The 109,138-nt window shown below is 38.3% G+C and overlaps 10 protein-coding genes and 1 non-coding gene across 16 annotated transcripts; 5 read left to right on the top strand and 6 right to left on the bottom strand.

The window, feature by feature from the left end:
- The first annotated feature begins 6,628 nt into the window (after window positions 1-6,628).
- Window positions 6,629-13,263, top strand: LOC103709335 (probable nucleoside diphosphate kinase 5). 2 transcript variants are annotated; one of them, XM_026805523.2, is made up of 5 exons: window positions 6,629-6,812; window positions 8,373-8,669; window positions 9,789-9,896; window positions 10,741-10,850; window positions 12,528-13,263. In XM_026805523.2, exons 1-5 carry the CDS (start codon window positions 6,754-6,756, stop codon window positions 12,551-12,553), a joined length of 600 nt encoding a protein of 199 aa, XP_026661324.2. In that variant the 5' UTR covers window positions 6,629-6,753; the 3' UTR covers window positions 12,554-13,263. The 2 variants fall into 2 exon arrangements, with proteins under 2 accessions (XP_026661324.2, XP_008792854.2); XM_008794632.3 differs by having other exon boundaries at window positions 6,631-6,812; window positions 8,415-8,669.
- Window positions 13,264-18,965: 5,702 nt separating this feature from the next.
- Window positions 18,966-23,019, top strand: LOC103709370 (protein NEGATIVE GRAVITROPIC RESPONSE OF ROOTS-like). Of its 2 annotated transcripts, none has more exons than XM_017843389.3 (7): window positions 18,966-19,204; window positions 19,337-19,415; window positions 21,141-21,395; window positions 21,465-21,679; window positions 21,785-21,947; window positions 22,030-22,075; window positions 22,747-23,019. In XM_017843389.3, the coding sequence occupies exons 1-6, from the start codon at window positions 19,199-19,201 to the stop codon at window positions 22,047-22,049; spliced, it is 738 nt and encodes a 245-aa protein (XP_017698878.2). In that variant the 5' UTR covers window positions 18,966-19,198; the 3' UTR covers window positions 22,050-22,075; window positions 22,747-23,019. The 2 variants fall into 2 exon arrangements, with proteins under 2 accessions (XP_017698878.2, XP_038985393.1); XM_039129465.1 differs by having other exon boundaries at window positions 19,307-19,415.
- An 11,000-nt stretch (window positions 23,020-34,019) lies between these two features.
- On the top strand, window positions 34,020-38,077 carry LOC103709334 (transmembrane protein 87B-like). Its single transcript, XM_008794631.4, has 5 exons — window positions 34,020-34,402; window positions 35,381-36,311; window positions 36,525-36,620; window positions 37,013-37,149; window positions 37,524-38,077. The coding sequence occupies exons 1-5, from the start codon at window positions 34,173-34,175 to the stop codon at window positions 37,708-37,710; spliced, it is 1,581 nt and encodes a 526-aa protein (XP_008792853.2). The 5' UTR covers window positions 34,020-34,172; the 3' UTR covers window positions 37,711-38,077.
- A 1,178-nt stretch (window positions 38,078-39,255) lies between these two features.
- Window positions 39,256-43,041, bottom strand: LOC103709333. Its single transcript, XM_008794630.4, has 3 exons — window positions 42,748-43,041; window positions 39,905-40,026; window positions 39,256-39,797 (listed from the first exon to the last, which is right to left on the bottom strand). The coding sequence occupies exons 1-3, from the start codon at window positions 42,881-42,883 to the stop codon at window positions 39,474-39,476; spliced, it is 582 nt and encodes a 193-aa protein (XP_008792852.2). The 5' UTR covers window positions 42,884-43,041; the 3' UTR covers window positions 39,256-39,473.
- Window positions 43,042-48,657: 5,616 nt separating this feature from the next.
- Window positions 48,658-58,037, bottom strand: LOC103709332 (exocyst complex component EXO70A1). 2 transcript variants are annotated; one of them, XM_039129463.1, is made up of 3 exons: window positions 55,642-58,037; window positions 50,396-50,454; window positions 48,658-48,789 (listed from the first exon to the last, which is right to left on the bottom strand). In XM_039129463.1, exon 1 carries the CDS (start codon window positions 57,770-57,772, stop codon window positions 55,868-55,870), a length of 1,905 nt encoding a protein of 634 aa, XP_038985391.1. In that variant the 5' UTR covers window positions 57,773-58,037; the 3' UTR covers window positions 48,658-48,789; window positions 50,396-50,454; window positions 55,642-55,867. The 2 variants fall into 2 exon arrangements, with proteins under 2 accessions (XP_038985391.1, XP_038985392.1); XM_039129464.1 differs by lacking the exon at window positions 50,396-50,454.
- Window positions 58,038-62,943: 4,906 nt separating this feature from the next.
- On the top strand, window positions 62,944-68,277 carry LOC103709331 (pentatricopeptide repeat-containing protein At2g13600-like). Of its 2 annotated transcripts, XR_003386135.2 has the most exons (3): window positions 62,944-64,814; window positions 65,056-65,153; window positions 68,190-68,277. XR_003386135.2 is itself a non-coding variant. In XM_008794629.4 (2 exons), the coding sequence occupies exons 1-2, from the start codon at window positions 63,090-63,092 to the stop codon at window positions 65,086-65,088; spliced, it is 1,758 nt and encodes a 585-aa protein (XP_008792851.2). In that variant the 5' UTR covers window positions 62,944-63,089; the 3' UTR covers window positions 65,089-65,347. The 2 variants fall into 2 exon arrangements, 1 of the variants encoding a protein (XP_008792851.2); XM_008794629.4 differs by lacking the exon at window positions 68,190-68,277 and having other exon boundaries at window positions 65,056-65,347.
- On the bottom strand, window positions 65,922-68,724 carry LOC103709330 (serine/threonine-protein phosphatase PP1-like). The gene is made up of 3 exons (XM_008794627.4): window positions 68,214-68,724; window positions 66,638-67,197; window positions 65,922-66,341 (listed from the first exon to the last, which is right to left on the bottom strand). The coding sequence occupies exons 1-3, from the start codon at window positions 68,392-68,394 to the stop codon at window positions 66,162-66,164; spliced, it is 921 nt and encodes a 306-aa protein (XP_008792849.2). The 5' UTR covers window positions 68,395-68,724; the 3' UTR covers window positions 65,922-66,161.
- A 1,714-nt stretch (window positions 68,725-70,438) lies between these two features.
- Window positions 70,439-74,558, bottom strand: LOC103709329 (probable nucleoredoxin 1). The gene is made up of 3 exons (XM_008794626.4): window positions 74,265-74,558; window positions 72,221-73,183; window positions 70,439-71,337 (listed from the first exon to the last, which is right to left on the bottom strand). Exons 1-3 carry the CDS (start codon window positions 74,367-74,369, stop codon window positions 70,636-70,638), a joined length of 1,770 nt encoding a protein of 589 aa, XP_008792848.2. The 5' UTR covers window positions 74,370-74,558; the 3' UTR covers window positions 70,439-70,635.
- A 7,998-nt stretch (window positions 74,559-82,556) lies between these two features.
- On the bottom strand, window positions 82,557-86,160 carry LOC103709369 (pollen receptor-like kinase 3). 2 transcript variants are annotated; one of them, XR_003386134.2, is made up of 3 exons: window positions 84,738-86,160; window positions 83,838-84,619; window positions 82,557-82,853 (listed from the first exon to the last, which is right to left on the bottom strand). XR_003386134.2 is itself a non-coding variant. In XM_008794667.4 (2 exons), the coding sequence occupies exons 1-2, from the start codon at window positions 86,119-86,121 to the stop codon at window positions 83,895-83,897; spliced, it is 2,109 nt and encodes a 702-aa protein (XP_008792889.3). In that variant the 5' UTR covers window positions 86,122-86,160; the 3' UTR covers window positions 83,837-83,894. The 2 variants fall into 2 exon arrangements, 1 of the variants encoding a protein (XP_008792889.3); XM_008794667.4 differs by lacking the exon at window positions 82,557-82,853 and having other exon boundaries at window positions 83,837-84,619.
- Window positions 86,161-89,229: 3,069 nt separating this feature from the next.
- On the bottom strand, window positions 89,230-89,391 carry LOC113462876. Its single transcript, XR_003386136.1, has one exon. It is a non-coding gene; the product is annotated as a U1 spliceosomal RNA (small nuclear RNA).
- Window positions 89,392-93,623: 4,232 nt separating this feature from the next.
- On the top strand, window positions 93,624-102,659 carry LOC103709328 (probable polygalacturonase). Its single transcript, XM_008794625.4, has 5 exons — window positions 93,624-94,337; window positions 95,891-96,011; window positions 97,440-97,688; window positions 98,102-98,255; window positions 101,598-102,659. Exons 1-5 carry the CDS (start codon window positions 93,924-93,926, stop codon window positions 102,121-102,123), a joined length of 1,464 nt encoding a protein of 487 aa, XP_008792847.1. The 5' UTR covers window positions 93,624-93,923; the 3' UTR covers window positions 102,124-102,659.
- Window positions 102,660-109,138: the final 6,479 nt, after the last annotated feature.

Raw genomic sequence — 109,138 nt, 5'->3', positions numbered from 1 at the left:
AATTGACCATTGCAACTACCCTCTTGAATTATAGCAACGCCCTTGCACTATGTCACCACATCTAATTAAAAGGAGATATTAGTATAGTGTTATGGCATTGCCATTCTTTGTCATGTATGATACTTTAATTCCATGAGAACACCTCTCTATCATGAAATTGTCTTCCTTTATCTTTGCCTGAAATAAATATGGTGGTTGAAGCTAATTTCTGAACCTTTCATTTGTTCGGAAGATGGGTCTCGAATAATATCAACCTCAAGTTCGATGTGGCTTATTGAGCAATCACAATCTGATCTGGTTTCATTAGAGTCATGTACATATCATATTTTCTTATTCAAATTTTAAATCGGGTATGGTTTAAAAGTTCGACCCAACTTGAGTTACGAGGGCACAATTCTATTCAAGTTGAAATGATTCAATTCAAGCTATTATGGCTCTGATGAATTATTTTTTGAGACGATGGAATTTTTTTTTTAGCATTGTCTGGATTGTTTTAAAAATTAGCTGGCAAGTTGGGTGCTATCTTTGGTCGATCCAACTCTAGTTCGTATATTTTTATGGTAATGTAATGCGGCCCAAACTTACAGGTTGGATGCCCGGTGCTGTGAGAGGATTGGTTCAAGGCATTAACGCCATCGTGCGCGCCAGGGAAATAAGTTTGGCCAGGCGTGCATCTCCAATGGCAATTTTTTGAAGCTCGTTACGCGCCAGAATTGAGGTCCATTTTCGTCCAATTTAAGCATGGATCCAAGGGGGGGAAGGACGTATTTGGCGGTCGTCCATTGGCTTAGGAGCCAGGAGTCCATGTGATATACATTAGTCCCAGCTCCCAGGCACATGATTAGCCTTTAGAAACTTTTCATTTCTTGCGGTATACGGTCGTTTTCCCCGACGAAAACCAAATCCGCCATTGGACCACCAACCATCGACCACGTGGCCGGCTAATTGAAATACCGCTGCTTTCTGAGCAATAGTACATGCAAGGGCTCTAATACGCTTAGCAGATTCAAATAAAACAACAAATATTATTTATCATTATAATACTAAATTATGTATTACAATAATAATTAAAAAAGTGTTAGAGTGGTTATAATACTATGAACTCGTTTTGTTTACGCAAGAAAAAAAAAGAAATAACTTATGTTTGATTGCAGTTTTCAAAAGAGAGATATGAAAATAGCTTTTTCATATGAATAAGATTCATATATTTTTTAGAAAAAAAATCTATATATGACATACAAAACTTTAATTTCTATTGGCTGAAAATTGACATTTTTATTTTCAAAAAAACCATTAAACTTTTAGATAGAATGGGATTAGAATTTTTTATTAAAGTAAAAAAAATATTTTACACAAATTTTTTTTTTAAGAAAAGTAAGCGCTCAACCAAAACTATGGAATGTGACCAAGCGTGCAAAAACTACCTTCCTAAATATCATATACGCATGCATCAATTTTCTAGAGAAAATATTTTAATGAAAAAAAATTCTTTCAGAAAACCCAATGATTTTTATTATTTTAATCCTTAAAAAAAAAAAGAATGGACAGGATGATTATATAGTAAAAGGTATATTCTGACTTTTTAATTCAGACACCTCTATTGCTCCCCTTTGTTAACCAAAAACAAAGTTTAAATTATATATATATATATATATATATATATATATATATATATATATATATATATATGTAGTTAAAAATACTGTTTGGTTTCAAGAGAATATATAGCGTTTCTTAATTATAGAAATAAATTAAAAATTATAGAAAAAAATTCAAATAGTTTGCATTAGAATAGCAACTTGAATTGTTTTATGCATCTAGATTATCATACTTTTCACATGTAAGGGCTCCCAATTGCTTCTTTTTTTCTTTTGCGACACTTCTTGCAAATACCTTGTGTTTTTTTATGTTATTTTTCGCTGAAATCATAGATAGCATTACTTTCTCTAAAGGTTGTTCCCATATGCCAAGAACTAATGTCAAAAAAACCAGAAAAATCTACAGTGCAAATGATGTGGCATATCCAGTCGCAGTGGACTCCATTATCACGAGTTGTCAATATCAATTGATCAACCGGAACTGAAGCCTTGGAAGCTTCAGTTACTGTGAAAGGCTTAAAACCTTCCCTTATCCCCCCAAAAAAATTTTAAAAAAAAGAACAACTTCATCAGAATATTCCAGCCGTCCGTTCCGTTAATCCGTTCACATTACGAGCTTTTCCTTCTCATGTTCTGAGTTGGAGTACTGACCTATTAATTCCCTCTCCCTATGTATCTTCTGGCACAGGCTTTTGTCAGTTCATACCAATTGCCCACCTAATGATGAATTTTGACCATAAAAAGAAGCAAAAAAGCAGAAGCTGTTCTGCTCCAGCAGGAAAGAGACGTTCACCTCAAATTTCTCTTTCCTCACGCATCGATATTAGAATTTCGAACGCCTTTGATGGCCCCAATGGACGCAACAATAGCTACCAATCAACAGTTTTTATGATTATTACATAAAAAATAAAAAAATATTAATTGGACTAGAATCCAATAACTGATTAAGTCCAACCAAAAACTGTTGAATCGGTACTTATCAGTCAACGGGCAATAATGCTATAGTGCCCACAATCAATCAGGTTTGAAACTAATCGGCATCGAACCGACCGGTATTCAATAGATCTTAAATTCAACCATGAACCAATATGCACAAAAATAAATAAAAAAATAATAGATATATTTATGAGCAACAGCTCGTGGTTGGACTGATCCATCAGCTCAACAACAGATCTGATCCATCCAAAAATTTCAGTGGCCTGAAGACCACTGACCACGTCACCGCTAGGTTTGATCATTTATTGCCACATTAGCTCGGCCAGCCGCGTACTCATTGTTATAAAGCAATCATCTCCCTGTCTCTCATTATGGCTGGTCCGCTAAGAGAAGATGACTCGGCCCCAGCTCCAGTGAGACTTCGTTTTCGAGTTTTATATCTCAGATTGTACGGGAAAGGTTCAATTTTTCAATCACGGTCGCTCATATATTACACAGAGCTATCATAAGGATTAATACAGCTTGCTGTGTCTCGCGTGATCACATACCACACGAATTCCAATCCTTTATCGGAAGCGGTCTATCATGTTTCTCAAGATCACACGTCTATCGGAAGAGGAATCAAGCGGCAGATTGGATTGGAGGAGGACTTCGCCTTGGATACTCAGGTCTCCATTCCATTCGCTTTAGTTTTTCTAGGCTGAGGAGATCTGTGTCTCGGGAAGCATAGAAAAGAGGCTCCACCAAACGAGAACGCTGATGATATGGAGTCAAAAAGGAGGAAACAAAAATCTATACAGAACTGATGGTAGCAGAATTTTATTGTTCATTTTGAACATCAAACAGTTGCTGCACTTCCTGTGACGACTTTTCAACACCATATATTGGCTTGCCATATCATCTCAAGGAAAAAGTAATAAGGTATGGACTACTCACGCACAAATGCCGAGGGCTTTAGGGACATATTATTTTCTAATTTTCTCGAATGTATTTACATCAAGGCACAACCGCCCGTCTAAGTAAAAATAAAATAAAATAAAATATTAAGGTGATTGATTCCTCTTAGTTTGATGAGTTTTTGTATCGCTCTATCATGACCCGGTGCAAATTAGGGTAGAATGGCTGGCTAACTATATAATTGAGCTGAAGTATAAACACATACAATGCACATGATGTGATTCCCCAAACAAACTAATGATTTTTATTTATTCCTGTAATGTGCCAAATAGACTGTCAAATTTGTGATGTTATCCTCATCTCTTCCTTGAAGAGTTATAGCAACATGTTATTATTATTTTTTGGATATAGCCATGTAACGCCCCAAACTTCATGTAAGGTGGCATTTATAGGACATTTTTTACACTAATCATAAAGGTTGTACGAATCTCCTAATTCTAGAATGAAGATGATATTAAGGGGATACCAACCGTTCTCTCATTTCTAAAACTTTAAAGCAAGAAAATATATTTTTTCACTCCACCGGCATCACCCACACAATCAGCATGCATTGGCGCAAGTGGTTTTGCATGCATAGTGCACTAAAAATGCATGATTAAATATATATATATTGAAAAGGACTTGGGCATAAACATTGTGTTCTTTTACTTTATTTGGATATTTCTTAATCTAAATGAAATGATGATATTAAAAAAATATCTAATAATTAAGATATTAAAGAAAACCAAATAATAAACAAATTTTATTAGAAAAATGTTTTTTGTGCTCTGTATGACAAGCGTCTATTTCTCAAACCTCGCCAAAACGTCTCTTATATTTTGTAAGTACCCAACCAATACAATAGACCAATATTGTCCCCAATTTCAAGATGAAAATTTCCAATATTTCACACTATATTCATATAATTTTTCTAATAGAGAGACTATCGTTTCTGATCTCATTTGTCATATATTCTATAGTACTTGCTACTTGCTACTTATTTGTTATATATTCTATAGTACTTATATCTGACTTTAGCAACTTGTAAAGGATTTTCATATTCAATACAAATCTATCAAGCCTTTCCAGATCGTAACTCAATATCATAACTTTTGAATAGGGTAGCGAAACAATGAACTTTATTAGAAAACTTATTTTCACCCTTCTTTACTGAGTTGGTTTTGAACTCCTTAATCCATCCCTGATTGTTTGATAAATTATATAGTAGTTTTTAAACCTCTAGGGCTTCCTAACAAAAGAAAAAGAGGTTTAGGGCTTGGCGGCAGGCATCAGAAACAGAAGCGGGAGAATGCTAGCATCGGGCAAGAAGCCGAAAGGTGGCGGAGTTCTTCTTATTGATAAACTTCTTCTTCCGCCCCATCTTCTTCGCACGAGACGAGAAAGATGTTTAGGGTTTTCTGGTAGAACCTGTTAGCATGTCTCATAATTTTAATCCAATGAAATAAGAGGTTATTCAGTGTTTATCTTACCTGGTAGTTTCATTTTTCTGCCTCGAATGAGTTGGGATGTGGCACTTTTCTAGCCAACATATAGTGAATTGGTGAATTTATTATTAGTAATAACAATTAAAAATTAATTTAAAATATTTTGATGAATTTGATACTATAAATTTGGGATTGAACATGATATGCTTGAATCGAGCTTTATAGAAATACACTTTTCTACGAATAATTTTTGCCCCATCGTGTGGGTGCAATATCATCCCCAAGGTACAAAGGAACTAGCATGATCGAATGGTGATATGGTTTAAAAGATTTGAGAAGAAATGCCAGATGAAAAGAGAAGAATATAGAGTGGAAATAAAGAGAGAATAATTTTCTTGCAGGGCCCTTGTTAGCTCATATATTTACAAAACTTAAACCCGAGCTCTTTATATAGGGCTTGGACCAATAACCCCGTTCTATAAGCCTGCAAAAGCCTCAATGGCCAGCCTAATAGTGATATTAAAAAGGGATAATAAGGGTAAGTATCCGTTAAATTAATATAAATGAGAGTTAGGGTTATGGAATATGGATAAACAGGCTTATATGGTAATATTTTTGTTTATCTACAAATTAATAAAATACTATAAGAAGATCGATACTGAAGGTATCAATATTTTATTTTGAAAGTAATAATTCTTTGCTATCAAAAGCTCTAGTTAATTTTTCATCACATGTTTTCCCCAGGAGCGATTTAATACATTTGGGGGCCTAAGGTGAACTCAAAGGCCTCAACATAAATGTATTTGGGGGTCTCAATACATAAATAAAGAATGAGAAAATAAATTTTTTTAGATAAGAGATGCGTCCCAACATAAATGCATTTATAGCTATAAAGATACACAACATTTGAGGTCCTCAAATATATTAGAAGCCTCAATATATTTGGATGCTCACTTTGGAACTCACTATAATAAATGCACTTAGAGGCCGAGGCCTTAGGCGACCGCCTTTTTCGTCTAAAGGTTGAGCCGACTCTGATTTTCCCATCTAATTTATTTTTTAAGGATTTTTTTAAACAAAACATAATAAAGCAATAGTAATACCAAACGGGCCAAAACAATTTTTCGCAAAACAATCCTCATTGGAAGGTGGTTTGAAGAGAGGGAAAAGTCAAAAACCTAGACACCCAGACATACAAGCAAAACCACGTGCTTGTACATTTTAGTTGCTTTTATACTATATCCCCTTACTGGTGGTAATGTTAAAATTAATGTATAACATACCATACAAGGAATTATAGTACCGTTATCAATCAGTGAGTCAAATTATTTTATAATTGGGTCAAATCGAGCCTATGCACTCTCACACTACTTCTAATCCGACAAGGAATTGATTCAAGTATTCAGCAAAGAAAGTATCCACATTATTCTCATCCTAATCCAATTGATTCCTTGTTAGAGTCAAGATCTTGTCCAGATTTGCTTGACTTAGCCTGAATCATAGGCTGTATATAAATGAGAACAAGTTTGTTTAAGTTTGGGAGTGATTTTTTTTTGAACCAGTTCAAAGAAAGATCATTTCTTTAATATTGCAACGCCCAAGATGCAGCATTGTGCTTTTCTTACAATCGTTTTTGGTAAGCATGCACCATGCATCGTACCGTTGACTTGCACTTGAAATTAGCATTTCAACAGAAGTCAAATCTAGCGCATGGTCAACGTATTCGGTGGGGAAGTAAAAACTGCAGGCACCGGAGAAAAGAGGGCTGGTTCCGTACGGACCGCCGTCACTCCATCCTACGTGCGAACTCCCTCCCTTCGTCCCGCCGCCTCCTCGCGATGAGAAAGACTTCGGTTTCCGCTCTCCTCCTCCGCTTCGCACTCTTTCTCTTCGCCGGGTAAGCAAAGCTAGGGTTTGTTCCCGCCCTTGCATGTCCTTGCCCAAAAATTTAGGCTTTTCCTTTTCCATCTGTCGGATCTCGCTCTCTGTTACTTCGATTTTTAGCTGAATTAGATCGTGGTTCTTATAATTTTTCACAAGATTTTAGCAAGCGAACTCAGTGTATATATTTTGTTTGATTGTAGTGTTTTGGTGCATGTTTTCCTGGATATTAATTAGATTTTTGCTATGTTTCTGTTTTTCCGATCTCAAGCTATAGAGTGCTGTTTCTTCATCATTAGGAGAATCTGTTCAATTTCTTATATTTATTTTGTATTTTTACCTGTTTCTGAGATATTTTAACTAGACCAAGAATATCTGGTAGCTTCTTGAATGTTACCTGTAATTTAGCTTAGTCTTTCTTTACTTGTTCGGGAAGATCATGAGTTTTTTGAATTTATGAAGCAATAGTTCAATACGTGAGATTTCGGGCTATTATGAGAGGTTTCGTTAATGCTTGGACGAGTATGTTAAATTTTTTTTTGATCACAAAGTTCGACGATTGTACAACAGTGTTAATTCCAAAAAACTGCCTGATGTTGTGCCTTCTTCTCAAAGTGCATGCCTGGGCTTCCTTTATTTGTTCGTATATGTTTATAGCATTGTTCTGTAGCTAAATTTAGTGTTTCTTTATCCGCAAATTTTGTGATGTTCGGTAGTTCAAGATTCCATATATACCTTTCTTCATCAAGCATTATGATATTCTTTATTATCCTCATCCTCAATCTTGGGTTTCAGTTTACCGGGATAGCTGTGAATATTATAGTGACATCTTTGATATAAATCCTTACGATATCAGTATAGGGTAAAGCTGAAACCTCACTTTTTAATCATGAGATGGGAACCTATTTTCTTTATTTTTGGGATGAAACAACACATTCTATCGGAGCGATGCAAGTGTCACTGATTTTCAGGGTAGCTACAACATATAAGGGATTTTTTTTTGAGAATCTGGTTAGATACATGTGATTCTTTATCTTATGTTGTTAATTCTTAGGTTCCAAGATTACCATAGTTCCATTAAATCCAATGTTGCTGGTTGATAACTTAGCAGTCTTCTCTTCTCCCCTCTAAAGATCTCATCTATCATGCAATAGATGAAAAAAGTTTTTGCAGTATGTATGATGATCCTCTATGTTGAGATGTACCATATTATAACCTTGAATTTCTATTTAGCTTTCTTTCAATAGAATTTTTTAAGTTCTTTCTGCCATTTTCCTTTGGGGCTGCAGGAGCCTCTTCTTCCTTTGTGTTTCATCCTGCAGGAATTCTTTGTTGCAAGTATCGGTTATATACTTGTCTGTGTGAACATTTATGCTGCCATGCTATCTGCTTTGTTTATGGAGCCTTTCATTGATATTGTCTGATTGCTGGGATCCTATATCATCTGTATTATTTTGTTATGGCATTGAATTCACCTTTTAATTGCTTATTACAGACTAGTCTTTTGATATTCACCTTTTTAATTGCTTATGACAAACTAGTCTTTTGATATTCACCTTTTAATTGCTTATGACAGACTAGTCTTTTTTCTTTTTATTGATGTATGTTTGGAGTGTAGACTCCTTCTGTCTGCTGCTGGTTCAATTGGCCCTCCAAGACATGCGGCTAAGGAAAAGGAGAAAACACTGGCCATGATAAAACCAGATGGTTTGTCTGGTAATTACACGGAAAAGATAAAGAAAGTGATTCTGGAATCTGGATTTGATATCATCTGGGAGATGATCGTTCAGCTTGATGCAGAAAATGTTACACTATTTTATGCTGAACATTCAAAGAAAAGCTTCTTTCCAGGCCTTATTGAGTATATGACAAGGTATCAGACTATCTTCTCTTTTCTATATCACGAGGTTTGATTTATAGTTTTTAGTTAGACATTTTCATCTACTCCATTTAAACAAATTTCAGAAATGTATATCATCTTAAGACAGGAAGCTTTAGAAAATGAAGCCAATGTAAATGCCTTTTAGAAAAGCACTACCCTGATTGATCAACTTAGTTTCCATACATAGGTGCGCCTCAGTGATAGATGATCAAATAATGTAATCTATTTTCATAATGAAAAGATTTAGTCATTAATATAGTTAACCAACATGCTTAACTAGTGATTTTTTTTACTTTTTTTTTGGTGGGTTTCAAGCATAAAAGCATTCAACCTGAGAGATTGATGATTCAATCTTAATTGGACCTGATCAAAATGTTCTTAGTCTATAGTTCATTCTTAGCTTAGCATACTTTTTAATTCTTGTTTGCTTGTGATTGGTGAAGATAATCTTTCACTGTGCTTCTCTTCTCAACAATACTGATGCTACTGCAATTGTTTTGCTGCCCCTGATTTTATCAATTGACAATATAATTGTAGAATAAAACTTCATCGTTTTAGTTTCTTTTTAGATTTGTATTACTCAACACTGTAAGACAATATTATTCTTTATACGTTGTATTTTCCCCTTCTACTTTTTAGTAGCATTGCACTTTGTGTGCAAAACTTCGTCCGTACTTACTCAAGCTACTATGTTTCCCATAACTACATTTGAGTGCAGACAGAACTCTCTTCATCAAGCATCTACTTTAGTACTGTATATATAATAATCTTTTTAGTTGCCTATCATTAGTGAGTTTTCTTATGTATAGTCTTGCCCTTGTCATGTTGCACTTCTATTAATTTCACTACATTTTTATACTAAAGCCTGTAAGTAAATGTCTATTAAATTGCATTATAGGCAACTAAAAACATGACAATCATGTCTTTTGATATGCTATTATGCTTCATCTGCACTGGGACGCCCACTGTATATTATGCTTCATCTGTACTGATAGTCATAACTCATTATTCTAATGTTTCTTCTTCTTCTTCTTCTATTCAATAATTAGTATGGTCTGCTAGTTAGTTATGGTATATGTCTTGTCTGCATTACTGACTGTTAATTTTTAGTGGCCCAGTGTTGATTATGGTTCTTGAAAAGCCTAATGCCATCTCTGATTGGCGTGCTTTGATTGGACCAACTGATTCAAGGAAGGCTAAAGTTTCTCATCCTAACAGGTTAGCTTATTTCTTCTTATGCAGCTAGATCTTTTGATAGCATCAATTAGACCCTACAAACAAAATAATGATGTTAAGAAAGAAGAGCAAATAAAGAAAACCTTGCATTTTTTAGGCTCAATGAAACTCATGTTTGTACTAGAGCAGATGCATGGATATTATACAACATATAAAATTAGCTTGTATTTGGATCTCAAACTTTGTAACTAAATGTACTCTTAATCTGACTAAGACTTCTCAGAGAATACGCTGTTTGAACTTGAAAAGTAGCCACTATACTTAAAAGGCTTCTGACTTTATTTAATCCTGTGATCAGTTTCCATCTATACCAAATGCATCTCACTTCTTTTTGATTTAGAATGTATGTAAATTCCAATCCTATAAACTTAAGATTTCCTAACATCTCCTGTTCTGGCAAGTTCAGATCTTCATAACTTTTTTCTACAGTGTTTAGTGTTCCTAAACCTTTGCTATCTTGGTCTTCAAGTGTCTTGCACTCCTTTTCTGGACATCCTTAATTCTCTTATAGGGTTTAGTTCAATGGTTGGCAAGAATATAAGCAACTTTGAGCTTGTGGAATCAAGCTACCTGTTTGTAGAAACACTTCCATTCTGTGACATTTTCTCACCTATGATAAAAAAAAGAAAATCCGCTTGTGACTTGTGACCACAGAATAGTCTTGTTGCAACCAGCATTATCTCAAATTCATATTTTCGTGCCTTAATATATAAGCATACTCTGCAGCCATGATTTTATCTTTTACCATTACATTATAGCATAACTTATATGATCCTGTTTTCACCATTTTAGCTTTTTCATTCATTTTTCTGCTTCCATTTTTCAGCATCAGAGCCATGTGTGGGCTGGATTCTGCAAGGAACTGTGTTCATGGTTCAGATTCTCCACCATCTGCCGCACGAGAAATTTCATTTTTCTTTGGAGACATTTTACCAGGTTAGTTTTTATGCTTGTTTAATTGAATACATTGATGACTCGTGTTGTTGTTGGTGTTACTTGCTTTTATCACCATTTATAATAAAGATGAAACTTATGAGAGTATTAACAACGGTATTGTTCTCATTCGTTTACATATTAATGGGATTAGGTTAATATTGACCTCATTCTATTGGAAATGATCGGTTTATAACTTCCATATAATGGGCAGTGCAATTGTTTCTATGAGTTACGTATTTGTTTTAGATATAGTTTTTAGTGGTCAAAATCTTCCATCTTGTGTTGGAAATAGGGCTGAAATCGGATTGGATACGGATCGGATACTAGCATATCCATATTCATATTTGTTTTGTTTGACGAATACAAATACGGATACGGATGTTAGTCGGATGTAAAAATTTATATCCATTTTTGTTTTAAATGGATACAGATACAAATCATATACTGAAAGTATGGATATAAATATGGATATAAATCGGATAATTCAACTTTATTACCGTAGAATCAAAGATATTAAGTAGGTGATAAATCAAGTTAATAGCATATTAATATAGTCATTTATTTTTCTTAAAAGTTCATAAGTGTCATATAAAATTAAATAGGGTTACAAATGAAATTGGATATTCAGATATGGATCGGATAATTGTTTATCCATATCTATATCCATTTTCTTTGATGGATATGAATATAGATACGGATATTAGTCGGATGCTCAAATTTCTATCCATATCCAGATAGATTCGGATATGAAAACAGATGCGGACGGATATTATCCGATCTACTTTCACCCCTTGCTAGAAAAGGCTAGATAAGTAATATTTAGGTGTAAGGGGAAGCATCATAGTTGAGAAATAACTGGTGTAAAAATAAATATCTTGTATTTTTTAAGGTAGATTTATAATATCTGCTAAAGATTTGAATCCAACGTTATCCATGTTGTCAAGCAGAATATGCAGATGCATGATACTATTTTTTTCATGAATTATGCCATACAGATTAACATGTTGCTTTGCCAAGATAAGGCCAAGATGTGATTTCATATTTATGGTGTATGTATTGGTGATATACTCTGAATTTTCTCATCATTTGAGACAGTAAAGAAAAATGTATTCAAGTTGCTTAAAAAGATAACAGTTTGATTTTTAGATAATCAAGTCTTCATTGGTCATACATGCGTATTCGTAAATGCTGCTTATCGTTGTTCAGTAATTGAGGACATGCCCCTTCTCTGGTTTGAGATGCAAAAACAATTTAATTATGCTAATCTTGGAAGGTCAAAAAAGTGTTGGCATTCTCTATATATTTAGCTGCCTTTCCATCCCATCATTTTAGCTAGGAACCCTTTGATATCTTATTCATATGGAGAATTCCAAGATCTTGGTAGAAGGCCTGATTTAATTTTGATTTGTATTTATGTTCTCAATGATATGATTATAGCTATTTTCATGCATAACTTGCATCTCTGAGTTGTCATGTACAAATTCTTGGTGCATCTTTCCTGCATCGCTCTTTTTGCTTTTGGCGGTCATTTGTTTGGTCCTACAAAATGTTTTGACTGACCTCATTCCAACTCATTCTTTATGTCTTCTGGCAAATGGCAGTCTAAGACTGGTCAAAAAGAACTAAACCTCGGGACTTCTTTTGAAGATTAATTGTCTGCTTTCCTTCATCCTGCAGGTTTTGTGAAGCACGATGAGCTTTAGAAGATGCCTGCTTTCCTTCATCCTGTAGGTGTTGTGAAGCATGACTTTAGAAGATTTTTTGTCAGGCATTAAGCTTGGTTTAGCCTATAGATGGATGGCAGATGGGCAGCCATCTTTCTGATAATTAATAGTGGAGAGTCAGTTGCCTGGTGCCTACACCATGTTTGGCTGGTTGGGTTGGTCAGCTTTTTTGTACCACCTATGGCTCAATGTTGTACCTGTTAATGTAATACTTGGATCCTACATTTGCCTTGCAAAGGCATGTAAGAGGAAATAATTGTTTACCAAACCATCACCAATTGACACAAGGTTGACTACTGTAATAAGCAGGATCCATCAGTGCAGGCATATTTCATCTTCGCTATAGCAAAGGTGAGCGCGCTTGTGGCATCGTGTGGCCGGTGGGAGATGATCTTATGATTGTCGGTACTCTTGTTCTGTCTAATAAGATCAAGTTGAAGATATGCGAAAAGAGGAGTTGATCTCTCCTGTTATGACTCTACTTCTGAGCCAGGACTCTCCAACTAACTGTATTTTAAGCAGATGGTAGCCTCTACAATTGCTCAAAGTAATGGGCAAACCCTTTTCTGTTCAGTCCTTGGGCACTATGAGGTAGAGAATCATGAACCAACAAAAGCGGAAACACATATTCTGTTGTATAGATAATAAAATTATTTCAATTTGATGAGATTATAGCCATATTCTTTTCATGTGCATTGCAAGTTTCCACTTACAGTGCAACTAAAATATGAAAGCTGGCTGTTTTGATCTTTACCCTTGTTGCTAAGCCAGTGTACTAGCTTTTTAATGGTGGAAGACGATACCTTTAAGTATTTTGATCAAATGCTGTGTAAAACCATTGACCAAGCGCAGGTTTTTTTTTCTGTTTATACTGAATAGTTGCAAGATATTGCAGAATTTATCAAGGGGAGAGGGAAGATGTTATGTTGCTAGATTGCTGTCTGATAGACCCTGAATATTGTTTTTCCTTTTGATATCATCTTGGCTTGCCTACAAATCATAGTTGGGCTCTGTTTGGTAGAGCTTTTAGGGGGCTAGAAAGTACTTTCTGATCCTCTAAAAATATTTTTGGATGAAATATGGGTGTTTAGGGGTGTTTGGTTAAAAAAAAAATTGAGAAGCTATTTTGGCTTTGCCAGAAAGTTGAAAATATTTATTTGGAAAAAGCTCCACAATGAAAACTTCTTTGGAAAAGTACTTTTAGCACGCATCGAAAAAAGTTGTTTTAGATTTATAATTTTTTTAGACTAAAATATCCATGATAAAATCATATAATTATAGAAAATGTTCATTTATATTATAATGCACGAAAAAAATCTACAAGAGCTTCAACAAACAAAGAACCTTAATCGGCCTTGGCTTTCTTCTTTGCCATGTGATCAAGGTATTATTTCTTTCCTCCATTTATTTATCTATCATTTTGAACAAGAAAAGTATTGGAAAAAAAAGAATCGTAAAATCTCGTTTTTGCAAATATGATTGTGTTTTTATTTTTTTTCAAAAATTAGTTCCTAAAAATATTATATTAATAAAATATTAATATATAATGATAATAATTATAATATTTTATATCAAAATATTTGTATTATACTATAAATCTTATATTATATTGTATTGTATTATATTATATTATATCATAATATATTGATATGTTATATTATATAATATCGAATTATGTTATATTATTATGTTATAGTATACAATATTATATTAACTATATTAGAATAATATTATATTACATTACACTAATGTTATATTATATTATATATTTTATATTAATATATATTATATTTTATTATGCTTTGTTGTATAACATTATGCAATGTTCTTTATGGTCATCCTGTCATACTAAAATTATTTTTTCAGTTTGTTTACTAACTACATATTAAAGTTTTACAACACTTTAAAAATGTAGTTACCAAACAACAAATAGTTTTTTATTAAAAATCTATTTCAAAAAACTCTACTTTAAAAAGCTTTACTACCAACGGTTCTGCCAAACAAAGTCTTAGTCTCTATTCTTAGTAGAAGGGCCATGGTTCAAAATCACTGATGCTACTTGGTATCTGGATAATTTCAGAATGATTTTTTGATCAGTTCAATTACTGTTTGAAATCCAATGTGTTTGTTAGCAGGTTGTGATGCCTTATAATTGTCAAGAGCCGGGCAACTCGTACTAGGTAATGTGAGACATGAAAGTTACTGCCAGATGGCCCCAGTACCAGGCAACTGGACTTTAAAGAAAGAAAAAGAAATCCGATCAATGAAAAGTAAGTAATGATCAAGCTTGAGTTTGGTGACAATTTGTTCAATGTGGTAGTTTTTCAGCAACAATTAGGCTGGTCTTTTTCTTTTCCTGCTATTGTACCTTCAAATAAATAAATAATTTTTACTTCTTGAACACTAATTAGGAAGCTTGCAATCGTTCTCCCTGAACTAAGGTTCAGCTCTGGAGTTACCTGCTTCTCTGCAGCAACGAGGATTTCAGGTTGAGAAAGAAAAATCTCTCTCATGTCAGGTGCATCCAATTACGAATAATTATAATTGAACATCAACACATTAGTAATTAATTTCATAGCCCACAAATATTTTGGGTAGTTGATTTTTTATATATGCTATAATGGATGATTCATATAATTTTAATATAAATATATTTAAAAAAATTAAATTATAATAATTCATGAAGTACTCTAAACAATTTTTTCTTATCAGCCAGTTATTAGAGAAATTATGCAGTTCGCAGCTTCCTACAGGTGACAGTTAAAATTTTTTCAACAGCAAATCACAAAAGAATATGACACATTAATCAAAAGAGAAAAGAACTGAGGTGAAAAGAGAGAGAAAAAACAGACCAGGACATGAACCCATGTGTGTGTCTTAGAAAAAAGTGGTTTGCTGACTGCAGCAAATTTAGGACTTCATAGGTACCTCGAACAATGAAGCTAGTCACTTCTAAGTACTGCTTTACAGAGACCATCCAATCCTTTATGTCACTTCGAATTCACTAATGCTTGTGAATAAAAAAACATAACACATTCTGCAAGAGATCAGTTTCCGGAAGTTCATTGACAAGGCCTGCAATAGATCAAATCCAGCCAAAATAAAAAAAGAGAAGTAATCGCATGGTGTCTTTCCTCTTGATGGAAATGCTTACAGTTCAATGGATGGTAGAATATTCTAAGCAAAGTATATTTTTTCCATTTTTAGGTAGTATCCTTCACATTTTTTTCTTTTTTTGAAATTCATATCTTTCGCACTATCAAGGCACATTGATCTTCTAAATATTTTTATCTGTGCATTTTGCTGACAAATCACATGGCTTCCTTGTTCACTATTGTCTTGGGTGAGGTGCCTAATCCCCCTCCTCTCTCTTTTTTTTTTGGTACAAGTCCCCCTCCTTCATTGCACCAGAAAACCTCTCCTAAGCATACATCTCGAGGATTGACATGTCTATCCTGATGTGAACAGCTCAAGCAAACCATGTGGGAAGCTGCGTCTCTGGCGCCCAGAAAGACCACATTGCCTGCTACCAAGGTTTTGTTTCCTTAAGAACTAACTCCTGTAAATCTTCTGCATTCAAGGAAGTACTCCAGAGTCCAGAGTTGAAGAGCTTTAGAAAATATCAGAAAGATTAACTGAATGTTGCTAGTTTTGAAATGATATATTCCTTTATCTTATATCAGACTCGTTTGTCAAAAAAAAAAAAATTGATGATCAACATGCCAATCCTTAGTGCTCAAAAGATGCTGCCTTCTTTTTTCTTCTTAACAGTGTAATGCCAGTGGATTTGCTCCACTGTTTTACTACAATGCTACCCTTCATTGGTAATGCTATTGATACCAAAGAAGAACTGTAGTTCCTGTCAACTATTTCTATCTCTTCCATTTGTATCCTTATAAGGAAATTTTTACAGTCTATGTACTACTCGATCATTTTCTTTGCTCTTTCTGGGATGCTGTCCCTACTGCTTCAGGCATTGCCCCGGAAAATGGGCCTTACATAGTGACAGCTTTGTCTCTATAGTTTTGTTCTCTCTAGCCTTTTCAAGACTAGGCATGCCCATGCTCCTGTGAATTATTCTTTCAGACCAGTATAGGTGGATCTTTTCTGGACAGAGACTTCAAATAGAAGCAAAAGAATCAAATCGGCATGAATGGACAACAAACAGGTGACTCACTCTAAGGCTCAGATCCAATAGCACTGGCTCATCACCAACTAGTACGCTCTCATCAAATGGTCATCATGAGTTGGTTTATTTTTCAGGAGCCTTCTTGCTGAAGATTATTGCTCCAGTTTATGATAAGATTTGGCCGGTTTGATGTTGAGGCAGGCTTTTGAATCTTCTGCAATTCGAAATGACTCTTCGCCATGTGCTCTCAAAGTATATTTCAGAGCTTTGTGGAATTATTACAAGTGATAAAGTTTGCTAACCTTGCAAATCAAGATGGAACTGCTGATGAGCTTAGTTAAACCATGTTGGTTGAATGATTGCTGCTGCTGCTAATGATTCTTTAGTGAGTCAACCCCACAACACGCGCGCCCGCACGTGTCAGCCGACATGATGCGACGGGAGTTGTCTTGTCGTGACACTTGTATATGCCAGATGGGCCACTAGGGAGCTTTTCACCAGAATGGAAAGAGCTCCTGAGAAATTATTACCATGCCTAATTGCCAATAAACCTTGAGGATTTCAATTATGTTTTTTTATTTTCCATCATTGAAAGGTCAGAAAGTAATTATTATTATTACTATTATTTGGCATGGTGCCTCATAAAAAAACGTGCATGAGTGCAGTCATCAAAATCAGAAAAGAGAAGCTGGCGAATAGAAGGAATATATGGTTGGTTCTCCCAAAAGAACTTTCTAGCATGATGAGCCGCAAATGAGGCAACCCAGTCGGCAGCATTGCTCGCCTTCCGGTAGGCATAAATAGCCTAGAAGAAGCCACACCATCTCGCTAGACTTAGTATGTCATGGAGCAGTGATTATCTGCTAGCATCGCTTTGCCGACATCGAACCCACTTGATCACCGTGACCGAGTCTCCTTCAAGGTGAATGCAGCCCGCATCTAGAACAAACATTGCATAGGAGATGCCCTCCCACACAGCTCTAATCTCAACTCCAATAACAGTAGCATCGAAGATCCGCCGACCTCCAGCCACCACAAGTCTGGCATTGTAGTATCTGATAACAAAGCCCATGCCCCCCTTGCCTACTCCCTCAATAACACTATCGTCGAAGTTTATCTTAAAAAAACTAGGGGTGGGAGCTCATAGGAGACGAAAGCAACTCTGGTCGCTATAAAAGCTGAGTGGGAGTCCCGAATATCCCTAACCATCCTAGGCACAACGATGCTGATGATCTCCATTGTATGAAGTAAAGCTTTGTCCACCATTATCTTCGGGTGTACTCTCCTATCCTCGAAGATTCAGGTGTTCCTATCTAGCCATATGTGATAGGCTAGATAGCACATCTGTCCTCGAAAAAAGTAATTATCACTATATATTTCATATACATGCAACTGTACGCAACTTTGCACTATTCATCACTTCTATTTCCATCAGAACTCCATACTTTCCAAAAATGATATGGTCTTGTGAAAGGCACCAGAGTCAAAAAGATCATTGAGCAGGGAGGCCTAGTTGTAAAAACAGGCCAACTAAGATCTCACACTAATAATATCAGATTAGTTACGAGTATCTGATGGCACTTGTGTTAGGGTGTACTTATACCTGAAGCTTTGTACCAAGGCAGTGGGTCCTCAATGGGTCAAGCTGAAGGAATTTCCTACAGATTGGGCACATGGCAGGTATTAACAGTTCCGAAGGAGATCAAAATTGTAGCTATGGGATGATTGATGATATGGATGGTCATTCTGAAGGCTTCTACACACACACACACACACATACATACAAGCTATTGGAATCATTTTTTACTTTGCATAGAATTCAAAGTCATGCATCAGGACGTCGATATTTCAAGTTAGAATGACCAAGAAACAAGTGAGATGGTGAAGTTATTCTAGGGAGAGAGATCAATTTTTTTTAAAAAAAAAAGAAAAAGAAAAAGGAATGAACAAAATAATGTTAGAAAAGCAGCAGGCAGAACTTTGCATGGGCCTCGGACTTTAAAAAAATTAAGAAAATAGTTGGAACCTGACAGCCAAAAGTGGGCTTATTATGGAATAGCTCTGTGCACAAAGCCATAAAGAAACACTAAAAAGAGATTCTAGATAAGGTTTTACATTGGAAAAAAAAAACTTTAGTAGAATACAGGTGAATAAAGTTGATACACATTGCAAATAAATTCTTCACAATATCTTGGAAAGTATGGGACATTCCACAAATTATGAGTATACTAGTTTAGGAAGGCTCCAAAACCCACTGGCAAAGTCCCTGTGTGTTGGAACTTGGATCTCAGGAGCCAGTAGTGCCTATTAGCTATAGCCACCATGGAATTCCGGAGTTTCACTTATCACCAACAGTCTATTTAACCCTCCCAATTAAAGCTCCCACCAGCTTAAGGATCTTGAATTCCTGATAACTACCTGTGCTCCTTCTTTTCACAAGACATCCTCTCCCTCCCTCCCTCCTCCCGTAGACATCACAAGCCCTGTGGGGAACTATGAGGGTGAGTACTGAGGGAACTTAATACTGGCACCGAGCTAGGACGATGAATATGAGAGTTGTTTGACTGATATTCTTTATTTCTTTTGTTATTTGTGTCTTCAAGGTGTCTCTTTTTGGTTTTCACTGCCTACAGATTTTGAACTGGGTGCAAAACAAATTCGTTGGGAGACAAAAGAAGAATAAAGTTGATGTTGGGTCAAGTTCAGCTCGTCGTAAGCTTATCCTCCATATAATTTTCATGGAGTTTGTTTAGACTTAAAAATAGGCATTGATTGGCATGCATCCGCCAATGAGTAATCCTTTTTCATTCATTGGTTTCATCACAACTCGATCTGTCTGCATTCTGATACTTTCTTGTGGTTTTTTTTTTATTTTTTTATTTTTGATACCATTAGAAAGATGTTAACTTGAAAAGAGTTGCGTCTTTGTTTTCTATTGATGAGTTTTTTCCTGCTAATGATGAGTGGGCTAATTTGTCAGATGGCTAGCTTTTCGACCAACAGTGGATTCTGAGTTCGTTTTTCTATTATCAGCAGTGAATTGCGAACTTTTAAATGAAGGTATTTTGCGTTGCAATGAAAAGAGTAGACATGAGTTAGGTATCTGTTGATTTTTTGATTATTTCAAATGAGTTTTAAAGTAAAACTAACAGCAATTTTTATCTCAGAAAGATGGTGGATATTTTCATGTTTTGGTAGCAAACAATAACGATAAATTTCTATTTCAATTTTGATCATGTCACTGGGCTATGGAAGCAAGATAAGTATCAGTGCATTGAGCTTGTTATCTGTTCTTATTTTCGCTTGCACACAAACTGGTGTATTTGGGGCTAAGTTTGGAAAATATCAGTCTAATGACTGCAACAAATAGCTGACGTTAAGCTTTCTCTTCTAGAATGGTAAGGAGACCATATAAATTACATGTTTTTCATGACCTACATGGCAACAAAAGAATTTGCATTTATTTTCTCAAATAAAGAAGAAGGAAGATCTTCCATTTAGCCTTGAAGTTCATCTATATATTATTTGTTCTTAAGTGGCGTGTTTTCTCTTCTAGAATTTGAGCTTAGTGGATCATTTTTCTGCATTCTTTTACCTCTTCATATAAAACTATTAAAGTTTTAGTGGTAACAAATATCAAAATATGAACTATTCATAATTAAAAGAGAATCCCCATGTAACACTACTGACGTGACAAAGCAAGAACTTTAAAAGAGTTCCAAACTTCCAGTAGATGAGTAAAATTGGAACATAATCCAAATTAAACTCTATTTTCTAGTCAGATGGATCGGAGTGAACCTGAATTTAAAACTTCAAGGTCATGAAAACTTTTCTGTTAGACAGCTGAGCTAAATACTTCAATGAAACTTTTCCTGTGATAAAGTTTTAGTGGAAAGATTGAAGTTATAGATACATATCCTTATTTTCTTAATATCTTCAAAGTTTTACATGAGAAAAGTTGTTGGTTGGTTGGTAACTACTGTGATGTTGTCGAGATGGATTGATCTAATGTCAACGGTGGTAGACCATGGACATTGAACTAAGATCTTTGCTATGGTCCAGAACCCAGATCATGTCAAAGAAAGTCTGATGTATTATATTAGTCATCCTACCTTTCCTTGAACATCAAATCCTGTTTGGCCAATAGGGGAAGAGATGTCTTAGTTTATGGATTTAAACAACAAAGAATGCTAAACTTTTGCAGATGACATATTATATATTGGAGAATAAGTAATTGTTCTTGTGATTAGAGTGGAACATGGCATGAATCTATAAATCTATAGTAGTGGGAGGTCCTTAATTAGAGTCGCAAGAGTTTGAAAAATACATTGCGTCTGTCAGTAAAGAAAAAATTCAGACCTTGTCAACAAAATGAATAGTTCTAAGTTTTTTCAGTCCTGCAATTACTTGCATTCTAATTCTGTGGTACTTCTTTAGATACCACCATGCCTGATACTCATAAAGACGAATTCAGTGACTGGCCCCAAGCGTTACTCGCCATCGGGACATTTGGTAACAGTGAGTTGGAGGAAGATACAGCAACATATGATTCCTCAAAGAGCTTGTATACTCTGCAAGATCAACCGGACCTTCTGCTAGAAGAAGTGATTAAATTTCAGAAGGAATTAGCTAAACTACTTGCAGCCGAGCCCAAGTCTAGAACTGATGAATCAGAGATGGAATGGGGAAAAGGTAATCTCCCATTAAATCGATTTCTAAATCATTCATCAAGCTTGGATATTGATCGGACATCTTGCCTAGAGTTCTGCGATGGTTTCGATGATGAAGACAATTGTGATCTCTCGCCAAATAGCAAGATCATCTTGAACAGAGCCAAAAATTTGTTAGCAGACCCTAGAGGTGCAATTAAGAAAAAATCAATCTCATTTCTCCTCAAGAAGATGTTTGTTTGCAAGAGTGGCTTCGGTCCGGCTCGTAACTTAAGGGATCCATTTCCTGAGTCAAAAATAGAGAAGGTATTACATGTGTGAACACATAACAAATACATGTTGGTGTATTATTTTAGATTTAATTGCCTGATGAGATTTTTTATTCTACCTTCTCTATTTTGATTCCTATAGCTGCTGAAGACTATGCTTCACAAGAAAATACATCCTCAAAATTCTAATTCAACATCAAAACCGAAGCACTTGGAGAAGAAACAGGAGGAGAGAACACATGCTGAGGACAAGATGCATGAGGAAGAAAAGGATGGTGGCAAATGGGTCAAGACAGACTCAGAATGTAAGTTTATGAATTTATATAGAATATCATGCACTCATGCATGTTTAAGAAGGCATTAATTGATGTTTTTCTTTCTTGTCAGACATTGTCCTAGAGATGTAATACCATACAAAGCTTCACTGTGACTGGTATGTTTGCAAAGCCTAAGGAATTCCTTTTGCATTGTTCTTGCTAATATCCTAGGCCGAGTCATATCAATGGCGCAAACAACTTTTCTCATTGGGTTTGTCTATGGTAATCAGTTATTGAAATATTAATATTTTCTGTTTTCTTTTTATATTCCTATTCATATGATATAGAAAATTCTAATAAATTATTACATAAAATTAGAATATTAAGTCGATAATTACAATGATAGGTTTGCGTATGCAAGCATGAATTTGTGTTTCTTCTCCTCCAAATATTGTTGTTGTTGTTTGGAGAGACAGTCCAATTTAGACTTTGTTGGACCATGATGTCCCTATCCTTAGATTGACCCACATAATACAAGTCCACGCCCACTTAAAATAGTCCTTGTAAGTAGTTATGAGGGATAGGTTTAATGGTCAAGTAAAATTCAGAACAGAGTTTCTGCATAAAAGAAAAAAAAAATTATGGGCCTTCACTGCAAAACCCCCTAAAAATAATATATGACCATATGCACAAATTAGCACAAATGATAGTATAAAAACCATGAATGTCAATGTAACATAATTTTTACAACATGATTATATGGACATAGCCCACCATTATTCACATTATTGGCAAGTAACAACCTTTAACCCTTTGCTGCTTTAAATCATTATTGAAATGTCTGCAGATGAATGAGGAAAGAAGAAGAAGAAGAAGAAGAAGAGAGTTATCATTTCACCTTGACCATATCTACACGTACATCGAATTTGTGGCTATTTGTTAGCTGTATGATTTGTCTTGTCCTATAGCTATATAGGAGTGTGACTTGTCTTGTCTTGTAGCTGTATAGTAGCTGTATCTTGGCTGTACCTTACTTGTACACAGCCACCCTCATCTATAAAAGAGAGGGCTATGACACTGTTCTGAGAATGAAGAAGTATACAAGCATATGCTTTTCTTCCTTGTTTCTCTATCCTCTTCATCTCTCTCTCAACATGGTATCAGAGCCTCACCTTCTCTAGCTCTACGAGAGCCTCTTTCCCTCTCCCCTCTTCTCCAGTCTTCTTCTATAGGACGGTGGCGAGGTACTCGAGGACGGCGGCGAGGTAGACGGGCGCGCCGGTGCCGACGCGCTGGGAGTAGCGGCCTTTCTTGAGGTAACGACCGATCCGGCCGACCGGGAACTGGAGGCCGGCCTTGACCGACCGGGATACCGGCTTCTTCTTTGGGCCTCCGCCCTTCCGGCCGCCTCCGCCCTTCCGGCTTCTTTTCTCTTCTCCGCTGTCAGGTAAAATACCCTATTCTCCGCTTTGGGTTTCTCTTCAACCTCCTCTCCGCCTTGGTTTCCTTCATCTCTGTGGCACAAAAGCAGAGGAGCTCTCTCTGAAGTCTGGTGAAAGAAGTGTGACAAGGGAGGTTGAAAGTTGAAAGCGGCGTAAGGGTTTGGTCACCTGTCATCTGGGCAGCTAGCTAAAGCTACAGAGACGTGACACAAAAAAAAAAAAAAAAAAAAAAAACAACAAAAAAAAGAAGAAGAAGAAGAAGAAGAAGAAGTAGATTTCATTCATGGCCTTGTCAACTGATGTTACACGCCCTATTGAGGTCATACTGAATGGGACCAATTATAGCATTTGGTCCCAACAGATGTCTGTTTTTCTTATTGGGCGCAGATTATGGAGATTTGTCACCGGAGACAGGAAGGCTCCTACACAGGGTCTTACAGAGTCTGATGCTGATTTTGAAGAACGACGAGAGGAGTGGGAGAGTACACACTGTAAGATATTATCTTGGTTTATTAATACATCTGCGCCTTCCATTCAAACTCTTCTTCCAAAATTTCGAAATGCCAAGCTTGCATGGGAATTTCTGGCAAATCGTTACAATTGTTCAAGTGACTTGGCTCTTCAGTTCCAGTTGGAGTCTAGGATTCACCAGTTGCGTCAAGCATCTGGTCAATCCATTCTTGATTTCCATTCACAGATCAGCAGTCTCTGGGATCAACTTTCCCAGGCTGATCCTAATTTTACAGATGAGGACTCTGCTAAGAAATTTCAAGAATATAGAGATCGTCGGCAATTTATTCAGCTTATGATGGGCATTCGCGACGAATTTGAGACTACCAGGGCTTCCCTACTTCATCGATCTCCTCGACCGACTGTGGAGGTCGCCCTCACTGAACTCATTTCAGAGGAAACTCGTCAGACTACTCGTCGAGGCATCTCTACTGATATGGTTATGGCCACATCAGCTGGTATTTTACCTACCCCCCTTATCTCCTCTGCTTCTGTTCCAGTTGCTGCAGCTATCTCTTCAAAGTCAGACAAAGGAAAAACTAGTAAATTTCAGAAACAGTGTTTCTATTGTGGCAAAATAGGCCATAAGATCTCAGAGTGCAGGAAGAAACAAGCTGAGGAGACGAAGACAGCTCAAAAAGTCCAGACGATCTCATCACACCGTTTTGCGGCCGTTGCTTCTACTGATTCGTCTGGTTCTGCATCCTCTTCTTCTATACCCACTTCATCCCTTACTACAGCTGATATTGAGGCAATAGTTCATCAGGTTCTATCTCGCACTGCCCTCTCTACCATCTCAGGTAAACCCTCCTCCTGGTTTATTGACTCCGCCTGCTGCAATCACATGACCTCTGATTCATCCCTAATTTCCTTGAGCACAAACCTAAACTCTGTTCCTGTTATTTACACTGCTAACGGCTCTCATATGGATGTAAGCCACGTAGGTTCTGTCTCTACTCCTATTCTGTCTTTACCTAATACATATCTTGTTCCGAAATTATCTTTCAACTTACTGTCTGTTGGTCAACTTGTGGAACATGGCCTTAAAGTAACTTTTACTGATAGAGGTTGTGATGTGCAGGATCAGAAGACGGGTCAGCTCGTTGGGACCGGGCGTAAAGTTGGCCGTTTGTTTGAGCTCATATCACTACATGTTCCTAACTCTAGTCTTATCCCATCAATCGCTGCTGTATCCTCTAGTCTCTGGCATTCTCGGTTAGGACATGCTTCTCCGTCTCGTGTTCAGTTTTTGGCTTCAAATGGTCATTTAGGAAAAGTTAATTTTGAATCTTTTGATTGCGTCTCTTGTCAATTAGGAAAACAAAATGCCTTACCTTTTAATAAAAGTATTTCTTTTTCTACTGCACCTTTTGACTTGATACACTCTGATGTTTGGGGACCTGCTCCTGTTACCACTAAGGGAGGATCAAAATATTTTGTGATATTTATTGATGACTACTCACGGTATACATGGCTCTATCTTTTACGTGATCGTTCTGAATTGCTTGATACTTTTCGTGATTTTCAGCAGATGGTTAAAACTCAGTTTGGTCGGCCCATAAAAATTCTTCGTAGCGACAATGCCATGGAATATACCTCTACCTCATTTATGGAAGCACTTAAACAAGATGGAACATTATCTCATCGTTCTTGCCCTTATACTTCTCAGCAAAATGGTCGTGCCGAACGAAAACATCGGCATATCTTAGATATTGTCAGGTCCTTTCTTCTTTCTGCGGCATTACCTGAATCTTTTTGGGGAGAGGCTGCTCTTACAGCAGCCTATACCATCAATCGGGTACCCTCTCCTATCATCTCAAACAAATCACCATATGAAGTTCTTTATAAAAAAATTCCTGATTACTCTTTCCTAAAAGTATTTGGTTGTGCTTGCTTCGTTCTACTTCCTTCACATGAACATACTAAACTTGGACCACGATCACGTCTTTGCTGTTTCCTTGGTTATGGCATCGGACATAAAGGTTATCGTTGTTATGACCCCATAGCCAAACGACTTCGTATATCTCGACATGTCCACTTTTGGGAACACAAAATGTTTACCAGCATATCTCCTCTTTTCACAGGTTCTCCTCAATATTCCCCAGTCTTCAACAATCCTCCTATTGATTTCTTTCCAGATTCCTCTTCTGTTGCAGGTGATGAGAGCTCATCAAGAGACCGTTTCATGCCCGACTCCACCGAAGCTGGATCGTCCACTGATCCCATCAGCACAACTGGATCATCCGAGCCCGAACCCCTCCCTAGTACTACCCTCCGTCGCTCTGGTCGGGTACGATCCACTCCATCTCATCTAAATGACTATCATTGCTTTTTTACTCTTGCTACCCTCTATGAGCCTCGTAACTACCGCGAGGCCAGCTCTAATCCTCTTTGGCAGAAGGCTATGTCCGATGAACTTCAAGCACTCCATGCCACTCATACATGGGATCTGACTGACCTACCTCCTGGAAAGACTACAGTGGGATGCAAGTGGGTATACAAGATCAAGACGCATGCTGATGGTTCAGTAGAACGCTACAAGGCTCGTTTGGTGGCTCGAGGATTCACTCAAGAGTATGGTATTGACTATGAAGAGACTTTTGCCCCGGTAGCACGTCTTACCACTTTTCGTTCTTTACTTGCAGTTGCAGCTGTCAAGCGGTGGAGGATGCATCAGATGGATGTTAAAAACGCCTTCCTCAATGGTGATTTAGCTGAGGAAGTTTATCTACAGCCTCCTCCAGGTCTTGCTCATCCTCCTGGAAAGGTTTGTCGCCTCCGAAAGGCGCTTTATGGTCTCAAGCAGTCTCCTCGCGCTTGGTTCTCCAAGTTTAGTTCAGTTCTTACTCAGCAAGGTTTCACTCCTAGTGCATATGATTCTGCACTGTTTCTTCGCCGATCTGAGGCCGGTACTGTTCTTCTCTTGTTATATGTGGATGATATGGTTATTACCGGAGATGACATCTCAGGGATTCATGCACTTCAAAAATTTCTTGGACGACAGTTTGAGATGAAGGATTTAGGATCCCTTAGCTACTTTCTTGGTCTCGAGGTGACATCCAGCTCAGATGGCTACTACCTTTCCCAGGCTAAGTATGCTTCTGAGCTGATCTCTCGTGCTGGGTTGACAGATAGCAAGACTGTGGAAAGTCCTCTGGAAATGAATGTTAAGCTTCTTCCCACTGATGGCGAACCATTAACAGATGCGACTTTGTATCGACAGTTGGTTGGTAGTCTTATCTATCTGACTGTTACACGCCCAGATATCTCTTATGCAGTCACATTGGTCAGTCAGTTTATGCATGCACCGCGTTCTACACACTATGCAGCAGTCTTACGTATTCTCCGGTATGTTAAGGGTACATTGTTCCACGGTCTTTTATTCTCAGCCCACTCTACCTTGGATCTTCAAGCCTATTCTGATGCTGATTGGGCTGGAGACCCTACAGATCGTCGTTCTACCACCGGCTATTGTTTCTTGCTTGGTTCTTCTCTCATTTCTTGGAAAAGTAAGAAACAAACGGTTGTATCTCGCTCCAGTACAGAGGCTGAGTATCGTGCATTGGCAGATACTACTTCTGAATTCATCTGGCTTCGATGGCTCCTCCATGATATGGGTATTCCTCTGACTAGTGGTTCCTCTCTCAATTGTGATAATATAAGTGCGATGCAAATTGCTCATAATGATGTGTTTCATGAGCGAACAAAGCATATTGAGATAGATTGCCACTTCATTCGGCATCATATCAAGCAAGGCACTCTTCAGTTGATACATGTTGCTTCTGCAGATCAGCTCGCTGATATTTTTACGAAGGCTCATCCACCAGGGCGTCATCGGGATTTGGTTCACAAACTCAAGTTAGCATCTTCGTTACCATCTTGAGTTTGAGGGAGGATGTTAGCTGTATGATTTGTCTTGTCCTATAGCTATATAGGAGTGTGACTTGTCTTGTCTTGTAGCTGTATAGTAGCTGTATCTTAGCTGTACCTTACTTGTACACAGCCACCCTCATCTATAAAAGAGAGGGCTATGACACTGTTCTGAGAATGAAGAAGTATACAAGCATATGCTTTTCTTCCTTGTTTCTCTATCCTCTTCATCTCTCTCTCAACACTATTGAAAAGCAATTGAAATATATTGCAATGAAAGAACCACATACAGAAATTTCGCGTTATCATACTAGAGAGAAACCTTGAGTGGTTTTCTCGAATAAAATTTACTAATCCATCAATGACCGTGGTCATGGTGAACAAACACTATTAGCAATCACAACGATGAGACATCGTCCAGTCCACAAGCATGGCGCCATTCATGCACCACCTTGGGAGAAGAAGGTTCAATGGTGTCATATATGGATCTTGTGTTACATGTGTTTCTCGGTTGGAACTCCCATAGGTGTTTATGATAAATTTCTGCTCTGCCAAAAGCCATGCACCCGTACGTCATCCATTTTGCTGATGCATGATCTTCATGTTGTCTTTAGAAAATCTTAGCATGGAGATTCTTTCCAGCATGCATGGCGATACTGAATCTCGGGAACTCATTTCACTTAAATTCCTCAAGGTTGGGCACGACAAAATCGCATTCCCAAGCTGTGTAGGAGGGTGCAAAAACGTGCATATATAGGAAATGATATTGCAACCAAAGTCACACTAGCCATTTGTTTTGCCAAGAATTCTTATGCGGACAAGAGATTCTCAAACTCTTTCAAAGATGGCTGTTGAACCTATCCTTGGATTGATGTAACATAAGGAATATATATTCTAGTTTTAGGCCACAAACAATATGACGCTTGGTTCCTCCGAATTCAAAAGAGAAATTTTTGAACACAGATTTTTAATTTTCAAAAAGAATTGAGCAATAGAGAGATCATCTTGTGTTGGATTTGCCAACCCGTTCTCTAACATTTTCAGCTGAGCCACATCCTTTTTGTTGCCATCTTTCACTTGCCGCCATATAATATGATCAAACAAACCATGAGAAATAGATCGCTTCAAGACAAATTCTACCTTAGCATTTTTTCGGTTCCATCGCCTGAGAGCTTCAGCATTTTGCATATTATTTTCTGAAGCTACTGTATCAACTCCACCCACAGCCTCCCACAAGTCTTCACCAACAAGATAAAAGACACCATGCATGTTCTCCATACTTTATAATTGAACTGATTAGCAATTCTACACCAAGTCTACTAATATGACCACTCAAATTCATCTTAGAGCACTAGTTGATTTTCTTCACTAAGAGATCTTATCGTGTACCAGCTACCACGATTGTAGCTTTGATACCATGTAGAAAATAATAGCGCAACTGAAGCCACACTAGCCGAAGATCGCCAACAACAATACGAAGAAAAAGAGTGAGCTACACACAAAGAACTCTAAAGATGAATAAGAGCGAACAATTAATTAAAGCAACTCAATATAAAGATGGAGAACAATCAACTTATGGTTGTGTTCCCAAATACAACTGATAGGAAAGTATTTTATAGACTTTATAAAGACTTCTAGTACATGCGTTCACATTAATTATATATAACTAAGTCTGCATAGAAAAATGAATAGATATTATAATAAGATGTAAAGATGGATAAATATATGAATATATTAATGATCCTTGCATGAACTTAAATTAATATGAATCTAGATTATTCTAAAAAATCAGCTTTACTAATTTCAACAATGTTGTCTTAGATCTTATAGATGGAATGATGAGTCAAGATAGACCTCTTTCTACAAGAAAAAAAAATATTTAAATGAAAATAAAAACATACATGAAATTGTTTTGTTGAGATTAACCAAGACAAGCAATTCAAAATGATAACTTTAAACATGCTCCAAGATTATATATCCAACTTCGTAACTCGGATCATTATGAAACCAGACGGTAACCGTATATGATAACCAAGAATCAGAATTATCACATCAAAAATGGTTGATCTCCAAGTTGGAAAATGCATAGTTTTTGAACAACATTGTGGTGGCTGAAGAAAATATGACAGACGTTGCGTGGAGCTTTCAGTGATTCCTTTGTTATAGTAGGATGTATTAGTACTCCCATGCCAAAACGTCAAAACTGTGCTGGTTTAAACTCCTTGCTGTCTAAGAACACAAGCGCGGCGAGTACATTTAAAACGACTTGTACCTTGTTCAATGCATGATTACCCCCCGGAAGCTCCTACACTTTGACAAGATGTTATTCTTGTATCCATCCAAGGGATGTGTAATTCTACAACTCACACACAGAGAGAGCCTGAAAAAGCTGTAAGGTTTTGGCTCTATCATCAAAACAAATGCTCCCGGGACTTGGCCTTCTCCAGCCTGAAAGAATGTCCCAAAGGGGTAGATTTGAGGACCAACAGCTGATCATTAAGTGGAATTGAGTTGGTCACAATTTAAAAGTTTAATCAACAAATCTTTGCTCTAGCTGCAGGGGTAAAAGTGGATCGAATAATATTCATCCAGATCTGCTTTTGTATCCAAATCTATCTATATATCGATAAAAATTTTAGCATCAATTGATATCCGTATCCATACCGATATCTGCCAGCATACTATTCTATTTGTAATTTTTGAATATTTGATTCTATTTATAATCATAAACTTTTAAGAAAAATAAATGATCCATACTGTTAATTTGATTTATTATATACTTTGTAATAGTTTTGATTTAAGTTTAATTATCCAATTTATATTCGTATTTACATAAATACTTCCAATATTCGATTATATCCATATTTGTTTAAAATAAATAGGAATATGAATTTTTGCATCCGACTAACATTCATATCCGAATCTGCATTCGTCAAACAAAATAAATATGGATATCGATATACTGTTATGTAATCCGGTTTTAGGACTATCCAGCAATATCAGTAGGCCAAGCCTAAGATCTTCACTGTTCACTCTGCTGTTAAAGACCTCAGGCCTAACCCATTGGATCCCAACCCCAGTCTGATGTAATTGGAGCCCATCAAGTAGTTCAGAGTGATTTATATTGGTGATTGATCCATCTTGAATCTTGACATTTTGAACAAAATCTTGGATTATGCCTGACTAGAGTCAGACCCGTTCTGATTATAGAAAGGTGCAGGTTCGGGTTCTGGTTCAATAGCGAGCTTGTCATGCCAAGACTTGATTAAGAACAGCACCAGACTAGCCCAAGGATTGACCCAATCTTGACCGATGCCAAATGAATTGGGTCTTACTAAAATTGAGCACAACCTGGGTTGCCTCATCTCAATTAATAGGTACATTTCAAGCTTGTATATTAGACCTCTAAACACGTTAATCCTGGTTGAGTAAAGAAATGGATGACTTAAAAGCTTCTCATAAAACAAGACATTTTAGATTAAATGATGGAGTCAAACTAGATTAACGTTCTCAGTTTGTGATGGACCTCATTTGTTCAATAGAATGAGTTTCAACCAATATTCTGGGTCTAAACACCTTATGCTCTCTCCTAGTTGCAAGCCCACTCATTATTGCTTTAGGGGGACTCAATTACTATAATTACATGGACAAAGCAAGGTCAACCAATTCACATTATTCTTATTTCTTGTAGCTTAGATCTTAATCCAATTAGGGCAAAGGAAGTAATTCCTTCATCCTGTTCAACTCAAATCTTTTATATAAAACATCTGATTAGGAGTGCCAAGGAGAAAGATGACATGTCAATCATTTGAGTAGGCGGCCAATATTAAGATGAAGCAATATGCCAATTTACAGAGCCAAGATGGAGGCAAAAAAATCGAGATATTTAGAGTTCATTTTTGATTTATTTAGAGATCTTCGCCGATAGAGTAGTATCAAGATTAGCTACTACTTTTAGACATTACTTTTATTAATATTTACTAATTCTTGTGTTTTTATTTGAGATATATCGTTAAAAGGAGATTGAAAAAGCTCGGTCGACATGTCCAGTTTGTCCTCCCCATCTTCTTGATTCTTAGTCTCATTTTATATTCTTGATGAAATGGTCAATAAGCTGGGAAGAGAGAGAAAGCGAGTAAGAGAGAGATCAGCTAGCATATTGATTTGTATCAACCAATACCTCTAGATATATCAATTTATATTGACAAAGACTACGAGAGCTAAGATGTGATATAAGTGCATGTCTATGTATGATTCATGGTATGACAACCTAATATCTCGAGTAGAACAATAATCTTAAGAGAGTCTAATGCCACCTATCCACATAATTGGATGCTAGACAGGTTGGTTTTCAAGCATTGATGCTAGTATAAAATTATGGAGCTTGATTCAATTCAACTAAAGTAATATGTCTAAGATCCAATCAATGAAGAACCCTCGATGCAGGTGTTTGATAAACTAGTTCAAGTCATATTGGCATCCAAAAATTTTGAATTGTTCACACCAAAGTTTGAGCTCTCCATAGTGCTTCCATACCGAGTTTTCTTTTTTTGCTAAGAATTCCGAGTTTTCTTTAAGAACACAGTGGTTATTCCTCATTACTAGAACTCTTAGGTGGAGAAGAAGGTACCAATCAGCTTAGCTTCATAATATTAGTATGGTATTAGTATTGGAGACATCTCAGTACCTTCATAATCAGTAGAATCCAGTATTGCTAGTACACTGCTAAATCCTTGATTGTACTAAAGTGTTAAGTAGTAAAATTATCTAATCACATAAGATGAACATGGTGGGGATGAGGAGCTTTGATGGATTTCCAGTAAAATTATGAAGAATTTGGTTAAGACTGAGTATCCTAAAAGAGGCATTACAGTGGAAGAATTTAAGAATAAATTTGTAGAGAAACGACTAAGATGGAAGGAAGATTTGAAGCAGCTTAAAAAGTAGGGGCAAGATAACACTACTTGAAGCTATGAGAATGGATTATGGAAAGGTAATTGATGAAGGATTTCTAGAGACCTATATCTAATAATTGGGACCTATGGTTATGAAATAAGACTTGTCCTGGTGACCATGTCCTCCCGAAAACCTAGAGTTCAAGTTTCGAATCTTGAATCACGCATGCTTAAGTATTTAGAGTTAGATAACTGTAGGATGAGTGAACTTTCCTCCCTTTCTCTAAGTAAAAATTGTAGTCCATTTATTCGATTATAATGGAAATTGGGGAAATAAAGGCAAATAGATTATCTAATCCAAGGTCGTGTGTATCTTAGCATGTTCTATTATTTATGCTTATCGTCTAGTTATACAAGATTCAAAATTAAAGGAGATAAAAAAAAAGAGAAAAACACAACCATCTCTGGTGCAACAGTTCGTGCTCTTCTTCCATGACTGTTGATGCCATGTCTCATCTTCCCTTATTAAGAAATCAATTGAAACATAGATCTAGAGGGCACTTTTTTTATTTGCTTCAGGGTTGTAAGAACGTAGGAGGCATACCTTTAAATTTTGTTATTTTTTTATTTTTTATTGTTTCTTAGGAAAGAGGGAAGGAGAAAGGAAAGACAAGCCCATCCCCACGCAACAGCCCCCATTGGGCTCCCATTCTGTCAGAAGAATGTTCGATGCGGGCAGAACTGACCGTATGTTGGGCACGCCGGCCGTTTTTACTCATACTCTCCTCATCCGTGAGTCCGACTCGGTTATCCCTCTGGGCTTCGGCACGATTTCTCCATGTGAGTACGTCACATTCGGCATCATCAAGGCTATCAGCGGACCAATAAGCCCTCTCACCCCACGTGTCCGAGCAGGGAGCATGCGGTCTCCACATTTAATCGAACTCGGACCGTACAGGTGGAAGTAAAGACCTAGTTTTACTGAGCTACTAAGTACTACCTCAGTAGCAATTTTTTTAATTTCTTAAAAATTTTAGTTTTCAGTGACCAAGATATATATTAGTCATCCCGAGGAATGCGATGAATCCAGGTCTCGGTTTAATATTTAAAACATTTTTTTTTGTTGGGGTTCTCGACCGACATCCCCAAAGCCAAAATATCAATATGTACACAGATAGAATAAATTTAAAATTATTTAAATATCAATTTTAATATTTATTAATTTAAAACTATCTTTAAGAAAGTAAAAGTAATTAAAAAATGCTGTTTGATATGAATATACTCTTAACGGTCGATATCTCGGATTTTAACGATTTATCTTGACCAAGACGACAAAACTCACCCTTCTCGCCGACTACTGGAGACTGAAAAATAGAAAGCGAACGCCCCGTCCCCGGTTACGGTCTTCAAATAAAGTCTCTCTAAATACCGACACCTTTCTTCTTCTTCTTCTCTCTCTATGTGGACTCCTGGTAATAACTCCAGTCCAGATCCAGCTCTCACTCACTACTCCCCCTTGGAGAAAAGAGAGCTGTCTCTTTCTCTTCTCTGATCCAATGGCGCACTTCGATCCTCCTATCTCCTCTTCTTCTCCTCTTCTTCTCCTCATCCAAGGAGTCCTCCTCCTCTTCGCCTGCTCGGGCGATGCCTCGGTCCACGACTACACGGGGGAGAAGTTCGCGGCCAAAGGCAACGCCTTTGTCCTTCACGGCGGAAGCGAGGGCCTCTACGCCTCCCTCCCCAGCCCCAACGCCTCCGCTGCCGGAAATGGCGTCTCCTTCATCCGGTAATCCCTCGTGCCAGTGCCCATCCGTGTTGTATTGCGATCTCTTTACCAGATCTATCGTCCTTGGAAATCTAGGTTTTTTCGGAGTGTGAGGGTTTTCCCGGGGGAAATTTTGGGAGCGAATTGGAGCTGTCGGTGTTGACATCTGGTGCGAAGTGGTCACTGTGGATCGGAGAAGTGGGTCGTAGATTTAGATGCGGCCGTGCGGGGGGATCTTTCTGTGCTCCTGTTTGCTCCGTTTCTATGTGAAACATTGGGACTCTATTCTGATACGGACAGAGTGAATTCAGCCCTCAAAACACTAGTTTTCTTCTCGCAATTCTAACTAACCAGTATCTACGTGAATTTAATGATCGTGTTGAAAATTTTCGGTTGGCGAAGTGATCAAATCTGCTATGCCGTTCCCAATGGGTCCTCTGGGACATGGTTAGGTGAAAGATATTGTTTTTCTGGGAGCTTGAGGTCCTAACCAATGTTCAAACTTAAGGTACAATTAAGAAAAGCATATGGGATCTAGTTAATGTTTACGGTATGAAAGGGATGTTTGGAGTCGGGGCATGTCTAAAAGCTTCTGCTTTTATAGGGCCTACTGAAAATGTTACATAGAAATAGGTTCCGGCTGATTCAGCTGGAATTTTTAAGGACTAAAACTTTTCACCTGAAACTGAGCAAAATAATTGGAAGTTGCCCATCTGATTCTGGGACCAGCTCGGGTCTGGTTTGGTTGAAACCTTTTAAACCTGAATCTAAAATGAGGAAGGCTTCAAATAATATTTTGAAGTCCTTCATTTCGGAATTCGAATTAAGAAATGATAACTGTAATAGCTGTCAGTGCTCACAATTTCAGTACTCAAAACTTTTAAAATCAGAGAATTTAGATGTAGTGCTTTAGCTTGAGCCTTGTGCAGTATCTAATTTCACCATATCCCTCTTAACCTTGAATTGTTCTTTTAACACTTTTGTACCCCACGAAATCAGGTTTGAAAAGATCACTTTCAGAAGGTCGGAGAAAGCTGTTGCAGCCAGTCAGGACACTGATTCGGTGAAGGTGCAAGTCATAGTTTTTGAGATTGATGATCGAGAGTCAATTGGTGGGTCAGCCTATGGTGGTCAGAGAGCTATTTGCTGCACTCCTGATCTGGCAAAATTAGGCGTGTGCACTCAAGGTGTGATCATTTACCGCCCCTCCTCCCAGAACCCCGACTGGCCTCGAGTGTTTGTTGCTTCTTTCAATGGAAAAGATCCTGTCACGACATTACCATCCCAAACTATAACCATCACCAGAACTGGGATGTATAACCTGTACTTCATCTACTGTGACCCTGCACTTGATGGACTGGTTATTGAAGGAAAGACCGTGTGGAAAAATCCAACTGGCTACCTACCAGGAAGGATGGCCCCTCTCATGAATTTTTATGGATTCATGTCTCTTGCTTTTGTGATACTTGGAATTTTTTGGTTCTCTCAGTATGCAAGGTTTTGGAGGGAGATCCTTCCACTTCAGAACTGCATAACATTTGTCATTGCATTGGGCATGTTTGAAATGGCATTATGGTACTTTGAGTATGCAGAGTTCAATAAAGCTGGAGCCCGACCAAAGGGGATCACATTTTGGGCTGTAACATTTGGTACAGTCAAAAGAACAGTCTCACGCGTTATCATCCTTGTTGTTTCTATGGGGTTTGGTGTTGTCAGGCCTACTCTGGGTGGTCTCACGTCAAAGGTGCTTACACTTGGAGCAACATTTCTTCTAGCTTCTGAAGTTCTTGAATTGGTAGAGAATGTTGGGGCTGTAAGTGATCTTTCTGGAAAAGCAAGATTGTTCCTGGTTCTTCCAGTGTCAGTTTTGGATGCTTTCTTCATTCTCTGGATATTTAATTCTCTCTCCAAAACATTGGACAAACTCCGGGTGTGTACCCACTTGATATTGCCTTACTGATTGTTTGTTCTTTGAAACACAACATGTATTTCTTATTGCTTTGCTATCGTTAAGATACCGTTGTTTCTCCCCTACACCATATTTCTTCAAACTAATTTACATTTTTTTGACATAGAACTTAATTCTCAAAATTTTGAAGGATAATGGCTTCACCACTATTGGTATGTCTTTGATGGGGAACAGGCAAGGCGGTTGATGGCTAAGATAGACATCTATAGGAAATTCACAAATGCATTGGCTGTTGCTGTTATTGTATCTGTTGGCTGGATTGGTTATGAGGTAATATTCATCTATCATTTGCCACACTCATAACAGGGCAGAATACTGTAGAAATCGATGCACTATATTATACCAAGTGGCTGTACTTTATTAACTTGTACATCCGATTCCAACTGCAAGCTTAGGTGGTGCTAAATCACTTATTCTTTGAAATTAGAGGCTTTCTACACATTTTTTGGGGTTCAGATCAGGACATCCATAGAAGTAGAACACAGTGCTTTGGTGTCTCTTACATCTTGTGATTGTGAATCTGGAAACACCCCTTATTTTTTCCCCATATTCAAAAACCTACCATGTTATTTTTCTGTTACTTTGTAGATGCTCATCCCTACTTTTGAATTTTTATTCTGGGTTGCATTTTCGGCCATGATGAGGTAGTTGTCTTCCTGCAGCTTTACTTCAAGTCAACTGATGAGTACAATGAGCGTTGGCAAAGTGCTTGGATCATTCCTGCCTTTTGGCAGGTTCTCTCCTTTTCCGTTCTCTGTGTGATCTGTGCTCTCTGGACACCCTCTCATAACTCAATGAGGTAAAGTCCTGGTACCTAGCAGTCCTACAATTTGGTTTTCCTTCAATCTAAATTTTTTCCTTCTACTCCATGTTTGTTATGCATTTCACTGAATTAGCTAATCATCTGCTCACCTCTCTTTAAAAAAAGAATATTAATCAACTGGAAGATTATATGGCATTAGCCTTCTTTTATTTCTGATAGTGATTATCGTTATTGGCTTCTTTTAGTAAGCATCCAGAAAATCAGATGTTACTTGCACTGATTTCTTAATACATTGTTGCTTGCACTATATAAACAAGTCAAATACTGAAATTAATGGCTCAGAATCTCACAAAAGGTTTCTTTTCATGTAATTGCCGTGCAATTATATCACTGTGCACTCTTGCACTCAGATATGCTTACTCAGATGATGCAAGTGAAGACTTTGACCGTGAGGATACTCTTTCACTAGTAAAGCCAGGACCTACACCTTCTGAGGATGGCCAGGGTTCTTCAGCTACACCGGATGCCAAGGCTGCACTAAACATCGATACTACCACCTTACACAATAGGGACATCGAAGAAGACAAACAAGAGTAAATCATCTACTTGCTTGTGCTGGCTGGGTGCATTCTGTTTCAGAAAATTGGATCAGTTTGTACTAATCCCACGACTCTTCTGAAATGGATGATATGAGACTATTTTTCACAGGGATAATACGTGTACCATTTTCTTCTGTTGAGGAGAAACTGGCATCTGAGGATATCTTTTATAGTTTCTTATTTTGTTGTGGTCGCAGTTCATTGTATATCATTCCCATGCCATAAGACTCTGAAATTTAGGAATCAGTTAATACCAGATTTTACAAAAATGTGACAGATTTTGTGGTTACAGTCTCAGTTGTGCAGTTACTTGTGGGATTCTTGTAGATGTTGAATAGAACAAAAATATTGCAAGTGTTCTGGCATCTGTTGGTTCTCTGATTTTAGGGTTGAGTTGCAAGGCTGCCAGCTCTCATCAAATGCTTCCAAGTACAGGTTAATGTACCTGTGCGCAATGAAATGCTATATCCTGAAACTAAAAATTACTAGATGTGATATTGTGGATGTGGATGATCAAAAGCAGGCAAAACTAAAAATTTCCATGAAATTATGGATTTTTATGCTAATATGTAGTTTCTGATCCAGCCTGGAATGTCAAATAAACTTGAATAACTAAAATAATTTTTAGAATATAAAAATTTTGTGAATGTAAAATTAGAAGAAAGAAGAAGAAATTCTCATAATACATGATAAAATTCAAGCTCTCAAAGGTTATGCTCCACGAGATTACCTTTAAGCCGTAAGGGATCATAAGCTGGTTCACTTACATTATCTCACCTTTGAGATAACGGATATATTTGTTGTGCAAACCTAGGTATGTGGTCGTCATTTCTATTGCTTTCATCAATTCTATCTATCTAGGGTGATCAGGTTACATCTAAATAAGATGGCTAAATATATTCAAATAAAATGGAATATAAACATTTTAAGAAAAGAAGGAATGCTCTTCTGGCCGTTTGATTTTGTATGACATGCTTACCCTTAGCATCCCTTATTTCAGGGCTCCATATGGCTGTGTAGGAAGAAACATGGCTTCTGTGGCATGTGATGCACGATCAATTAGCTGTTTGTATTGCACCACTGCAGTTCCTTCTCTTTCTTCATGTACACCTACCTCTGTAGACGGGGATGGTAAGCTGCAGAATGTTAGTTTTTCTAAAATGCGCTGAAAAGCAAGATTCTCCGTTTCGGTATCAGACTCCGTAGCAGTGCCACACTAGCACATTGTCAATATGATATGGTACAAAAAAATTTTGGCGTACCGAATATCAGTATGCCATCTGTACCGAATATCAATACCGAATTGATATGGTACGATACATTCTGTATCATCTGGTTCGAACCGGTACGGCATACTATGTTAAAAAGTATTAAAAAAATTCTTTATATTGAATATGGATTCTCGGTTAACTTTGCTACTCATTTGCAACCCATGGATCAATGAGAGGAAAGAGATTGCTGCAAGGTTCTAAAATCACACTAGGGTAACTCTGAATTGATGATGCATAAATAGGAGAAAAAAGAAAACAGCAGGAAACTCCTCTGAACCACTTAAATCCAGATTTGATTTATAGAAAATTCTCGATCAAGACTCCTCAATTTGCTGATGAATATAGTTTACAGAGAGTGTTCGAGCCACTGTGGCCACTTAATACCGCATCTTGGAATAAACTGTGGCCACATTATTATAGCTGATATAGATTATTGTATCTGACTGATGAAAATAAGCTAACCAATCCACTCAAATGTAAAGGTTCTCCTTCAGCTGGGCAGGATGAGGTAGTCGAGAAATGGTTCGGCATTGGAAGCGAGGATCTTCAGCTCAGAATATGCGGCTAACTCAAAATCCTCGAACTGGAAGGCAGGGGCACAGGTGCAGCCAACCAAAGAATAATGCAGCTCAGGGTCCCTTTTCGGAGCTTTGACAAGAATACTACCATCAGATGCAAAGGACTCAACATCCAAGGTGGGAAATGATCCAAACCACACATTCGGTGGCACAGTGTACTGCAGTCGGTGGCCAGCATCTAGATTTGGGCCAAGAACAGTCCACTCGATGTGGCCATCATAATGTAACTCAAACACCTGGTTGATATTGAGATCAGTAGGCCATAAAGACAAGCAAAAAGATCAAAATGCTCAACTTATGCTGTTATCATGCAGTCATGTAAGCGGATAGAAAGTTTCCAAACCGTGAGAGGCTCTCCCATGTAAAAGTGCCAAGTTTCAGCACAAGGTATGCGATGGAGGTGCGATACACTTCCTGTTGGCAGCATGAAGTAGATAGCTGTGCTCACTGGACGATCAACCTTGTCTGAAAAAACTTCCATTAGAAGCTAATATACTCCAAAATCATAAAAGCTAAATATAATAATTAAAGAAAAAAAAATGCTTTTGCCCAACAACTGAGGACTTGCTGTCTGACACCATTCTTTCCTCATACAAGGTACATCTGCAGTTTCTGCCATTCTTTTCAATTCTTAATGCTAAATCTTCTTTGCAATTTCTAATGTTAAATCAAGATTTTCATGAAGTTTGACTAAGAGTGGATGTTAACCTAAAGGAAAAATTTCTAAAAAAGGGAAAAAAAGGCAATGACCCCAAATGATTTGGCTACATGGGTGCAACCGCTTCCACCTTAGAGCAGTAAGACAGCATCAAATTCAGCTAGAAACAGAAATAGAGCATTCTCTGTTAGAAACTTTTGCTGAATTTCCCTGTGATTGATCCTATAAAATGTGTTGTTAACATCTGATCCCACAGAGTCATCACTTTGATTATGTGGCAATGTAGTGAACTCTCTAACGTAAATGCGCTATTTCGTACTTACCAGGGAAAAGCTATTGCTTGCTAAAAGCATAGTCACACTAGTTTTGGTCTGTTCAGTTCAGGTTTGAGCTTCTGATATTTTACAACTGACAGAGTCGACTCCTGTGTTTTACTACTGACCAAGTGACTTGGAGTAAGTTGAGATATCTCACATTTCAGTATGTTTACTAATACCAATAATTTTTTCCAACCAACTAAAAATGCTCAGGTGTTCATAATAAAACCAGAAATATACTCATGTAGGATATAAGAGAGAGAGAATCTAGGATAGTTTTCTTGGGCCATCATGAGATTTACAAAAAGGGAGATATTTTTGGAGCCATTTATCTGTAAGAATTTCACTGAGTCAGATATATGAATTGTTCTGTTACAGGCCAGTTACAATTCTGGTTGAGTGCATATTTTTCTGGTAGAGTCTTCATGAATATGCATGTGCGCTAACTTCATCTTCTTGTATTACATCCACTAATAAAATATTTTTGTCCCTTCATTCCTTCATGCATTGACAATTACTTACCACCTATTTTATGTCTCCCTTGAAAACACCCTAGAAAATAATTGACAATGGGAATAGATTTCTGAATGATGTGACAAATGTGACATCAGTCGAATATCATGCAGGGATGCATGCAGACTGGGCCTTTGCCAGCCAGAGCTATCCATTTTAATAGGGCCTTCTCAGCGGCGTATTCTGAATAATGTAAAATTTTGACCGAAGGTTGGCCCATTTGCATCTCTAGTTTCAAGCAGATCCATACGAAGCGAAGAGAAGTTATCATGTGAGTGTGCACATAATAGTAAAAAGATCCATCACTAGAACGTGAAGGACAGAGGCCTGAAAGTTCTAAACATACATGATCAGAAGCAGGAGACTTGGTTTCGCTAGATGAAGAGGACGGACTAAGCAATTTGCCAGCCTATAATTATTATAACTTGAAAGAGTGTAGAAGCGAGGGAATGGTCGGAGATGTAACTAAGATGACAGAACAATAAATTTGGGAAAACAAGACTAAAACACAGGTCATTAAATGAGTTTTGAAGGAGAGGGTGAGAGAGAGGGGGGGGGGAGGGGTGGTAAGGTGTGGAAGACCTCGATTAGAATGATTTGTAAGTTCAAAATTGGTGATGCCATTGCAAGAATTGCATGGGATACCTTTTTGCAATGTAAATTCGATATGGAGAACGGAGAGGGTAACATTTTGCAAGCAAAAGGTGATGTTCATTGTCAAATTCTTAGGCTTGATGTACTCAAGGTGTCAGGCAAAAGTGGCTTCAGCAGAGCCACTGGACGTTTCAAACAGCAGTACTTAAGATTGTTCCTTTGCTAATTTTGTTATTAAGCTGAGCAATGGCAGGCTCGGAAGAGGTACTGGAATGTTCCTGGAGGCAACCTTAGATCATTGTTCTTGGGAAGTCTGTGTGTTCTTCATTGTTCATCAACTAATACATTTGTTTATATAATAACATGCAGATTTCACTATTGAAGGTACCAAAGGAAGCATGAGAAGGAAGGAGCTAGGTTTGAAACCAAAAATTTGAGAGTAGTGGGATAGCATAGACAAGCATTATATTCTAGCTATAAGTGGGCACTAAAAAAAGAATCAGTAAATAAAGGAACAAGTGGGGCTGCAAGTGGGATGGGCTAAATTCAGGGATTAGCGCACCCAAATTTAATATATGTGTCAGTCCTACTCCAACCTATTAGATTGTGAATGAGCATCCGTTAGCTGTTTGAAGCAAAGCGATTATCTATTAGCTTATGAATCAACATAAATTACCAAAAAAAAAGCCATAAATAATAGCAGCTGCACATTCTGAAGCTGAATAAGACCATCAACGTCACATCTGTTTTACCGCAGCATACTCAAATGGTTAAAATTTTAAAAAAAAACCATGGATGAGCAATATAAATTTAAATTTCAGTCTAAATTTCAAAGTTGAATGTAAATCTTCAGTCTGTCAATAAAGCGAATAACTTGCAGCAAGCAAAGAAGCCTAAGAACGAGACTAATAAAAATTAGCAACAAAATAAAAAATCAGCAAATTTTGAAAGTCACTTGAAGATGCTCAGATCACATCCACAATTTAAACAAAAACAAACAAAAAAAAATAGTAACTGGTAAGATCAAAGAGAAAGCCCCAAATAGAGAGAACCAGTATCAGAAAATAGGATCATACTGAAGCGAAAGATATGGGATTAGCTTACACTGGGGTGGGAGTTGAGACTTGGAGAGGGTGATGGAGGAGTCCCTAAAAGTCTCCGAGAAGAAACCCCCTTCAGGGTGAGGCTTCAGATCCAAGAGAGCTGCCACCTCGAAGGCCTTCTTTGCCGTCGCTCCCATCTCCCACCGATCTCCAGAAATCGTCTCAGAAAGAGCGAGAGCGAGCGAGCGAGAGAGAGAGAGAGAACTTTATTATTAGCAAACGGTCAACTTAATTTTTTGCTAGCTTAGCTAAGAACGACGACTCGTAGGCTCGTAGCTAAAGCATATTCTTAGGCCCAAGTTGGAATAAGCCGAGAGGCTCATATTATAATTATAGAGAAAAATAGAACTATCACAAGGAGCAAGGAATGAGGCATGCCTTGGCCTTCTGATAAACTGAAGGTGCGGACTGGTGTTAAATGCTTTAGAAAAAATATTTTTTAATCAATTCTCCCTCAGAGTTAATGAGGCATGGGTGTGTTATATAAGTTCAAACTTGAGGAGAAGCATTATTGGAATATTTATGATATTGGTAATAAAAATATTGGAATTTCTAGTAGAGGCAGGCTTTCATTATTTATGGACTAATTTTATTTTGTCATTTGAATGGATATTTAAGGAGCTCGTACTTAATATGTTATCATATGGTTCTTTTAGATCCTATTGTCTTAGTCATATGGTGTAGTAAATTTTGGCATATGCTTGAATTAGTTAATGGGCTCTGTACGTCCTCAGTTCCTCGATTCATTCCGTGGCGCGAAATCCATCATTGGCTTAATCCGATCTGTCCATTTTGGTAATAGATAGATTCATTAGTGTTATTAATTGGACTAAATCCTCGCTCTACTTCGAGATATATATATACACACACACACACACACATATATATATATATATATATATATATATATATATATATATATATATATATATATATATATATATATTTGTAGAAAAACTTTAGGACACCCATGAAAGAGTAGATGCCCTATAAGCCAATCATTTGATAGGTTTCTCTTTGTAATCCTCCAAATCATATACTTTGACACTTGATATATATCAATAAAGGCATTGTGCTTCATCATTTGCTGCTTATCTATTTTATTATTGGATGATGAACCCCATAAATTAGGACATTGGTTTTAGGGTTATGATGAGATCATACCAGTGAGATCTAAAATCCTAAAATCCTAATTTAGAATATTCCCAGTCAAATTGGTATATTGAGTCGGGGATCAATATTACCGGAAAGACTGGCACATCTTATGTATGCTCGATGTAGAGGGTGATTGATCTCACAATCACTTGTGTGAGACACTAATACAAAGATGTGGGTGCTCATTAGAGGAATGAGTTCACTGAAATGACCAGCCATGAGAACATCTTATGGATTCTTACTTAATTATCAAAAGATGGTTCTCATAGTGGGAGTTGTGCAAGTGATCCTTAGACCTGAGATCACCATGGTACCTTGTGCACTTGAAGCTATGTTTTGGTTTACCCTCATTCACGACATTGCGTTGTGTACGGGGTATTCTGGATATGGTGGATTTTGTATGAAGGTTGTGAGTAGGTCAACAAGGAATCAGTCACTTCTAGTAAGAGAAGGTAACATCCTACTTACTCTAATCTTATGATGATTCAAGAAGCCTTTGATCAAAGCAAAATGAATATTAGAAAGAGTTTCTAATGTTTCATTGTTTGAATTATCATATAAAAGATTGAGAGAGACATGAATAAGTGATTGAGTTTGATATTGATCCATACTCATGCACTTATTCAGGATGTAGTATGACTGAGGGATTGAATTGCACGGTAACTTGCCACTGAAGGGTATGTTTGGATTTGTCCAATACATTCCTCATCTTTCGGGTAGACATGATACGTTGATAGACGTCAATCATGTCTTGTGGGTTGATCGGATCAAAGAGTTTGATTAGATCAAAGCATCAGAAAGGTTCTGATTGCTAAGTCAGGTTTAGCACTAAATTGAACCTAAATTGGATTAGAGGTATTCTAATCAGGTTAGGTCAACTTGCACCTGCACCTACTGCTGGCTAAGATAAGGAACCCAATGGGTCACACACAAGGGAATTGATCAAGGGTCTAATTGGATTAGATCATGTTTGCAAGATGAACATGCTAGCACGTATTGCAAACCCTAGCTCCTGATTCAAATTAAATTCGAATCTGATTCTTAGATTAGGTTGATCTAATATGATTAGATCATGACCTAATATGGGTTAGCCAAGAGTTGGAACCCATTTGGCTTTAATTAGACCTAATTTGATTAGGTTTAATGTTTTCTTTAAGTTGGTTAAACCCAATTGGATTGGGTTTGATAGGGCCTTCACTTCTGGACCATTGGATCACTTCCTGGATGAAGGATCTGGTCCACTGGTTGGCGCCTTCATCTGGACCATTGGATGGCTTCCTGGATGAAGGATCTGGTCCACTGGTTGGCGCCTTCATATGGACCATTGGATGGATTTTTGAATGAAGGATCTGGACCACTAGATGGCTCTCTGGATGAAAGATCTGGACCGTTGCTCAGCGCCTGAATCTGGACCATCGGTGATGGCATCTTGCTTTTGGACCATTGGATGGCACCCTGGACGATGATGCCTTGATCTGGACCATTAGATGGCGCTTAGATCTGGACCATTGGCTTTGGTTCACTACATTTGGGCCCTTGTATAATCAGGATTTAAGAGGGAGACATGAGAAAGAAGTTGATACACCCTTCTCCTTAGCACCCCATCATAATGGGATGCCTCTCTTGGCACATGCCTCATCATGATGAGGTGTGTGGATGGGATGCATCCCTTTATGATGCATCCCTCCATCTCTTATAAATAAGGAGGTGCCTTGGGGTTCTAAAGATCATCTAAGAAAAAGCCTCTCCTTCTCTCTCCCTTATCCCTTCTTTCTTACAAGCCTTTCTCTTTTGTCCTAACCCAAGACAAGAGGGTCTTCTTTAGGACAAAAAGGCTAGTGAATGTTTTAGAGGTAGAAAGGAAGAAGGAAGTGAAGGAAAATCAGCCAATTAAATCCTTTGGAAGGATTGAACAATTAGAATCAAGTTTTGGTGGAGCTAGAGTCTTGAACTCATTCCTGTGTGGATCAACATCGGAGGGTGAACATTTGGGCACCTTAGGACATCTTCAGACATATTGGATATAGCGTGATAGGTATTCTTCTATACCAAGATTATATTTTCTACGTTATTTGGTTATACTATTAAGGTGATCTTGGCTTATTACGATTTCATATAATGGGTTTTATAAGAAAATTTTATAATCTCGTATCTTCCGCTGCGCCCTAGGGCACTGGGAAACCCAACAACCCACGTGTCTCTCCTCCTCAATGTCTTTTTCCTCAATAGGTGCCCCTTGGAAACATAGACACCTGTCTTTCTTCTTTTAAAGGATTCCATCACAACAATCATCAATGGTTTGGATTTCTTTGACCCAGTCCTTGCCTTTGCTTCTTAATATCAAGATGTCCTAGATGAGACGGGGTTATCAAAATCTTAATTATGAGATGAGATTGCACTAAACTCATGCAGAACTGACCTTATATCACCTTCATTCCAATCATAAACTGGAAAAGAAAAAGAATGTCATAACGCTTAATGAAATGCTAAGAGTACCCCCCTCCACCTTGGTGAACCCTGATTACCATGGGAGCATTCAAAACTTGTACCAGCAGTTCCATCCATGTCAAGAAGAAACTTTTCTATCATCTACCATAAGCATCAAAATATACTTGGGTTATTTTCCTTTCCAATTCCTTCACTATAAATAAACCTAACTCGATGAAGTCATCCTGTGTCAAATCCTGTTAACTGATCCATCATTTTAGCTCTAAAAACATGATCAAGTACGAGATTCATTTACAACTAAAAAATCATGAAATTCTCTCCTTCCAATCGGCCCAAATTACAAGAAAACTGGCAACCAAACAACATGTCGCATAGGTGGAAGGTTAGCAAGTAATCATGCCTCCATAATACAAGCTGACAAAAGGCAAAGATTCAAGAAATCCTCAATCATCTGAGAAGAGGATCATAATTTTAAGGCAAAAGGACAAACCAAAAGAATGTGATTACCAACAATGTCAATGTAGCGTGCAACCAATGGGAATACATGAGAATTTTTATCTCAAGATAAAACCAAAGAAAAGGATTAAGATTTTGATGATCCTCATAATCTACATATAAAACATATAACCCTGAAATCAAAAATATTGTGAGAGATTCAATTAAAAACCAACTAAGAGCTAATACCAGTTTCAATAGGCACCAAAAAGCAAACTTTACTGCCAAATAATATTCTGCATATCAACAAACTGTCAAGAACATAAAGCAGAAACATATGATTCATGGCTTTTCCTTTCCTCAACCCAGATGCTCCTTAAAGAAGGATCAAGTAGAAGATTTTTACCAACTACAATGCCCCATCTCTTTGTTAGATGCATTTTGGCCCAGAAAAACCTGAGAACAACTAGAAAGATTAATCATACATTGCACTCTTCTGAAAATTAATTTGTGGAGTATCTGTTATCTTAAAACTAAATTTTGTCATGTTAATATTAGTGAATGAAGTCTCAAGAAAACCTTAATATTCTACCAACCAACATACGCTGCTGCATTCTCCCATGATTATCTAGCACCAAACTCATACATACATGCACGCATAAAAACATATAGTATATCCGCTTTTAGTCAAAACTTTTAAGGATGGAATCTGCATTTTCTGCCAGTTTCATCCGTACACCAAATTTTCCATTGCCTGATTCTTCATCATTGATATATATACATATATGCATGAGATCCAACGACGGGGGTTAGCCTGATCAGATACAAAATAACATCATAATTCCAATTGCTTAAACTCATTAATACATCACCATTCCAATTTACTCATACATATATGCATGAGATCCACATTCTTTTCACCTTTTTTTTTTGAGAATAATGGCAGGAGAACTATCAATCAGAATTACTAGAGTCAAACATTTGGGATACACATCCCGGGGTTTAAAACCCATAGTGTCCTCCAAAACTTTTGGAGCAACCTTTGGGCTAAAGCCTAGCCAGATTTTTTTTTCTTTTTTGATTTTTCCACTTTATTAAACATGATACAAAATGATCAGGAAACCACAACCAAGTTTCCTAGGATGACTGTAAGTGAAAACTTTAGCTATGGAAATCAACTACAAAGAGATGATAGAGTACTCATATGAACCAAATCATAATCCAGCTGAAAATGCAAAGAACTCTATAATAAGAAAGTGCAATAAGACTTGATCTTTAGCAAAGGCCATATACAAGTATTTAGAAGCAAGTTGAATTTCAATTGATAGTAAAAGCCCATAATTTGGCTTGATGAAATTTTATTACTGATCTAAAATTTACTTATAACTAAAGAAACTAAAAAGAGGATGGCTAGAATGATGTGGTTGGTGTTGGGCAGTATACTATTTTTATAAATTTCAATGAGTTCAGAGATAGCTTGAACACGAAAAGAAAATAAGAAAAGATACGTGCAATCATCACCAACGTATATACAAGCCGGTAATACCAAGGCTGAAGGAGCAGTAATCTTTGATCTTCATTGCCAAAACCAGAAAAATGTGAAGGCATAGGGAAGTGGATATTCTGGAAACACTTATTAATAAGACAGGCTTCAGGGGCAGGTGCAAGTTCGAGATTCCAACAATACTTGAAAGTAAGTGAATTATCCTAGACAGAAGATTCCGGCTATTAAATGTCGATCATGGAATCATTTCCATGTAGAGGAACACAACATGCAAAGCACACCCCCCCCCCCCCCCCAAAAAAAAAAAAAGAAAAGAAAAGAAAAAGAGAAAAAACCACCCAAAATATAAAAAAAATAAAATAAAATAATAATTAAAAAAAGAGGGAATAGGGTTCTCACAAGAAAGAAACATAAAAAGAAAAGAAATTGAAAGTGTGGATCTATTGGACCTCCTTCACCTTAATGCTCAATTCTAATGACCTTGGACTTCCTCAAGCCAACCTGCAACAAATGATTTCTACTTTGAATAAAACTAGAAAAGTCTATTAAAATTCAACTGAAAAAATACAATCTAGTTTCAAAAAACAATAAAGTACATAATCACCATATTACCTCAATCGGTTTAACAACCTTTTGCATCTAATTTAAGTATCAAGTAAACCATTTGCAATACACATCCATAAAATTATATAAGGGAGAAAGGTATCAAGTTGATAGGTTGATTAGCTTGCTGAATGAGGTTATGCCAAAATTCTAGAATGAAATTGAAATAAAAAGCGAAGGACGTAGTATCATAGACGAACTTTCCATGGGGTGTTATGTTAAGTAATCATTCAAAGTTTACTACCTATCAAGCACTTAATACACCTTCAGACTGGATACCAACTTGAAGAATTGAAAATATGCAGCCTTTATGTCATAGCAAATTATAGAAGGTAAAGATGGATGTTTTTGCAAGTAAAGGAATCAAATAAGGGTCGCTTAATCTACCAGATAAAAGGGGAAATGGGGCCGTGAGCTACAGACATGAAATGTGGCGAGGATTAGGTTTGGCAGCCATGCATACAGTTTTGCCACATGCCTGCAAGAAAAGCAGGAAAAAAGAAGAGAGAAATCCAATGGCACAAGCATCTAGCTTTGTGGAATCCTGATAATAACTAATCCCCCATTTCCCAAACATCAAGAGTAAAGCCAACTTAAGAACCAGATTTACTCTTTTAAAATCAATTTTCCTAATCAAAACCATTTTTTTTCCTTCATTTGGAATGCATACATTCTTCTGCCTCGGGAAAACTATCTATATCATGATGGCCTCCAACAAGCATGACTTGAACATTGGAGATGATCAAATCGAGAAGTTTAAGTCTTTCTAACAAAACTTTGTTGTTGATTTTGCATGAAGTATCCATACAACAAACTGATCTATATCCTCTATCTCTTTGGCACTGTTAGATTCAAAACAAGGGTAAAGAAAAGTGAATAATTCTTGGTTGCCAGAAACAAGAATGGGTGGAAGAGCAGGTGGGGCTGCAAATAATCTAGAGACATTTTAGCAAGGAAGCATTTAAGAAGTGAGTACAAGTTCGAGATTTTGGGAAGATTTCCAAGTGGATGTGTTGCCCTAGGCAGAAGATTTCGGCAATTAATGTATTAATTCCTTTTCTTAAGTCCTTCCCTCTATATTCATTGATAAACTGTAAGTTTTAGATATGGTTAGATTAAATTTTGATTTTTTATTTTACTTTGTTTAACTTGTTTGCTGGATTTACTTATAGCCTTTCTTTTTCAGGGTCATAACTAGATATCCAAGAACTTAGAATCATTTCAAAATTCAGGGTCCCTTAGTGAAACATATCCTTTGGATGTGTTAGCGGCAAAAATGATACCAAGTTATCGTGCCTTGAAAGTGTTAAGACAGGATTATGAAATTCACATAATTTTTATTAATTTCTTTTGGTCATAAGTTTCCAAGGACTAGGAATTATTTGTTTAAATTACTGGTTGAGAATAAGTTTAGGCTTTTGTAATTTAAGTTGTAATGGACTATGTACGTGGGAGAAGGCCATTTCAAATTATTGAAGAGGATAATGAATTTTCTGGTGCTTACCTCTCTATCTCCTTCTATACTTTCTGCTTCTCAACATTTTTGGAGCTTGAGGATTCACCCTAGAACATGAAAAAGTTTCATTATGCAGTAATTTCAGCAAAATCTCGTAATTTCTGGATTTAAATTTATTTCATAGCACTGTTATAAGTAGGAAACTAAGAAAATCATCTGGATCTTTCCCACCCCATTCCTTATGATTCTTGAAAAGCCCAATGTAATTGTGCTCCATACTTTTGGCAGAAACAGAACCATTCATACATGGATGCTTACCTTCAGTATATGCTTGGCCATCATATTCGATATCCCTTAACAATGAAAGTGAACTCACATCAATGAAAATGAAGAAAGAAATGATGAATATTCAAAAAAACCTCCACATGCAATAGGCAGTTAGCATGAAGATTGTGTGTAACTAGCTTCCATTCCATTCTCCCACTCAATAGAAATATTGATCATTGAGTAATTGATAATCTAATTCCAGCAGATCTGCAGGTGCATTCCTTCCAAAAAAAAAATCATTAAGTACTAGAGCCTCTCATTCATTGCAAAATATTTCTCACCATCAGACTGACAATTGACCACAACTTCTAGTGAGTGTTAAAGAGTGCTTTATTACATGAAGAGCCAAAGATTTAGTCTATATGGAACAGAACCTTACACTTTATGATATAATTGAAGAGAAATACTTGTCAACTCAAGCTCTATTCAGGGACTCGACCAAAGTTCAAGGGTTCAATTTCATAAGTAAAGCCAATAGAAGCATGAAGAAAAGGAGTCTATCTTATGGTTTCATGAAGTTAAAAGGTTAGGTACAAAATTGCCCGAAGTTCTCATAGAAAAACTATAACATATGTTCATGTGGTTGCCACTATAAGAAGCTATAAGACTGAATCCTAAAATATCTATATTTCTTAAAAAGGCATGGCCAATTTCGCATTGAATACTTATTGAGAAAATGACCATGTAAATCAAGATATGCCCCTAGAAGCGTACTAGCTCAAAATCTATGAAAACTGACTCTTGTATCCCGCAACTCTTAATTTCCATAAGATAACTGATTTTCATCAGTCACATCTCGAGATGAAAGCACCGTTGAGTTTGAGCCAATATACTTGCTTCATCAGATAAAAGTTTGTCTAATCTTCAAAAACTGCCTGAAGTCAACCGCCAGAAACTTGGCATTAAGAAGGAGCCAAATGCCTCAATCAAATTCCAGAATTTCCACATTACCAGAGTTGCTGAGTCAGTTTCGTCATATTCTGTTTCTTGTGCATAAGCATGGCTTGTTTGTATTTTTAAGATTGTTTACTGTGAAACATCCCATAAAAATATCAGGTTCTATATCTATATGAATGTGTTGGCATTAGCAAATGTAGATTCTGGTTGTGTATGTTATATGTTCGGACAGCTTAATGCTGTAGCATTTTTTTTTGAGTCTATCCATGCAATAGGGCTATGATTAGGAGGTCATGATATCAACAGAAGTCCATTATTTTGAATCCATTTAATGTATAATCAATTGACAGAGATTTGAACAAGTGTTTCTTTTATTTAAAAAGGGATTTGGTGTTTGACACTTTTCACGCTACAGTACTGCTGCAATACCATAAACCGTGACCAGTGTCCACAACTTTTCTCTTATGACTTTTAGGTGTGTCCAACAAGCATCCTGTTGGCATACCTTAGATAAAGATTAGACCCTAATTTTTAGGAACTCTAACTGGAGTCAAATAAGTGGGTGAGAAGTTTACTTTTGAAGGGTCATAATTTACTTCTAGGAGAATAGATGAAGAACTGATACGTGGTTTGTTTTCAAAGAGAAAAAGGATTTCTTAAGGCCAGGTTCAGCCCCCCACCCCCCTCTCTCTCTCTCCCCCCACTTCTTCTATTCTCTTAATATTACTATCTTCTTCGTGCTTGCTGATTTACTGCATTAACTTTTCTTGATCTTGCATTATATTTCTGCCATAAACTTTTGAATCATCTAAGTTTTCTTGCAAGCCAACATCAGAATCATTATGGTTACCATTAAACCTTCATATTAGAATTTCTAGTACCTATATAAGCTCACTAATTTGTAGGGCAGGCTTATTTGATATCTCTTTAAAAATCAAAACTTCCCTCTTCTGCCCTATTTCTGACAACTGAACAGCAAGTAGGATATATGTTTATTGGACCTTCCACACAATATGAAGGTTCTCCTCGGTCCTATATCAATTTGACAGTAAAGCTAAAAGATGCTGCTCCATTCTTCCCCTCTATTCCCTGATCTTCTATCTATTCTCTCCGCCTTTCTTTTCTCCATCATCATGTTATCAAATAAAGAGTTAAGTTTCAGGACTGAAGCTCTCCATCAGCACCTCAAATATGAGGTGTTTAGGCAGATGCATGATGATAAGACATCTATAGAAGAAAATGATCTAGCATCAATAAATGCTGTGCTCTAAGCAATCCCAATAGACCAAGGCATTAGGCAATGCATTAATATAGTTTCCTGGCCCCAACTTTCAATTGTTAATGGGCTTCCTAAAAAATTCATTTGGCACAACCACAGACCCAATTATCTGAAGAATCACATTTCAAAAGTGTTGCAAATAAATATTCATCTGACAAAAATCCTGTGATTTAAGATTTGTCCGCTCAATATCCTAAAAGCAGCAAATCTTCACATCAAGAGCCTGCAATTGAAAATCTGTCGATTGGAAACCCTACAGTTGATGATCCATTCAATTGCAAAAAAATAAGACGAACATGTGGAGCATCCATGGCAAGATCAGGTGATCATGATAAAGTTTATAATTGAGATCAAGCAATATGAAGATACATTTCTCATTGATTTGCTAGATTCATCGAAGAATACCATCAAATGGATGGTTAACAGTTTGTTGGCCATCAATCTGATGGCTCCACAACAACCAAGCATTGATATGATGGTGTAAAAGTTGTACATGCGGCACCATCATCAGATCTTCGAGACTCGTTAGTGGATCAAGAGTTTGGGGCACATCAAGATGATGCATATCAACACAATGGAAACAAATGATACAAGAGCATTCTTTGGGTCCATATCATAGATAATGAAAACTGGACTGGTGATTGACATGGCCAAGGGCCTGTGGGTCATTGATCCAACCACCAGATCAATCGGTCAGACCAAGCTATAATTAAAAATATTTTAAAAATTAGATATAACATAAAATACACAACTATTTATATTTTTCCCTTTTTGATGAAAATTATTTATAACTTTTTTACATTAAATACCATTAAAAGACACATTATATACATTCTACACCACTCTTTAGTTGGAGCATAGATATAAAATCATGATTTATTTAATTCTAAAAAAAAAAGTAAGGTTGCATCTAATATAGAAAATATACAAAATTTATTGATATTTTTATATTTAAGTAGTAAAGTTGTGAAAGTACTCAAATGCATAAAATGAAGTATGGAGAAAAGGAATTGTTTATTTTGTTTTTATTAGAAAGAATTGATGATTTAAATAGTGAGCAAATGACATTTTTTGAATAACAAATACAGTTAGTGTAGCTTGATAAACTATCAATAACAAATTGTTTTCTTGGTGGTTGAGAGCATCTTGAACAAGCCTATGGTCAAGTGGTTAAGGGTTCAATTCTTGATTCAGTCACTTTCGATTGCTGACCAGTTCACCCGCTTTCCACCTGCCTGATTCACCAGTTTTCTCAGAAAGCTGGTCAGGCTAGCAGGTTTCATGCACTTCAACCGCATTTCTGGTCTTGCATGAAAACTGGACCATTTTGGGGTTCGGTTTGCTGGTTTTCTGTTCGGACCAGCCAGTCTGCACCATAACTATGGTCCATATACATGCCATAGGGTTATGATTGGATGCCATTTGGACATTCTAGTCAATTAAGAATGTTTTAGGAAGTGTTTCTTTTGTTGAAACAAGGGGTGCACCATCCAGCAGTATTCATGCTAAGTACTGCTACAGCATCATCCATGGTAACAGGCACCCAAAGCTTTTCTTTTCAAAGTTTTAGTTGGGCCCCATAAGTCTCTATTTGGCATATCTTGGATAAAGGTTAGATCCCAAATTTTAGGGATTGTAATAGTATCTAAACAAGTAGGATGAAGAAGTTTATTTTTCCAATTTGAAAAGTCCTAGTTTACCTATAGAAGGCATGAAGTACAAATGGCCTTGTGGGACTGGATAAACAATCAGCATGCCTTGTTTGATTTAAAAGGTTAGTTTCTTCCCCTCTCTCTCTCTCTCTTTCTCTATAGATCACCATTAAACCTTCATGTGCATGCAATCCAATGCAAAAAGCTTCCCAATTTCCATTAAACCTTCATATTAGAATTTCTAGTACCCCTACAGATTCTCTAATTTGCAAGGCAAGTTGATTTATTTTTAGTGTAACCATAACAATCAAAAGTTTTCTCTTCTGCCCTCTTTCTGGTAAGTGACAAGTGAAAAGCAAGCTAGATAATTGTTCATTGGACCTTCAATGCATATTCAGGCCATCCTCGATTGGTCCTACATCATGGTCCCATAATTATAGTAATATATTGGTAACATAATGTCTTGTAGAATCTGTCCATAAAGCTAGCAAACTACAACCTTGCCTCGAGGATGTAAAAAGCTTGATGTATCATAGGACTGCTACATTTGTCAATATCTATAGTTGATGCTTCAAAAAATTTGGCATTCTCAGCTGCTATGCTTAAGCATGACAATGACTTGCAGAACCCACACGAAAGATTAGCTGCAACAATTCTGATTACATAACCATCATGAAATGGCATTCTTCATTTTAATATGTCGACAAAGATTCATGATGCAATGAACCAACATGATGAACTCACAGAGGGTACAAAAAAAATATTATAAAGCATATAAACAGGCTTGTTTGCTGCACACCATTGACTACTAATTTTTCCCCATTTCACAATTTTTATTCTACTCTGGAAAAAAATATGGAATCACATAATTCTGCCCATCCAGGAAAGTTTCATTCAGCCTCAACACAAAACAGCCAAAACAACTGCTGAAGGGTACAAAAGAGTATGAAGTATGAATATACAGGAATAATTTATACTGCTCATTAACCAGGCATATCATTGAAAAAAAAACATAAAACTTAGGTAGCAAAATGCTATATCATTATCCAAATGAAGGCTAACATAAACAGACTGGACTTATATGAACATGCTAAACAAAGAGACTAGATCATGTAACGAATCGAAACAAATTTGCTTACAGAAGGAAACTATACAGGCACCAGCCCTTGAGTATTCAACAGCTCCAACAAGATCTTCAGAAACATTATGGGGGAGTGCAGATCTCTGCATCAGCTACAACAAGATCTTGGAAAATCCGAAGCTCCGCTTGACTAACAACAATCGCCTGCTAACTTCCCTCTAAAAATTTAAAGAATATCTGCTTACACACCCATCAGTCTACACCTCTTTAGAGCATCAGCTTCTTCAATGTGATCTTCTCCTGTTGAGTGGAGAAGGTGTGCACCCTTCAAAGAAATCAGATAAGGCCGCCTCTAGATCCTCAACCGAATACTTGATATACATCTCAGGGTGCCTACCACTCTCTATATGATGCCGGAACCGGCCAAGGAAGGACCGGTAGGCCGGCAACAGCTTCTCCGATATCGAAATCCTCAGCTCCTCTCTCAGCTGAGTGTCCGGCACCAACCATGCTGCCTGAGTCCGGTGGACCTCATCAAAGGCCGCATTGAAAGCCCTGAACCTCTCCCTCAGCGTCGATTTGGAAACCCCGGAAGAGAAGCTCCCGCTCACATGAATTCCCTCATCCCTCAAACAGTAGAGGATCCTCACCCATGTCGCCCTCTGGTATCTAGTTGCTGACTGCCGGAACTTCGCTGTCAGCTTCCTCAAGTAGTCATCTCCGATCAGCTGCCGGAGCTCCGGCGAGCCCTTCACCTTATGGACAATATAGTGCACGTTGTTCATCAAGAAGAGATGGGAGAGGGCATTGTCCTTGTAGAGATTGGCCTTGTTTTCAAGATTGTGCTGGAGTATAACGATGATCCAGATCAAGTGGGCGGCCAGTGGTGACGGGTTCTCCGGCTCCGGGAAGTCGATCTCCGGGCCACCAGCACCCGGATCCTCACCGGCGAACCGCGAGCTCGCCGACGGGCACGTGACGATGAGCTCGACCAGAGTCTGCTTGTAATCAGAGATGAGGCTGATGTAGTTCATCACATAGCGAGTCAGCGGGTGGATGGTGCCGCCAGGGACCGGGATCTTGGAGGGATCCCGGAGGACGGCGTTCTCGAACTCGGAGAGGATACCCCGGACGGCCTCGGCAAGGCGGGAAAGGATGCCGGCGGCCTGGGTGTAGATGGACCCGGAAGACCGGGAGCGGAACAGGGCGGCTACGTCCGGCAGGAGGTCGGAGATGGCGTCGTGGAGGTCGAGGATCTTGAAGAGCTTCTCCGGGGACCGGCGGCCGATGCTGATGGCCTCGGCGAAGCCGAAGAGCTGGATGGCCGCGCCCTTGACAGTCTCGTTGAAGGGGGCGTCGTCGCCACCGGGGACGCCGCCGAGGCCGTCGAAGACGCGCTCGCAGAGGCGGCGCTCGCTGGCGAAGACGATCCGGATGCAGGCCCGGGCGGCCCGGATCCAGCGGCGGATCTTGGCCTCGAGGGCGTCCCACTCGAGGCGCTGGACGTCGCCGATGCTAAGCTTCTCGACGCCGAGCTGCCGGAAGCACAAGTCCACCACCGCCTTCCGGGCGGAGCCGTACACCTGGACGCACTCCCGGCCATAGCCGGAGGCGATCATCCGCTCCGCAATGCTCCGGAGATCCGCGATCGCGTCCTCCGGCACCAGCTCGATCTCCCGGACGCTTCTCGTCGACTGGTAGCTGCTGCTCTTCCTGCTGTGCCCCAGGCTGCTCCCCTCCGATCCCGACGGCCGGAGACTCCAGTCCTCGCCGCCCTCTGCATCGGAGATATCGCCGCCGGCCGAATCCTCCTCCATCGACATCGACAGCGAGCTCAGATCGACGAGCGACTCGATCTCGAACTCGTTGACTCTAGAAACCAGTATATTACTGAACTCATCCTCCAGCTTGGCCATCGCGATCTGGATCGCGTTCGCCGACGTGGACCCGGAGGAGGAGGACGACGACCGGCGGGGGCTGCCAACGACGATGGGGCCCTTGATGGAGCGGCGGATCTCGTCGACGGCGCGGAGGAACCGCTCGGCGTCGGAGCGGTGCCCGCCGTCGAAGAGCATCCGGTCTTCGGCAGCCTGGGACACCGAGTCCCACCGCATGATCTCCCGCTCCGCCGCCTCCAGCTCCCCCTCCGCCGCCGGCGACGCGATCACGCCTCCGTAGTCGTCCATCATCGAAGTGATAGGATGTCCTCAACGGCAGTGATCGAAGATAAATAGAGAGAGGTTGGAAGCCAAAATAGTATTGACAGGCAACCGTGGACTCTCGTCTCAATCTCTCTCTCTTTGGGCCAGGAGAGAAGAGGGGGCGGGAGAGCGAGGTGGGGAGGAGACAGCCGAAGGTGAGGTTTGACCGTTGACTCAAATGGCGACGATATTCCGACGAAGGCGTTCCAGCTTCACTTGAGGACTACTGATCGGACGGTTGGTATGACGACACCGGTTCAGACAATAAAATAGAGATTCTCTCGGATTTGATCCCGGTGCGAGATTGATAAAGAAGTGGTCATTGGTTTGGAGAATCTCCGCCGTGGATATCAGATTCAGGCCACTTTATGGCGGGCGATTTCGGACACCGGTTAGGATGACTTCTGACTGTCGGTGAAAAATAACGGTGCTGTTTGAAATTCTCTTACGTTACTTTAAAACTAAAATTCTAATTCAGTGCATATAATATGGGGAAAAATATTATTTTTTTGCACAAATATTTTTCTAAAAATTTAAATTTATATAAATATTTTTTAAAATTTATATTATTTTTTATTCTCATATATTTTTAATATAAGGGTCCTTCTAACATTATTAATAAAAATCATATTTATTTTTATTTTTTACTGCGATAGTCTTGTAAATATTTTTTTTGCACATATGTTCATTAAAGATATTTTAGTTATTTTAATTTAAAATTGTTAATTTTTTAATGACATTAAATGGTGTAGATATATATATATATGTAAAATTAAAAATAAAAAATAAAATAGCAAAATAAATATTTTAGGAGGATATATATATATTAATTTTAAAAAATATTTACATAAAATTTGATATTTAGATAGGTATTTATGAAAAAAATCTAAAAAATATTATTTCCATCGTGACGGTGTTAATAGTTCGGGGCTGGCGATCGGCGTAATGGGAAGTCGAGGGGCGAGACGGCGGACGAGCGATCACACAATGATGAGACGGGCGATTCCAGCCGTCGGATGGAGAGGGGCATTTGGAGATTTAATGATGAGGTGGAGGGTAAATAAGGGACTAAAATTAATCTTCGAGAAAAGAGCGTCGGGTCTTGGGCTGGTTGGCTGGTCTCGGGTCTCGGTCTCGGTCTCGGTCTCTGTCGCGACTCGCGAGATAGCGGGGCAGCGCCAGAGACGCGTGGCGTGATATAATTGGATACAATTAAGGGTCTCGAGAAGAGGGAAGTAGACGGCGACAGTGGGCCCCAGGGAACAACTGGCCTGACCGCATGTGGACCTTACCGTCCGCGGGATTGGGCTTGTTTCGAACGGTGCGGGCTGAGGCTCAGCTGGCGTCGCCTGCAGCTTCCGGGAAGGGAGCCGCACCGCTCGTTTGTCAAACACGTGGGCCCTACCCCCAAAGGATTCCACCATCTCTTATGCTCCCCGGCAACTCTAGTGGAACCACAGAATGTGACACCTTTTATGACCAAATTATGTTTCCCTGTAGATAAATAATTGCTAAGCTCTAAAGTTGCACTCCGCGTGAGACATGGTACTTTTCTATGCTGATTAACAGGATTATGGTACTTTTTCTCTGCTGATTAACAGGATCAGTGTACATTAGCAAGAAAAAAAAAGCATCTTATAACATGCACAACTGTGCTAGATAGAGGGATACGAGTCTAATTTTTTATACTTGAGTACATCTCTACTCATATCCAATCGAGTCTAAATAAGATGATACGAGTTTCATATCGATGATTCAGAATATTGGATGTGATTTGTTATCTCTAAACTACTTATACAATAAAAATCATATCATTCGAAAATTCCACATTTAATAGTCAAATAATATATTATTTTTATATTATTCAAATTATCTAATTTTTTAACTATTTGATGCATGATCTAAATATCTTTAAATCATATGAAATTTCATGTACAAATAATTTAGAGATAATAGATCACATTCAACGATTTAGATCATTAATGTTGAATCTTCATTATTTGATCTAGATCTGATAGGATATAAGTAGAGATTCATTTGAATAAAGCCGAGTCTCCATATATAAATAAATAAGAATAAATTTGTTGAACTAATAGTAATCATAGCCAAAGAACATTTTTTTTCTCCACTATTTATGTTTGCTATTCTAAATCCCTCTAAACCAATTATTTTTATTGCAACGTATATTCAAAATGGTAACATATTGATTATGTTATAAAAGAAGTGTCGATAGGATGAAAGTGATTTTAAGAGAAAATACATGCTTTAAACTCTCAATTAAAAGATAAATTAAAATTCTACAAATGTGATACTTAACTATTAGAGTAAGTATGATTCAATAATACAAAAGTGTATTCTATGCTAAGGATAAATAAATATCTAATATACAGCTTATAATAACTATAGTTATGCTCATTTAAAATATGGACAGCAAAAAAGTATAAAATTTTGTCAAAGCAAGTTATAAATCATAAGAAAATGGAAAAAAAAAAAACAAGTTACTTGAACCTTGAAAGTAAGTGACAGTTATAACTAATATCTAGTATGTATTTATTTGATACAATGCTTTACTGGAATAACCCTACATTGTATTCAATTGGAAAGCAAGTTTTGTTTGCATGAACAAATACGAGTGTATATAAGATCATTTATTTTATTTGCCCTTAATATCTAGCAAGTATATTTATACCTGTGATACAATAAGTAGTTGATGATTAATCTCTAAAAAGACTTTAGAAGACAAAACAAATACGATTAAATATCCTTTCTAAGGTGAGATTCTTTAGCTTCATATAATACAAGCTTTTAGGAGATAGGTCATAGACCAAGGATGCAAATTCTTTAGGAAGATAGATGTAGATCAAGGAATTTAGAACTTTGAGTTGGGCCAAGATATGAACCGACCTAAACAAATATAAAATCTGCCATCAAGGTGGTAGCACAGTTGGAACGGAGCTTTGCTTCCACCGGCGTAGTTCAGGTTCGAAATGCGCAGGCGTCGATTAAATGTTGGGGGCCGGATGTCTCCCACCTAGATACGCTCGATGGGAGCGCTATCTGGTCCAGTTGGCATTGAGGTGGTGCTGAGGTGATATACTCACACGTGGGGGACCCACGGGTCGATGAGGGTATGTGCAAAATTTCTACCTGCATCGAATATTTTCTGGTAGAGGGGGGCCAATGGAGGCTGCTATGCGGGTGAGGTGTCCTCGCCTACCCCCCCTATTTTTCAACAAAAATATATATACATAAAATCATGTCAATAGCTTCACTATTGACATATACACGCAGGTCATGTTTCTTTTTCATTTCTAAAATTTACCTAAAATTCAAATCCTTTCAACTTAAATAACCAAGGTGGGCCACCGACCCCAAAGCCTACCAAATCTGGTCTTCTGTCTTTTGATAAAAAAATATTAAAAGCTATAAGCTCATATCCCTTGGCTGATTAGCTAGGTTATTGTCCTTGTTTATGTGAAAGGAATCTTGCATTACATGAGATTCATTTACCTTTTGCTTCAAAATACTATCTTCTATAAAAGAGTCTACCTTAGAGAACAGAGATGATGGCAAGCTAATCCATACATGATATGAATAAGGTACGGCATCTTAGAGAAATCTTATGCCCATGTGATGATTTTTGGCCAATAACAAAATAGTTCCTTTTTTTTGTTGCAAAGTGCAAGGGAATAAGCATATAGAAAATAGTTTAATGAATCAAATACAATGCTTTGCTATCTTAAGACAGTTTGTCAACATTACCCATTGTTGTGCATGTAGCCACGAACCCTAGTTTTAATGCGAAAAGCTTTAAACATCTCCGAGAAGAGAATTTCAATTCGTACACCGAACTAAATCACTATTGTTGGGGGAAATACAAGTCCCCCCAAAGCACATGAGTACGTCACTAGCACGTGATCAGAGGCATTTGACCTCAAACGCCCGACCTGACGCCCGACCTGAGAGCTCCCGACCTCGGAAGCCTGACCTCACCATCCACCTGCCGCGGTCACATCCTTCTGCAGCTCAACCAGAGACCATCCCCTACCGCCGCCGCTAACAATTAATGAGCATGGACTCTGCAGACCTCCGGCTTACTCAACAATTAATGCGTATGGGCTCTGCAGACTTCCGGCTTACTCAACAATTAATACGCATGGCTCCTGCTATCTACAGATCTCAAGCCCTCCACGGCAAATCTGCTCGGTTGCGTCTGATCAGCCATGACAGCTCCTTGGCCCAGCCTAATCTCCTACGGCAAGGCATTAATTCACACAATCCTGCATTAATTCATACGACATGCTCAATCATACGGTAACTCCACCCCGTCATATCACAGGTAATCCAGTACCCCTCTATAAAAGGGGAACCCTCCCATCTTAGAGGGGCTGGACGCTGAAACTCTGGATATACATTTTTCCCTATGCTTTTGCCCCCCTCTGATTTAGGCATCGGAGGGCCGGCGCCGGAAACCCCGACCACCGGCTTTTTTACAGACCCTACGGAGGATGCCGCCCGCCGACGGATCGCCGTCCGCCAGTTCTCGCCGGAGCTCCACCCTCTCAGCCGACGGCCGCCCCGGGTCCAATTTCCAGCAATAACTATGTTTAGTTGAACCTCAGTGATTCTATAGGTAGGGATCTCAAATCACCTCTAGTCCTAAAATGATCGTCCAATGCACTGATGTTGAACCCATCATTGAGGATATGTTTCCAAGATCACCCAATAATAGTGATGTTGGATAGAAGTTTGGAGATAAAAATACCTCCTTAGTCCCAATAAAAATTTATAGAATATATGAAATATATCACGGATAGTTTTAGTATTATATGGTTAATAATATTGGATTCTCATGATAAATCAAACAGGTTAATCATGGATATCATTGAAGATCATATTATCATAGAACGAGGAACGCCGGCGATCTTAGATCACAATGCTAAAGTTGGCTCACCATTTAAATATAGAGATTTAAAGCAAAACTCTAGGAAAGGACCATTATTTGTAGGGTGGGGATTATATCTTTTGTATGAAGAATGATTCACCTTTCTTCGCCCAAAGCCAGGTAGTTCTTGTAAATATTAAAGTGCTTTAAGATGTGTGCAAAAGATGAATAGGAGAGTTTAAAGTGCTTTGAGAGCCGTGTGGTGCGCAATCCAACGGACGACGTCGCGATCATTGTTTCATACAACCCGAACCCCTGTGTAAGCATGGAGAAGAGAGGCGCGGATGCATGAATTTCCCGCCACATTGACTTGGTTGGTACGCAAGTCGTGCAAAGAACTTGGAAGCATATCGGTTTCGTATGGGCAACCCGCTAAATCTCCTCAAACCTCTCTCCGCCGACGCCGTTTCCTTCGATTTACACCGCTTAGCCTACTTCCTGGACTCGTGCACGGCCGCGGGGGACGCCCGCCGCGGCGCAGCCGCGCACGCCCGCCTCCAAAAACTCCACGAGTCGCTCGACCGTTCCCTCTCTCTCTGGAACAAGCTCCTCAGCCTCTACTACCGGTGCGGCTTCGCTCGCCGAGCCCATCAGCTGTTCGACGTAATGCCCACGAGAGACGCCGTCTCTTATAACACCATGATCTCAGCTCAAATCCGTATCAACCGCAACGCATTCGAGCCTCTCCGACTCTACTCTCAAATGCTGGCCGATGGCGTGAAGCCTAACAACATCACCTTCTCCTCGTTGCTCGCTGCCTCTGACGGCATGAAAGAATCTCACTTTGTGGAGCAAATCCATGCACACTCGATCAGATTTGGACTCAACTCGGATGAATTCGTGGGGAGTGCGATGGTGAACGGATATGAGAGGTGTAGAGGGCTAAAGGAAGCACTTTGTGCGTTCGAGGAGATTGCTGAATTGGATGCAGTCTCTTTCAACATCATGATTGATGTGTGTGCTCGGAGGGGGAGCAAATGCCATGCCATGGAGATCTTTTCTCGAATGAGAAGGGAGGGAAATGGAAGCTTCGATTCCTTCACGTTTACAACTGTACTAAAAACGTGCTTGGAGAGAGAAGATTTGAGGTTCGGCATGCAGCTCCATGGGTGTGCATGGAAGGTTGGCTTGGTGTCAGATGCTCCCATTGGGAATGCTCTCATAACCATGTATTCCAAATGTGGAGGAGGGATGGATTCTATGGTTGCAGCCTTTCGGAGGGTTTCGGAGCCAAACATCATCTCTTGGACTGCACTGATTGCAGGGCTGGTGCAGAATGGGCTGGCAGAGGAAGCAGCAAGCTTCTACAAAGAGATGGTGACATCCGGTGTTATGGAGAATGAATTTTGCTTCGCTAGTGTATTACCAGCATTCAGTTTCCTGGCAAGCCTTGAGCATGGAAGGATGGTTCATTGTAGGATTGTCAAGTCAGAGTTCTCATCGGATGTAATGGTGGGGAATGCTCTAGTAGATTTGTATTTCAAGTGCGGTAGCTTGGAAGATGCTCGGGTGGTGTTCGAAACTATGAGGAGCCGTGATGTGGTGTCCTGGACTGTGATGATTCTTGGGCTTGGTCAGCATGGGAAGGGAAGAGAGGCTCTCGAAATCTTTGGATCAATGGAGAGCAAAGGATTTAAGCCGGATGCTGTTACTTTTCTTGCAGGCCTATCTGCATGCAGCCATGGAGGTCTTGTGGATGATGGGATTAGAATTTTCAACTCTATGGTGACCCATTACAGAGTTAAGCCAAAGAGGGAACATTGTGCTTGTGTTGTTGATATGTTGGGTCGTTCCGGGAGGTTGAAAGAAGCTGAGAGGTTCATAGGGGAGATGGGGATAGAAATGGATCCGTTGGCATGGGAAGCTCTTCTTGGAGCTTGTGAAATTCATGGGGAGATGGAATTGGGACAGAGGTCTGCAGAGAAGGTTATGAAATTGGAGCCACAGAAGGATGGGCCGTATGTGTTGTTGTCGAATATATATGCTGAAGGAAGATTGTGGGAAGAAAAGGAGAATTTGAGGGAGAGATTGGATGCGAGCGGATTGAGAAAGGAGGCTGCACGAAGCTGGTTTTCAGGTCTAGAGTTTTGTACATTGTGATTATTATTGTCAATGATTTTACTTCAATTGATTCTATAGTGCATTCCACTAGCCCCTGCAAAACCACTACAGTTTCTCTGGTGCAAGCAAAATGATGAAGTCATCGGCCGGCTAGTGATCACTACGAGCCATATAATTCTTGACAAGGATAAGAATAGTTGAAACAATCTAGATGCTTGGCTAATGTATTGCAATCTCTGAAACTTGGTGCTTACTGAATTTCCAGATCAGTGTCTCTCGACCAGTATCAACATCGTAGCAAGGTGCCAGCAGTTTGTCTTCCTCAACATTGCAAAGAGGGAATTATTCTTGGAGATATACCTGGTACACCCATCTCTTCCTCATTTGACTGGAGAAGGATCTGCAACTTAGAAAGATACAAACTATTAAATCTGCCATTTAGTTCTGAATTGTTACTGCCTAGTGCTCTCTTGATCCTTAAATGTTGATTGAAGCACCACTAAAAATCAACCGCAAATTGTAATTTATATACAAGAAAAGGGATTAATTACTGTGAAGTTGATCATCCTACTTGCTCTCTTGCTAGTGCTTGGCCTCTGATGGTGTAGAGATCAAATTATATGCTTTCGTTTCATCTCTAACTTATGTTTATGACATTTGAAGGAAGAGGACCTAGCTCTTATTTGGCTGCAAAAAGTAATAGGATTCTAGGACACTAATGTCAAGTCACCGAATATCCACTGTGCTAAGAAAACTTTATATTTTAAATTATACAAATTTTAGATAACCCATAACACATTGACTAGGATGTTGAAGATGGCACACCAACTCTTTTTTCATTTGATGGAAATCCAGGTTTTCATTCTGATGTTAAAGGACTAATGATCTGAGGACTACATCTTCATATCATGCAATAGTTTTATTTCAGCAAAGTCTGAATGATCTGTGGTGTTAGTTTCTAAGTGCTATATGGCATCTGACCATGTCTGCAGACCATATGCTAGGATAATTGAAAATGAAATCGGATCACTCTTTCTTCCCTACCATTCATGACTTTTTGAGACATAAAGTAGCGAGTGCTCGGGAGGCTGGTAAATGTTTTGTGGTTCTGAATTTCTGATAAAAAAGACATGAATCAATTGGCATGCTAGATCAGTGTATGGATGCAATAGATTTCCTTTTATATATATACAGATACAAATTAAAGCATTGTGCAACAGAAAGCTTAACTAATCTGCTGCAAAAAGGAGTAGCAAAATAATCCTTCAGTAAAGTAAATGAAAACAAAACAAATGTAACCAACTTTTTCATCCTCACTTTCTCGTGTTTTAAGCCTAAAGCTTGCTAGTTCTGCTGTGATTGTCGGTACTTTTAATCCAGCTGCCCTCCTACCTTCCCTCTGTAAGGCTTGAGGATCTGAAAAGAGCAAAGCAAGCTCGCATCTACACTCATCAGTGCGCCAGCATTATTGAATTCCCCACAGTAGTTTGGGGCTGAAAATATGGTCACCAATTGCCTATCTGCAAAGAATTCATAGCCATCTTCCACAACCTGTTTCGTTAAATCCGTTTGTTAGATTATCATGCCTTAAAAGGTCACGAAAACCTAAGAAACCAACATCTTATTTAACTTTTGCTGGAAATAATAATGAAACATACCACAATGTTTTTTTTTTGCTTAAAATTAAATAAACAACATTTCAATCCTCCTTTTTTTATCCTTCACCACAAGTCTTCCAACATCCAACCCTTTCTTAGGCAGCCAAAATGGCTATCTTATAAATTTAGAGATTGGATGATCTAGAATTGACATCAATGCTTGATAAAATGTAGATTAGGCATACTTACTTGATGTGCACGACAAATAAGATCAAGATCATGCTTCCTTAAGAACTCAGACACCTTATCAGCCCCAAAAGTATATGAAACACCTCGATCATTCTCTCCCCATCCTTTAATTTCTCGGTCGGGGTCCGACCATAGTAGGTCGCACAACAATCCTTGGTCTGGCACGTCCACTGGCCTCTCAATCTGCCTTATCTGGTCCAAGTGCTGCAATTCTGGTGAGAGCCCACCATGCATGCAGAATATCTTATCGTCGATGACAGCGGCCACCGGGAGGCAGTTGAAGCAATCGGTAAAGAGCTTCCAAAGCCTAACACTGAAACGACGCTTGCATTCATCGTAGAAGCCATAAATCCGATTGATGGAAGCACATTCATGGTTTCCTCGAAGGAGGAAGAAGTTGTCAGGGTATTTGATCTTGTAGGAGAGGAGGAGGCAGATGGTCTCAATACTCTGTTTCCCTCGGTCGACATAGTCACCGAGGAAGAGGTAGTTAGAGTGTGGAGGAAAGCCACCATACTCGAAAAGTCGGAGCAGATCAGAGAATTGGCCATGGATATCACCTGAAAAAAAAAATGGCATATCAGTACATTTTACCAAAAATTGTATAGTAATACTTGGTAATCTGAGAGAGAAAAGGCAAGAAATATTCATGACATGAAAGTCGAGGTTATAATATATTAATGAAGCCATCAGTTACTACTAGTATGCTGAAAATTGAACCCAATAGTAATTTTAGCACTATGACCTACTGAATTAGCTGAATTTTTATCAATCACATCCTTATTTTAATGTTGCATAGAAAACAAATAATCACACATTTTAATCAGTTATAAACTCACAAGAAATTAGAGTACATTTCTTGTTCCTACAGACAAGCTGACAAGCCTGATTGTATTGCACTTCAGATTAGACATGCTTTTAAAAAAATCTTTCCAAAAGTCTTGGGACAAAACCCAACCTCTTCAATGGAGCCGAATAGGGTTGAAGCAAGGGAACGATGCCTCGCAGAACCCTTCTTTTATTTTACTTCATAGATTTTTCTTTCCATTTTATGATTCTAGGCTTTAGCTTAAAATCATCATCAACATATTAAATTTTTGAATTTCTGAAATTTTAAACGAAAACAAACCATAAAAGTCATGCACAAATTGAAAGAAGGAACAAATTTAAATTCATTTGTAACGAATCTAAGAAGGCAGATTACAAATAAATGACAAAAAAATTGAACCTAAACAATTCATTCTGGCATTAACCCTAAAAATCTATGAGCCACAATGAAAAGAAACTGGGGTTAAAAGCATGAGCACAAGTGTGAGTCCTAAACTAAGTTCAACTCCTTAATCTAAGAATTTGTTTTTATTTATGGTTCAAACCTATCATCATGTGTTCATGGTTTTCTTTTTCTTTTTCTGTTTTTTTTTTTTGAGAATGCAATTCATGATCAATTTTGGAAGAGCAAAAAACATGAAAGAATCATTAAAATTAAAGGTGGCCAAAATTTTAAACATATCATAATTTAGCAATTCTTGCTTCTAAGCCAAGTATGGTGCAGGGGGCGTGAGGTCGCGAGCATTACCGCAGACATTAATGGGTGCCTCCAATTCGAGGAGGACGGGTTGGCTCAGGAAGACTTCTTTCGCAGCAACGCAGACATTGCGAATCTCGGCCTCGCTGAGCTGAATCTTCTTGCCACTCCCCTTGCTCTTCTTCCCTTCGAGTAACCTCTCGATCAAATCATCCAAAGCACTTCCTTCCATTATTTTCGTCTATGGAAGAATTGCAAGACAAAAGAGGGGGGAAAAAGATGAGAACTTTTCGATGGTTATCCGCACGAGATCACTGGAGATCGCTTAACGGAGAGAAGAGAAATGACGGAGAGAAATGGAAACCGGAGATTGAGGGGGTCAAGCGGTCTGAAATGGAGAAGGGGGAGGATCTCTCCGCCTCATGCGCCGGTGCCACGTCAGCTTCTAGGGGAGGCCCGTTACCGACCATGGCCTCCGCATGACTTGGGCCCCAAAGGCAACTCTCTCTCTCTCTCTCCCTCTCTCTCCTCTCTTTTGTTTTTTTAAAGATTCTTACATAAATACCCGTCCAAAAATTTAAATTTACATAAATATCTTCTTAAAATTTATATTTATTTTTGTACCTCATAAATTTTTGCATAAATGCTCCTAATATAATGGTTCTTCTAACACCATTAATAACAACCATATTTATTTTAATTAAAAATAAAATAAAATTTTGAAATTACTTTTTTTGTCTTCCATCGCGATTGTCTTATAAATGTTTCTTTTTGTATATCTATCCATTAAGAGTATTTTAGTCATTTTAATTTAAAACTATTAATTTTTTAACAACGTTAGATGGCGTGGGTACATATGTAAAAACATGGATAAAAAAAGATAGAATAGCAAAACAAGTGTTTTACGAGGGTATACATGTAAATATTAATTTTGAGAGAATATTTATGCAAAATTGATATTTAGGAGGGTATTCATATAAAAAAAAATTCTTTTATTCTTTGTCTTAAAAAAAAAAAATGATGCAATGTATCATGAAAATCAGAAGGAGAGTTGAGGAAATGCACCCTTTTTATAATTAGAATTGTCAAAACAAACAAGTTAGTTCAATTAATTAATGACCCAAGCTTGATATTTGGCTAGCTTAATTCAGCTTGGTTAAAGTCGGTATACGAATGTATATAAGCAAAAACAATATTTTTAATTAGTATTATAATTATTTTCATATTTATTTATTAAGTATATTATATTTTATATAAAATTGTTTCTTGGCAATCAGATGCTAATTTAAGGGGTGCATTGTTAAACATGCTGCTAAATGTTCTAGTTGTTAAGAAAATATACCGAGCAAGATTATCTCGGACTACATATGTGAAAGCTTAGTAAAATCTCATTGTCTCTGCAATTCCTCAAACAAGCAATTTGTTGGGAGCTTGAGGTCTGCTTGATATTAATCGACCTGATCTTGAGCTTAGCTGAATAAAACATCTAGATTAAGCTTGAATCAATCATCCTTCGTCTCATTTGGTAGCCATGTCACCTTGTTAATACCCCTAATTGTTTTCTATTGCAGAGTTAATATCCCTACTTTTGATGGGGATTTCAATTTAGATCTCCATGTTGCTCGTTGCAATGGGACACCTTAGCAGCGAGTCAATGGGTCCGCCCATATCTAGGTTGTGCCACTCGGATGCCATGTTGGATTTTGACAACTTACCAAAGTATCTAAGAAAATAGATATAGCAAATTTGCTCCCTCAAACATCTATTTTGCTGCCGTCTCAAATATTAGCCTACCTTAGCTTTTGAAACAAAATGTCATCATTCTTTATCAGGTGACTAATCATGTGTAAGTAATGATGCTCTAATTAGAAAATTAAAATTGAAATACTATTAGTTAATTTTTCTTTCAATTCGTTAGATAAGATAGTATTCGAACATCTACACTCAATACAATGTAGGCATTCCGGAAAATCACCAATTTCTATTTGAAAAAGAGTCAGTATGTTGCCCTTATTAGTTTTTTTTATAAAAAAATCTTCTAATATTTTTTTTTTTTTTTTTTTGGTCAAAACCTTTATGCCACAATCCTGTCCTTTGAGGTGTCATTTGGCACCTTCTATATATTTGTTTATGAGGTAAAATATATACTCTTTACAATCAGCATAACATCTTGTATATAACTGTTTTGACAAACTCAGACATACATGGTTTAGTAAACAAAATCATTTTTTAACAGCCTGATAAACAACCACAGTTATATATACTAAAACTGCTTAAAAACTGTGAAAGAGCAGGAACCATTGAAGTTCTATGAATTCTATCATAAGATTTGTAATCAGAGGACAAGCCTATTCATTTCCATTTCAGATTACAAGACAGGAATTTAAAATTCTAAACAAGCATCATGAGTTATCAGAAGCAGTTTAGGACTTAAGGTAACATATAATTGTCTGAAAACCAGTGATAGAAGACCTCAAGCTTTATAGCAGACACCCCCCTCGCACACATACCCCTCCTTGCCACCCTCCCCTTGGCTGTCTTGAGGGTCCTCACCAAGTAAACCACCCTCATCGATATCATTCATCTTTTTATCCTCCTCCTCCTCCAATGCACACTTGGGGTGCATATCAAAGTCACACTCCTCGCAAAAGAAAGACCACCCTTTGCCTTCCTCCTTGCACCGGTCACAGATATACCCCAAACGGCGGGTCTTCACAAGCTCGTGCTCCTCATGGAGCTCATGCTTCACTTTCTCCGGCCATCCCTTTGCCATTTCCTCACTCTCTGTCTCAAGCTGCTTCAATCGCTCCTCGGTGAAGGGGTAAGCATCAGCTCCATGGACCATCACGAGCTCTCTTGCTTCCTTGGTGATTGTTTTTCCAGTTGGGCCGATGGCAACAAGGGATGGGATGCCATAGATCTTAAACGTGCGGCTCAAAGACTTCTTCCTCTCGTCTCCAAAGGGAAGGGCTAACCATGGCATGCTAGAAAAGAAGTCATCAAAGGAGCTCTGGTCCTGATCACTTGAGACAAAGATCACTTCGAAGGCACTGTCCTTCTCCTTGATCTTGTGGTATGCATCGATTAGCTTGGGCAGAAATGCACGACACGGAGGGCACCAGTGCGCTGAGAAGTAGAGAAGGATATTCTTCCCAACAAGTTCAGATATGGGAACCTAATCCAAGAGGAAGGAGACAAGAGGTAAGTTTGTAAACTTGCTGCATATATAGAGACATGTTCCAAGAGTAATTTGGAGAATTGTTCGGTTAAAGATAAACATTTATTAACTTGTCTCTATACCATGCTTCAAATTGCTTTAAGGATTCCATGCAACCATTTATCTGCACAAGAATAGGTAAAAATACATACGTTGATTCATGTTGTTGTTTAATCCTTCTTATCTATCCAAGGAGATGTTTTGCATCCAAGCTTTTTCTTTCTTAACCACTGACACCCAAAGAGTAATGTAAGTACCACCATTGAAGTAAGGCTGATGAGAAGCCTGAACTCGATTTTTGAAATGTTTGCTCTGTAAATAGAAACATTTAAACATGTTGCTGATTATATAGATAATATGCATGCTTTTGAGATCCTATCACCAAAAGTAGGTGATATTTTTGTGGGAAACAGTCCATGCTGCCACCTTCATAATCCAATGTCATGTGCTGAACAGAGCATATATATATTTTTTACCCACTTAATTCAAACAAAATCATTCTCCAGGTACAAGGAACGATTTCTATTTTATAATGCATGAGTTTGATTTAAGCTTGTACTAAAATATTTCCCATTGAATGCCACACTGTTACCACTGATGAACTCATAAGGCAGTCTTATACCTGGATTGAAATAAGTGGACTTAAATCATGCTCAAACGTGTGTCATAATAAGAATGCCTAAAAGTAAAGGTTTTACATGGTGCAGCATGCATTAAAAGCCAATGAACTCAATAAGCTCGAGATGAAGATAAGCTAAGCAAGCACTAAACAGACATGGACAGAATCCTCGCAACGAACCAAGCAAGCAAAGCAGTATACTGAACTGGATGGAATCCTTACCTTCACATTGCCCTTTCCAATGACATAATCCCGCTCCCCAGAAACAAGAAGCGACTCCAGCGTCTGTGCTTCCATCTTCGCCTTCTCCTTCTCTGCGAGCTCCTGCAACTTCTCTGGAGAGAATGGGTATGCCTCAACCCCATAGTCCTCCACAAGTTCGGCAGCATTGGCATTCAGAGTCTTCCCATCCGAGCCAATCACAACAAGTGTTGGGATGGTCTCGAGCTCAAAGTAGCGGGCGAGCTTTTCGGAACTCTTGTCGTTGATGGGGATTGCAAGCCATGGCATGCTGGCGAAGCTTTGCTCGAAAGATGAATCTTCATCATCTAAGGATACCAGCACAACCTCAAAACTCTCCCCCTTTTCCTTCAGCTTGCCATACATATCTGAGAGCACTCGGGTAAACTCAATGCATGGCGCAAAAGAACTCAGCGCGAAGTACAGACCCACAATCTTTCCTTCAAGTTCTGCCACAGGTACCTTATTTCCACTGTTTGATATCACAAAGTCACGAGAGGAGGAAACCAGCACGCTTCGAAGAGTTTGGTTCTTCTTCGCAGCCTCCTCCTCCTCTTTCATCTTCGCAATCCTCTCAGGCGTGAACGGGTACCCCTCGGAGCCATAGTCTCTCACCGCCCGCACAGCCTCATCGGTGAGAACCTTGCCACTCTTGTCAAGGACCACAAGGTGGGGTATTCCGCTAACATCAAACAGCTCGTTGAGGCGGTCTCGGGTCTCAGAGTCTGAGAAAGGAATGGCGAGCCATGGCATCTCAGAGAAGTAGTTGTTAAATGACTCTTCATCCTCATCGCCCGATATGAAGATGACCTCAAAATCGCCGACCCTCGATGATATCTCATTGTAGGCTTCGACCAGCTTCGGAGTGAACCGGTGGCAGGGGCCACACCATGAGGCTGAGAAGTAAAGACCAGTGACTTTACCATCTAAATTGCTGATCTTCACCTGGAGTGTTTCAAGTTTAAAGATGTTATCCATTCTTCAGACTAGCACTGTTCTTTAATCCATCAACAACCATTGAAATGAAGAGAGTTGATATATTGGGAGATCAGAAACATAAAGCTTTTTTTGTAAAAAATAATAACTAACATTACAGTAAGCCTCTCCTGGGCATACAAGCGGAGAACAATTAATGACATCCAGGATTTTTTTTTTTTTTTGAAGGGAGGGGAGGCTGAGCCGCTCAATTTATTAAATATGTGAGAGAGACAAGAATGGAATGCACAATGCAAAAGGAATAGAATAAGTAACAGCCAGCAAGAAAAAATAGATAAAACAACAGACAATATGATGAGGAGAAGATTGCACCCGGCTAATAGTTAGGAATTAAAGTTCAACTTTCTGTCAAACTGATTTTTAATTCAATTTAGCTTTGTATCAGAATACTTTCTTCCTTCATTACGAGGCTCCATCAAAAGGAGAAGCAAGATTCTATTGATATCCCATAGACATATGACTCATTACCAACTAATCCGTTTGTAACGTTTTGATAAAAAAAAAATGATGGTGAGGCATCACGAGCGTTACAAAAGCATCACAAATCAATAAAATTTTGATCAACTCATCTGGAAGACCCACGCTTCTATTTTGCCTCTCATGCATTTATTGTCTGATACTTTTGAGCTGTACTTAAATATCGATGTACCAATATATATATATATAATATTACTTAAAATATAAAATTTTCATAATGGCACGACTTTGCTACTGTAAGCCACTATATACTATTTAAGCTACAAAATAAAGAAAAAGAAAAATTTAAACATAACCGAAATTTGATAATCAAACTGGAAAAAGAAACAAAAGAACTGTTATTTAACTTAGAGATTGGAGCGACAGATATGTTTTTAATATAACGCCGCTGTAAAGACCAGTACGGTGTCTGGAAGAGCTCTCCCGTTATAATAACCGTTATTTAACTAAGAGTAGTAAGACTAACGCCGATGATTTCCCAAAAATCGAGGTAGTTTTAGAGGTCATAGGTTTATAAAAAAGAAACCGGGGACAGTCGGGAAAAGATCGGCACCTGATCGCCGTTGTTGCGGACGAGGAAGTCCCTCCCCTCGGCGGAGAGGAGCGATTTCAGATCGTGCGCGTTCCCGCCGTTAGCGGCTCCTTCGGCTTCCGCCATGTCTCTGCCGGCGACTCACTCTTTATCTCCCTCCCTGGTTCGCTGGGTTTCGGACAGAGTGGCTGAGAAGCCGCAGGGGAGGGGGGGGCTTCGTTTTATTGACGGAGGAGATTCGGCGTTTGTTCGTCCGTTAAGTTTCTTCTGATTATTCTTTGCTTTGCTGTTAAGAAAACACCAGGCGTATCTGGGGACTCCGGAGCGAGGGCGGTGCGAAGGGGAAGGGGGTCGGCCTTGGTTCGAGGGGTTTATTACAAAAAGGACACGACGGCTCCCGTCGTAACTAGACGGAAGTGGTAGGGAGTTCACGGTAATTTCGTCCGTGCATGGAGGATATGGTCGGCGTGGAAGAGTTGAAAAGGTGACGGGATACTCCTGTATTTAAATATATATTTTTTGCAAAAATATCCTTCTACGTATCAAATTTTACATAAATATTTTTTAAAAATTGATATTTGCATATACATGCTCTTAAAATACTTGTTTTTACTATTTTACCCCTTTTTTTTTATGTACCACACTATCTAATGTCGTTAAAAAATTAACGATTTTAAATTAAAATGACTAAAATACCTTAATGAGTAGATGTGCAAAAAAAAATATTTATAAGACAATCGCGATGAAAGACAAAAAAATAATTTCAAATTTTTGTTTTGTTTTTAATTAAAATAAATATGATTTTTATTAATAGTATTAAAAGAACTGTTGTATTAGAGATATTTGTGCAAAAACAGTATTTTATAAAAATATAGAAATAAATATATATTTTTAAAAAATATTTATATAAATTTGAATTTTAAGAAGGGTATTAATAAAAAAAACATCATTTTAACAACTATCGAGGAAACCGTTTAGCCGCTACAAAAAGTTTCCATATGATGAACGGTCTAGATTGAACGATCAACTGTAGGCGGGTGATGATCCGACTTGAGGGGCAAGGATTAGCTATCAGGCTTTGGACAGCACTACAGCTTCTTAGCTGATGTGTCAGATGGTAGAAATAAAAGATGGATGGGTGGAAGAGGGCACATTCAACATACTTGTCTGGGCTAAAGTTACAAAAAATTACATGATTCTTCTGTGAAATAATCTAAGGTAAAAGACAGTAACAAGAAAACAAAGTTATAATCATATTTTCTAGCAAAATTTTAGTCGATATATAAGAGAGTTCATTCTGCAATTGATGATTATATGAAATAATTACCACAAAGAACTTCGTAAATTCTTAAAAAACAAACAATTGTTAGCACACATCATTCTAAAATGGTAAAAATTGAATCATACTAGAGTGCTATCCAACTTTTCATGGTTTGCCATATTTATTTTACTTATTAATAAAAATATGATATAACACTATCAGTTGATAAATCTGTATCCTAGGATCTACAATTCAAGCTGCCCACAGATTCCCCATCCAAGGTTAAATATTTATATTTATGTCTTTGGATATGTCCAAATTAATGTCTTTGGATCATTTATTGCTGCCATTATTTTAGACCACTTTGTTTCTTCTTTTATCTTTTTGATCCATCAACCCCATTACCTCTTCATTATGTTGGTGTCTAATGTCCGAGGAATAATTCATATGTAGCTAAATAATTTAGAATTTCAGGAGAAACTAATGCAAAGGAGAGAGAATATTGTGCTTTTCTGGACAACTTCGTATCTTAATAACGAACAAAAATCATATGGGGCGAGCACTAGAAGAAAAAAAATAGACAAGCTTCCTATTTTGTATATTTTTTTAGTATGCATCTTAAAAAGAAATCTAAAAGTTATAGATTCTTCTACTAACGAAATCATCGATTCTGTGATTAAAAAAATAAAAAAATAAACCATACATACTACATAACCAAGTAATATATATACCAAGCAAATTAGTTATTTAGCAAGTTAATATACACATCTAGGTAAATTGATACATAATTTCTAGAACATGATATTGTCAATACATAGTACACAGTTAGATGATACACACTTAGCACATTAGTTATATTGTTAATCAAGGAGAGGAACTGATGCGAGAAAAAGAGGCTAAATGGTTCCAAACCAAGTGTTTGATAATCAAGATAGGGAATATTGATACTCTTAAGAAGAAGCAGTGGAGGAAAGAATCTCATCCAAAACAGTAAGCACTAAATTACCCAAATCAACCTCCTCAGCTAGATACATAGTCTGCAAAAAAAAAAAAAAAAATCCGGCAGCATTAGCCTGACACTATATTTAACATAACCCAATGTACATAAGAATATCCCTGTAACCTGGAATTCTGGCATGAAACCTGTAGAAAGTGCCATTGAATCTTTGAACTCAAATGAAATTTCATTATAACTGATTTTTCATTACAAAAAGTACTGCAGCAGGCTGATAAGCAAATGATTTCTTTAAGATCCATGAAAATACCCCCAAAGTGACAAAAACTGCATTTTAAGTAGCAGAATTGGAACATGTAGAGAGTAGACCTCTCTCAGCTTTTTATAGATATGTCTATGCAAAGGAGAGTACGTAACTACATACTTAGAAGCCTCGATTGATGACCTTATGGGAGTCCTGCAACAAGCATGCATATAGGGTAAGTACAATAGTGCGAAGAATGGTTGCAACAACTACCGAGCAGTTAATGGGTTGTAACAACTGTGCTTGGAAAGACATTATTTAGAATTTGTCGATTGACATAGCTTGCATTTTGTCTGAGCAATAAGTCTCCAAGCATAAATTATTTTGCATATTTTAGCAAAACCAAGAAACTTGAGCATCCACAGTAAGTTCAGTAACAATTCACCTTCGATTACTTCATGCATCCTGTCTCAGAGTTTGGATGTTCTGGGTTTGGGTCCGCTTTGCAGGTGTTGGCATTGATGGATGCTCAGTTTCCTCTTTCAGAGTGCCGCTAGCTATGTGCTAATTTTCTTGTGTTCTGTTGAGCTTGTGCATCTGTCTCCTCTCTCCTTTTTTTTCCTCCTCCTTTTGAGATGATTTTTTCCCTCCATTTTGATCATTTCATGAATCTCCATGGAATGATAAATTGGAGGGGAAAATGGTTTTTTCTTTTTTTTCTTTCTTCTTTTTTTCCTGTGTGTGTGTTTTGGAGTGTAGTGGTGGTGGTGGTGGCTGAGGGTTAAATCTTTCCAGCTTCACATAACTAGAACGCTGTGCATTGAATAAAGCAAGAAAGCAATTATTCCACAGATTGCTAACCATCCAAAATGGAAGAATATTTCAACCCATCAGAAGATGTATATAAACACATACACAGGTTTTCTTTTTTTTTTTCCAAGCATATTGGTATTACTTGTCCTACAATTCATATCCTTTGCCATGCTGAGCATCTCCAAGCTCTTTGTTTCCAGTTCCATTTAGATATTTTGACTTCAAGTGCGACCCATTCCGTCCTCGCCAAGCTTATCTCTGGCTCTAACTACATGTGATCAAATTATCTTGTTCAATTCTGCTGCTTCAACCACTATTCTGCTACTAGTCAATAACTCTGTTACTCACTAGATTCTTATAGAATTTATATTCGTGTTGTTGGCATGCTATCATCAAATAACACTCAATAGGAACCATTTCCATTCATCCAACTCTTTCCATAATATTGCCAACAATATTCTGAAAAGAAACTATGATATAATTAAACTAACATTTATGCTATAATGGCCTTAATTTTCCATAATCCAAATATTTGGAGGGTGTGTGTTTGTTGTGTGTGTGTGAGAGAGAGAGAGAGAGGGAGAGAGAGAGAGAGAGAGAGAGTAATGCTAGAATGCTTCTGGAATCTCTTTAGAAATGAAAGTGAACACTGCTGATCATGATCTATGATGTCAATGTTCCCCACAAACAAAAAATTATATATGCTTTCCAAGTCTCTAGTTTAAGCATCAAGCGGATACAAAACAGGAACCTCTAATTGTACGATGCCATACTTGTTTACATTATGGTTTAAAACCACCCAAATCAGTTGAATTTTGGTTTGAATGTGTTTTAAGATGTGTAAAACAAGATCGAGTGTCCATTTTGTTCTCTCTATACCTTGAAAGGACATGGTTAATCGAACAGATTTTCACTTTACGAAGGCTAATCTATGTATATGGATTGCTTAAACTATGCATCTGACTATCGATATAGATCGGCAAATATAACTCAGGTTAAGCAATTATAACAATTGAACATGAAAGACCTAACTTTCTTTCTTGTTTCACAGGCTTCAGCAAAATGTGCAGTTTCCATCCATTTAAAATTATAAAGAAACTTAACTTGAATTATTTCCAGTAACCTCTTTTCCCCTGGTGCATCATTTTAGACATTTATGACTTGTTCCCCCACAATCATATCAAATAAAACAACATTTAAGAGCACAAATAAGTGTATTCTCCCCATAACATACTCAGAGCACATAAGAAATAGCTAATTGAAGCTCAGCACACCCCTACAAATATATCTGAAGCACATAAAACAATAAGCAACAGGTAGATACACCTACAGAATGACATCATCGTTTACATCTTTACAGCCACTGGATCCTAAACAACCTTCACAACAAGAGGGCATCAAAATAGACAAAAGAAATCAAAGTTACAATCAAAAATTACATTGAAAAACACCAAAAATGGCATGGGATAATTCACCACTACAAGAATTACTAGCAATAAATAAATAAATATAGCGACCGAGGAAGCCATAAAGGATCACCACCAACTTCACAACACAAATCAAAATTTCCCACTTTTACCACCATAAAAGTCACCGGCATTAATTGCTGTAATGTAGATGTAACTACGAGATGGGTGAGTTCCCAAATCATTATATAATGGGTCGAAAACCAGGAGAAAAATATATTCTTTTTACTTACCAGCAATCAATCACATCAATCCAGCAATACATGAAAAGGAGAGGGAAAAGAAGCGGAGGCTTACGACGCGAGAGAGCGGGGAGCGCGGATAACCCTGGGCCTCCTCCTGCCGGTACGATGCTCCGCTAAAACTGGGAGGCCTCGATCCCCTCTACCGATGCCCGGGACGAAGGAAGGCAGGTGGCGCTGAGGCCTGAGAGGCGGCGACGGGAAAAGGCAGGGGCCGCACAGGCTTCTCACGCCGACCAAAATCTGAACCACTCCCGACTCTTGTTTGTTTTAGCGACAGGTCCAGATTCTGACCCCGCGAGGCAGCATCCATTTTTGAGATGGGTTGGGTCAAGAAAGGATGATTTGTTGACTTTTTTGTTTGTTTTTTTGGCCAAGTTGACACTTAATTGAGCCAACACATAATGTGCAACAATTTAGGACCATATTAAAAAAAAAACTAGCCAAAAAATGTTATTTAAATTTTTTAATCCAGCACCCGCACGAGTCCTCATATACTTCTCATATTTAAGCCTTGACATCCTCGTCAGACTAAAAGTTCAAATCCATTCAAATTTAATTATAAGTACTATAATTGGTCTTTGATCAGTCTAAATGAATCTGTGTTGCAGTATCCCATAATTTACATAAGTTATGAGCTGAATCTACTCTAATATCATTTGTAACAATTCAGGATCTTACCCAAAAAGACTAGTCAAAAGATATTATTTGGGTTCTTTAATCCTGTATAAATACCCAAGATCTATTCAGCAAATAACCAATGTAGAGCTAAATACACATCCGCACGGATCCTCACATAGTGCCTCAACTTTATATTATATGGTAACAGTATATAATGTGAATTTATTTTTCCAGTCTTAATGAATTATGGAAGATTATTATTTAAGGTGGATTTGAGCTGGAAATGGAAGTTTCTTTTGGAACTTATGTTTTATATTCTTGATAAGAACTATAATGTCCTTGGACAATTATAAATTCATCATGTCCAATGCATTCCTTTCTCGTGCCACCTCACATTTGTTTGATTTGTCCCACCATTTTTTTTTTGGTAGATTGATTTGCCCCACCAATGTTGAATGATCAAAGTAGACATGTTCCCTCTCCGCCCATTCATCACTCTACTTGTTCCTTCCACTTATCTCCATTCCTCCTCCACAAAAACATGTAGGACTAGTAGTGGCAAAGCTAGGTTTGTGCTGCATGAAGGACCAAAATATTAATTCATATTCTAAGTATTTTTTTTGCTTTCAGAAAAAAATAAATTAAACTAATAAATTTTCATCATTTGTTTTAATTTTTTATTTTATTTGTTTATAAAATCTTTCAAGGAATTTTCTCCTTATCCTCTTCTGTTGTTGCCACCTCCTCTTCTTCTTTAATTTCTTCAACTTCTAAAGCCTTGAATCTAAATTTAGATAAGCTAAAAATATTTGGAAAAGGAAGCCCACATCGCCGCACTATAAACATTTGGTTAGGGAAGCCGTCACTCAATACTTAGAGGAGGAAAAATTGGGATGGTGGGGTAGCAACTTAAGCCATAGGCTTGCTTTCTTAATTAGCTACAAATTTTTTTCAATCAACAATACTCATTCATGGTTCTAATTGGTTGAAGAAAATTCCGATGTTAGCATATGGGTATAGCTTTAGAACTAACTCCCTGAATATAGGGGAGAAATATGGAGATATTCAGAGCCATTTTTGGAGTTGGATCATCTCCACACCAACCGCAGACCGGAGAGGATCAGAACTTATAACAATTAGCATGATTTTAGCAGGACCAACCTTTCCAAGGACTCAAAAATCCAATCCATAATTAATGACAACCTAAAATTTAGGGAGGCAATTGCTTCCTAGCTCCACCAATGAGAACTAGCACTATTTTTGTAGATATGTTTATATTCAGATGGCTTAAAAAATAGGGTTCTAAATCTGAACAAAAGGTAAAGGAATGAAAAAAATTTTAAAACAAACTTCATTATAAACTAGCAACTAGATGCATGAAATGCATGTTTAAAGAAAAATGAAAAAAAAAAAAAATCAAGCTACATATTTAAAAATGAAAAATATTACGCATAAAAATAATATTCTAATTTTAGAATGTAATAGTAAACAAATAGAAATTGACTTTTATAATATGTTCATATTTTTATTAGATTGTGCTTTTGGGAGAAATACACAATCTTTCTAGACTTTTGAGAGTGCCTTTTTTCAATTTGTTCTATAAAGGAAACTTAGAATTTGATTTGATTTGGAAAAAAAACTTTCCATCTTTTTATGAGGTTGGATTTTAAAAGCACCTCAAATGTTTTTCATATTTTTTTCTTTAAAAATCTGACTTAATAAGAGGAATAATCATGTATTATAGAAAAAGTAGAAAGATATTTCAAAATAAATGAATAATAGACGAAATCAAGGTGGAATAATCCCTAAGTTAGAAACTAATATATTTATATATTGCATAAATATAAATAAGTTAAAATTGTAACCATTTATCAAATTGAACCCACTTGAGAAAGCCAATATGGATCTACTTGAAATAAATTCCTTGGTTAGTTTCTATATATTTTCATGTGCTTCTAATACCCTATTTTGCTTATTTTATGATTATGTTTCTGGATTTCAAATACTAGAGCCTTCTTCTAACTATCATTTTCAATTCTTGCATGTATATTGTTTCATGCATTCTTTTTTGTTAATTGCAGCTACAACCTCCAATATTCCATTTTTTTTTTTTTAGTACATTGGCTTCTCACACTATACGTATATGAGTATAACCAACAAAATCAGTTTTTTGTAAATTTTTTTGTTCCTTAAAGTTTACAGAATACACTTCATGCTTCTTAAACAATTTTGATATTTCATAGTCTTAAAAGGTTTTCTAATAAAAGACATTATGGTTGAGTTTGTAGATCAATTACATTCTAAATGGACATATAATATAAAAAAAAGTTATATATTAATCCTTTTTATATTTTTTGGACTTGGCCAAATTCATGCCTCTCTTCCATAAACAAGTACTTTAGGAATGCAATATGGTAGTTTCTTGATTATATATAATCGAAAAGAAATATATAAATGATTCCTATGCTAGGGAACAAACTAGTATTATTTTTGCAATTTGAGTAGAAAGAATTGCATAGTTTAGGGTACATTGGATCTTAAATATTTCATTTGTTTTTAGTTTAACTCCTTTAAAATAACGAATTTGTTTGTATCTTTGCCAATTATTATTTTTTTAAATTAACAAAAAAGTCTTCAATTTTTTTGTTTCATGCACTAGCACTCAGTCTTTTTTATGGTCATTGAAATATTTAGAGGAGAGAGAAAGGGCATAAAAGAAGAGAAAATTTGAATTTAATTTAATTATAAAGAATAAAACAAATCTCTCCCTTCATAATCCCTCCAAAGCACAATCCTTGCATCAGAAGAGAAATACAAAATATAGAACTCTCTCATCTACGAGTAATTTTACAATTTGATCCAACTTTTTGATGTTAGCCCACCCACTTCTCATGTAAGAAAAGATTAATCTCTTCATTCACTTGATGAGGTATTCGTTTCATTCTAAATTTTAATAAGTGGGTGTCCATGGCCTTTCTCTATTCGCAAAAATGCTTGCCTATGTTTTCCTGCAAATTGAAAAGCAAAGCTTTGGTTTCATGTTACAAATCACTATAGCATATTTTATTGCAAAGAATAAAAGAAAATCTTAAAGAAGATAATAAAAGGAACATAATTTGGAAAGAAAAGAATATGTTGCTAATATGATAACAGTGGTATGTCGTGACAATGAAAACATGAATTATGGGAGCATTGGCAGCTAGACAAATGGTGTAAACAACAATATTAAAGGTTCTTCTAATTTTTTGGTGATGGTGCTTGATATGCTGATTTTCTTTTCATTATTTTTATTTTATGTATCGTTTGCTGTAAGTTTAGTAAGACGGCCGGTAGGCATAATTATTGGATAGAAATGCAAGGATGGAGATAAAAAAAACAATATTAAAGATTACCCTTCAAGACTTAATAGTTAGAGAATGGTGTTTATTTTATTGATAACAATATTGAAAAGACATAACAACGATACATATATGTTGATTAAAGACTGCTGTATAAAAATTAATTAGTCATATTTATTGTAAGCAATCAACTCTTATGGATTGGATTAAGCGTATATTATTGACTGGTAGAAAAGAGTTACATTGCACCATGATTCTAGATGAAAAAGATAAGAAAAACATTTTAGGTCATATCTATTGTTGTTGCAATAGATAATGCTAGATTGAGGGCATGTTAAAATGGGAAAAAAATACTATTTTGGTAAAAAGTTGAAAAAAATGCTTTAAGACTCAAAGTTGCTGATTTTGACAAATCTATAGACAATCATTTCTAGTGTTGGCAATAAATCTGGCGAGTTATACAATCTCCTCATGTCACACAGCAAAAGATTTTTAATATGGAAAGAGTCCGACGTGTGAGGATCCCTGGATGAAACCATGCAAACCCTAGTTTCTTGTCCCTCAAGTCGTTTGTTTTCATTCTTGATTAAAAAAAAAAAAAAGAGGCGTATTTGTGGGAAAACGTGATGGACGCAACCTTGGTACGTCACTTACCATCGCCGTCTAATAGAAAACGTCCCTGGCAAATCGCGCGCGGTCCCGGCGGCCTCATCACGAGATGGCGAACGAGACACCGTCGCCGTTCCGCCGCGCCGATCTCTCCCCGACGCCCCCGACCCGGCGGGCCGACCGCTCCCCGACTCCATCCCTTACGTACGCCGTGTGCGATGGCTGCGGCGCCCTCTCCGCCTCCGCGGCGGCGTGCGCTGCCACCACCTCCTCGATCTTCGACGCCGCCTCCTTCACCTCCGGCCGGCGGTCCGGGTCCGGCTCCACGCACTCCACCCCGACCCGGAGCAGCCGCTTCATCTCCGGCACCGACTTCTTCGCCCCCGCCACGATGGCAGGGTCCAGCAGCTCCGCCTCCCGGCCCTCGGCGATCGCCGACGTGGCCCAGAGCACGACGTCGGTCCCCCCTTTGGCGTTGGTGAGGTACTGCGAGGGGAACTTGCCGGTGAGGAGCTCGAGGAGGATGACGCCGAGGCAGTAGACGTCGGACTTGGGGGAGACGTGGCGGTGGAGGAGGGACTCCGGGGACTTGTACGCGAAGAGGGTGACGGAGGCGGTGGAGGGGTTGACGAGGGGGACGAAGCCGTAGTCGACGAGCACAGGTTTGAAGTCGGCAGTGAGAAGGACGTTCGAGGACTTGAGGTTGCCGTGGGGGATGTCCACCGAGTTGAGCTCGGCGTGGAGGTAAGCCAGCCCCTGGGCGATCCCCTGGGCGATCCTCAGCCTGGTCCCCCAGTCCAAAGCCGCGTGGTCGGCGCCACGATCACCTGCCATTCACCAAAATTCTTCATATAATCCAGAACCGATATGGCTTCAAATAAATGGTTACAGATGTGAAAAAAGGAGCTAGGGAAAAAAGAGAGGAGGGAAAGAGAAAAAGCTCACCATGAAGGAGATAGAGTAAGCTCCCCTTGGTAACAAACTCAGAGGCCAGAAGCTTCTCATCCTTGCGGAAATGGTAGGCCAGTGGCGTTAGCACGTTGGGGTGCTGCAGCCTCCCCAGTCGCCTCATCTCGACGTCGAACGTCTCCTTCCCCACGCGGTTCATGTCACGCACCCTTTTCACCACCACCGCCACGCCGTTCCCCATCACCGCCTTGTAACATGACCCTAACCCGCCGCTACCGAGCACCTCCGCCGCCGCCTTCATCAAATCCGGCAGCCCGAACACCCCCCTCGTGTCGTTCACCAGCACGAGGTCCCCCGCCCCCCCTCCCCCTCCCGCATCCCCTCCGTCAGCGCCCGGCTTGGTCGACGACCCCGTCCTCCTGTGTCCACCGCCGGACTCGCTCCGCTTGTGCCCCGGCTCGCGCTGTTGATGGCTCATCACCCTTGCGTAGTCCTTCCGAGGCGAGCCGCCGCCGCCGTCCCCCGCCTCGACCTTGCTGTGCTCGATCCCGAGGGTGTCCGAGTCTCCCACCGGGTTCTTCTTCATCGCCGACGTGCCGACGACCACTGCACATGCAAGGAGGATCAGCACAATGCACGCCGCCGCCACCTTCCCACTCGGGGTTCTTAATGCCGTTATCGCAGCCGGCGCAGCGCATGGCTTGTTCTCGAGCGGTGCGCCGCACAATCTCGAATTGCCATCGAACGAGCTGGAATTGAACTTGGAGAGGGTCGTCGGGATCTCCCCTTCGAGGTCATTGTTTGACACGTTGAAGGAGGAGAGAGACGACAAGGCGATCGCCGCAAGCGGGCCGGTGAAGCGGTTGTTCTCGAGACGCAGCTCCTCGAGGTTGGTGGCCTGGGAAAGGGAGGTAGGGATGGGACCGGTGAGGGCATTGCCTTGGAGCCAAAGCTTCTTGAGTCGAGTCATGCCTTTAAAGAAGTCGTCAGGGATGGAGCCGGAGAATTGGTTGTGGGAGAGGAAGACGGCTCTGAGGGCGGGAAGCTGACGGAGAGGAGGGAGGGTGCCGGACAGGGAGTTCTCATCGAGGCTTAGTGAGCGGAGGCTTTTCAAGCTTAAGAGGGCGTCGGCGTCGATGCGGCCGGAGAGGCCCATGCGAGCAAGGTTGAGGTTGGTGACGGTGCCTTCGCGGGAGCAGATGATGCCGGCCCACCCGGGATTGGACTTGCAGGGGTGGGAGGAATTGCCGGAGCCCCAAGAGGAGAGGGCAGTGGCGTTGGTGAAGGATTGTTTGAGGAGGAGGAGGGCATTGACCTCGGAATGGGTGGCCAGCTCCGGCTGCGAGTCGGAGGAGGCCAGTGGTGGGAGGAGGAGGAGGAGGAGGAGGAGGAAGGGGAGAAGGGAAAGGGAAGCGGCCATGGATGGGAGTGGAGATTAAGGGCCGCTGGTTGTTTTCTTTCCTTTGGTTTTCCTTGTTCTCTTCTATGTTGATGGGAGGAGGGAGGGAGCGGGTGGGTGGTGATGGGAGGATGGACTAAGAATAGAAATATAGAGGAAGAGATAGAGAGAGAGAGTAGGGGAGAAAAGAGGCTAAGATATCCGGTTGAGGTTGACAATGTTGACCGAGTCAAAGCAAAGGGGAGGCGTGACTCGTATATATTTGATGTCTGGATTACGGAGGCAATTGTGTCGGATCAGTGAGAGACCGGAAACCAGACCGCGTACATCCGCCTTATTATCTTCACCAACATCTTTATGTTTGAAATTTTCCTCTTTTTTTCTCTTCTTTTTTTAAATTTTTTTAATCTTATGTTTATCGTGCAACAGCTCGCTGCTCACACCATTCTAGCGTAGGTGCAGCCAACAGAATTAAGCAAAAGAAAATGACAAAGCAATAGAGGAGCGGCCTCATGGTCTGTCCAAATAACGTCTCCGAAGTACTCGGCAGCATAGGCGTTGACCCAGTCGGCGATTCTATTCGCCTTCCAGTACACATGCACAGCCTTCTCCCACCATCCAATGGATATCGCAAAGTAGAGGGTTCCTATCTCCCTTCCATCCCTCCTTCCGAATCTAGTCGATCACCGTCGCTGAGTCTTCCTCGAGGAGGATATGCTCTGCCCTCAGCACCTGTCTCACATAGGTGATACCTTCCTATGTTGCCCTGAGCTCTGCCCCTACAGCTGTCAAACCAGTGATGCTTCGCCAACCTCATTTGAAATACTCCTTCACGTGTTCATATAGGAATGGTGTGTTCTTGGATTGACCTGGCCAACATTGTAAATATGTGAGAGGGAATAGAGAGGTGGTGCAGATTTTTGTCATCAAAAATTCGAGTTCCAGGGTGGTAGCAGTTGGTGGTTGTCAGCTCTTCAATATCTCGGTTTCTGGTATAGAGCTACGAGCTGCTTGGGTAGACCTTCGCCATGCACAGCATCTTCTGCAGGCCTGTTTTATTATATTAGAGGGTAACTTGGCCACAGTGATTAGTTGGATTTAGGAGGTCCGAGCAGTTTAGGGTTGGATCACCCTCTGATTCGAGTCATCTAGGCAATGGGTAGCAATGGGGTGGCTTTCCAGGCCAAGCATGTATTTAAGAAGGCAAACGAGGTTGTGGATTAGGTAGCTGCTTACATAGCCATCCATTCCGGTGGCATCATGTGGACCAGAGAGGGGGAGCTGCCTCAGGCACTCTGTGACATTTTGTTTTCTGACTTTATTAGGCATGTCCATGCCCGTGTTGTATAAAACACCCACTTTAGCAAAAGAGAGAGAGAGAGAGAGATAGAGAATGCCTTGGAAGGTAAAAAGGTTACACAAGAGAGGCTTCAAATCAAAATAATAGAAATCAAGCCCTAGACTGTTTATTTTTTAATACTATTTTATTTTCTTCATGACAAGTGATTAAAATAATGAAATGGATTCTAAGAAAGGAAGATGATTGATTTAAGATGCAGAGTAGATAACAAATTGTGCGTATCTTGAGTGCAGGAAAATTTTAACTAACTGTATGAAAAATTTTGAGCATCATTCAAGAATCTAGAGACTACTTTTCAGCGAGTTCGTTTCTTCCTAAGATAGGAAAATTCATTTCTTTCATTTTTCAAAGATTAGCACTATATGTATCCTGATGTTATATTTGCAAAAATGACATATCTCTAGCTAATAACTTCGGTAAAACTTCTAACCCATGCATGAGAAATCTAAGAGTCTAAAATTAATTATATTTTTGTCTAGGTTTTCATGGTTCCCACATAATATTCCTTACATGTTCACCCAAGAAAAAAAAAATCCTTCCAAGAAAATGATGCACCATCAAGCCACTCCATTCTTTTACTAAGTTTTTCCTTGAATAAAATGATGACTGTTGTGATTACTGTTTAATTTTAGTCATAGAAAATTGGGGGTCATAATAGCAACATTGTGCCTTTATTTCACATAAAACTTTCCATAATTTACTAGGATAAGTTTTAGGTTTGTTTGCCTAGATAATAAGAAAAATAGCCATTAATGCAACACAAAATTGTTCATTATATAAATACCTAAAAATGTCAAATAATAGCTGTTATCAAATCTTATTCTTTTTTCAATACTATACGGGTCGCTATCCAACAGTCGATGTTAATTATTCTTTTGGCGCGAAAGATACGACCCAAACCCCCTCGCATCTATCACTGCCTTCATGTTTTTGACATTGGAGGACTCTCAGTTAAGGCACGATGATTGAACTTCTTAGAAAGCTAGACAACAACTAAGAAGGTGAGTGATAATAGGAGCTCTCTTAAAGCTTCCCATGCAAATGGAGGAGCTCGACTTCCCTTGTCCTTTTCCATGTATTTTGGTTTTCACCATTTGGAAGCTGAATAGAAAGAATCGGAAAGTTAATGTTAGCTGTATATTAGTTGTATTGATTAACTATGCATAGCCATCTTCAACTATAAAAAGTGGGCTATGGCACTGCTTAAAGTATGGAATAAGAGATCATATCATTTCCCTTCTATGTCTCTCTCTCTCCTCTCCTTCTGCCTTAACATAGTATCAAAGCCTCCGAGATTGTGGAGCCACCCTCGCCCGCTGCCTCTCCTCCGAGACCCCTCGCTGCACCTTTTCCTCCTCCTTTAAAGCATGAAATAAGAGATCATATCCTTTCCCTACAACTCTCTCTCTTTTCTCTCCCTCTGTGTCTCACTCTTCTCTCCATCTACCTTTGTTAAGAAGCAAAGAATAAAGAAGGTATAGCTGGGCAAAAGGGAAAGAACAAAGATACTCCTCCTCTCTTTAAAAGAGAGTTTTATTGGCAAATACCCACTAAATTGATTCTTGCATGCTCCTCCCTTATCATCTTTTTTTCGTATGTATATGAGGAATCAATAATAGAGTTTCAGCATCATTTTTTCAGAAAAGGGAAAGAACAAACATTCCCGGAGTGCAGGGAATGTTAAAAGTTGGTGATTACCTCATCTATCAGGCTTTTAACAAATAGACTCGGAAGAGATAAGAAGAACAAAATTTTGGCTTGGGACTTGGGCAGGGGCCGCGCGAACGCGAATCCCCCTCTACCACAAATTATGACGTCCACTCTCCCACTTGGGGAGATGGTAGGCCAGGGCTCCCTCCACGTGCAATGAGGGCCCCTGACCCAGGCCATGGGCCTTCTTGTTCACCCATTGACCCCGTCCAGGTAAGTATGGTTTCAAGGCGGCCCGGCCTCTCTACTTATTTGGAGCCCCGTCCTCTCGTGCTCCGTTCACATCCGATATGGGACTAAATGTTGTCAGCGGTTAGTTTATGCAAGCGGAATTACGGCAGAAAAGGCTCTCACAAATTAAGAAACGGCAATTTCAGCCTATACCTATTTTGATTTGCACATATATGTTCATTATATTAAAGTACTATAATTGTTGCTTGACTTGGTATTCTAAATCTATGCTACAGTTGCTCAGTTTTAAATAATAGTTGTTTTCTGGATAATTTGGATCTTCAAATATGAAATTGGACTGGAATCTTAGCATGGGTTGATAAAGACTCCTTGCTTGCTTCATTTTTAAACATTGCATCTCATTGAAGGCCAGATTGCCCACATATTAAGAAACTAGTGGACCAATCCCAATCCTATGTTCAGTTGCCTCAAGTGCATGTAAATGCTGCAAATGATATTGGTCTAACTTGACCTGACATGAACTAGGCTGGCCCAACTCATTGTCACCTCTGCTAGGATTCCTTGCTTCCTTTTTTTCCTTTTTTATTATTCTTTCTAAGTGTATGTTTTTGGATGCAAATAAATGGAGCTATTCATGAAGAGCTCGGGCTTGATTTAACAATTGGCTTCTTCAAGTTTGTACAAGTAGAAGATGAGGCAAACTCGCAAGATCTTTTTTTAGAGACCGACTTTCAAATGAGCCAAGCATAAATAGCCATTAGTTCATGAAAACATAAGTGTAGCCCTAGTCACCGTACAAGTTTTCCTGAAGTATCATGGAGCTCAGTCATCCTCTTGATTTGATCTAAATAAACTGATGCTCGACTCAACTCATTGGCAATGCTTAACTAGATCAACTTTTGCAAAAAAAATTGATTTCATGTTATAACCCTTACCAAGATTTGGCAAGCTAATTTGCTTGTTGAAATTATCATTTTGTTACTTAGACCCCTTCTAGTATCCCTAACTATTAGGAGCAATTTAAAGTCTTTGTAAATGGACTCACATACAACTCAAGTTGCAAATGCAGGTCATCTTGCTTATTTGAATGGCTGCAGCTTAAGGTACATAGTAAGTTAGAGTAAGTATTAGGTTGACTTATGGTTAAAAATAGCCATGTGATAAGTTGTAACCTCTTGAGTAAGTATTTTAATTACAAAAAAAGGATTCTCTTCTTCTCTTCTTCCTTCCCTTCTCCTCTCCTCCCCAACCTTGTTCTCAACTCTTTCATACCATCGCCCACCAGGCCCCATCACCTCAATGAGGCCCATAGTCACCTCCTTGTCTCAAACTTCATTGCATTGCCCTCCTCCTCCACTCCACCTTTTCCTCCATTGTTACCCACCCTTTTGCCCCTCTCCTTCACCTTCTTCACCCTTCTCAAGGTTTACACTGTCATCCGCTCCCTCCCCATAGGTGCCCAGCTCCATACCTATATCCTCACTATTGATGGCTTCAAAACCAACTTTTTTGTTCACAACATTCTCATCTTTATGTACGTCGAGTTTTCCGACATGGAGTCCGCTCACAAGATGTTCCGATATAATATCTATTAGAGATGTTCATCTTTTCTCCAAACTATCCTCCGAGCACAAAAAATGAGCTTCCTTCCAAATCAACTACTCTAACTTAAGTCGCAACACGATAAGAATTGCAGTGCAACTTTAACTACAGGATTTCAAATAATCCTTCATAGTGAATAATCTAACAAAAAGAATTCTATATAGAACTTAAGACAATCAGTACACCTAAAATCATCACCATTTGATCCACATGCAAACACAATCAAGAACATACCATCCAAAAATCCTAGAGAGTCGACTAATATATATATATATATATATATATATATATAAAGGATAGTAACTTAGAGTAACATTTATGGGTTCTAGAAAAATGTCAAGATATTAGCATTTCTCTCGTCATAAGAATTCATTAAGTCATTGCAAACCTCTTTATCTCAAATTCAAATCCTTTATAGAAGCAACTTCTACCACCCCCTTTGTATCATATCAAATCTTGCGAATCACACAAAGCCTTCTATACCATGTGGCAAAAAGAACTTTCCATGTATATGCAATAGGAGCGCTGCAGCATTACTAAATATGTATGTATGAATGAATGTATGCATGCAAGCATGCACATATTCATGTATAGAGACTTTGTTAAATAAAAATGAACTTGTGAGGCAGAGCAGGTTCGAAACTAAGTTCGCAATGAAAGATTTTTTTTCGCTTCTTCCTCTATTGAGAGAATATTAGGTAATGCCTAATCATAGCCTTCTAATTTAGTTCACATATAATTAAATTAATCTTTTCATATTTTCATGCTGTAACAAGATTTAGTAGATGGTCTATTCCTAATTTTGTTTTAATTCTCGATAGCAAGTATTTAACAGCATATGTTTTGGAACAAGTACCTAGATTACAAAATAAATGAAAATAAACAAAGTTAGGTCCTAATTATCACGGCCTTCTGGTGTTAAATTTGAGAAGAGAGAAATAGGAGAATTTTTCAAGCTAAGAAGAGCTTCCGACATCCTCATTGTCTTAATTCAGAAGTAGCACGAATGGTTTTCTAATGTCTCTTCAAATCATAACTCTTAGTTTCTACCCTTTAAAACTAGCTTGCAATATGGGATTTTTGAAGGGTAGGACTTTTTTTGGTTACAACCGTTCTTTCAGTTCCTTAATATTTGAGCTATTTATGGAGCCAAGACAAGATTTTATATCGAGCATGGATCCTCTACAGTGCACGATTTGTAATGCAAAATACTGTGCGACACTTAATAGCTGCCTTCAGGAGATTTATGGCTATCAAATACGACAGTCTTATATGTTATACATGACATGCGTTATTTGATGGCAGTTTTTCTTCTTATAACAGCCATCAAGTGCTGCATAGCATTCTACGGTCCAAACAACGCATCATAGATAATTCTAAGTCTTTTGGATTGTGTTAATATTTCCACACTGCTTGTGAAGACATGCTGACTTCTTTTTTTAAGTGTTTTAGCTCTGGTTAAAACCTTTTTGGATGTACTTCTTGTATCCTCCCATTTTATTTTCATAAATGAAGCTATGGGTACCCCCATTTGTTCTCGCAAGAAAGAATGAAAATAAACAGTCCTCTAGTAGTGACTCAAAATCCCCAAGTCCTTCTAAAAACCAACAATGGAAAAAAATTATGTCCATTCCCATGTGTTATCAGCTTTATTGGATCCACCGTATCAGTGTATCTGAAGACAAATTCCACCACGCAAGCTTATAGAAACCTTCAAATTTAACATTCTTAAAGTAATTCTAACCTTCTCAGTATTATTTAAGAACGTAACCACCTTATTATTGCATGTTTCACCAGAATCCACTGGTCCTTTTCACTCTCCTAATGAAAGCTTCATCCTACCTAACTTGCTAGAGTACTTCACACTTCTTAACAACCACAAAAGTTTAAAACTAGACCTCAATAAAAGCAAGACATTTTAGCCTATTTTCTTCAATGCGTGTATCTTAGAAACTTAAACCACCAAATATTATTGATTGAATATTAAAAACCTCATACTTTACCTGGAATTCATTCCAAACTCAGTGGGTTAGCAGGCAAAACAAGCAAGTATGGGCCCAACAAGTTGTCTACTTTCATGAAAGTTACAACCATATCAGCTGATATATCAAATTATTAGCACATCAATATTAGTGTTGCAAGACACAAGTCATACCAGGTCATATTGCATGCATTAGACTCTAGTCACCTTTTTTTTTTTTCTCCAAAAAATGATCCACAAGAGATCATAGCCCAAAAATCCCTCGAAATTAGCCACTCAGAATGTTGGCACATCGGATCATAAATTGCCACCGCTCCACTCTTAATTTGTATAAAAGTTTGAAATAACTAAAGGAAAACCAAGTATGTCTCATTAAATTTAGAGGCAATCTGAAGCCAACTCAGCCATTCTAAATTCTATTTCAATATCCAAAACCCAACTATTATTTTTGTAACGTTTAATCCTCCTATCACACCAAAGCATGCACTAATTTCCAATTACTTAATCCTTCCAACAATCTGCCGCTCGATCACAATCCGACGGCTATCATCCCTTGACCGCAGCCGAAAACAGTGCAGTAGAGCTGGCCTGATCTAGGAAATATACTGTGCCAACAAGGTCATTTTCGTCACGTCAAAATCCAGTCGCTTCTTCGACGTCGTCTACTCGCCGATCAAAACCACCAACCATCTTGACCTGCTTCCTCTTCCCTTTCACCTCACTCCACGTCCCGCTCTTTTTAAATCCCCCTTTCGCCATGGTTAAAACCCTAGCTCGCCAAACCCTAATTTATCCCCCCCAATTCCCAATCCGTCTCCTTTCCCTCCGCCCGGATCCAGTTCTTTCCGAGATCTAGCTATCGACCTAAATTTAATTTCATCTATTTTCGTAGAGTATTTCTGAAGATCCGGTTGGTTTTGTTCTTTTTTGTTGTTAATTTGTGTTTCTGGTTTGGCTTGGTGGGGATTGGTTGGGATAATGGTGGAGATCGGGAGGTTCCCCTTCCCCAACCACCGGCGGTGGCTGCCGGGGTTTGTCTCGACCCACAGGACCCTCTTTTTGGTGATCTGGGTCGTGGGGTTTGCGACGGTGTTCCTGTGGCAGAGCAGCTCCATCGACGGGCTCCTGTTCTTCCGGCGGGCGCTGCCGGAGATGGCAGCGCCGAGTCTCCGGCCGTTTGCGTACAATATCACGGACTTTGGTGGGGTTGGGGATGGAGTGACACTGAATACTAAGGCGTTTGAGCGCGCGGTGGCGAAGATCGCGAGGCTCAGGCGGAGGGGCGGCGGGCAGCTCAATGTGCCGCCTGGAGTATGGCTGACAGCGCCGTTCAATCTCACGAGTCATATGACTCTGTTTCTTGCAGAAGGTGCCGAGATTCGTGGAATTGAGGTGAGATTAGTTGTTTTAGTTTGTTATCTCCTGTTTTTGTTTGAATTAGTGGAAAGTATGTGTTTTGTAAAACCTAATCAATGCTCTTACCCGAAAAGAAAACCTAAGTTAATGATTTCTTTTCATGGGTAGTTGATAGCGCCACAATTGTTTTTTCCCCCATTCCACTCAATGTGATAATAATTCCCACCGTGTGTATACCAGTAATTGAAGGTTTTTGATTGATAAACATCAAATACAATAAGGGGGCATTTGGTATGAGGTGATCATCTAAGGATCAAGGATGATGTTGGTGTAGGTCATAAGATCACTGTATTTGGTTACATCACGGTACTTCTATATGGCAGTGATCCCAAATCATCTTCACTTCTCAAATCACCATCCAATTTAGTGATGAGATATGTATCTTTGAGGTTAGGAATTCAAGATCACCTAGGGCAGTGATCTTAGGCCGAAATTCGAGGATAAAAATATTCATCAGTTTAGCGGAAAAAATGGGTATATCAATGTACCATTAATATATTATATTATATTGATATTATTATTATATTGATATTATATATATTATATATGATTAATAGATATATTTTTATAGAATACATTAGGGGTAGTTTTGGTATTATATGGTCAGTGATCTTGAATTCTCATGAAATACCAAACAGATTACTCATGGATACTTGAGAGTCTTTAATGATTGGAACATAGTATACCAAACACGGTGATCTTAGATCATCGGGGATCAGATTATCCTGGGATAAGGATCACCAGTGATCTATGATTGCCTAGGTGATCCCATTTAGGTCACCAAATGCCACCTAATTATTATATCTTTTGAGACCGGAGTCTTATATTCATCAGCTTATCCGTCTTTCCTTGCCCCCTTTTCTCAAATAATTTAAAGATTCTATATTTGATGAGCTATACTTGAAGACAATATGACTTAGTCAATAATGAAACAAATTCCAAAGTATGAATTGTCATAATTCATAAAGTTGTTTGGGAAGTTTTTAACTTCTCGATCTCTATTTTGTAATAGCTAAGTCCCTGATCTCTTAGTGTGAGTGCTCTTGTTTGTCCTTATATTCAAAACAGTAACTGCCTTATCATTGTAATTACTAGGGAATCTGAAGTTACATATCACAAAATATAATCTTCTTAGCATCTAATTGTTTGATCTTCTATAATATTTCTTGAAAATTTGGAAGCTTGAGAATCTGAAAGTGATTATTAAAATATAGCACTTAACCTGCAGTTGATGCATTTACTATAAGTTGTTTGATCTTATCTTTTCCTCAGTGGACCCTAATCCATTTTTTTTCGATTCCGCTTATTGTACCATGTTATAGTCAGTGAGAAATGTGCCTCACTTTTTTAAGGCTTCTCATTTTCATCATACAAGTTCAGAAGGGCATCACTTCTCCAAGAAAAAATAATAATAGTAAAGTTTAGAAGAGCATTAATTATCGTTTATTATAAAAATTCTTGCATGCTGCATCAAATTGATATGGAGGGGTATCATTATATAAGCTTGTTTTCCTTTTTTGTTCCAATAGGATGAGAGATATTGGCCATTAATGCCACCATTGCCATCATATGGATTTGGGAGGGAACATAAGGGACCTCGATATGGAAGTCTGATCCATGGCCAGAATCTGAAGGATTTGGTTATAACAGGTCAGTGTATTTACTGTATTTCATATCTTTAATGTTTCCTTCTTAATGTATTAAATAAGTAAAAACAAGATTACATTGAGAAAGAAGGATGAATCAGAGGCTAAAAAGAATGAATGACACATAGACATACTATGTCAAGGATATAACAGTAATTGAAGTATTATGATCTTGATAAGCAACTTATATAAATCAGTAGGAGAAAATTTGAAAAGGAAAAGGGAATTCACATCTAAAACTAACGAGCATGACCAGTTCCGCCCTTGCTTATTATCACTTCTTGGAATTCATGCTTGTTTAAGTTGCCTCATATTTGCATCTTCTTTTTTGAAGTACTTCTTAGTAAGTACTAACTTATCAATGAACCATCAGCCTAAACTTGCATACATCTTAAGTTTCTTCATTGATAGTTAGAATATGCTAAAAACCAATTAGCAAACAACATGATGACGTTTCTTTGCCTTATTTTGATTAAAACAAAGACTTTGCTCAGGACATGAAGCCTTCACGTGCAAATGTTGTACTTGGAGAGAATTAGGTTAGTTTATCATAATGAAATACCATGGTATAACCTACCATAACTATAATCATTAAGCTCTGTCCCAACTATTTAACAAAGATCTCGAAACATAGAAATTCACAGATGACTACAGCCATATATAGTGCTATCAAAAAAATGCTGACATTTATCTCACCAGTTATTTGATAACATTTGAATGTCAAGCCAAAGACTCAAATTTATAATTATTAATTAATTTAAGGACTTCTAATATGAAGATTTATCAATAAGGTATCATCACAGGAAAGATTCAGCGAAAAGTTTATATTCTTCTGTTCACTAGATCTGAATTAATTATTCAGTGTTGAAGCAAATAAAAATCTTCCCATACCCAAATCCCATTATTGCTTATAAACCTTCTCAATTAAAATTCCTGTGCTAGTTCCAGACAGTTACCTCTTATCAGAAGCCAACAATTGACAGTTGTCCGATTTTCATTATTGCAATAGTTCAATCTTCTTCCATTCATTTGGTTTAGGATAATAATATCCTATTGTTTAATGCTTGCCTTCCAGATGACATGGAATATACTGCAAGCAACTTTAAATAAAGACTTGGAAGATGTTAATATTGTCAAAATTGTCTATCTATCATAGTACTTTTCTCAAAGTCTTTAAGCTGTGAATGGTTTCTTTTTAACAAAAAAACACAATGGTCTTTTGATAATGCTATCAAGACCATGCTTTCTGGAAATTATGGTCTTATTTTATAAGTCATAGTCTGAGAATTATAAAATCCCTTGCTATTTGAATGTTTACATTGCTTTCCAACTATTTTTGGATGTATTCTTTGAGATTGGGAATTTTGAATTACTAGCGAGCAAGATGGGTGTTGTTTGCTTGCTTAGATGTTTTCTTCCACTTGTCCAACAGGAAACAATGGTACCATAAATGGACAAGGTCAAGCATGGTGGACAAAATATCGCAAAAGACTTCTCAACAACACTAGGGGGCCTCTTGTGCAGATCATGTGGTCCAAAGACATAGTTATTTCCAACATAACTTTGCGTGATTCTCCTTTTTGGACACTTCATCCCTTTGACTGCAAGAATGTTACTGTCACAAATGTTACCATCTTGGCTCCTGTTACTGGAGCTCCAAACACAGATGGAATAGATCCGGGTAAGCATGCATTTTAAGGCTTTACGACCTTTATTTTTCTTAACATGATGCAAACAGTCTTTGTACGGATATATTTGATTTCTTGAAAGCTATGAAATTCAGGCATATGCTTGTACATCTAGTTTATGTTATTGTATACTTTATTTTTCTTGAAGGGTCTTAATGTTTTTGGCAAATTGACACAGCATGTGCGCATGCCAGAATCCTGTCTTCTTGTTCAACCAAACATTATTCAATCCCCCCACCCTCCTTTCCTGATGCATGCTTTGTAAGCTTCTCTAGTAGAGCCATTGCGTCAATAACTTATACGTCTACTGCTTGATGAACTTAGTTTACATAGTGTATGAATTCTTTGATAGCTTTTTCCTTTTCTCAGTCTTTCAAATCCTTATTCCTGCTGATGGTCTATGCAGATTCATGTGAGGATGTGGTGATAGAGAACTGTTACATATGTGTAGGCGATGACGCAATAGCCATAAAGAGTGGTTGGGATCAGTATGGAATTGCATATGGGCGTCCATCTACTAACATTTTAATCCGCAATCTCACTGTTCGTTCTGTGGTGAGGTGAGCCTGTCATTTTTTCTGCATTATTGGGTGTCTTTATGCACATTAAACTTTTGACATATTATGAACTGTTCAGTTGCAAATTGGCTAGCATGACTTATCTTGGCTCCTTGATGATTCTACACCGTGACGTTGTCATTGCAATCCTATAAAAAAACACAGATGTATAAAGTTTATCACAGGTAAAATCAAAACTGCATTTGGCACATGATTCAAAACAGTGTCACTATATTAGGGTGGCAACCTTTGTATTTATGTCTTAATGAACGGCAATGTTCTGATGTATACTGCCTTAAGAAAGAGGATGTAGAGTAATATACCATGGACTGCGTGAAGGATCCACGTTAAGTTCATGATTCTCTAACCTGCATGCTGGTTATGATGCTATGCTGATCCTCTTTTGTGTGTTTGTCTCTCATTATACCCAGATAATATTCTGAACTTTATAGAGAGACCTGTGCCAGTCTTGTTTTCATTCACTCTCTCATTCACAGCCTTTAATATGCTTTACATGAGTTTTTTTTCTTGATAATTTTGGCAACTGTTTGCAGTTTTTACATATAAACCTTCATCATGCTGCATTTTTATTATATATTCTGGGTTAAGTCTTATATTTTGGGATGCTGAAATCTTGTAAAACCGAGAACTAATCTCGCGTATGTTATCACTTAGACAACCCCACTTTGTATATGAAATTTAGAATATAATCCCTTCAGTTGTAGGCAAACATCACAAGCCAGATGCTATGATACAACTTTACTGCAAAAACCAATATTTTATGTTATATTGAAAACACCATTTTCACTAATTATGGCACAAGTAGAACCACACTTATTTAAGAAAGCATGAAAGTAAACCCCCAGTACAGGCATTGTATCCAATCTGTTTGTGGCCTTTTGCTGCTTTTGTAGTGTTTGTATGTAACAATAGGAAGATGTACATTCCTTAAGTTGACTTGGAACTCCAGAAGTTAACAAAAGGTTATGTATGAGTGTCTCTCTCCATATAGACACACACACACACACACAGAGGCTAGGCTATGCTCAAGAGCTTTCGCCTTCTAGTACTCCTGATTTTTCTACCACCAGCTATGCTTGGATATTTGTGCAATACATATCTTATTTTAAGTTTTCAAAATACTATTTATACCTTTTTTTTCCTTTTGTTCGGGTTCTCCTACCTCTTGCATATCACCCTTTTGCTATTCCTAGGTCCACCCTGTAGGCAGGACCCCACCTTTCCATATAAGGAGCTATGCTGGCACTGAAACACACAAGCGACAAAATCAGCATATCCCTTTTCAGTTACTATCCGACTTCTCCCTTTTCTAGAATACAGGACAATAGAAGATAGCAAGAGTGGTAGATGACGGTGAATAGGTTGAGTTCCTCTCGTTCTCCCTCCATCTCATTCTCTTTCTCATATGTGTACAATGATATCCAAGTTGGAGGGAATCAACCTCAATGAGACAGCAATGGCCGGAAGGGGACCAAGGTGGTGGTGGTTGGCCTGAGGAGCAAAATGAAAGAGAAAGGGGCAGGGTAGTTCTCTACAATCGAAAGTGAACAACTGTAGTTGGTCGGCTAACAAAGGGTGGATAGAGATAGGGTTGGCAGAGCGGCAATTCACCTATAGGGGTAAAGGGCACAATGAGACAAAGGAAGAGGGCAGCTAGCAATGGCGTATGCTTGGGTGATAGCAGAGTGGATTAGATATGATTCACGAGAGGGAGTTAAAAAGAGCAGAAGTGACATTTGGTAAAAAAGGTAAAGTAAAATATACTTTGAACAAATCTCTAAGCTTATCTGACAGTAGTAAAATTAGGAGTGTCAAAGGGTGAATGCTCTCAAGTGTAGCCTAACCCTCCCTCTCTCTCTCTTTGGGTTTGTGTGTGTGCATGTATGAAGATTCTATATGAAGTCAAATGAGCAATAAAGTATCACATATCATAGTGTACAATATTCTTGTCATCATAATCATAAATAGACCTAAGCAAAGAAAGTTGTTTGGTGGACCATACGTATTAGGAAAAGCAAGGAAAGTTATGCCACTCCCTTTAAAAATGACAAAACATCTCGTAATTCTTTTTACATTCTCAACGTAAAGCTTAAGCCACCTTTTGAACATTTTTTTATTTATTCCATTTTTTATGTTGCTTTTAGCTCAATTTATCGTTTACTGCATCCATAGGATTCCCTTCTCATCAAAATCTGTATCTTTTGCATCAATTGTCAGAAGAAAGAAAATAATTAGTCAAGAAACCATGCTAGAGTGCTTTTTTACTTGTTTCTAAAATGTTTTGAGATGACTATTTAATGTGTTTTATTCATGTCATACTTGTGTGCCCACTTTCAGAACATTTCAGTAATTCTGATTTTATGCCCAAAATGAGCAAATGAATGTGAAACATGAATTGAACATAGTAAATACTCGTGCAGCAAAAAAAACATAGTAAATACTCCAGTGGATAGGCAGTCTAGATTACTTTCTGAACTAAAACAAGATTTTTCCTGACTCTGACACAAAAAGGAATAGCATGAATTTGAAAGAATGATTTTACATATGCGATAATTTTTTTTATTTAGTAGATAAGATGTGGCTAAAACCTTGGGTTAAGAAGTGAAAGAGGAACAGGATATTTCATAATATTTCTTTTTGAGTGAGAGAGAGCACAATATAAAACAAATAAGAAAGAAAATGAAACAAAAAAAAAAAGTGGAAACTTTTCTTTTTTATGATCTTTAAATAATGCAGTAAATCGTGCCTTGGCAACTATGCTTGTCGTAACAGCATTACATGATTTGATTAGCAGTTTAGCCACATGATCACTTTTCATAGGCAAAAATCAGGAACTGACGTCTGACATCTGCCTGGACTCAGCAAAAGGAAACATCCCCCCCCCCCCCCCCCCCCCTCTCCTTCTTCTTGCCATATTCTGATAAAAAAAAAATTGAACAAGTCACCATGTTTTACCATCTCAATGCAATATTCTTCAGAGATGGCTGCAAATGCAAGCAGACACACTACATGGCACGGATTACCCCAGCCTCCGGAATTTTGATGCCTCCCTGTACCATATGGTAGCAAGTTTCCAACATGTTAGTTTCAGCATTTTTCCCAGCATCTTCCAGCAGACCTCTGAGGACCACAAAGACCTTAACCATTGTATCATACAAGAAGCAGCCGTTCATGTAATTGTCTGGCTGTCAAGATCTTATTCGGAGTTGCACTTCTAACTGCTGTTTTATGAAATCAAAGATGTTTTTTCTGCTCAACTTATGAATAAATAGCATCAGAATTCAGCGGCTTCACACACTAAATTAAACTACTGTTATGACACAGTGCTGGAGTATCAATAGGCAGCGAGATGTCTGGAGGAGTTTCAAATGTTACCGTGGAAAACCTTCATGTCTGGGAATCAAGGCGGGGCATTAGAATGAAGACTGCCCCCGGGAGAGGAGGCTACATTCGCAACATATCCTACCACAATGTGACCCTTGATATTGTTCGTGTTGGCATTGTGATTAAGACTGACTACAATGAGCACCCTGATGAAGGCTTCGATCCGAAGGCTGTTCCCCTCATTGAGAACATATCCTTCAGTGGGATTCATGGTGAGGGAGTCCGTGTCCCAGTTCGGATCCATGGCAGTGAGGACATCCCTGTGAAGGGTGTCAGCTTCCGTGACATGTCCGTGGGTATAACCTACAAGAAGAAGCACATATTCCAGTGTTCCTTTGTTCACGGACGTGTGATAGGGTCCATCTTCCCTGCACCATGTGAGAACCTCGACCTTTATGATGAGCAGGGGCAGCTGGTGAAGCAATCAGTGTCACAGAACAGCACGGACATTGACTATGATATTTGAAAAATTTGTTCACTCTCCATTTTCCAGATGGGAGGAGTGCTGGGTTATTCTTTGGCAGTGATCGTTCTGTCAAGGATCTGTACCCAAGTTTTTTCATCCCCCTGGCTTGTACATACCGAGTTTTCAATTTTTCATATTTTTTTTTGGAATATCAGGTGATAGATGGTCTTGCAGCACTCTGTTCTCTGCCCTCAAAATTCTTGAATAATTAATTTTGCAGATGATAGTCTCAGAGAGAACTTCCTGGATGCATGTTGGAATTTGGAAGAGCAGGGGAGATGCTTTTATTCCATGTTATCTGTAATTTCTCCGCAAAGAAACCCCGTTGTACCATGGTTTCAGATGACAGCTACTTTAATGGTGTACCAGATTTTGTGCTGCTCTATCAGGTTGTGGACATGTATGCGTGTGATGCCCAATGTGGCAATATATGTTAAACAGCTGGAATGTGACAGTACTAGAGTATGAAATACAAGCTCTATGATGTGAACTTTGTATCGAAAACTTAAAACGAATACATCTCTCGACCTTTCTAAGATGTTATGTGGTTGTGCATGGAAAACCTTGCAGTAACAAGAGTGTAGAAAGATGAATAGGTATACTTATTTTATTTAGTAAGAAGCATAACGGTCCTATAGTTCCGATGGAGAGAAGAACCTATAATTAGGTTTTCGGGGAAGCATAATACCCTTTTTGTCTTCATAATAGTTTATTATGATTATTATAAGAATCTATGACAGTTTTTATCAATGGTTGTAATTGCTGCCATGGCGATTCAATCCCTGTGCCCTGTTTACAGATTTAAAATTTGCAGCTTTTTACTAGGGAAATGGAATCCACAGGTGGTACTTGAAAGAGTAATAACATTGTTCATGCTGATGGCATTAAAAGATTGAAAATGTACCAATTAAATGCTTTATCTAAATTAAGCTATTAAACAAATAACATTTGTGGTAATTATCCATGTAGCATCTCCTAATGTGAATAACCTATGGAACAATTGCTATAGAATTACCAAGAAATATTGGAATATATCTTTCTTTCATCTAATGTTTAAAAGAAAATATGGCACTTTTTATTTGGATTACCTAAAACTTAATGATATTAATTATAGTTAATCTGATTAAGATTTCAAATATTATAGTACAAGATTGTCCGGTCGCATGCTGCCATGGTACGTCTTCATATCAATCATGATTTATGGATGCAAAACAGTATAACATAATATGTATTGCCGTACACCTTGCTATGAGATAGTATGTAAATAACATGACATGGTCGGATTTTCAATTAGTCTGATGTTCTGATAAGAAATCACTTGATGAAATGAGATATGCAACTCATTATGCTCCAATTGGTCCATCTAGTCTGCATATCAGCCTGCTCGCAACATTATATACCAACTTTTACGCAACATTATCATTTTTATAAGTTCACACATTCCTTTACAGATCAGTTGAAGAGGCCTTTTCATTTTGGCCATGGAAATGTTGCAAAATAGGTCCTAGTGTCTGGATAGGAAAAGTTTCAAGAGCATGCGCCTTCTGACCTTCCAGAGAGCTCATCCTTTTGTGGTCCCAAAATGATAACTACCTCTTCCATAAAATGGGAAAAGCTTCCCTTCCTTTTTCTTTTCTTTGCAAAATTGTACTGGCACTCTACATTGAGTAATTCATCCATGGATTACTAGCATGTATTTCCCCGCTGGTAGCACCATTGTTACAGCATCCAAAGCTTGTATGAGTGGCTGACTGGAGAAATTATTGGTTGGATCAGATCCACTAGCTCGACGGTAGACTAATCTAACAATCAACAAACATACATAAAAATAAATAAAAAATAAAAAATGGAGCAATATAGATGTATTTGCGTATATTGGTTCATGATTGGACCGATCCACCAGCTTAGCGGTCGACTTGATTCAATCAAAAATTTTACAAGTGAGCGCACCTTATGTATTGGCCCACAAATCATTGTGGGAGTTGTGCGGAGGAAAGGGAGGTCAAGTACGAATCAAAAAATAGTTAGCTGCTAATTGGACAATTTTTGAGGTTAAGTCATGTAGTATGTTTCATGTAGACCGTAGAAGAGAGGACGTAGAAGAGTATTTAAAAAGGTAACAAAAATTCAAGCGCTTGCTTGGACAGTACCACTTTTTGCCCCCTTGAGCAAAAGATGAAAAATATTCTTCCTAATCTTAACATATATATAGATATATAATTTTTTTTTATGTGTAGAGAATCTTTGGATTTTCTTTATCTATTTATATTTTTAATTCCTTTTACCCTTTTCTTGTTTTTGGTGTTCTTTCCCACGCGAGCGTACGGCAATGAGTGGATAATTCGTTGGAATGTCATCAAAAGCCTTTAGTGCAGTTGGTGCACCTTGCATGCAGTCAAAGCGAAGCCAAATATGCTTATTTCTTTCACCCGAAATATAGAAGCAAACTAGTCCTTTCATTTCATTCACTGTTTTACCATCTCTTTCTATAAAAAAAAAATACCATCGTAAATTGTTATCTGTCAATCTTGATTAACGAAACTTATGATTGATAACATCTAGTGAAATACTGCAGATTTGCAACTCAAGGCCCGCAGAGGCTTTGAAAAGAATCAAACAATTGCTCCCATAATCCATGAACTCTTTTTGGTCAAATGTCACTAATCATTTGAAGTATCTTTAGCTCTTTTAAGTCGAGAAGCTGAAAAACTAGAAAGATGTAAAAAAAAAAAATCATTATGGTAGTTTCATTGCAAGCAAGACTTTTTATTCCTATCTTGGACAAAAACTTTCATTCCACATTTCTCTTTCCATGCAAGATATAATCTTAGGAGCTGATATTGCAAGAAATTATCCCTCCTCCAACTATGCTTTTGATGGTGCTGTGGTGTTTTTTTTTAATTAGAGGATATATTGCTATAATGGCCTCTCTACTCAGTCCCTCAACTCGAAGGCTGGGCTTACTGGAGGGCACAAAGGTTTGAAATTTTTTGAGATGTCCACACACACAAGCACAAGGAGCGGCCCAATATATTTGGAGGCCTAAGGCCGTTTTGTGTTTAAGGCACTTCCTACAGTGGGCCGGGCTAAAGAGAACTCACAGAAAAGTCTTCTTTGGGCCGGGGCCTTAGGCGACCGCCTAAGTTGCCTAAGGATTGGATCGGCCCTAGCAAGCACACATGCGTGCGCGCACACACATATATATATATTGCGTGTTCCAAGGCATTTGAGGTGCATTTTTATTTAGGGGTTTGAAGAGCTTGTGAGATTCAAAATTTTTGTAATTAGGGTTTTCTCCTCTATTTACTTTCTTTACCATTTTCTTTAATTATCTTCGCTTATAGTTGTAGCCAATAAGTTGAACAAAGTTTATCCTAGTGTTCTTATATTCATGTTTGCTTTTGCTATAAATTTAGTTTCTTTGCAAAATAAATGGCATGATAGATGTTCAATGAAGACAAAAGTTCAAGAGGTCATTAGTATAATTATTCAACAAAATAGGAAAAAGCCCTCGATCCCTTGCTAGATAGGCTACATGGTAGTTGATAACTTCAGCCAAATTTAACCATCATTTGTCAATTTATGTAAAAATATAAAGACAATATCTTTTGGCTGCTACTCATTTAACTAGTCCTTTTTGCTGAGATAGCAAAAATACGGTCTAGTTAAAAAGATATGGTTAAATGGTTAAAGGCCATTCTCTGAACTATAAGGACATAAAGGCAGGGTTTTTTTTTTTTTCTTTCGAAAAGAAAACAGAGAAGAAGGGGGCTAAAATGGATAGGTAAAATTAGAGGGATGTGAATTAGATAGTTAACCATAGACAAAAATTATAATAATAAATAAGATAAAATGGTGAGAGGAGAAGGTTCAAAATGGGGAGAAAAAAGTGATCCTCCAAAATATCTTTAACCATGGTTAACAAGTTAGGTGGCATCGACTGACCAACCAAAACGTTAGGGTGTTTGGCTAGTTAAAATGGATAAGGACTATTTAACTAGCGACCATACAGGAACCTTCTGAACTCTAGCACGTGCTGGAATTAATAGTGGCCAAAATTTCGAGAGCTTTGACGAGCAACCATACGCATGTGATGCATTTTGTTTTCTTTCCCCCCATCTTTATCATACATGGAGCCTACAAGTACCCTAGCTTGACCATGCACCATGCCAAACAACTCTGTCTTCTTCCATGTAGGCCGTTCATCGAGACGTGCGTACGTTATATGATGCATACGGTGTCTTATGATGCATACAGTGTAGGATATAATTTCTCGAGAGAGATATGTATTGATGAAAAATTCATAAGTTTTTTTCGTAAAAACGTTAATGTCGAAGATGAAAAATTTGATGACTTTACAACTCAATATCACCTGTAAATACGACCAGCAGAATAAATATGGTGAATGAAACCCATATATATGTTAAAAAAACAAGATAATTGGCTATGGTGCACCATTATATGATGCATATGGTGCCATATGATGTAAATAGTGTATGATATAATTTCTCAAGAGAGATATGTGTTGATGAAAAATTCATAAGCTTTTTTTGGTGCAAACATTGCTGTCGAAGATGGAAAAAATTGATGACTTTACGGCTCGATATCATGCGTAAATACAACCAGCAGAATAAATATAGTGAATGAAACCCATATATATGTTAAAAAAAATAAGATGATTGGCTATGGTGCACCTTTATATGATGCATACGGTGCCATATGATGTAAATAGTGTATGATATAATTTCTCAAGAGAGATACGTATTGATGAAAAATTCATAAGCTTTTTTTGGTACAAACATTGCTGCTGAAGACGGAAAAAATTGATGATTTTACAACTCAATATCACCCGTAAATACAACTAGCAGAATAAATATGGTGAATAAAACCCATATATATGTTAAAAAAACAAGATAATTGGCTATGGTGCACCATTATATGATGCATACGGTGCCATATGATGTAAATAGTGTATGATATAATTTCTCAAGAGAGATACGTATTGATGAAAAATTCATAAGCTTTTTTTGGTACAAACATTGCTGCCGAAGACGGAAAAAATTGATGACTTTACGGCTCGATATCACGCGTAAATACAAGCAGCAGAATAAATATGGTGAATGAAACCCATATATATGTTAAAAAAAATAAGATGATTGGCTATGGTGCACTATTATATGATGCATATGGTGTCATATGATGCATACAGTGTATGATATATAATTTCTCAAGAGAGATATGTATTGACCATGAAAAATTCATAAGCTTTTTTTGGTACAAACATTGCTACCGAAGACGGAAAAATTGATAGACTTTACAACTGAATATCACCCATAAATACAACCAACAGAATAAAAATACAATTAGAAAAATCATGAATGGAAGTTCATGTAAGAAGGGAGGGGTTCAATTAAGAAGAGTGTCGATCTTTTTTTTTCCTAGTAAAAACGATATTTTATATAGCTCTAATATGGGTACAGCCAGCCAAATAAAGAGAAAGCAAAAGATACAAGAAAGAAGGTATATCTATTGCATTTGTTCAAATGAACTCTTCGGAGTGTCTAGCAATAAAGAAGGCAATCCAGTCTGAAGCTCTGTTTGCCTCTCGATGCAGAGTGTCGGTCCGCGTCCCTGTCTTTGTTGGAATAGCTGACTTGGTCTGAAGGTCTGGGCTCAGATTTAGGTTAAGATGGATAAGCATGCCGTGTAGAACGGGGAATAGTCATGATCATTGTCATAGCGCTGGTTGGGTGCGTTAACATAGTAATCAAGAGGAAGCGGACGTCGATCACGTGTTCTTATAGCGCAAAAGAAGGACCGCATTCTCAGGCCAGGTGGGGCTCACGTGTCCTGAGTCTGAGGAAAATGTGAACACCTTCACAAGACCCTTCCGACAACACCTTATTTTTTTATATTATATTATTATAATTATGTTATTAAAAAAATAATTTCCAGATATGTAATTAAAAAAAAAAAAAGTATTTTCAATTGCAGATTCTATCAGCCTATGGCCTTGTGAGTTAATAGCAGCTGATACTTTGGCTCTTTGATTTCCCTCTCTTGCTTATTATTTATCTTTCTAATGGTAATGTATGTCATTGTTTGTTTAATTGTTTGTAATGGGACTTGACCTCTTCTCACCGAACAAAGGAAAAAAGCTGATGGAGTCGTGCTAGCTCAGGTTTGATTAGGTTGGGTTAAAGTAAGTTTAGTTAGACGCAACTCAATTGATGTGTGATGGGTTAGACCAAAGCAAGTTACAATTGGTTGGCTAAAACATATTAAATCTAGTTTAAGATAAATGAATATCACCTATTTGTCTTTATTAATCCATGGAAGCATTGGTTTAGATCCAGAGGGGCTAAAATCCAAAAGTTAAATTTGGAATCATTAGAATTAGGTAACGGGTTATCTTGTTTGTTGTGAACTCTCTCTCTCTCTCTTTCTTAGGGGTGCAAATCGGTCTGGTCGGACCGGGTCATGAGTGACCCCGATCCAATCTAATTTCTTGTTTAGGTCCTAATGTGGGACTCAGATTTAACCCAATAAAAGATCGGGTTAAGTCAGAAGAAGGAAGGGATCTACGCTTCTATTTTCACCCACGCCGAAAAAGAAGGATCGATAACCCGACGCACTGCCAAGGCCAGGGAAGCTCTCCAGAACAAACCGAAGCACCTGTACGACAGGAGGATGTGGACAGTATGCTGGCACGTATGCAGGCCCAGCTGGAAGAAAAAGATCGCCAAATCGCTGATCTGAATGCCAAGATGGAACAGATACTGGCTATGATGCAGACCGTCATGCCTCAACGCCAGACGCCTCCGTCCCCGGCGACCCAATAGAACAAGGTCGGAGGAGAAGCAGCCGAGCTCATTCCCTTCGCTTCCTGGGCCCAAAGCAGTGCTTTGTTTCCTGGCCAAATCAAGGATTTGGGGCTTCTTGCAGAAAGACAGAATATAGAACCTAAAAGGATAATGGAAGTTGTTCGTCTTTGAATCGAGTTGGACCCTCCAAA

This window comes from Phoenix dactylifera, chromosome 8, assembly GCF_009389715.1.
Source record: "Phoenix dactylifera cultivar Barhee BC4 chromosome 8, palm_55x_up_171113_PBpolish2nd_filt_p, whole genome shotgun sequence".
NCBI lineage: Eukaryota > Viridiplantae > Streptophyta > Magnoliopsida > Arecales > Arecaceae > Phoenix > Phoenix dactylifera.
The sequence above is the reverse complement of the archived record's forward strand: the minus strand, read 5'-3'. Positions and strand labels throughout refer to the sequence as shown.

Excerpts from the sequence above, each read along its gene's own strand:
- LOC103709330 (XM_008794627.4), bottom strand. The coding sequence starts at position 68,394 with ATGGAAGGAAGTGCTTTGGATGATTTGATCGAGAGGTTACTCGAAGGG. Across the intron at positions 67,198-68,213 it reads GGCACCCATTAATGTCTGCG|GTGATATCCATGGCCAATTC; the intron begins GTAATGCTCGCG and ends TTTTTTTTTCAG. Across the intron at positions 66,342-66,637 it reads TTATTTGTCGTGCACATCAA|GTTGTGGAAGATGGCTATGA; the intron begins GTAAGTATGCCT and ends TTAACGAAACAG.
- LOC103709334 (XM_008794631.4), top strand. The coding sequence starts at position 34,173 with ATGGCGCACTTCGATCCTCCTATCTCCTCTTCTTCTCCTCTTCTTCTC. Across the intron at positions 34,403-35,380 it reads AATGGCGTCTCCTTCATCCG|GTTTGAAAAGATCACTTTCA; the intron begins GTAATCCCTCGT and ends CCACGAAATCAG. Across the intron at positions 37,150-37,523 it reads CCCTCTCATAACTCAATGAG|ATATGCTTACTCAGATGATG; the intron begins GTAAAGTCCTGG and ends TCTTGCACTCAG.
- LOC103709332 (XM_039129463.1), bottom strand. The coding sequence starts at position 57,772 with ATGATGGACGACTACGGAGGCGTGATCGCGTCGCCGGCGGCGGAGGGG.
- LOC103709333 (XM_008794630.4), bottom strand. The coding sequence starts at position 42,883 with ATGGGAGCGACGGCAAAGAAGGCCTTCGAGGTGGCAGCTCTCTTGGAT. Across the intron at positions 40,027-42,747 it reads GTCTCAACTCCCACCCCAGT|ACAAGGTTGATCGTCCAGTG; the intron begins GTAAGCTAATCC and ends AAGTTTTTTCAG. Across the intron at positions 39,798-39,904 it reads ACATGGGAGAGCCTCTCACG|GTGTTTGAGTTACATTATGA; the intron begins GTTTGGAAACTT and ends AATATCAACCAG.
- LOC103709369 (XM_008794667.4), bottom strand. The coding sequence starts at position 86,121 with ATGGCCGCTTCCCTTTCCCTTCTCCCCTTCCTCCTCCTCCTCCTCCTC. Across the intron at positions 84,620-84,737 it reads CTTACTCTATCTCCTTCATG|GTGATCGTGGCGCCGACCAC; the intron begins GTGAGCTTTTTC and ends GGTGAATGGCAG.
- LOC103709328 (XM_008794625.4), top strand. The coding sequence starts at position 93,924 with ATGGTGGAGATCGGGAGGTTCCCCTTCCCCAACCACCGGCGGTGGCTG. Across the intron at positions 96,012-97,439 it reads GAAGGATTTGGTTATAACAG|GAAACAATGGTACCATAAAT; the intron begins GTCAGTGTATTT and ends CTTGTCCAACAG. Across the intron at positions 97,689-98,101 it reads CACAGATGGAATAGATCCGG|ATTCATGTGAGGATGTGGTG; the intron begins GTAAGCATGCAT and ends TGGTCTATGCAG.
- LOC103709329 (XM_008794626.4), bottom strand. The coding sequence starts at position 74,369 with ATGGCGGAAGCCGAAGGAGCCGCTAACGGCGGGAACGCGCACGATCTG. Across the intron at positions 73,184-74,264 it reads TCCGCAACAACGGCGATCAG|GTGAAGATCAGCAATTTAGA; the intron begins GTGCCGATCTTT and ends GAAACACTCCAG. Across the intron at positions 71,338-72,220 it reads TTGGAAAGGGCAATGTGAAG|GTTCCCATATCTGAACTTGT; the intron begins GTAAGGATTCCA and ends CTCTTGGATTAG.
- LOC103709370 (XM_039129465.1), top strand. Across the intron at positions 19,416-21,140 it reads TGGGTCAAGTTCAGCTCGTC|ATACCACCATGCCTGATACT; the intron begins GTAAGCTTATCC and ends GTACTTCTTTAG. Across the intron at positions 21,680-21,784 it reads CTGAGTCAAAAATAGAGAAG|CTGCTGAAGACTATGCTTCA; the intron begins GTATTACATGTG and ends TGATTCCTATAG.
- LOC103709335 (XM_026805523.2), top strand. The coding sequence starts at position 6,754 with ATGAGAAAGACTTCGGTTTCCGCTCTCCTCCTCCGCTTCGCACTCTTT. Across the intron at positions 6,813-8,372 it reads GCACTCTTTCTCTTCGCCGG|ACTAGTCTTTTTTCTTTTTA; the intron begins GTAAGCAAAGCT and ends TGCTTATGACAG. Across the intron at positions 9,897-10,740 it reads AAAGTTTCTCATCCTAACAG|CATCAGAGCCATGTGTGGGC; the intron begins GTTAGCTTATTT and ends TCCATTTTTCAG.
- LOC103709331 (XM_008794629.4), top strand. The coding sequence starts at position 63,090 with ATGGGCAACCCGCTAAATCTCCTCAAACCTCTCTCCGCCGACGCCGTT. Across the intron at positions 64,815-65,055 it reads GCTGGTTTTCAGGTCTAGAG|ATCAGTGTCTCTCGACCAGT; the intron begins TTTTGTACATTG and ends CTGAATTTCCAG.